Source organism: Solea senegalensis, linkage group LG8, assembly GCF_019176455.1.
Source record: "Solea senegalensis isolate Sse05_10M linkage group LG8, IFAPA_SoseM_1, whole genome shotgun sequence".
Taxonomy (NCBI): Eukaryota; Metazoa; Chordata; class Actinopteri; order Pleuronectiformes; family Soleidae; genus Solea; species Solea senegalensis.
The window spans coordinates 15570446-15707224 of NC_058028.1; the positions used below are offsets into that span (position 1 = coordinate 15570446).

Sequence of the window (136779 nt, forward strand, 5' to 3'; positions counted from 1 at the left end):
GGATGACATACTATAGTATAACGTTTTGGGTGATTTTAGACGACATACTACAGTATGACTTTCTGGTGTCATTTTGGACAACATACTATAGTATGACTTTTTTGGGTGATTTTTGATGACATACTATAGTATGACTTTTTTGAGTGATTTTGGTCGACATATTGAAGTTTGACCTTTTTGTCACATTTTGAACAATATACTAACCTATGACTCTTTTATCACATTTCGGATGACATACTATCCAATGACTTTTTTGTCACACTTTGGACGACATACTATAGTATGACTTTTTTGAGTGATTTTGGACGACATACTATAGTATGACTTTTTTGTCACATTTTGGACGACATACTATAGTATGACTTTTTTGAGTGATTTTGGACGACATACTATAGTATGACTTTTTATACTATGGTATGACTTTTTGAGTGATTTTGGACGACATACTATAGTATGACTTTTTTGAGTGATTTCACAACATACTATAGTATGACTTTTTGTGTCATTTTGGACGACATACTATAGTATGACTTTTTTGAGTGATTTTACTATAGTATGACTTTTTTGAGTGATTTTGGACGACATACTATAGTATGACTTTTTGGTGTCATTTTGGACGACATACTATAGTATGACTTTTTTTGTGATTTTGGACGACAATTTGAAGTTTGACCTTTTTGTCACATTTTGGACAACATACTAACCTATGACTCTTTTATCACATTTCAGATGACATACTATCCAATGACTTTTTTGTCACACTTTGGAGGACATAGTTACTTACAACTTATTAATTTTTTGTCATATTTTGGACGACTAACCTATGACTTTTTTTCCACATTTTGCGTGACATACTAACCTATGACTTTTTTTGTCACTCTTTGGACGACCTAACGAAGTAAGACTTTTTTGTTACATTTTGGAAGACATACTAACTTATGACTTTTTTGTCACATTTTGGACGACATACTAACCTATGACTTTTTTTGGCACATTTTGGATGAGCAAGAGCTGGTTAGCGTAACTGTTAGCAAAGATGGCGGACACCGTGTTTACATTCTGGGAATGAAGTCTCGTCCCCCTATGACCTTGAACGACATGCCCACGACCCCATTCCCTCCGATTATGCGAGGGCATGTCATGGGCATGTTGTGGCCACAATTGGTAAGGGAAAAACCGATTTTTTACCACTCAGTGGAAAACTTTTAAAAAAAATACTACTGCTATTCTAGCAATACAAAGCCACATGCAAATCAGTGAAGTATTCCTTTAAATTTTTGGACAACATACTAAACTATGTCATTTTGGTAAGATTTTTGGACAACATACTAAACTATGTCATTTTGGTACGATTTTTGACGACATACTAAACTATGTCATTGTGGTACGATTTTTGACAACATACTAAACTATGTCATTTTAGTACGATTTTTGTCTTGTTGATGGGGCGTGTCTCCACATATGCTTCTGTCATACACACACTCTATCAACCTTTCTTTAAGTCTGTTCATTATATATAGTGCAATCAGCCAGGGGTGGAGTTTAACTTGCGACCATGATGTCTTTTGCATACAGGGTACCGGTCTTAACCACTGAGCCACTCCACCCCCATTGGTGTTTACAATAATGGACCGCTGCTGTCCTCTCATATGTTTTCCTCTTTAATCCGTCCATTTTTCATATCAGTCTTTTCATCAGAGACACATGCTTGTCTCATCAGCTTGCCTGGAAACCTCGATTATTGCCATTTTCCATCCATACTATTATTTAACCCCTTTGTTTGCATGCCAGCTTAAAAATAAATGTTTGAGTCTAGTTTATTTAAAATGACAGCACTGGATTAAAGTTAATTTTGAATTCTACTGCATGAACAAATAATGGTCAAACATTTATCACTGACAAACTGAAACCTCAGACGACATCATCCCAAACAAGCAATAATCCACACATCCTGCCTCACTCTGATATTTTCCACAAGGGTCACTGAAGTGATGTGTGTGATCGGGGATTAGTGTTGATCCATGCAAATTAAAAGATCATAGAGGCAACCTCACAAGGCCGTGTGAGTGGGCTGCCCTTTGCGTGAATCTGCATGTTTATATGTGTGTATCTACAAAATAGTAGGAGCTCCCAACCACCTCAACACTATCACACACATGCACACATTTTTACTACTATAAATACATTAATACTGAGCATTAATATTCACAGGAAGATCAAAAATTATGTTTTTGTTTGGTGGAACATCAATATATTTTTTTCTGAGATATCTATGTGTTTGCTGATGTGTGTAATCCTTGTTAATCTCTGTGATCAGACCATAATATTTGCGGGACAGAAATCTTACCTAAAGGATTAGTAGAAAAAACACAATTAGACCCATTAGAACAAGTCTTGCAGCAAATCCACTGCACTCGAAAGCCTAGTTTTCTGTTACATTCTGAAATAATACACTGTAAAGATGTTTGCATTGTTCTTCCTGAAGCTGAAGCTTAAGTTGAATAATTGACAGTACTCTGCAAAAGTCTCAGGGCACCATCAGCACTGTTGTTTTTATGTCTGTCAGATTTTGTGATCATTGGCATTTGGAATGATGTGACTGAAAGTTGGTCTTTGTTGAAAATTGGTCAAGCTGAGTTTAACTCATACAACATGTGTTATGTAATGCACAAGCATGAATTGAACACACCTGGTGTAATAGACATTTTTCACAGCAGACATTTCCCAACATGATAGACACAAGTTTTACAACACAGGTTTTATCAATACAATTAATTAAGGTTCCACTCTAGAGCCAAGGCAGCCAAGTGTAAGGGCAAGTCAGACTAAACATTTGACACATTAGCCTGGAGAAGCAGTTTTTCTCCCTGAAAATGATTCTGTCATTTTAAAACTGCATACATGTTTCCTGTATTATCCTGTGCTGCAATAAAGTGAGCGAGACAGAATTATACTGTCTCATTATAGTATCGCTAAAACAACAAATCTTGAGTAGCTTGAGACTTTTGCACAATATTGTATCTATAAATGAAACATCTATTTTTTAAGTTTTAATCAATTAAAATGTCCAAAAGGTCACTTGACAGGCTTCAAACTTGGCAAGTCACTTACCTAAAGCATCAGTCTTTGCTGTGTTGACTTTGGCCATGTTTGGATATGAAATACAAGAGATTGTGGTAGAAATGGAACAGACACAGTATTTGTGGAAGCGCATGGACTTGGCGCTTCTCTGTGACTGACTGAAGAAAAAGAAAAAAAAAGATGGTGATTTATTGCTAACTTTCTGACTCATGTAGAACATGACAAGGTGTAAATATCATGTGTTTTATTCCATGGAAAACTAAACATAAACATTTTAGAAATCTTTCAAAAACTTGTTTAAAACAACACATACACTATGTTGTTTTATACACTATTTGACATCTTAATAAATAAATAATATATGAGCTTTACTATTTTTTAAGTTTTTTTGTCATTTCAAACTCATGGATAACAATGATAAATAATATTTTAGCATTACAAATATCCTTTTAGTTATCATTTTAGAGTAGCTTCCATGTATATACATATATATATATATATATATATATATATATATATATATATATATATATATATATATATATATATATATATATATATATATGTGTGTGTGTGTGTGTAATTATGATACCATAGGTCCACTATGTGAGAATTAGTGACATGTAATGAGGACTCTTCCTCTCATCCCTCCCATCCTTCCCAAGCATGTCAGGGAACTATTCGGTGGCCTTTGTATATATAGAAAGGAAGTCATTCTTTTTTGTTGCCGTAGAAACATTGCAGCACAATAAAGTAGCCTCTGTAAAGCAGGGGTCTTGTCTAAAGCAAATTTAAAGTAAGTCAGTACAGAGGGCTGAACACAAATAAATACACATCTGATGAAACAGACTGTATGTAACTGAGTGTGTGTCTCAAGGATACGCTCCCAGTAACCTCCTATTTCCTGGAACATCCTGTAACTTCATTACCACGCACTCATTAGACACTAATTTAAACCAATCAGATTGCTCTGTAATCAAATCATGTGGCATAAATTATGAGAGAAACCCATGATTACTGCAAACATACAGTTAATTAGTGTTGGGACACACCACATGCTGTCTGTTTGTACACCAGCATTCTCAGACAATTTCTTCACTGCACTAGTTTGGGTTATAATTTTGGGGTCTGTCAGAGAGAAAGCTATTACACTGTGTATCGCGGTGTAGTTTCGTATCTGTGTGTCCTCCTTTACCTCCTCATGATTAACCAGCTCCTGTAAAGAGAGAAAGAAAGAGTTATGGATTGAGAGATGACTGACAGCATGTGTGTGTACTCTCGTTTCACATCTCTTAAGCGAAAGCGAGTCATGTTACATTGTTTTATTGTGTAAAGAAAAATGAAGAACGCAGCAAAGGAATGGACAGAATCGAGGAGAGGAGAAGTAAAAAATTGACAGATGTAGAGAAAAATGAATGGGAGGAACAAAAAACACAAATCTAATTTATGCCTAATTTTAACAGAACTCTAAACTCAACAATCCGATCAATAACTCTACTTGAACTTGTAGTTATCTGTGAAACAAACCACTGGAATTATATCAAAAAACATGCTCACGAAGCTGAGAATAAACGATGTATGTGTTTGTATATGTTGGAGGCGACAACTTCTCAGTTTCAGACAAAACTCAGGAGTGATGTGTGATACACATCACACCTTTCTCCTCTTATAACGACAGCTTTGAACCCCAGTGACCTCTTATTTCCTACCATCTGTCTAAACTTATACGCCACATATATGGTGGAAAATTTAACTACGTGGCAAAATGACTCATCACTGTAGAATTTAAAAGCTCTTCCAAAAAGTGTGTTTTTTCCCTGAATATTATTTTTTTCTCACCAGATTGCAAACATAAATTCATAAATCACATGCAAATCCAAGTGGAAACATTAGTTAGGAATGTTCCTCCATATCTTTCACCCATGCTCTTCTCCTCCGCTTCTTTTTACATTCGAAAGATTGAAGGCATATACACATATGCATAAACACACAGTTTGAGTGTAAACACACACTGTACTGTATGTAGTGTGTCATGTAAAATCATAGACATCTATGCTTGGGCTCCCACAAGCATGCAGAGTTTAAACACAGTTTGAACAGTAAACATTCCACCGGCCTGTTTGACATGAGACCTTTGTGAACTTGATGTATTTGTCTTCCTCAGCTGCAACAACAGTCCAACCAGTCCTTGCAGTGACTGTGTTCAGTGTACGTGCATTTATACACATGCGGAAAAGGAAACTGTTCGGACTTTATTGATGCTTTAATACATTTTTTTAACCTTTTGTGGTTGCAAAAAAAAAACCTCCTTCAAGCTGTGTGGACCTCTGAGTAATTACCACAACACTACTGTCCTCATTTGACATAGATTTATCCCTCACCCCTACTCACACAGAGAGAGAGTGAGAGAAACTGGGCTTTACTTTAGTAAGTTATGTAACAAATATAAATATAATAAAATGTATACTTAAAAGTTACAAACTATAGCTTTAAATGCACTGTGACATCTTTTTTTAATTAAACATTTTCACAAATATGTACAGTTTGTAATTGTAGGTTTGAAATCAATTCCATAATGTTCTTATTTAAATTTTTTTTATTAAAGGTCATGATTTTTTGATACTGTGAAATAGTAAAGCTGTTGAGTTGAGCTGAAACATGTATCTTTATATGAATATACAGTATTAGAAAAGGATAAAGATGCAAAAACAGCATCACCAGTATCCAGGTGAGGTTCAGGTTGCCTGTGATTTACAGTGTTGATGAAGTGTCTCCGTGCCTCTCACTATAGCAGCATCTTGTGTCATCTGGTGACATTTGTGCGCTGCAGCCAGGAAGTCAAAACATATAGAGGCAACAACAATGTTGCACCACCAAATGTTTAATTGGTGAATTCTATTGCTGAAAGCCCTCATTATTTAGCAGTTCGATAGGATAAGCACTTCTCGAGTGTGGCTGTATTATTTGCTTCTTTTATGCATCATAAAATAACGCTTATAATGTGTGTGTGGATATGGCTCTGAAGGTCTCTGTTTGTGTGTGTGCAGATTTGTCTTGGGGAAACACAGCTGTTCAATTTACTGCACGGTAACTTCAAACTCAGTAAAGTAAAATATTCCTTAAAGTCCTTCAGGGACTTAAATCCCCAAACTTCATAATGTAAATTGCAAAAAAAAACAAAACAAAACACTGAGGCAGGAGCTATGGTAAATCAACACTAGTTATTTTATAAATCTCCTGTAAATACCAAGACAGCTTTATTGGCAGAGCGAAACCAGCTCTAAAAGTCAAATTTCAGATAGTCACTGGTGTATAACAAAGCCTCAAACTGAAGGTCATTACAAGTAGCATGTTGATCACAACAAGACCAGAGACTGAGACAATCTATACTTCTGCTATTAACAAAGAAATGTAGCTCAATAATGTCCTGATGTCTTCTTTATGTCCACATTTGTGTCTCACTGACCTCTGTTTTACAGATGTTTATAACCTCACACAAAGGCGACCGTAACTACCTGCATTTGTCAGAACAACTGAGTAAAGACAATCTGGACATCCAAAACTACAGTTAACGTCATACAATGAAGCTTGAAGTGCATTGGTCTCCTGGGGGTGGGGTCAAATTTAAATTGATATAATATAATATAAATTAAATTCAACTCAGTTCAAATTTATTTGTATAGTGCCAAATCAAAACAAACATTAACATACATAGTAAGGCAGAAACCTTAACAACATTATAGAGAGAAGAGAAACCCAACAACTCAAACCAAGAGCAAGCACTAGGCATCAGTGGAGAGAAAAAACTCCCTTTTGACAGAAAGAAACCTCCGACAGGACCAGACTCAAAGATGTGCCGCCATCTGTCTCAACCGGTTGGGGTGAAAGAAAAAATGGGGGACAGAGGAGAGGTGGGGGAGAGAAAGGACAAGAGGGAGGTGAGGTAGTGATAGATGACAGAGACCAGGAGAAGATATATATATAGCAGTTGTATCAAGATATCGTTGTCTCATGCTTCCCTCTGTATCTCTCAGTAACCCTCCCTTAGAACCCCCCTCCCACTCCCCAGCATCAGCCCCCTTGTGACTGATGCTAAAACTCTGCCTACAGCATTAGATTGCATCTGTGCAGATGGCTGAGAACACACACACACACACACACTGGTCTACAGCTGGCTGGATGTAGGTGCCCCAGTTACATATGGAAAATAGGGCAGTGATGGCGGTTGTGATTAAGTTGTGTGAATATGTGCTTGTGTGTCTTAAGGCAGCTTGCTTTGCACATGTAATAGATGGGTGAGTAAATGTCCTGTGTGTGTGTGTGTGTCCAGAGATGTGAACATTTATAAAAACCTCTCTACTGAATATTTACTTGCAGCAGGGTGGACCTGAATTATGGTTAGGTATTGGGATTAGGATTATGGTTAGTAAGCGTCGGGATTATTAGGTTTAGTTTTTCATTATGCACATTTCAAGCAATTGACAGATTGCCTGTTGCCGTCTGATGTTGTGCAGCAAATAAACCCCACTTTCAACTGAAAAGCTGTACAAAAACAGCAACGCAAGGCAAGGTAAATGTGTCACACACAAGGAGGAGAGAGCCTCACACAAGCTACAACTGTCACATGCACAACATGTAAGTGAAGGCACAGCATCCAACCAAAACAGGATCAAGCAAAAAAAAACAATTTTGATATAGCTGATATAATTATGATATAGGTGTAGTTTCTAAAAAAAATTGCTTGCCAACAAATTGGAAGCAGTCACATCAACCAAGAGTTATCCTTCAAAATTAACTTTAACTCCCCCACAGAGTTCAGCTCTGATCAGTTTGAAACCCCTGTTTTATATGAGGCTTAAAAACATTTATAGTACCATGAAACTGAATCTATTAAAAAAAAAAAAAAGCCAGTAAAAGTCTAAATGCCTCCCTCCTCCTCCAGAAAAAGAATTGGCTTTATCACCATCAGTAAGCTGAGGTGGTTCTCATCTCTCATCTCTATCCCACACATGAAAAACAAACAAACCTGAGGCATCTAAAAATGGCTTCTCTTCTGAGGAAACTGTGTGACACTAGTCTGACCCCACTGCCTCCTCCCTGTCCTCCTTCACTGCTGCACAGAAACCCAAGATTTAACATGATGCAGGCAAACTAATTCACTCCAGCTGGAGGCAGTGACTGCATGTCTATGTGTGTGTTTTCAGGCTCTTTCCTTTCAGTCACAGTACATGCACATGTCGACCTGCACACACTTGACTGACTGCACTTTCTCTGACATACTGGCCATACTTGGTTGCATGAGGTCCAGCATGTAAACCATTTGGACAACAGGCTGCGCTTTCATCAATACCCACAATCCCCCCTCAACTGTACTGAAATGCTAAGGTTACAAATGTCCAATCTGTGGTGTAGACAGAGAAGCATGAAACACAGAAAAAAACAGATTAAAAGACTTTACAGAGAGGATTACCTGACATGAAGGTGAGCAGACATGCACATCAGTTTGTCAGATAGTATTTTATGGTCAAATAATTTAAACTTGTTTGTGACCCTGTCACCGTTTTTAAAATAATTTGTGTAAAATTTTAAATAAAATAAAGCACACAATCCACCATGTAGTCAGGGTCATGTCAGCAATATATACAGTATACCAGTGACTTATTTCTCTGCTAAAGGTTTCAGTGTTTTGAATTCAAACGTAATGACTAATTCCCATTAGTTTTGGCAGTGGGACGACTCAACTAACCTTTTAGGTTATATAGACTTATAGAATGTGATAAAAAAATAATGTGATGCAGAGAGAAATGCGCAGACTGACACAAAGAGCTGTCGAGGGAGAGATTAAGAGGATGTCGATGTTCTTGGTCTAAAAATGATGGAGAGACAAGACACAAAAGGGAGGAGAAAAAAATGACAAATCGGCAGCGATATCTGAAGGAGGAAGATAAAAATAAATGCAAAATAAAATTGAGGTTAAAAACAGAAGCCATAGGAAAAGATATTTAGCTGGACATAATAGAAGGGAAACCCTCACCTTCACCTTAAAAACGTCTTATTTCCAGTGATATACATTATGAAGATTTGCTTTGTGGCCCCATAAGAGAACATAAGAGTCTGTAACAACCACCACATTAGAACATAGCACATATAGAAATCTATGAAATTAAAAATCTAATTATTACTGAGAAAGTTTATCTAATCTATTGGGCAAACTAATGCAAAATCACATTTGAAATATAAGCTGCAACTGTACTGAGTCCACTTTTATATTTATATATATATATATATATATATATATATATATATATATATATATATATGTATATATACATATATATATAAACTGTACTATGTACTATGCATGCATGTATTTAAAATGACATTGAATTCTAGTAACTAACTAGAAACTATGGTCCTGCTCTATGCATATGTGATGCAGGAAGATTAAAAACACAAAGGCATTCAGATATTAAAATATAAAAGAAAAAAACTCCAAGAACATCTGAGCTACCTATAAGCAAAGATAAGAGTTTAAAAAAGATATTTTGTGAGGAGCAGCATACTGTTCAAGAGTAACGGTCAATAATGAGCTCAATGTGGATTCTTACAGTAAATGATGTATTATTATTGTTTATTTGTGAAAGAAAGCTGCAGCCAACTGAAATTCTGAAGATAACACTGCATTAATCAACTTCAAATAGAAAATGTCAGAAGCTGTGTAGTTTCTGACGTCCTCTGAGACAAACCTAAGAGTCTTGGCTTCATAAATAAACTCGACTGGACTTGTTGTGTTGCAGCTTCAGTGTCAGTGAGAGACAGGTGGTTATTTGGACGTGCGCATCTCTCTCTGTCTCTGTGGAGCGTCAGCCTTCGTCTTAAAGCTGTCCCAGTAGGTGGAGTCTTCCTCTGTCAGGGGTGAGGCTGAGGCGATGAGGTCACTGAAAGACAGCAGTGTAAAAGTGGTGGGAGGAGGTAGAGATGAAGGATGACGCTGAGGAAAGACAAGGAAAAAGAATCTGTTTAATGATGTTAGTGTAAAACCTAATGTATGAGTAAATACTGAACATATAAAATGATTTGTCCTTACAGCAACACCTGGTTTGTCCGCAGGTCCGAGCGCGACGGCAACATGATGGTCAGCATCAAGCAAACTTTCCTGCAGAATCACACGCACGCGCGCACACACACACACACACACACAAACCACGATTGTGTGTTTCTTTTTCTTAACAACTCATGCAAAACTTTTTTAAAGTGTATGTGGGAGTAACGGGTGGTGTGTGTGTGCGCTTGTTACCCTCTGTTGGACCTTTTCTGGCATAAACACTGACCTTGTCAGGACAAGTAGTCCTTACAGGGACCAAAACATAGTTTGAATTATGCAGCTCATTTCTGAGGAAACTGGTTAAGCATTTTGAATTGAATTGTGGTCAGGGTTAGGCATTAAACGACTATGCTAAGGTTAGGGACAACACAATGTTTAGGCTGTCCAAATGATTGAAAGTCAATGCAGTGTTTCAAGAAGAATAGCTGTGCAAACCTGTGTGTGTAGTAGAGAGTTAGTTATTGTACTATTATTATTATTCGTTACATGTTGCTGATAAGAGGAGAACAGTCTGTTTTGAATGCCTGTGTCCAGTGTGTTTTGTACTTCAGTATAAGACCTGTGGGAGTGACACCAGAAGTCAGCAGAAAAAAACAAAACAAAACACGGTGCTGCTGCTCATCTTCTCTCTCTGGTAAACCTCAGAGCGTAAAGTGTCTCTGTGATAGAAATCGATGCACTTCAGGTTGATTTCACCTCTTGAGGTCACTGCACTCACTCACTGATCACAAATACTTATGTGCGTCGCTGTTCCCATTGTTGACCTGTTGTCAGGTCGGTCTGGTGCACGTGTCTGTGTTATGACACAATAAAGGGCGACTAAACCTCCTTTTTGGAAGCTAACTAATGTCCAATTTTGAAACATGCCAAGACGTGGGCTGTGAGCTGAGTGAGGGACAGAAGAATAGTGTGGGAGAGTTTAGCCAATGGCAAAATCTGACTGCAGTAGCCAGTGTCTGACCAGAAAGGGAAGTAGATGAGCCAATTTTTATCTCAAAATCTGTAATTCTAATTAAACTGTGAAGATTTGCACCTGGATCGACTAGATACCAATATACACTGGTTTACACCTGATAAAAGTGGTTTAGGGATTTACAAAAATATGTTTTAGCACTGTTTTTAAATCTCCAAACTGGACACATATTTAAACGAGAAATCAAAAGAAATCTTCAGGTCAGACTTTTTCAAGTATGTCTTCGGAAAAGGCCAGATTTAAGGCTCCAGTGCAGTTATTACCAAAACTTTACACACTATGACATTGTACTCTCTTCCCCTGCCCCTAGCCAATCTCTCTATCACACACACAAAACCCACCCAGAGAGAAGGAGAGAGTATCTCTTCATCCTTTGTACCATTTATGGAATCCTACATACTGTACAACATACAGTCACTTCTGTTTTGCCTTACAATTAACGGTTTAAAGAGGACACACATATTGCCACCAACATGTGATCAATACAAGTGAGCCGTCCATGAAAACATGGACACAAAAAGAGCATTGGACCTTTAAGAAGGCGAGAGAGCCTCTAAGTAGTTACTTGCTAGTCCCTCTGCCACTAGGCATGAAGGCAAGACATGGGAGGTGGAGTGGAGGAGGAAAGAGAAGAAACAAACAGGAGCAAGAAAGAAGAGGCAGGTACATTAAGGAAGGAAGAGGATGCAAAGGGAGAAGAAAGAGAAGGGGACATTGGAGAAAACATCAAAGGGAGAAGTGGAGAGGAAGGGGAATTCAGATGAAAGAAAACAAGACAAGTAGAAAAAAAGGGGATGAAATGGGATATAGAAGGAGAGAAAGTGACGACAACACACAATTCCTCTGCTCTGACAAAGAGGTGCACTTTTTTTATCTCTTCATAGATGTAAGGTGAGCTGAAGGGTTAATTGAGACCCTCCAAAACAGTCACTTGTGTGCTTTCTCTGTAGGTCCACGTGTTTCACTTTGCACTTTCTGTCCAAAAACCCGGCAGTGGGGAATAAAACAGTGAGGAATCCACAGTATCACTGTTTCACAGCCACTGGTTTCATAAAGGCTGCCTCCAGCTACTACTATTCATGCTATTATTCTAAAAACCTGTCAACAAATTATAAATGTACAACACTTTTGAAGCCATTTATAAAACAGTTTTTCTACAATGTTTAGTCAGTAGCTAATTAAAATGCTTGTATTTCATGTTTTTGCCCCCACATGTTTAAAGTAGTTTCCCACAGAGCTTCTTCTTGTCCATATACAATGAGGTTTTCACTTCATTTCTGTCCACAAGATTAAAGAATCTTGACAATGAACATGAAAATCAGAAAAAAATAAAGAACCCAACTGAACAATTGAATTGACGTTATTAAATGTCTAAAATGTGAATAATGCCTGCTGTGTCTTAAACAAGCTGTGCTACTATTAGAAAACACACAAAATTTTGGCAGAATGCCTTTTATATCTGGCAACTGATCAGTAAGAGAAAACAAAGCAGACATCTTCCAACAGACATGTTGCCTACACCTTTTTTTGGAAATGTATTCACTGAACCAGTGCATCCATATTTACTTTCTACTTGGCATCTATCAGAACATGTGCAACAAAAATAAGACATCGAGACATTTATGTATTTGGATGTTCTTCAAAAAGACTCACTTCAAATATCCAGTCCTCCTCTTCTTTCTCGTCGAGATGCATCTTGGTCAGACGCAGCACTTGGCTCTGTGTGACGGGTTCAGAGGACAGGTGAAACTCAACCCTCTGCAGGTTGAAGTCTAGACCTGTGCCAATGGCTTTGATGAAGCTCTCCTTCAGGGCCTTGGTGGAAAGGGAACAAAATGAGACAAGTTACAAGCAGGAAAATAATTTGCAAGCCCATAAAGGACAAAAAAAAAAGATGCTATAATGTCTGACAAATCTGAGAGGAACAGCTTGTGTGCTTCTGAGTGTGTGTGTGTTGCATAGAGGGCTTCATAAATCTGAGGCTCTCATGACTTTTAGACCCCATTCTATTTTGGCTCAATAAACAGAAACTTGAAACCACAACAGATGGGAATCTATGCATACATGAATAACAATGTGTCCATATAAAAAAACTCAGATTTCTCTGTGTGTGAGTCTGGGCAAAACCACCCTTATTCCACAGCCAGTGAGCCTCAATAAGAGTATTACAAGGCTAATCGCTATGGCAACCATCGAGCTCTGCCATTAGTCAACAGTGTGGTGATGATATCAGAGCTTGATGTCTCTGTGCCACCCTCTCAATCTCACATCTTTACTTAGTACCACCATTGCTTTTGTTGTCCGTCTGTCTGTCTGTGTGTGAGACATATCTTGGAGAGGACACAGTCCACACTAATCTCCACTAACATGAAATATCTAGTGTTTTAGGACTATTATTTGCTTGTTATAAAGAGAAGCAAAGGGACAAGACAATGTGAGGACAAGACAGACATGGAGAAAAATGTGACTTGAGCAGAGTTCACACATGTCAACAACACACAAGTGTGTGTGTGTACACTGGCAATATTATGTCCCTCTACGTTGTCTTCAAAAGAGAAATAAGAAATAACAAAAAAAAAACACCGCCCGCAGGGCCTAGCAGCAATGCAATGTGACGACTAAGTACTATGGTTGCCGTGGTTACCCAGTGGCGGTAGAACGCAGCAAGCCGCTGTTGCTCCAAGCCAGCTGATTGGATGATGCTCCACTCGTGTGCAGTAAACTGACGAGTCATGATGCGGAAAAACTCTGGCACAGAGCTGCTACCTGAAGGGAGAGAAAAGAGGAAGAAGGGAGAGAGGACGCACAAGATGGGAGAGAGAGAGAGAGAAAATGGAGACAAAATGAAGCTGGATGCATCAGATGCAAAACATAATATTTCGTTTCAAACCACACACACACACACACACACATACACGCACACACACACCACACAAATCCAAATAGTTGAACAAACAAAAATGGAAAGAGCATTCAACTCTCACAAACATTAGACAACAGTGATCCCTTGTGATCAATTTGGGAAATGCACACACGATACAAAACATGCCATAAAACCAAATTAAATTTAAACGTGACTGAGATGGTTTTAACTTATCTGCAGTCAGACTCTTCTTCCCACAGCTGAACTCACTCTCAAAGACTAGCTATTAACTATTGCCCTGTCTGCAGATACGGTATGATTTTTATTAGTGCTGTATCAGCTGTTGACCTCAGTATTTACCTGGCATTGTGTTCTTCATGATATCCACTCCCACCTGGAACCCCTGCTCGGCAGCGAGTACAGCGTAGTCACCCTGGTGGGAAAGGTTAAAGCTCCAGGCCTCACCTGAATCTGAACCAACCTGGGCAGAGACAGCAAGAAGGGAGTTCAGAGACTCCAGAGTTCAGGGAAGTAGTTCAATGTATTCTTACATCTTAGTCAACCCAACAATAGTCACATTGTACTTCATAACCACAAAATTAATAACTGTGTTTAACCTGGAATCAATTGTGATGATACTCTTATTTCCAACTAAAAGAATTAGAACCATAAACGTGCATGCTTATTAAAATAAACATATGATACAAAAGGAAGAATCTATCTGTCTGTCTGTCTGTCTGTCTGTCTCTGCTCTGGTGGAGATGGAAATTTGGTTCAGGTTACAGCTCACTCACGTGTGTGTGTTGATACTGCACAGCAAATACACTGCGTCTCTGATGACTCCATTTCAAAAATACTAAGACTGCCTCGGCTAATTTTACTATTCAAGTGCTGAAGGCATATTAACAAGTGAATTAGACAAAAATACCAGTCTTTCAACAACTACAAGTATTTTATATTAATAAAACTATGTTTTATTAGAACAATTTATTGCAGTAATATATATATATATAGCAGTCTCCACTTTCGGATGCTCGTATGATACTCTAGTACACACACACTGCATTGTTGTGACAATGGGGGAGTGCAGAGTTACTGATGTACTAAATAACTATGTGTCCCTTTCCTAACCTCTTCCTGTATTTGCAGTAACAAACCAACAGTTAAAGAGAAGTGCCAGCACCATACAGCGAGGAAGACTGCTACAATGTAACGACTGATATGTTTGATGATGAACCTTCAGTGGAGCTGCCAGGTAAGGCTTCCCTTTGGTAGATCTCTCCAGTCTGATCTCTGACCAGGGAATCCCTGCCCTTTCACAGACAAACTTCCTGAGCAGTAACCTGCCGGCCTGATGAGGAAACAAACAAACAAAGAACAGAGACAGAATATTAGCATAACATCTTATGATGAGTGGACAGAATGATGTGAAAAAGTCCTGTCACATTTATCCTGACCAAAGAATTGCAATTCACGATATTATTGTGAAACGGCTGTTACACATAATCTACCTTCATTTAGTTCATATACACAGGCCTTTCAGAAAAGTTACTTAATTTAACTTTTACTATTGCTGTTACAAAAAAGGAATAATGGTTCAGAATGTACATAGTGCAAACATACTTTAAGACATAATACTTCCATATTTTTCAGACATGTGCAGTGTTTCTGTGTTTAACATGTGTTAGTTATATTCTGTCCATCGAGAAGTTTAAAAAAGTGCAAAAAACATTCAGCATGACAATTTATGATGTCGACTAATGTCAAAATGTCCATCATGATCATTTGTTTGCATAATAAGTGTTACAGATGTTGTCACGTAACAAAAACATAAACAAATAATACGAGGGAATCTGGTGTTTAGTAAAGTTTAGTTTAAGGAGACAGAAAGTTGACAGACGTACTCACCATGGCTGACTTGGCATCCTTGGTAAATACAAACTGTCCTATCCTGTCTTTCTCCTCTCTCTGGATGCAGCGAGCCGCGAACAGCCACTCACACCTGCTCGGTGTCCACGACCCGCAGCGAAAAGCCCACCGGACAGAGCCCTGCATGTCCTCAGTCTGGTCCCTCCCTGTCATCTGGACTACCTTACTACTGCGCACAGGCTCTCATGGAGCTAACGTTAGCATCGCGCGTTAGCATTTAGAAGTTTGAACGAGCACCAAAAGCCAGGGAAAGTTGTAGCTCACATGTTCAGTGTTACACAGGGTCTGTAAACAGTTACACTGAAGTCAGGCTTTTTCATAAAGCAACAGTTAACGCAAACACGCGGTTGGGATTTTGAATGAGCGTTGAACAAGCACAGAGGAGCCCGGCGAGAGTGAATGTCGTCAGAAGTGGGCGCGGTGGAAAAATGACCAATAAGAGCCGTCGCCTGACGATGCCTTCAAATGTTCTCAGGAATTTAGTCAACCACTACAACTCAAGTTGAAGTTAAAAGGGATTCTGTAACTACATTTGTCACTGTGACAGTCTACACTTCGCTCAAATAGACAGGAGAATACAAGGTATTATTGATAAACGTTTGAATTGCGGTATCTCTTTCAGGTTAGCGCAAAAGCACCACTTAGCATACATACACTACAGCATTTTGTCGATGTTATGTTCCAAAAAAATTAAAATAAATAGAAACACTTCTACACCTTATACTACTACTACAATACTACCTTACTTTCCCCCCAAACAGCGTAATTATTTTTTCTGCAAAACCTGATCACGGAAAGCATCGATTTTCCGAGGCTCCCTGAACTCATCATAACAATTGCTTTTCTCCGATTTTGTTTTGATTGCGGTACATTTGTGAGCTCAAGGTGAGTTGATACACAATATATGACATATCACGCATCAGTGGAGGTGCAGGGAACACATGGGGCAATGTTACATATATAATCGCTGGATTTAAAATGTGTTGTGCTCGTCTGGTGAAAAAAATATGAACATCACATCATGTTTTAATTATACATATAGAGGAAACACACGGGGGGAAAAAAGAATCCAGAAGCACATATTACACACGATTTTGTCTACATGTGTGCTTATAAAAGGAATGCAGGGTTTAATGCAAAATGTACTTGAAATCAATGTATTCACGTGGAATGAATCTTTACACTTTATGTCATAAAATGTATGTATTAGACATTGTCAGGTGTTAGTTGCTAAATCAGAGATATAACTGCTGGTTAGAGAATGGCTATTTAAATGTACAACCTTGTAATGAACAAATATTTAGCTAATTCATTAATTAGTTTACTAATCTACTAACCTTTCCCAAATAACTAGTATCTGTGTGGCACTGGCACCAATGATCTGATCTAGTGTAAACTGAGTTTTCAGCTGTCACTGAAACATGTCAACATTTTCTATAATGTAATTGTATGTGTTTTATTAACACAGAGCTGTCTTTCTGCTGCTGTGTTGTAACTACTAGTAAAATTGTAGAGCCCTGTTGGCTGCATATCTACCTGTGTGCGCTCACCTGGCAGTGTTCCAGTACAGTTATGAGTATAACATTTCATAATAGATTACTCTAGGCACATGAATCAAGGCTTTAACAGCCTTGATTCACAACTAGATAATTTACTGTTCCAGAAAACATGGGCTGTTGAAGCCACAGAGGAATTACTAACTCATGAAAATAGTTGTGCTTTGGAAAGAAAAACTACAGGAAGCTGCATTATTTACAACAGTAATCCTCAATTCTCTCCACCTGTGATGTACCATTGATTTACTCTCACCTGTCTTTGTGGCCTTGTTTTCCCTCCCCCATTTTCTTAATACATTCTTACTTTCATACCTCTCTCTCTCTCTTACCTCCGTTTTCCCTCAGTTATCTCTCCTCGTCTGTCTGTTTTGCTCTTTGTATTTCTGGGGTTTCTGGCCCCTCGTTGCTGCCAAGCTGGATTTCCTGCAGGTGAAGCATCTGAAGAGGAAGAGGAAGAGCAACTACAGTGTGAGAGAAACACAGACTCTCATCAGGGAGATCCACAAGAGGAGGGATGTTTTGTTCTCCAGACAGCAGGTGTGGATTTTTCGCTCATCATTTTTGTGGCCTCACTGACCAGTTAGCCAACTATGTCACTCTATTCAATTAGAAATACATTTTTAAAGCCATATTTTGCAATTAGGAAATTAACACACTATGATAAGTCAGGTTAAAACTGTGTATTGGTCAGTATGAGCAGATACTTGCCAAGATATGCTTAAAAAAATAAGAGTGTTATCTCTCATTGTGTCAGTTGTCCATCAGCACTGACACCATTTCTGGGAAAGTTACCTTTTGGTTGTGGGAACGTTCCCCCCTAGGTTTCTCCTGTGGTTGATTGGTTACACATTTGGTTCCCAGAACTTTCCTCTAAGATTACTTTGTCGCAACCTTCATACAACCTTTAGAGAACATTCTCTTATGTTATAATCTCCAGTCGTCCTGTATATGACATGCTGTATTTTGGCCACAGCACCACAACTTCAATCCACATGAATTTTACACACTACACTACACTACACTACACTACACCTGTTACAATTGTAATGGTAAAACAATCAAATCATTGGATTCTCTTCTTCTCGTCTCTGTATCTGAACAGAACACAGCCATCAATGAGCTAAAGAGGCAGGCGTGGGAGGAAGTGGCACGAGGTGTCAACTCACTGGGGGAGGGCGAGCTACGCACTGCTGCTGAGGTCTGTATGATTTTCATTCAAATCACAGTTTTATCATTATTTAAAAAAAAAAGTTTTGTGAATGTTATACAAAATTAATGAAACCATAACATTTAAACTACATGGTCTTTTATGTTCCTGGTAACAACATCTGATACAATTTGGGGGTAACATGACATGGAAGTCAGTGGGTCAATTTACACAAAATTGTCATTGATTCAAGATTAAAGATTCATGTTTTTTATTGAATGCTCTTTGTTCTCCTTCTAATCTTGCAATTGCTGTTTTTTTTAACTTTTCCGTTTTCTCCACAGGTGAAGCGACGTTACCTGGATTGCCGTGCACTCATGAAAAGAAAGCATCTTCAGGCTGAGTTCTCTCTCTCCTCCTCCTCGTCCTCTTCCTTGGCCCTCAAGACTGAGTATGATCACTCCTCCCCTGAGCATGAAGCAGCATCTCTGGGGTCTGGGTACGACCAGCTGCTGGACCTCTCAGGCTTCCCAAAGGACTGTCACTGTGACTGGCCGGAGCTGGTGGCTCTCAGCGGTCAAGCTATGATGGCACCGCCGGACATGAAGATGGAAGACAATGTCAGTGAATACAGAGTAAGACACACTGAGTATTTCCTGTGAGTAAAATGACAACATAAGACAGGAGTTTTGTCCTTACACCACATATTCTCCCCCGTAGGTTAGTTGTGCTGATTCAACCTTTGAGTTTATTACATCAATTTATATGCAAATGAAGGCACAATTGTTTTCTTAAACACCGTCATGCTTTTTGAGACAGAGCTCTTGTTTATGCTACTCCTGTTATTAAATTACAAGTAGCCTGTATTAACATTTTAACATTTGCTAATGTGTTAAATTGCTTAATGGATGTGCTCGTCAGCAGAGGTAGTTATATTGAATATATCACAGTCATTATGGACATGTTATATAGCTCAAGTGGCTCTTGTGAATGCAGTCTTTTGATTGGACTCACAAACTGTAGACTCACTAGGTTCAGCTCCACATCTATATAGTTGATGAGGATTAAGTTTAAACTTAATATTTAATGTTCTCCTTCTTCTTTTTCTTTGATGGTTGTACGGCTGTTGCCCTCTGCAATGTTGCACCACCAACTCCTTGTTCCCAATTCACGGTGATGTGCCATTTCCATTTAAATGTTAATTTCACTGTGAATGCATTGAGATCTGAAAATGTCTTAACTTTAGTATTTCCTCTATATTCACTAGACCATGAATGCCACCACTAACATTTCATATGATCATTAATATCAGCATGATACTAATGATTAACACACACACTGTGTGAAGACGACAAGACTCAACGTTTTCTTGAAATTGTTCCGCTCCCCCTCCGCGCTCTACGTAAAGGTAACATCAGAGTAGAAAGTTTAATTTCTTTTCCCTTAGCTGTTGGAAAAGTGTAGGGAGTTAGCCCTGATATTTCAAATTTCATATATTCAGTCTGATTTAAGAGTACTTTTTTTGCTCAGGTGTGTTTATATAGTTGGTGAAAATACATGTTTTGATTGTCTAGGTTGTGCTGAAAAAGACATTATATTGCACACTCTTATGGCGTCCGTGTATACTGTACATTTGAACATGGTAAGAGCCTAAATGCTCTGTGTTAATAATGCCACTCTCCCATTCTAGTTGGATGGTGATGTGGGAGATGGAGAAGGGGAAGTAGACGAAGATGATCTGCCCTCCCTCCTCAGTGACATCGAGTCTCATGGTGAGGGGCATGTGAGTGATGTTTATTCAAACAACGACGTTGGCGCGCTCAGCTCGTCCAAGACTCCGACCTCCACCACCAATAGAGACCTGCCGCCGGCTGCTGGCCTGATGGGAATGCCCTCTCATGCTCTGGGAGGATTCACCAACAGTGAAATCATGGGCACAGAGTTTCTGGCTGCTGTTGAGAAGCAGCGACTGGAGCTGGAGAAGCAGCGGCTGGCTGTGGAAACTGAACGCCTGGGTATGGAGAAAGAGCGGCTGGCGGTGGAAAAGGAGCGACTTCGTCAGACAGAGGTCGAGAGGGAACGACTGCAGCTGGAGAGAGAGAGGTTACAGGTAGAACGGGAGAGGCTGAGGCTCTTGCTCCGCAGTCAGTCAGAGTTTGTCGACTCCTCTTTTAACCTGCTGTCACAGCAAGGCCCGCCCTCATCCACCATGCCCTCCTCCTCCTGCACTCATGACGGACAGTGTGAGAGAGAGAAGAAAGGTGAGAGGTGGATGAGCGTCGTGAATCTGGAGACAGAGAGAATGAAACTGGAGAAGGAGAGACTGCAGCTGGAGAAAGAGAGACTGCAGTTCTTCAAATTTGAATCAGGCCGACTGAAGATAGAGAGAGAGCGCCTCCAGGTGGAGAAAGAGAGAATGCAGTTGCACAAAGATCACTAGAGCCACCGAGGCTGATGAGAGAGAGAATAAATAGATTTTCATTTGCTTCTGGGGTGTTTTTTTAATGCAACAGCAACTGCTCTTTGATCAACTCTATTTCTTACACACACATTTCCGCAAGCGGGTGTGCGTAACGTCAACGATTATTACTGAAGAACATTTGGCCAAGGAGAAGACAGAGTTAGAGGGCTGGTATATTTATGACCATCATGTGCCTTATGCTGTCTTCATTAAAAAGGGTGACGGGGCATAAAAGATGCTATGACAATAAATATCTTGGATTTGCGTGTTACACACAGCTGGTTAATGGCTGAACATATAGTTGAAGCAGATTTTCACTAAACACACTAATGCACAAAATGTGCTGTGTAGATACATCAATACAACACATTATAGAAAATGTTATATATGAAAGAAAGAAGGGATCATAGATCCGTAGATTCAGTGTTTTGGTGTTTATCTAAATACTAGGTTCTTGTGTTGAAATTTGATTTAAGTGGAAATGCTTTTGACTAATACTGTATATCATAGCTATTTTCCACAGTAGCCAGTTAAAGAATTAGTGTTTCTTGTGGTGTCCCTTTGTTAAAGAGTCTCAGCAGGTCATGGCACTTTGACAATGAAGACCCTAAAACTGAAGCAGCTAATTATTTCATTAGTGACACTGGTGCTGTTCCTGTTGTGATGTGAGGAAAATCCCCTCTGTGGGAAAAAAAGGCCCATTTAAGTTTTGACATTTAGATTTGTGGATTTAGAGGAGAGTGAAGATCTGTGGTGAGCTCCTGCTGCTGCTGGACGTTGCATGATGAAAAGCTGGAGCAGACTATTACTGAATGATGGTATTTTCCTCTAATTCAACTGTTATGCACGATATTCCCTGTAGCACATTATTACATTTCATTTATTCTGGATTATATTTTATCTCTGACTTACATGAATATGTATTCATACATTTTGTCTTGCAGACTAGAGGTGGTTTCCAAATAATTTTCTGGAGGAAAATAAAGGTGACTTCCAGAGAAATTCTGTTTTGATCAGATCTAAAGAGTTCTGCTTTTGTTAGGTCTGTTAAACCTTCATGTTTTTGCATTGCATTTAGACACTAATGAAAAAGAATACTGATAAGAATGTGATTCCATTTGTCTTTTCTGTATGAGTGCAAGCTTTTGTTTTTTTTGCCTGAAGGCTAAAGCAATATCTGAAAAGCCCTCATTTGGTTAATGTGACTGACTGCTGTGCAAACTACTCCATATGTGTTTTATACATGGCAAAGTTCGGATATTTGAGACAGTCCAGTTAGGGAAACAATCCAGTATAATCTTCTATATTATTACAACTTAGAATTGAACAGCGATAACATAAGAAAACCATAAATTATGCTGAGAGACTCAACATACAGTAAATAAATAAATAATAAATAAATAAATGAAAGATGGTGATGACTAAATGCAAAAGCTTTAACGTCGGTGCCCAAGAATCTGTGCTGACCGATACTATAAAAGCGTTTGTTACGTTCAGAATTTGTTTGGAATGGATTATTCCATCGTGAAGTTTATCATTTTTTATTGTTTAAATTTTAGTTTTCTAGGGATATGCCCATAAATAATTAATTAAAGTTATTAAAAAAACCACACAGTTTAATGTTTTATATAGTACAATGTTTTCAAATGCACAAATGTTTTAAATGTTAATGCTGGGGGGCTAAGGGGGGGCATGTCTGCTGTTTATTCAGTTAACTATTAAAGAGTTTTTGAATAACTTTGTAATGTATGTCATGTAAATGTCAAATAAGTATACATTTTATTAAACAAAATCATCATGTAATACATTTTAAGCGCGCGCATTGAAATATTTATTTCCGCACATGCAGCCTGGGGGCGAGTGCCGACTCTGAACGTCTGTAATAAATATTTTCAGATACTTTTCTCATCGGAGGAAGAAATGACTTATTACTTGTTATTTTTGACTGTGACTGACAAGATCGACGATCCACCATCCAGACACCAATCCTGATTTTAATATACCTCTAATAAGTTCCATTTCATTCACTTCACTTGTTGGATTTGCTGTGACAATCACTGGTTTTTAGTTTTCATTCATGAGTGTAGATGTTGGAGTCTCTTTGTATTGTCTCCCCTTCCTATTATATGGTTGTCTGTTGTTTGTCTGACCCACTTTCCTGCTCTTGTCTACCACAGTTGCTGTTCATCATGTTGATCACCACCTGTCATAAATGCTAGTCTTTGCTATATTTCCTTTTTGATACTCCAGTGGTGTATCCCCCCACATCTTTGTCATTTCACCTGCTCTGTCATTCCCCCTGAGCTCAGGCATTGTAGAATGGATTCAGATATATTTTATTTATTATTTGTAATACATCATTGAGTTTGACTCAGCCTCCTGCATTTGCACAGTGGGTCCAGTTGCTTACATTTAACAGTAGCGGAACATTTATTTCTATTGGAATGACTGTACCAGCAGCATTGGCATGAGCACTGCCCCAAAGTAAAACAAAAAAAGGAGCAGGAGAGGTGGTCATAACAGAAGATGGACTGTGCGGATGACTAAACAGGGTCTAAGATTCACTCCCATGTGAGGGAAATGCAAAAAATGGAGAGATGAATTATGATGGGAGAAGGAAAGAAAAGAAGAATAGGAAAAAGAGTGTTTGGAAATGAAGAGGGGTTGAACAAAAGGGTGAAAAAGCCTTTTGTGTTAAAAGGGAAGCAAAACTGTCTCGAAAGTGTTACTTTGCTTCATCTTTGGGTAAATGGAAAATGCTTGTCAGAAAGAACCCAGCAGTATGTAAGTGTTATGTGTGAGTGTGTGTGTGTATGTGTGAGTGTGTTGGGAAATAATGGGAAATGCTTGTCATTGAAGGCTCTGCATTAGTAGTGTTAGGTCTCCATGGACCAAAGAAAAGAGCTCAGATGACTCTGATCACAGCAGGGAGGTTTTTTTGTTTTTGTTTAGCCCCATAGCTGTAGGTCTACAGCAGCAGAGACTGCTCATAAACAAAGAGCTCCCAATAATAAAAAATACTCTGTCCTTGAGCTTTTTAAATTTCTGGCTGCCGTTTGAATTTTATTTCCAGTTAAATTCTGTACTTTTAGAGACCCAGATGTGGCTCTGATTTTAGGGTGGCTGGGGGGTATTTATGGAACATGAATAAAATAGTTATTCATAGAGAAGCATAATTAAATCTTATTGGTTATTTATACAAAAGACAAACCATAGACCGTATATTAAAAAAAAGGATGTAGTCTTCTAGTTTCTATCCTGAAACCAATCCGGAAGTAACAATATTTTGAATGGCCACTAGGGGTCAACTTGGTTGCAAAAAGTCTATAAAATAATGTCTATTTCCCACATGATTTGTAACACCAGTAAACATTTTCCAGTGGAGTTAATGGTCACAGTCGCTATAGTTCAATCTTCTTCAATATTACATGATGATGCTTTTGTAAATTATGTTCCCTTTAAGAGGAAAATAGACGATTCGATGTCAGCCGAATCGCAAATCTGAGGCTTTAGAATTGAAGCTCAGAATTGCCTGATTGCCACTCGGCCGCAACACATTTTATAAGACTTGTCTTCAACCCATACTTTCATTTTTTTTTAACTTACCTTGTGTGTCTGGTCCACTTCACACAAAACCCTCTTTACAAACACTATTTTAGGACTAAATGAAAGACAGAAATGACAAACTATTAACGACGTGGTTACAAACAGCACAAACATGACCTGGTTAGAAAAAACACAGACAGACAAAGCAGCTTCAGCATTGATGTTTTACTAGAAAAACAAACAAAATGGAAAGAGAGAAATAAAGGAAGAGAAGAACAGTGTTAAAGCCAGCAGTCAGCCTTTTTTTTGCTGTCTGTGCATGAAATATCATGTGCTGGAGGTTGGCAAAGAAATAAACAACAGTGTCATATACCGATTAACGGCCTGTGTGTCTGGTCTGGTGAACAGTGTTGACTGTCTTTTGCAAATGCATCCATTATAGAAACCCACTATTAGTTACATGCTGGATTGCTGCAGCAGGCCGAGGAAGTGACTGGAAACTGTCTTAGTTTCAGATTCTGTTTTAAATACTTGTTTTATGATCTTATTTTCTATTTAAACTTTAGTCTGTTGAATTTGACCTACATATATTTGATTCAGGATGAACGATGCGTGTGAATTTGACAGGGTGCTTTTTTTTGTGATATGGTGCACATTGCAAAAGCTATGCGATGATCTGACTGGAATTCTTCTTTCATCTTTTCCCATGGTGCTGTAGTTTATCTGGGCGGGAAATGTATCCATTTGCATTTGCACTTTTGTCTTGCAGTAGGACTGGAGGGGAAATGAAAGCAGAGAGCAAGTGAGAGCAGATAACACAAGAGAGGTGGGAGGTTGGACAGAAATGTAGAAAACAAGGACAAAGAAGAAGAGCAGAGGTGAGCAGAACAGAAAACACAATATTTCCCTCCCACAGACACGATTACACTGTATTTTTATGACCCTATCCCTGCAAGTCTGATGCATTTTCTTTCTTATTTCCAAGGCCAAACAGTAAACCGATGTTCCAAAAGGCTGTCCACAGAATACAGCGAATCCATAGAATTTAGAATAAACGACGACTGAACAAAGCACCAACCCCAATTTGAACTCTCAGTTTTCAAACTGACTCACATTTGATGAGGGGTAACAAACGGCAATGAAAGCGCAGAGTTGATGTGAAAAGCAACACAAATGCTACACTTTTGAAATGTCAGACTGCATTGTTTCCCCCGACAGTACAGTAATGGACAGGAGCCCGTCCTCTCGAGGCCGGCACAAATGTGTCCCCCTTGCATCAGTATCAGTGTTGAACACTGTCAGCTGACGACAGAGAGGTTTTTTTGGGCCGAAGGGCGGAAATAAAGCACTGTTAGACAATGAAAAGCAGTGAACAGACAAACGAAATACGCAAAATAACAAAATTCTCTCCCCTCCTGGTGCTCGAGTGACTGCTCTGCGCTGACCCTGTGAATGCAGCAGTGTGTGTGTGTGCGCGTGCATTTCCTGCATGTGTGAGAGTACCAGATGGACATTCAGTGTTGAGCAGGACACACAAAGACGGTGGCATATTATATTCTCAAGTTATCAAAAAACAGCCATATAACAGAATGTATGCCACAGCCTCTGACAATCAGTGATCAATGGTTTCTATAGCTCTCTATAGATATAGATATATATATATATTTATTTATTTGTATTATATATAATATGTAGATTTATAAAAAAAAAGATTTTTATCTTAATTACAAGTAGTGGCATTTTTCTTTTATATTCATTATTGCAATGAATTGTTATCTAAGATGATTTAAAAAAGAGAGGTGAGCTCTGTTCTGCTACGCAGTTATTTACAACAGTTTTAAAAAGCAAGCGATCTGATCTGATACGGTGCCTCTCCCCGATAACAGGGAAGGACCGAGGATCTCAAATGACAACAACTGCCCAGCGGAATACGTTTAGAGAAACTGCAATTTGTACCTGTCTATACTGTATGATTCACTTCAAATGAGGCGCACACAGAATAGATCAATTACTCTCAGTTCTATTACAGACGTTTAAAAGAATGGTTTACTCATCGGGACGCCCAATGTGGGAAATGTGCAAAGAAAAATGGACCAATTTACTCTTTTTCTATGCCTGGATCAATTATTCATAGAGAGACAGAGGCTGAATCTTTTTTGCACAACCGAAAGGTTTTCATCCCACATGGTTTAAACGTCGTATTTCTTCCCATTTCCACCATCGTTCCGTAAAAGGCCAAGACGTCCTGTTCACAAGCAGTTTGTTAGGTAGCCATTTTCAGATCTTCCAACATTTAGTTTTCTTTTCCACCACTGAATGTACAGCTTGAACCTTGCCTTTGCCACAAGGCAGAAAAAACCCTCAATATTTTTCACATTTCTACCATCTTGTTTATGCTTTTGATGACTGCCTGCTTTAATTGCTACAGGTTATTTAGCTTCTTTTTTTTTGTCTTTTACAAACCCCTCTGAATTTAATGGCCGAGATGAGCCAAACAAACGTGTTTCGAGGTTACTTCTGTTTCTATATTGGCTGATTATCTCGCTGGTTTGGGACGAGAAATCCTTCTATTGTGTGTAGTAAGAAAGCGTTTTCATTCAGTCGAAACAGTCCATGGTGTGGGATGTGGGTTTAGCACAGTCCAAACTTTCAAGCTTACAGTTTTCTGGTCTTCTATGGGTGAAAAATACCTGGCACTCAATCTTTGCAGGCAAGACAAAATGACTCAAAGACCATGATGATGACGATGATGATGAAAACAAGGTTTGTAGTCTTGGTAAGGCGTTGTCAAGGGATGTGGCTTATTGGCCAACATTTTCCAATGTAGAAAGAGCAAAGTTGTTTTTTTTGTTAGTTTTTTTTAACCGTCAGCTGTGATCATCACCTTGATCACAATCATCATCATGATCTGTTCTGTTCTCATGTTCACAGCTCATATTTCACGTCATGTATGTCTGTGCTGGCTTTCCTGTTGTGGTATGGTATCCTCTCAAAAAAAGAAAGAAAGAAAGAAAGAAAGAAAGAAAGAAAAAAGAAATGCTGCAGGCAATTGTGACAGCCATTGTTGTTGTTGTTCATGTTTTTTCCTCCGCTGGTCAATACATAGTTGTATTTTACGTGTCTCTTGTAAAATAATTCCATGGCAACAGGAAAGTGAGATGATGATATGATGTTTGTGTATTCAAGTGTGTAAAAATGTGTGTTTGAGTATTTGTATTTGAGCTTAACTTTATGCATGTGTGTGTTATGATGTGACGTGTGTGATAGTACTGTATGTATGCACATATGGAGATGTGTGTAAGTGTGTGTGTGTGTGTGTGTCCTTGTCAAAGTCTGTGTGTGTGTGTATGTGTCAGTAAGGCACGGCAGGTGTTTTTGGTTTTCAGGGCAGTCCAGAGGAGACCACTGCAAGGCCGGGGTGTCTGAGGGAGGCGTGGCCAGCATGCACAGCTTTGGGGCAGTCTGGCGTCAGGACGCGGCCATTCTCCCCCACACTTCCTGTGATGGACAGACGGGCCTTGTTCCGCATGGCTTCAGAAAACGACAGCTATATGAGGCAAAGATGGAGGAGAGGGCAGAGTGGAGAGTTTGTTTAAAGGAAGACATCTTGTGCAGACATTTGACAACAGCTGCAGCTACTGTACATGCAAAGACACAGACATTTTCTCTGCAAATGCATGCGACTGAAACATTTACACATGCACGTGCCAGTATCCACGCTGTACACATGAAGATGTCTGGAGGTGCAATTACACATACTGTATCAGTAATCAAGTAATATATAATCAAAATATAACTGCAAAATATCGTTTGGAATTAACAATCACATGATGTGTTTATTGGAAATCAATAACATTTGAAATTTTAAAGATGCCACATAGAGTTTTCTTGTAAACCAAAGAAATATTCTTTCAGTTTTTCCCCAAAAAAGAAAATACAGCATCACGTAAATTAAGAAGTGCTGTTTACATTATTGATATATATAAATACTGTATATGTAGACACTGCATTGACTGCAGGAGAATATGTCCCTGTGTTTCCTCTCTGGCGACAAAGACGCTGATTCTCTGGCTTCCTGAAGCAGCACGAGTAAAATGACTATAATAACTCCTCAGGTTTTAGAAACCGTTGGAATTTTACCGATAGCACAAACCGCTGTGTAACTACGGTAATGCAGTGTGTCGTCAGTGTTGAAGGGTTAAATCTGTAACTATTTGTACTATCTATGCCGCTATCTTGACCAGGACTCCCTGGAAGAAGAGATCTTGTATCGCAATGGGACCTTCCTGGCTAAATAAAGGATAAATAAATAAAAGAAACCAACAAAAAAAACATTTTAACAACAGCACATTTTGTCGCAAAAAAACAGTTTCCATGTCTACTTGATGTGGTGTCTCTGTATTCATGTCTATGGTTTACATCTATGTTTACTGGCATCAAGTCATCTTTCCTGCCTTTGTTGTTGTTTTACTGTGTCTGTTCTCGTTGTGCTGCCCCCACCTGTTAATTAGAGGAACAGTAATCACAGCAGGATGTGAATCCCACTGTTTGCTCATGTGTATGCTCTCGTGTGAGCGGTGTGAATGCACCCCAAACGTGAGCAAATTCTAACCATCCTGCGATTGTCACACTGTTCCGACGCTAGCACGGTAAATTAAATGCAGAAGCAGGCAACATCCAACAAACATGGACAACAGAGACACACGTGGGTTTAGATCGTAGACATCTGCATTTCATAGGTGACCATGCATTTTGTGGGTTGTGGGTTTCAATAATCTGACAGATTCGGGTAAGGATTTGGAAGGTGAGGATTTTTGGAAAGACAGAAGGTAAACATGGAGGAGCTTTCTTTCGAGGTTTCAGATTTATAGAGAGGGAGTGACTGACTATACTGCTCAGAGTAGGGCGACACTTCACACAGAAAGGCTACTCAATGATTTCTTTGTTCACGCTCAGTCGCTGCTGTAGAATGAAAACCTCATTCCTCTCACAGCCAGAAAGCTTTATTTTCAGAGTGACGGGGTCACTTAAAAAGTCTGTAATATCACTCACGTAACCACTGTAAATGATGCCAGAGAAGAAAATATGCTTCACTTTCTGACACATGGCATGTTGTTTTGCTTATTAACTATAGTTAATGAATAAGTTCTATTAAGATATATTTCTTTGTCTATATAATATAATATAAAACAACTGTGAATGGTAATACACTGCCAGAAACTGAGGCGTGAGTTCTGTCATTTTTATGTTCAGCTCAATTTAAAACTAAAGAGAAAAAAAACAAGTGACTGCAAAAAAAAAAAAACAGAGTCTCTATACAGTCTATATTGTCTTGGATGTTTAGATGATACTTTTACAACTTTAAACTCCTTTAGATGATTAAAGTTGGGGGGGAATATGGCGCAGGTCCAGACAGTTGCACTGCAGAGCAGGAGGAAATGCAGTTAAGAGCTGTGTTATTGCTTTTGAGTAGAGTCCAAAAACGTCCCACACTTAAAGTGGTTTATTTGTTCTAAACTTTATATTTCATTTTAAGTCGGTGCTGTTTAAGTTGAACAGATAATGGCTGATATTTAGTGCATCACATTTTGCTAACTTTACTTTTTGCATCCTCAGCATACAATAAGGTGATCGTCGAACGTCGGATGCTTTGTGAAGCGTCTAAAAGGTCTCCTCAGCAGAAGAAAATGAAGTTTGGCGTTTCCTTTTCTATTAATTAATTGAAATTTAACATTAATACACATTTTACAACAGCCTCACTAGGTAGCCATTCTATATGAAGTGTTTTGTTGATTATTCGTCTGCGTTAACACTCAGTAACTGGGCTGTTATACAGTCGTGACGGCTGGTACAAGTCGAAATGCCTGTTCGGAGCATCTCCAAGCGGGGGTGCACAACTCCATCATATGACGACACACACAGATGACAGGAAACAGAGGCAACAACAGGTCACTCAAACTCCTGTGAGCAGAGGAAGGTTTCTGTTCCTTCACTGTTATTGTTGATAAAGGAAATTTAAATGTACCTGAGGTTGATAATATCTGACCAAAAAGTTAATGTAATTAAAAACTGCTGGCATTTTTTTCTTGTACTAATAAAAACACCTCTAATTAAATATAGTACCTGAATGGACGGGAACAAATCATTATGTTCACTGTGTGTTTTCTGCTTTTGTAGCTCATCAAATAAACAACTTCTGACACTGTGAGGAATCACTGACAGTTCTAGTCATGTCATTATTTCTCTCCTTCTGAGATATCTGGGTTGAGCCAGAGTGGACGCCACACGACAGCTAATTAATTTGTAGCTAGAAGCAGTTTGATTTGAACAAGGATCACAGCACTAACAAACTTCTGTGATCTAAGGAATGTTCCGTTCCACAAAAGATCATATTTGTATCATACTGTATGGGTTTAAGATAAACTTTTATATGGTAAGTTAATATCAGGAAGCCATTTCTATTTTGTTGTCATCAATACAAACTAGTCTGAGTGTTTTTACATGATCATATTTTACAGATTTGCAAAAATGCTCAACATACCTTCAAGTATTTGCATCTTTTATTAGTCTTTTGCAAATACTGATGGAATATTTTGAGGTTTTCACAGCTGGTCAGAAAATAAAGTGATGTGAAGGGCTTTTGGAGGATTAAATAGTACTGTAGTAACAAGATAATGTCTGATAATATTTAGTTTTCTTTGACCACCTCTATTTCTTTGTCTTGTTATTTTTTGGTGGATCAATTAAACTGGCAAATAATTTTGTTGTTAGAAGCCCTACACAGTATATAAAATCACATTTGATCCCATGGTAGACCCTGAGGATGGAGTTGTACATCCCTGCTTCCTCAATATTTTGTTATTACCTAAGATTACAATGCAGGTGCCTAGCCAAGTCATCGGCAAAGACCATCATCATCATCATCATCATCATCATCAACATCATCATCATCTGCAGCCAAAGACGATGGAACCAAAGCTGTAGTCACACACACTGTATCTAACCCCAAGTGTAACAAAACTAGCAAAAGATTATTAAATATTAGTCCGATATATATAAATGAAATAGGCAAAATTAATCTTTAACAAAGCAAATGGGGCCAATATATATATATATATATTTAAATAAAACAGGCAAAAGAAAACAAACATAAGGAGCTTCGTTGGTTCCACAATGCTTGACCACATCCTCATATGTTACATGAAGACCAGCACAGGTGCGTGTGGCTGCGTCTACATCGACAGTACAAATGTCTACAGCACCATCACCATGATCAACACCACCAGTACCCCACCTATATGGGAGCCTCTAAATCCTACCCCTATATCTTGACCCCCTCGGAGCCGTACACGTTGTACCCCTCCCTATAAGTGGCTAGATTCTGGGTGCTGGGGGAGGGGCTGGGGCAGTGGGGGGGGCTAAGGTCCACCTTCATGCGCTTAGCTTCGGCCCGTGACTTGTAGCAGAACTCAACCAGGGCCACCAGCATGGCCAGGCCCAGGCCGCCCACAAGGATGTAGAAGACCCCAGCCACGTTGGACAGGCTCAGGGCCTGTGATGACTTGTCCTGGAGAGAGAGAGAGAGAGCGGGAGGGAGAGAGAGAGAGAGAGAGAAAGGGAGGAGGTGGAGAGGGAGAAGAGAGAGAGAGAGAGAGAGAGAGAGAGAGAGAGAGAGAGAGAGAGAGAGAAAGGGAGGAGGTGGAGAGGGAGAAATCGATGCCACGTATGGAATTAATGGATGTTTTTTTTTGGGGAGACGTGAGTTAGTTTAGGTACGTGCATGGGAAATATTAGGGAAAGGTGAGAGGTGTAGAAGTAAAGATTGGAGACATGTTTGATAGTGAGGGAGGTGAAGGACAAGATGACAAGAAAAGAGTGTGAAGAAGGGAAGAGGGGAAGGGTTGAAGGAGCAGATAAGAGGCAGGAAAAAGCAGACAAAGAGATAGAGGTTGTCAAAGAAAACAAAATATTAGCAGCCAAAATCCAGTGCTAACTTGCTACTACAGTGCTATTGAATTCTACTTCACCTTATGGTATTACAATCTACGGCTACGACTATACAACCATCACCACAACACTTATATACACACTTTACTACACATCTGTAACATTTTGTACTACAGAACTACATTATCTAGTACAAGACAATAATATCACCACAGCTTAAATCAACAATAACCTAACAGTTAAACATAGAGTGATATATTACAGCGCAGACTTGTGACATTTCACTGTAGTTTTAATGGCTCCAGTAGACTGTTGGCAACATCTGGAGTTTCATAATAAAAAAGTGTTTCTACTCTGAACAACAGCAACTGCTGACTGTGTTTAAAGTGCTGGCAGATGCAGTATGAATTAGCTATAACACTTAAACAGCATCACTATCATAAAATATGGTAGCGCTTTATTTCACTGGTTTGTCATTTCCAAATACATTTCAGATGAGCAATGTAATCTGGTTTTAATTACAGGTAATTATTGAAGCTACAATTAGGCTAATTGTGTTGGAGCTTACATACAAATGTTGATTTCCACAGGACGTAAAAGCTTAATTACTGCCCACGCGATGAATAATACATTTTCTATGTATAATTGAATGAATAATGTTATTTATTTATAATTTATTTGATAGTTTATTTTTTTTAAATGAAAGTTGAATGGTCAGTTGACCTGTTCTGCCGTGACTGTCAAATGTTAATGTTAAAGTTAAAATATTTAAATGTAAATGTGCAAATTGAATACTGGTACACAATGTTAGATGTTCCACAAAAGGATCAGTGAAACATGAACCAGTAAAATAAAGCCTTACCAAGCCTGAGTCTAAACAGCCTGTCGTGTGACAAAATGTTCAACATGAAGGAAAAAGCCAATCTTTTCAAATCAATTTTTGCTGCAGCTTAAGACACATCTCATCTTTGTGCATGGGTTTCAGGCTACCAAAAATGGGCTAGTGTATGAGATCAAAACAAAAGCATGTGAGTGAAAGTTGGCAGATGACAATCAAAGTTTACAGTAGAGTCCTACTGCTGACTGTAATGAAGATGGTTTGCCACAGATTGCTACAGAGACTGAGGAACAATCTAGAATCAAGAGTTTAATCTGATGCCAATTAATCTAAATGTGATCCACCACTGAAATACAAATAGGGAAAATAAGTGAAACCACTAAATAGATTGTCTAGTCTAGTTTGGCACATTCAAGTGATGTTACAGGCTACAGTGTTTAAAATGCAGTTGCAGTAATCTGGAGCGTATTCAGGATGAGGGATTATAGCTAGCGGTCTGTGGGCCGCAGCAGCAGCATGAGACTGACCTTACTTCCAGAGTCCTTGGGTCCACACTCTCCCTTGTCATACCACCATTTGTTTTTCAGTTTGTCTAAGACGCCTGCTTCGCTCAGTTTCAAAACTGCAAGGTTTACCGGGGTTCTTCGCGTGTAAAAATAACATAAATAACATTATAGGTTATGTTATTTTATGTTATTCAGGTATTTAACATTTGCATTGCACAGCTCAGTCACACAGAAATGTATCACAAATAACAACAACATCACGTGACCTAGCATGGATCCCACTGAGTACATGTGTGTATGCTCGTTCACGAGGGGCTGGGGGGAGGCGAGGAGCTAAAGCGAGCTACAGACATATGAGTGGGACCCACCTTTGTCACGACAGGTAACACACCCATACTGCCCCAGCTCATCCTACACTCAGCAGAGGCAAGTACTGTTAAGCCAGGACTATGCGCATAAGGCTGGCACTGTGTTATAACCGGAAGAGTGAGCTGAATGAAGTGAGACAGAACTGGAAAAACGTGGCCGAGGATTTTCCACAACATCGACAGAGGAAGTACAGATTTTAGGTCAGATTAGACAGTAGTTTCAGATTAGACAGTGTTTGTGGGCCAGCCAACAAACACTGTCTAATCTGAAACTAATGTAACAATAGATGCTACTATTATAAAGTATAATAATAAAATAAAAGAAACTTGCTATCAGCGTCATGCAGCTGTAAGCACAGTCAAATTGTTTCGTTTGCTGTATATAATGACAAATGGCATTGTGATTTGCTTTGTTCCAAACAAGATGGGTCTATTGTTGAACACAATAAACGAAATAAGGGGTTTTAACAACGCTGTCTAAATCATACAGGCTGCAATATATAATCCATGAGCATAACAAAATCTTGGACTTTATTTTCCCAAGAAAAGTCTTATCACATATTTTGTCTGTCCTATCCTTGAGAGATACAGCTGAAGACGAAGATCAGTTTAACTCCAGACTGCCATCTCATCACTCCTCTTCCCAGAGCTACCACTAGGGGGCGAATATTCCTGTCTTGACAGTAACTGCCTTTCTTGAACTGAACTAACGTCCCATTACCTTGCACTCTGACCTTTTTGGAGGGGCTTGTCAGATTGTGTCATACACAAAGAAGAAATTTGACTCCATTAAAAACAAGAAAATATAAATTCCTATGTAATTCCTATATAAATTCCTAGTAATGTAATATAATAATCTAAAAACAGTGATTTTATTTCTTTGCCGTCTGTAACAAACTCAGCCAAATTGTTATTATTTTTTCAAACCATTGCTCCACCACAAAATAAAGTTCACTCTTTCTGTATTTTAACAAGCAGTGTTTTACCTTTGTCACTGAGTCTGAACCTTTTATATATAAAAAGGGCACACACCACTGACATCAGTGCAACACTGAGTTTATTTTTGAAGCTGTGATGTGTCACTTTTGCTCTCCCTGTTTGCTGCTCGACTCTTTGCCAGGGCAGATGCATGTGTTACTCTCTCAGGACGGGGACCGTTGCAGGCTGCCCAGCCGGTGAACGGCCCCTGTCCCCTAGTGGTGGGGTGGGCAGACAGAGAGGGCTAACCTTGGAGTCCCCTCCCCCGCTGCCACATTCTCCTTTGTCATACCACCACTTGTTTTTCAATTTGTCCAACAGGCCCTGCTCGTTGAGCTTTAGCACGGCCAGGTTGACCGCATTTCTTTAAGTAAAAAGGAGGGACAGATAAGATAGTTTGGTCAGAGCAGAGGATGGAGGGACAAACGGACACAATGGATGTGGGAACGACAGCCAGGAGGAAGAGGGAGGGAAAAAAAGAGGAGAGGGAGAAGTCAGAGGGGGTTGAGCAGACAAAGGTGAGTTAGTGGGGATGGATGCACCCCAGACAACATTTTCTTCTTCTCTTTCTCTTTGAATTTCTTTCTACTTCAGAGACGTTTTTCCACAGAATTTCTGTTCTGATCTCCGTCCATTAGTTCATGTTACTGTCTCTGTGCATCACTCTGGTGTCACTCTCCTGTACAGGGTTAGACTAACAGAGGAAGCTCCACTGTTAAGTGTCAGACTGTGGGTATCAATTATGTTAACCATGGTGTTCTGCCCTCCCCACTGTCTGCATGTGTGTGTGTGAGGCCTCCTGCTCACACCCCTGAAGGCACTGACTTCCAAACACAATTCTACTTGTGTACAATGCACTTATCTTCATTATTTCTTGTAAGTTCCCTATAGATATTAACATATTTTTTTAGCATATTGTTAAAATGAAATAGCCAATATTTGAAACCCACTTGCAAGGGGGGTAAATCTGTCGTCTTCATTGATTGCAATCTAGTTAAAAGCATGGATTTTTAAAAAGGTTTTAACAGCTTCTGCATTGATGGAACACTCAAGTCCACTTCAAAACAAAAAAGAAACCATCCTCAGAAACATACTTATGACTGTGACATTTGGAAACAAACACTCAGCAGTCAGAAAGTCAGCGAGAGGACTTCAATGAATCCATACCCTCAATTTATCACGCGACAATAGCTTCAACAAAAAAGTAGGAATGTAGAAAAAGGATCAGATATGGAGTTATTTTCAAATCTCACTAAATTGATTTTGGTACTGCAACTGTGGATTCATCTTCATTCTTCTGCAGCAGCACTCTTGCTTCTTCGGTTCATCCCCAAAACATGCAATATGGGGATTAGGTAAATTGGACACTCTCGATTGACCATAGATGTGAGAGTGAATGGTTGTTTGTCTCTATGTGGCCCTGCCATGGATTGGCGAACTATCCAGGGTCTGACCTCGCCTATCGCCCTATGTCAGCTGAGATTGGCACAACACCCCCCCGCGACCCTTATGTGGAGGATAAAGCAGTAGAAAATGGATGGCTGGATATTCTGCACCTACTAACCTTCTGCTGTCAACTCTGTCTGCACGTCCAATAAACTCAGAAATTGTGACTGAAAGCTTTTCAGGTCAGGATCGATACTCAAAACAAATGATGCATGCACTTTTCAACATATACAATTTATATTCACATTTTGCTCCCTCTGATTTTTGCCAAGGCCGGACTGAAAGACGTCAAAGATCGTCTTTACCCTCTGAAGTAAAGACGATCAAGAGATTCAGAGAGAGAGACCGTGTTCTCTGGGGTGATCAGAGCTACAGGCCATGACTCATCGTATGGATGAAAACAGGTCAAACATATCTGTGTCATGAGAACTACAGTCACACATCAATAATCATATCAAAAAGTAGCTAGACTTCAGAAAGTATACATCCCTAGCATTCATTTTAACTATCAGGGTAGCCATCCTCTTCATCAACATCATCAATTCAAATTAACACTGTGATTAGTGCAGTGAAAGGAGAGGCAGGCTCACCTGACGTGCACACTCCCAGCCACATGCGTGCACCTGGTAGACAGGGTTTTCCGCTGATTGAGAGAAGTCAGAGACAACTGTGGATAGTCCCGCTAAATGTTTTTTTTTTGTTGTTGTTTTTTGGTGGGGGGAGAGGAAAGAAACCTACCCACCCGCTGTCTGTCACTTTTCCCCCATAAACGGAAAAACCAATTTTGTCAGTAACAAGAGATAAACGACAGTGACTGTGGTTTTAAGGGGCTCGTTTGCACCACACACAGGGGGAAGTTATAGGGATAGGATGTGAGGCTGATGTAACATTCTGGTTTGGCTGACAGAGAGAGGTGAAGCGAGGGAGAGAGAGAGAGAGAGAGAGAGAGAGAGCGAGAGAGAGAGAGAGAGAGAGAGAGAGAGAGAGAGCGAGGGGAGAGGAGAGAGAGAGAGAGAGAGAGAGGAGAGAGGAGAGAGAGAGGGAGAGGGAGAAGTGAAGGAGAGAGAGAGAGAGAGAGTGAGAGAGAGAGAGAGAGAGGAGAGGAGAGAGAGAGATAGAGAGAGAGAGAGAGAGAGAGAGAGAGAGAGAGAGAGAGAGAGAGAGAGGGAGAGAGAGAGAGAGAGAGAGAGAGAGAGAGAGAGAGAGAGAGAGGGAGAGAGAGAGAGTGAGGGAGAGAGAGAGAGAGGGAGGGAGAGAGAGAGAGAGAGAGAGAGAGAGAGAGGGGAGAGAGAGAGAGAGAGAGAGGAGAGAGAGAAAGAGAGAGAGGAGGAGAGAGAGAGAGAGGGAGAGGGGAGGTGAAGGGGAGAGAGAGAGAGAGAGAGAGAGAGAGAGAGAGAGAGAGAGAGAGAGAGGGAGAGAGAGAGAGAGAGAGAGAGAGAGGAGAGAGAGAGAGAGAGGAGAGAGTGGTCAGAGAGAGAGAGAGAGAGAGAGAGTGGTCCAGCTTTACTGAATTTATTCAATTATTTTCCCTCAAGAGACACTTGTCACATTGTGAAGACTTTGTCTCTGCATGTCACAGTCACTTGTAGAAAAATAATTACTTTCATTGCCAGTATACCTCAGGGAAACCTTCTGGGACTGTTTCTTTAGGCTCATGTTAACAAGCCAGATAAACAAGTGGCTTCTGAGGGAAAACCAAAACAAAAGGACCAACTTTGGTGCCAATATCCAGTTTCATGTTTGCTTCCTCCACCGTACACTGTCTGACAAATACACACACTGTCAGCATTTCTTTGAATAGACGACCGAGTACTGCTCGATTTGGGTTTGATTTCATTTGACATTGTTCAATTGAAGTAATTTGTGTCTCAGTATTTTTTGGTGTAGGATCCTGTATTGTGATGAATTTCTATTCCCCCCATTGGCCAAGCCCCTCAACTTTCCATTTCTCACTTTTGGTTTGCTGTTCATCTATAAATTCCCCCTTGTGGCCCTGTATGTAGTGGCAGCAGTCAGAGGTTCTGCCCCTCCTTGCAGTCACATCCAGTTAATAAAATGCACCTACAATCATCATCATCATCATCATCATAATCATCATCATGACTACCATTTCTCAGCATGAAAGAAACAAAGGGACGGGACAACAGACAAATGGAAAGAGTTACCTGTAAGGTGGCCCTGTGGAGAAACAGAGCGACTGAAAGAGCAGGGACAATGAGGATGGGCACAAGCAGGAGAGGACGGACAAACGACATGACACAGGACACAGAAGTGGAGCTAACTGGCCCTAAATTAACAGGTGGATATCACAAGAAAGGAAAGAGCCCGAAACAGAGGGATAAAGAAATCAGAAAGGGGAAGGAAACATGATGAAATTTGCATTCTCAATGCGCTCGTCCATCGCTGCTGATGGGTGAAAACCTGTTATATTCCAAACACTGCAATGATGCCTTAGTTTGAGTGAGTTATCCTCATAACTCCTGAACGTCAGATCTAAACAAGTTCTGACCAAGTCCAATTGGATATGAGATGTTTTCACCTGACAGCAGGGACAGGCTCAATTACATGTAATATAAAAGGCACAGCAGGGTAGGTGGAATATCGCAGCAATAGTACAGTATCAGCTTTGTTACTGTCTCCTATTGTTACACTATTCCACCCACCTTAACTGTGAGCCTTTTGGTGTGGCAATGCCGTATCCTTTGGAGTCCAGGTTCCCCCCGACTTTCATGGTGTCACAAGGCTTGCGCTGCTCCGTGTACTCATTCATTGTGGACTCCAGGAGGAAGGCATACTTCCCTTTGGACTTGCGGACCCTCGCCACGCCTTCCGCCGTGGTTTTAGTGAAGACCGTCGGCTCAGCAGATTTCATATATGACCACATCTTCTCATACACAGCTATTTTGGACCTCTGGGGTGAAGAGGAGAGAGCAGAGGTTAATTAAAAATTGTTTACATACAATGCTAGATTGTCCTAGAGATAAGTATAGATTTTGTGCCAAGTGAGTAAAACAGAAAGCAGAAAACAGAGCCATATTTTAGAAATGCTTTGAAAATCCAAAAATTAACAGAGGGAAGCTGTTTTCAACCTTTACTCATACACATTTGTTTCATGTTCTCAGCCACTATCTTCTAACATATATATATATATATATGCTGTATAATGTGTGAAGAGGAGAGCGTCTGTGTCACCTTTAAAGGCACTTTAAGACGACCATGGTTTCATTAAAGTATTCATGCTGTTTGTCTCTGGATGACAATCACATCTCAATGAAGCTCAAATCAGCCTCTCTAAATGTTCTCATTTTCACTTATACACATCATCATCATTATCATGCCATCCTCACTGAGACAAATAAGAAAGATCTGGGATGTAAATATGAGGAGATGTGAGGAGATGAAACCAAAAGGATCTATTACCATGAAACACTGTTTATTGATTAGACACTTTTTTTTCCTGTGTATAGAAAAAAATAGTAACAGTAAGAGTTTAAATTTCATTTTGTATGATCAAGAGTCGTCTGGCTATTATAGTTGTTGAATAAAATTGCACAGCTGATGGAGGGTTTGAATCTTCCATCATCCATTCTTAACCTCTGGCATATAATGACATTTATAACCACATATAAATGTAACACTACATCTCTCCTAAAAGTCAAGCATCAATCTTACTCTAAATGAGCTTATGACTGGAATAGTGAAATACTGATTTGTTTGTGCAGTTATGAATTCAGTCTGATGGAGGAGAACAATTTGTCTGATATCATACAAAATATTTTATTATATTCTATATATATTTATATCTGTGTGTGTGTGTGTGTGTGTGTTTGGGGACCTATGCTCTGTCTATATTTGGGGGGAAAAGCTGCAGGAAATCAATGCAAGTCTATGCAATGTGCGCAAAAGTGTCCTGCAACAGTGAATGTGTGTACTCAAGAGTGAAAATAACAAGTGGAGGAGTTAAACTGTCAACCCCCACCAGAGTTCTGTTCCCCCTTCTCTCCTGGTGATAAAGTCTTACTCTGCCACTCTGCAAGCGACAAGCCATGGCTTCAGCTACTCAAAACCAGCACCCAGGGGTGACACCAGTGCGTGACGCATACCCGTACCATTGTAATGTAACTCACATCTAAGAGGACCAACAGGCTCCCCCCTCACTTTCCATCCTACCATTTATCTCTCGCCTTGCTTTTTCTTTTTCGATTTCTCTGTCTGAGAAAGTCCAACATGATCTGTCTTTAAACTCCCTGGCTAAGTATAATTTTCCTTCTTCATGTTTAATCCCTCCATCCATTCATATTCTTCTATCAGATCCTTTCTTTATCCGACCCAAACAAATTGTCTGTTTGTGCTTGTGTCGTGCACGTTGCTTTGGTGCAGTGTGTTCATCATGTATCCACCTTTGTGTGCGCGTGCATGTGTGCTTGTATTTGTTGCCTATCGAGGACATTTTCTGGCATAAACACTGACCTTGTCAGAACTAGTAGTCCTCATGGAGACCAAAACCTAATGAAGCAGAACCTCATTTCCAAGGTGCTGGTAAAGATTAGGGCATTAACTAGTTTAGTTTAGGCTAAACCAGCCTAACGCTTAGTTTAGGCTTTAATGCTTAGTTTAGGCTGTCCAAATGAGTGGAAGTCAATGCAGAGCCCTTAAAAGGAGAGTTGCGCAAACCTATGAGTGTGTGTGTGTGTGAGAGAGAGAGAGAGTATGTGTGTTGGAAGGAGAGAGTGAGAGAGACAGTAATGATGACGACTGTGCACATAAAAAGCAGCATCTGGCCTTAGAGGGCTTGATATGTGATGATACTGCGTGACCCTTTCCACATTTTCTAACACTGAGTGAGGCTGTGAAGGAGGAAATGGACACTGTAAGTCACCTTCAGGTCTGCCCATACAATAGACAACACGTTTAAATATACATCAGCACACAATTATGCTCACGTGAGATGAACACCGTCACATATGTTGATGAATATGCATACACACATGTGCATATTCACACAGATAATTAATGGTGGTGAATCCCCTCAGCTGAGGGAGAGTAAATTGCTTTTTCACCCTCCACAGACTTCAGGCCGCTCGTTACGTTGACGATGCCAGAGCCGCTCACAAAAGCACAAACTGTCTGCTAAAACGTCCACCTACGTGCTAAAAACATAATGGCAAATTGGTACACACACACAATGCTTGAGCACCCAATTGATTGTGAATATTCCTACAAAGCCAACGATGTGACGGAGCATCTTTGTCTGTAAACTAGTACTGACACTGGTGTTTTTTTCCCGCAGCGTCAGCAGAAAAATTCTGTCTCCATCAGCACTGTGTGTATATGTGTGTTTTTGCATTTGTTTATGAGAACTTATATAATTGCAGTCAACGTGGGTGAATAAGTCACTGAGTGAAGCCACTACAGGTCTCCTCTGGGCCACTTCACTCCACTCTGCTGTAATTTATGTGTCACTGCTTAATACAACAGCTCCCTGTAGTCGTTATATTCTGTTACAGCTCTGTCCACCTCCTCTGCTAATGCAGTCCACCTCTGCTTCACTGCTCTATACTATGTTTTATCGTCAACAATATTGCTTCATCTGACATCTGATCCACTCCAGTAAAGCTGCTTGGAGAATTGTAATCAAAAGAATAAATATCCTAAGCTGCTTGCCATTACTATTCAGTAAACGCCTCCAAAACCTGTGTCAACCCAGGTGACTCTATCAATTTTTATAGAAATTGACTGGGGATGAAAGTCAGACATTTCAGGTAAGCAACAGTTTTGTCTGTTTCAAAAGCCTCTCTCATTTCAGAACGAGGAGAGTCAGACATTCATTCCTCACCTCCCACCCAGACTATTTCAAATCATTGTATGCTGTCAAATATCTTCCGTCCTCTTCTTACCTTCAGTCTGAGTCTGCTGCTTAGCTTTTATTCTTTGCTTCAGTAAAGAACATTCACTTTCTCTTTATATTTGCTTTCGATATTATTTCGATGTAAACAAAAATTCCTAGCCTTTGCATGGACATTGCTGTGTGTTTTTTTAATACAGTATTGATACCATTTATATATATATGTATATATATATGTATATGTATAAGAGAAATGCCATCAAACATGCATAGACTGGATTGTTCCACCTTACGGATCTTCTGGTTTAAAAAGTGATACAGACGTAGCAGTTAACTCCGCTGGTGGCAAAAAAGATTTGAATGCAAGTCTCTGAGAAAATAAACTCTTACTTGATTTATAAGGTCAGTAAAAAAAAATCCCAAGGAGTTAATGGCCTCATTTGCTAGTTTCAGGTCTTCTTTTATAGAACATGATGTCAATTCTGTAAATCATGTTCCCATTTAGAGAAAAATAGAAGATAAAGCAAAGCACATATAAATGGATACCAGGGTGACTGACAGCTGGTATCATCCAAAAAGGAGCCTGGTTGCAAAAAAGGATATGGTGATTCTCTAGGCTTCAAAGCGGGGGTTCATGTTGCAACCCTAAGATTATGTCCATACACTGTCTATGTGCTCCCCTCTTCTAACAGTAGTCTGACGATCCATCCTAGCAGCAGGTCATCTTTAAACGTCTTTTGGTTTCCCATGGCAATGCCATCATTTATAACATTTCTTTTCAAATGATCACAACCTGAAACCTGAAGATTAGTGTAGAATTTCAAATAAAGTGCATGAAAAAGAAAACCTAATTTCGCAGTACTGATTCAGTTTTTATCTTTCAGAGAGACCAGCAAGGGGGAAATTGTCTTCTTGATCCTCTAATGCTGCGGTCACACCAGACACAGTGACATCTTTCGTGTGCTACATTTACAAACAAAGTCACTGCACGTCTGTGACAAATCAGTGTTGAGGTTCTCCGACTGATGACATGACATCACGTTCATATTCTGTGGCCGGCCAGACTCAGTTGGTTCACGATGGAGGAGAAGCTTTTATCCCTATGACACTAAAAGTTGTTCATCGTTGCTATCGTTAAAAAAATGGAAAAAGCTTGGACTAAACTTTGCAAGAAAGTCGGTCAAAATATACCCACCTCTGGTGTCCGCGCCACTCTCGCAAGCAAAAAAAACCATTCATTGTGAACGCAGCATGTGCCTTTCTGCCTCTTCTGAAGCCTAAGTTCAGCGGCACATTCATTTAACATAGTTTAAACCTGGAACTTCTATAGGAGTCAAGTGAGCGAGCAGAATGTGTTGAGTCCTTACCCTGAAGAACTCTTTAGTGGAGCCGGAGTCCAATGTCCCATAGGCTATTTCTGTTTGTTTGGCCAAATCCTCTGCACTCTCGATGGGTGAGACCATCCTCTCCACAGTGAGGAAGGCAGCCAGGTTGGCTGTGTAAGAGGAGATGATGATGAGGGTGAAGAACCACCACACGCCTCCAACAATGCGTCCTGACAGAGAGCTGGAGACAGGAAAGATGGAGCCAACGGGGGACGGGGGAAGTTGATTTAAGAGGGTGATGGAGACAAAACAATTCAGAGGGTTAAGAAACAAGATGTGAAGAAGAGAGATTTGAGAGAGAGAGAGAAAAAGCAGACGATATGACAAGATTTAAAAGATAAAGGAGAGGATTTGAAGATAATACATTTGCAGTGTGACAAGTAGAAAATGAGGGGTGAAAATTACAGGGATTACAAAAATTCATGAAAGACAGCAGAAAAACACAGAGGAATAAAGCATAATTGGGGTTAGTTCTTGAGTGAGAGATATGCGACACAATACATTGTAATTTTACAAAGCATTTTCAACACTACTGTGGATGACTGCAAAAGTGACACTCCTGCCAACGTAATTGTCTTTCAATCCTTGAACTAATTCAGCACCGACAATAACAACAAAAGCAACGTGAAACAGATTGTAATCTGGGCACTCCTCCTCCATCTCTACCTCCATTGTCTCTTTCACTTTTCTCCATATTTACTCTCTTTAGCTTCCCGTTGTGAGTGGAAGCACCAGAGTAAGTGGCAATTCATTTTGTTTACATGAACTTGTTCTCGCTCAGTAAAAAGGAGGAGCGCAAACACAAGTGAGCACATTAGAGGAAACGAGAGAAAGCTGGGAGAAGGTGGGAAAATGCTTGAAGTTTTCTTTGTGCTGCGGTCAATAAAAGACCATGAAATTTTAATGGGCACGAAAACACCCACGCCAAAGGAAGAAGGAGGATGACAAGTGAACAGTGAAGAGCATATCTGGCAAAACATATGCTCAGACTATAGAAGGTATAAAAATGTAAAAGAGCAACTGCATTCACAGTGAGTAAACACATGTTTTGTTGCCTTTAACTTTCTATGCAAAAAAGTCCAGGAAGACATTCATAGTATAAGTACGTCCATATTTTTGTTCTGGTTTGAAATAAAATCATTTGCTTTTCTTTTTGTAGCCCTTTAATAGGCTATTTATATGTATTTTAGACAAGTCTTGCTTTTCAAAAGCTGCCATGCTGAGCTGCCGTGCTTCCACAGCAGCCCAAACAAATCTGTGCTTCATGTTTAGAAGCAGAAGCTTACTACACAAGCCAAAAAAAGTGACTTGAACCACATAAACCCCACAAATAAACCAACGGAGAAGGTAACGTTGTTGCGAGAGAGTGTTTACATCCTTTCATTCCTTGCTGATTTCATAGAAATCCATAGTTACATTAAAGGGACAAACAACTTCATTCGTGTTGGTCACCTTGCTTTGCAGACCTACTGCGGGGTTTTAGATATGATTTGCCCTTGCAAATCGCCACAAATAATACAATTGAAATGCTCTAAATGCTCTCTGTACTCAGACAGTTAACAGACACTTTCACCCTGAAACAGGTACAGGTTGTGTTGTGTTGGTGACACTGTGTTGCGACAGGCATACAGATGCTGATGGCGTCTCAGTGGAGCTAAGATTCCCCAGCTGTAGTGAAGCATGTAATCATTCTCTTCATTACTGACACAGAGAGAGAGAGAGAGTCGGTTGGTCAGTGTCACACTTTTAAAAATGGTGATCAGTGTGTGTGGGGTATGCAACTTAAAAAAGCTGGAAACACAAATCGACTTTGGGAAAAAGGCTAAGAGGATCAGTCACTTGATAAGGATGTGAGCTGAAGTTCGAGACCCCATGCGGCTCACAAACATCATCATCTTAGTCTACAATTATTGTCTTGACTGATAGAGAAAGAGAGAGAGAGCAGAAATAACTGCACAGACTGTGATTTAAGTGGTTATTTTCACATCTAATGATTCAAGGTTCTGGCAGGCCATGGCGAATGCTTTCTTTGTCTCCACTAGATCCGGAGGGAAACACCTGGCTCTTAAGCTACAAAGTGCAACACTATGTTCACCCGACTGATGCTTAGTTTGTTGTTTGCTGCTGCACAGACATCAGACCTATGAGATTGAAGGAAGTTGTGGTCAGTGAAAAAAATTCGATTTTCGCTAAATGATGTTCAAACAGCAGCAGTAAACTGCAAACTTGTATAACTCCTATTTAATGGCCGACTCATTTCACAGCTGTTGGGTGACACCTCCTCTCTCTTGCTAAACAGAGACATGCGATCATTTTTGTTTTAAGGCGTGTGTGCTGGTGAGAGAAAGGTGTGAGATGCACTGTCATCTGACTCAGCAAAAATTGTGGAGCAACTCCACATTCTGCTTCTCTTCAAAAGCCAGCACAACTCTTAATCCTTACACACACAAGACACACACACACACGGAAATATGAATTGATAGTGTTTGTCCTTGGTTTTATGGTATTGATCTGTTTACCTGAATTAACGAAAGTGGCATATACTATGATGGATAGAGCTGCTGTGTGCTTTAAACTTACAGTATTAGGAGAAACACTTTTTTCAGAAGAGGAAAGCAAAGCTTAGACTACCCTTTGTTTTGATTATAATAGCAAATATATATATATACTATCTATACAAATGACATGAGGAAAAAGAAGATGAAGAGAAGCAGGGACGGTTGAAAGGGTTGGTATCATTAGAAACCAATTTTCATGGGTTCTAAGGGGTGAGCAGGGGTGTGTGGTATGAAGTGATTGGTGAGCCGATAAACAAGCCTTGGCAGCATTTGACTGTTATGTGACCTGATGAAGTGACTATGTGATTTGATTGGATGCTAAAAGAGAATTAGAATGAGAAAGGAGGTTACAACAACAACAATGCAGACATAAAAAAAAGACTTTCAGCAGCAGTGGATTTTCCCACTTCATTGTGTGTGTGTTCCTAACTGTTGTATTGCTTTCAAAATGTGACAGAACACACTTCTGCTGCCTGATGAACCTGCTGAGCGTGAAAGCAGGGTTCATGTAGTTATTTGGGAACATTACATTACGGGAGTGTAACTTTTACCTGGCTGTAAAAATGTCTCAGAGGTCAGTGCATTAAAACTGTAACCCCTTATTTTTGAGCATTTACAAACAGCAGCATATGCAGAAACCATTTATTTGTGCGGTTATGTGTTTAATACAGGGGCTGTTGTTTTTATTTGAACACTTTGTCACATGGGTTTAGAAAAGTGCTCAATAAATAAAGATTATTACTAGTACTTGTAAACTACTACTCCTCTGGTTGACTGTGATAAGTGGTGGTGTGCTGTATAGACAGCCTGATTGGTAATAAACAGCATTAAATTAAATATCTTCACATGGAATGGTAAAAAGGAGGAAAAGTTCCTACATACGCACTAAATGTTTAATGCTTGTGTTATAATGTGGAAGGGAACCAAGGCCCTAAAAGGATATTGCACAAATACAAGAATGCACTCGCTTCTTTTTGTTTAAGGCTACAGGACTGAAACTTTGAAAGAAAACACACATGCAAACACACAGAATTCTACAGCTGTTCAGCTGTGAAAATGAGTCTGGATTTTGGCTACGGTACCACAAAGCTTTAAACTGTTTTTATGTATAAATACTCACTGCAATAAACCTGATCAAGTTTTAAGAATGAACTTGATATCAAATACAAACACAGTACATCCTGCACGCATCAACACCAGACACTAGACTCATCCAAACATGATTTTTTATGTTATATCTGGCTTTTGTATGTGGATTGGCACTTTTAATCTCACACAGAGCACGAATGACAGATACCCTACAGAGGACAGGAAAATGAATTAGCTGGCGACAACATGATGAACAACATGGTGTCTACTTGTTTATGTGAAGTCCTTGATTTGTGTGTGTGTGTGTGGTATTAAGCGGCGTTTGGCTTTAGAAGCATAGTTGGAGAAAATGGTGACTTACTAGAGACCATCTGTGAGACGTCTGTGAGAGCATGGACAAGTTTGGGTGCATGTTAAACAAATAGCATTTTTTGCTACGGTTTAGCACACATGCACTGCGGTGTATGTGGATGAGCTTAAAAGTGATGTCCTTGGTTTTTCTTTTATGCCTGTGTGAGTGTGTCTGTGGTAGGGAGTGTAAATGTGTGTTGTTGTTGTTGTTCTGTGTGTGTTGGTATGCAACAGGCGAGTTGTTCTATAGCAGGTCATGTATCATCTATGATAGCAGACAGATTGCCTTTGCAATCCTCTGTGTGAAAGATTAATGGCATTCTGGTTCTTTCTTTCTCTCTCTCTCTCCCACTCACGCACTCACACACTGGTTTCCATGACTTCAGAGGACATTACATTGACTTACATTCATTTCCTGGAGACATACTCGAACCTTAACCATAATTACTACTGGCCTAATCCTAACACTGACCATAAACTAATTCTAACCTCAGCCTAACTTTAAAACATGTCTTCACCTTAAAATGTAGTAATTAACATTAGGGGGACTTGATCTTTGTCCTCATAAGGAAGACAAGTCCTTATAATGTGACTGTGTAAACAGATTTACGTCCCAATAACATAAGGAATACCAGGTATACACACACACACACACACACACACTACCTCTCCATTACTCTCGCTCTCTCTCTCTCTCTGCGGAGTCTAATCTTTTACTTTTTTTCATCATGAGATATTATTGATCCAAAATAAAAAACATCTGTTGATGCAATTGCAAAATGCACACACGCATGAATGTACATACACACACACTTGTGTGCTAAAATGGTCAAAGACCACTGTGCGTACATGACAGAGTCTCAAGGATCCACTAACAAAAATAATCCCACAAGCTTTAGGATCATTGCGAGCAGCAGATGTAAAGAAAGAAAACCTTTGCCTGTCTTGTATCCAGGAGAAATCACATTTCCAAACCTCTCCGAACAAAGCATGAAGGATGTCATGTGTTCCATTTGATTATGTAAATCATGTGCTTGTTAGAATCTCATTTCCTAGTTTGTTAAAACATGCCAAGAGCAAAATGCAACTGTTTTTGCTATTCTTTTTCCCACTGGGGAAAGTGTTAGTGACAGACATGTTACCAAATGCTGAGGGTGACAGTTGCTTATGTGTCTGATGTTTTGTGAAACTGAAGCGTGGCAGTGCGATTACACACAAACAAGGACAGAAGGACACTGAAAAGTCTTTGTCTTGCTCTACTTGTCCTTTATCTTCCCCTCATTCTCTTACTTGGACACCAAGTGTGAAATGAAGTGAATTAAATTTTGATTGAAACAACTTGGGAGACTCCACGGTTACTTGAGGCAGAACAAAGGCAGGAAAATGAAGGCAAACAGACACATGTGAAAGAAGATTTGATTAATAGATACGAGATTAGGTGCAGCAGGCAGATAATGGAAGGTATGATAAGGAAACATAATCTGAATAGCAAAACAGAAGAAGAAAAGACACATTAGAGTGTGGATTAGAGAGATTATTCATGGCATTCATAAAAACTATTGCTGCGGAAGTATCAAAACACAGTATTGACTAAGTTTTAATTGGTGACCTTGAGTAATCATGAATTAGTCAGTACGCTTCAGTGTTCGTTAGCCATGCCATTAGCTGGATCTGATGCTGCCATTAACTATTCAACACACCCACAGATCTTTACTCAATACACACACACAGGAAGAGAGCTGTAATTTCAGATGTTTATTGACAGAGACAGATCCAATCCCTGTGGGATGTTCACAACTGATCAGCTTACCTCTCTTTCAATCTTTCCTACTTACTCTCGGCTTTTCCTCAATGCACACCCTGTCACTTCACTGCCACTTATTCGTCACTGTTTTTTTTTTTTGTTTTTTTTTAATTCCCCTCCCATCACCCAATTGTCTGTCACTTTCTTGCTGCCAGCCTTTGTACTGTGACCAGGCCAAATCACAAACAAAAGAAATCCTAAAGCCCAGGCGGAAAGATGAACGGTGGGTGGTGTAACTGCCACGTCAAGGTCACTCTGACACAGTGTTAGACTGTGAATCATGTCATGTCCGCTGTCTGCAATTGCCTTCATTTAATGCTTGATTGGAAAGGGGAAGGAAACACACGGCCGCGTGTTGGCGTGAATGTATGCACGGTGTGTATCTATAGCATGTTGGTATGCTAAAAATCAAAAGAAAGAAGGAGCGATGGATCAATAGATAGATAGAGAGAGCGTGAGAGAGAATTGAGGGGAAGTACAGGAGTATGTTACACTCTGTTTCTCAGACTGCAGTGATGACTGCAGCAGAGAGAGAGAGAGAGAGAGAGAGAGAGAGACCCACGCTGAATACCAATGGGCCGACTATGGCAGCTCAATACACAATACACAACAGACACAGTCTCACAAACACACACACAGTATCGACACCAGCTGGACCATCAGCTGCAATGAACACATTCAGAAATAAACATAAATAGTAAACAGACAGCTTATGTAGAAAAGACAATTTCTTTTGCCATTTCCACAGCAAAGGCCCAGCTCATTAGTGAAGCAGTGCTTTAAGGTACTTGTAGATGAGAAGGTGCTGATAGTAATTAATGGTCCCATTGAGGCCCAGCATTAACATCTGTCCCGAGAGATCTGATGACAACTGATCACAAGCTCCGTTCATGTGTTCACACCTGGCATTAAATGTGTCCTGAGTGTGTCTCCAGTGACCACTTGTACCTCGTTCTCCGCTCGGTATGCAAATGCACGACAGATGTTATTTCTGTTCACAAACGCCAAGTGGTGCCGTCTTCAACCAGTCTGACTGCACAAATGGGCGCATTATCACTGTGTTAGAGTGTGTCAGTTTGTATGTAAGTCAGTCAGTGTATTCAGCGTTACCAGGATTTAACCATTTGGACAAAAGCGGCGCTGGCCACAAATAAACCAAGGTGTGGGTGCTGAGAAGCGTATACATATTTTCATTGTGTGCGTTTGAATTTTCAGATCAGTGGACAATGTCACAGAAAGACATGATAAAACACAACTTTGATGCTCAGCGACCACTGCTTTCAAACTCTCTACAAACTTCTCTACGAACACAGCTTTGCTTGCCTCTCCACAGGATCAACCTTTTATGTGTTTCTAAGTAATGTATTTCGGTATAAATGCATCGGGAAATTACAATTCACAAAGCCCAATTTCCATGAAAAAAGCATGCGCCTTATTGGCCTGAATCAACACATCACATAGAAGCGAGTTATGTGCTCTGTAATTGGGACCCTGTGGACTAGAGAAACTCAAAGTAAGTAGAGGCACTCGCAAGACTCGGTTATGTATTCTTCTTTATGATTAATGAGTTCACTGTGTTGTTTGTTGACATTGGCTGAGCAGCTATAGGATTAGGAGAAAACCTGAAGAAGTTGTCTTGTGATTTAATTATGTATTTTCCTTTGTTACAGCCTTTGCACATTTGTACTGATAGTTTAGGCTTATGGCTTTGTCAGCCCACAGAGGTAAACCAAAGAACTGGAGATCAAAGAAGTAGTGAACGGGGAGAATAATGATAGGACATGATGATACCCAAGACACGCATTCCCTTTTTTAAGGCCATGAGCAATTTCTGCAGAGCACATTCACAGTATGGGCTCATCCATCACCTGATTTTTATGACAGAAAGCTATGTCTGCAGGCTTATTTAATTTCTTCATCAATGACCCTTAATGAACAAATTAACTCTCTGATCACTAGCTCTTTTAATTTTTTTCCCTTTCTTGTGTAATCATAAATTGTGTCATTACTCATGTATATTCAGTTTATGAGGAAATGGCTCGATGAAGTACAATGTTTGATCTCTAAGCAAGTCAGACTTCTCTCCCTGCAGCATAAATTTAAAGCTGCAGTGCAGAATGCTTGTTGACTTGGATGCTGCGTCCATCATCTGAAAAGGGGCTCTGTCAAGCAATACTATCAAACCTGAATGAGGAAGCATTCGAGTGTCTATGGGGACAGTACAGAGGCAGCTGCTAGAAGCGTTAATCCTGTCAAACACTGAACGGCCAATGATTTGAATCTAATGGTCATTTGTTTAAAAGTTGGTTTTAGAGAGAAAATTTGATGCTGTCATTGGATTTACTCTGTCCAACAAAAACACTTTCAACACGGACGTTTTTGTCTGAGAGCTCCTTTTGGATGGTGTACTGTTTGACCTTAAACACATAAACATGGTTTATGTGCAGGAATATTTGCATCAACTGATTCTCAACTTCTGCCCCAAGCAATGCGAGTAAAGTGGAGCAACAGACCTACAATGGTTGATGCAGCCCCGTCAAAATTAAAGGGCAGCTTTTTTTAGTTGATGTCTCCACTGTGTGAAGAAGAGTCGCGCACCTGTCCCTTCCTCCAGACTGCAATCAGTGGTTACAGGTGGATGCTAGAGGAGTGTAGTGATTAAATGCAATAACTCCAGCAGCATGATTGTGGGGACAATGATGATGATGATGACAATACAGCGACGCTCACAGTAAGGGGTGTAGCAGTGGAAGCTTAGGCGGAACAAAAACAGTGAGCAGAGCATGACTGATTAAAAACTGTGCTGGGAACGTGGTGCAAAGAGCAGAGAGTGTAAAATCATGAGGCTTTACTCAATTTATGTGTTGTTTCTGCACTGACACTGTTGTTCAGGCGGGGAGCTTTCCATCAATGATGACAACGCCTTCAACTCGGACAAATCCTGATTACCACGTAAGTTCACATAAACCCTCTTGATCTAACTTACTGTATCCTGCAGAGTCTCAGCGCTTCAGGATTTTAAGTGCATATTAAATCACTGAACAATGTCTTACACTCTCTCTCTCAATGCTAGAACTGGAAAACTGTGTCTGACAACTTTTACTCTTCTTCACTTGTGGGGAAAAACCCACTCAAAAAGGAGAAAGAACGGGAAGAGTAAAAAGTTACATATTTCACTTCATCGGAAGATAATTCAGTGTGTATAACTGCAGTAATCTGGGTCTAAGTGACAGGGTGAGGTGCATTATATAATTACCACTGACTACATATCACATAATCACTATGGCAACTGTAGTTTATGTACATAGATCTATAAGGGGTGCGTTTGTGTGTATAACTTGTGTGTCTGTGTGTGTGCAGCTGGTCTTTCACTGTTTTGGGACTAGAAGACCTGTCACTCACAGTAACATGGGGAGGAGTGTGAGATGTCAGGTGTTGGAGGAGAGAGGACAAGAGAACGAGTGAAAGCAATACATGAGAACAAAACATCTGGAGGAAAAAGTAAGGGCAGCTGGTATATTTGTAAAGTTTTGGGTTTTTTTTCCTCTCAAACACAACTTTATGAACAAAAAGAGGTTGCAGAAATGTTTTGAAAAGGAGCATAGAATCCTTTTTCATAATTTCATTTTGACATGTGCCTACATTGGCAGCACATGACGACTTCCCACTAAGGATGTCAACAAACTGATAAAACAAGAATGTAAAACCCACAGTTTGTACCATTTCTTCTCTGTTGTTTAACACAAAACTTCTGTACACCTCTATGATAAAGTGGGAGGTGTCTGCTCACATACTTGCAAAAACTTTCACATACACACATTTTAGTTAAATGCTAAAACTTTTTTTCTTCTCACAGCTCATCATCTATCAGCTCTTTTTGATCCTGTGTTTTGGTTTTGAAGCTCTCCCTGCTCTGTCTCTCCTTAGATTTGCTCCCTAAAGGTCTTGAGGATGACGGCCATAAATATTTCACAAAACTGCAACAATAAAATGCCATACTCCTTTAAATACTCTAAAAATACAGCTGGACTCAGCCTCTTCAGTTGTGCATTAAAAATTCATAAACACCTAGAAAACCGCTAAATCTCCCACCATTGTACACCCATACAGACGTGACTGCGGGAGTGTGTGCAGGTGGTTTCTTCTCACTTGTGTTTTTCCTGTCTGCATACTTTGTGTTTGCCTTTTAAGGACATCTTCTGTAACATGCTGTGTCTAGTGTTAGCAGTCCTGTTCCGTCCTGCTTCAACTATTTAAGAGCTAAGAGAGGTAAATATCATTGTCAACAGTCTGAATCACAATATAGCACTCTAAAACTGCAGACAGTAGACATTCACACACAATATTCCCAGCCCACACACACTCTGAACTCATCCAACAAAGTGACTCACACACTTTTTGTTCTACGTCTGTCTGGCACACGCATCAACAAATATTCTCTGTTCGCCTCATACACTCTATTTCCTTTGCCTTACCGTGGTGAGATGTCACAGCCCTGTTGCATGAAAGCTCCCAGTGAGAACCACAGAGAGTTGAAGATGCCAAACTCATTGGGAGGCTGGTCGGTCGGGCCCTGCTCTGTGGCGCCCTCCTCTGGCTCCTCTGCGTGCCACTCATACGGACTGAAGCGGCTCACCTGAGGCAGCAAAGGAAAGTAAGAACAAGATTTTGGACCCTGTATACTGTAGGTCCACAATGGAAACGTGTTTGCAAGAAATCGTTTGTACTGAGTGCAATTAAATGGTGAACTTGACAAGCTACTATACTAAATTTTAACTATTGTCTTTATGTTTGCAAATGATGTTGTGTTTTATATGGTGTCAAAGACACATTTTCAACGCTTGGACCACAAGGTTTAAAATAATGTAATGCAACATGAATTAGCCTCACCTAATGACGATATATGTAAAAATAAATAAATAATATAACCTCTGTAAAAAGTCACTCCAGCTTGGAGGATAAAGGCAATGTAACAATGTTTATTAAGTACATTCATTTATGGAAGGGTTTCAGGAATCTATAAAAGCATCCAGACGCTGTATTCTCATCAAAATGATGGTGGGCACTCTGAATTATTATATCTTTGGAAAAGTACACACAGCCATGAAAAGAGGTTGCCGGTAAATAAGAATGATGATTACATTAAAAAAGAAAGAAAAAAGAGTGCTATTCTTGTTCTAAAACACAGGACTACAATATCATCTCCAAATGACACAGACAGCCCTGTAACTGAAGTCAATCGCTGACTTCTATCTTTGTGGCAATCACTCACCAAAAACAGCACAACACTGACTCCAATATAAGCGAACACTATGCACATCCAGATCTCGTAGGCCAGCGGGTCCAGGAAAGAGAAAACACCTGGTTTAGACTTCTGCGGCTTCTTGATCATGATGGATATACCCAGAGACATGAAGGGCTTTGAGAAGTCAATCACCTCCTCTCTCACCAGGGTGATGGTCAGAGGGGCCACGGCTATTTCCGCTTTCTGCAAAATAAGAGGTGTAAGTGTCTTTTTTATTTATTTATTTTTTTTATTTGTAACATTTGTAGCTTACAAATAGGTGAGCAGGATTGGTCTGTGATCTGTGTCGTCTGCAAAATGAGAGAGTATGAGCAGAAAGATAAGGGAGGCGTGAAGAGAACTCGAGAAAAAACAAAATGACAGGTAGAGGTGATCTGTATAGGATTTTGTGGCGTTTGAAGCAGGAGCAGCAGAGGGAAGGAAATGAAAGAACAAAAGGAAGCAACGGAAAGGATTTTGTGCTGTCGGAGAAAGAAGTAGGAGATGATTGAAGAGTTGAAAAGGAAAACAGAGCTACAGGGACAACCAGAGGGGTGACAGAGAAGTAATTCATTTGTATGACGCTGCCAGAATATAAGTTGGGTCTCTTACACATTTGCATGTGTGCACAGACACACTTGGCAAAATCTGCAAGAGAAACATTATTCATTCAGCACACAGTGAGTATCTGTCTGAGTAGCTAAGTGTGTCTAAACAACATCTGCAGTCTTATCGGTAAAAGAGGCTACATAAACAGCATATCAAATAACATCCTTTGCTACAAGGATTGAAGATGCTACAGTGCAAGGAGAATAAACACCACATGAGAGAAAAGGAAATCAAAAGTGATATGGAGAGAAAACGGTGAAGGAGAGGGCACAGGAGTGTTAGAAAATCCACAATGCACCACAGAGAGAGAGAGAGAGTGATGATGAAATGAATTAGACCCACAGAGTGTCACAACATGACAACATGAAAGAAAAGGGGAAAAAAAACACTTAGTTAGGCATACATATATAAAAGCAACTGTGAAAGGACATAGAGGACAAAGGGCTGAAATCTTGTCTGTGTAGCAGGAGAGCCATTGGAAAGGACTGCGGGTGTTTGGGAACAAATCAAACCTGATTAGTCAATGCAGTGGTTCTGCTGTGTCACCCTCCACTGAAGGCTACACACTCTGGAGGCTAATTAATTCTGTCATTTCCCTCTGTTCTGCAGCAAAGACTCCACTTTCAACAGTGTCTTCTGTGTATTGATAAGAGTTTGCACAGAGTCTGGCTTGTGAATTTTTCAGACTCTGTATGGCCGTCTATAGGCAGCGTGATTGCGCAGCTTACTGAATTCTGAAGGAAATGCGTGCAGCCTCCTCGACGCAGCGTTTCTATGGGAAACTGACATGGACACAGAGCTTCAGACAAGTTTCTGTAGTCTGTGAGTTATTTTGAGCAGCTCTGTGTGAAGGCCCATGGTGAAAGCCACAGTAGCAGAATCACATGAGCTGCAGTGAAACGGCTCTGCAGCATATTCAGTTTGACCCCTATGATGATTATAATATTAAGGCAACATACTACATTGTTTGTGCTCAAAATATGTGGCGGTTCTGAAGTAAATTACTGTTTATTGATATTGTTATGTTATTCGCAAAATGTCATAAAAGCTGCAAAACCTCTGGTATTGTTTCCATTGTCTCCATGGACAGAAACAATGTGTCCTTCATCTAAAGCTCTGTCAAGCAACACTATCAGACCTGACTGAGGGAGTGTTTGAGTGAATGTGTGTTGATTTGTGAGTGCCAGAATTCAATTTTGAATCTTTGCGTTTTCAGTCATAATAAGGTACAACAGACGTCACTAGTACAATGTTGCTGTGACAAATTATAAATAATATTTAAATGGTATGCGATACGGCTTTAAACATGGAGTGTGACATAATTGATTATTGTATTCTCCAAGTGAGCTCTAAAATAAGATCATTCAAAATAATCTATGATCACAAAATTTTAAAGAAACAGTACAACATTTCTGATGCTGGACAAATTACGGGATCAACGTTTTAGACAAATCTGAACGCAGTTCATGGGCAGACACACATTCAAGTTGCTTCACGGAAAGCATTAGTAGTAGTAGTTGCATGAGGATAATTGCAAAGGCAACTTAAGACGATACAGTAAGATCTGACATTAGATCCACCAAATAGTAGCACAATTGTTACAGAAAAGTCCACAAACTTACCCCATACACAAGCTCTCCAACCATGCCATTCCATATCTTAGTCTCTGGATCTCTGGCTCCATATTTCCCATCCGGTACGATTGAGATCTTATACTTGATCCCAATGTGTTTGGCGATCTCCGACGCCAGGTCCACACAGTATCCCTCGAACTGGTCATTGCCTTCGTAGAGTTCCCAGTTCTTCTTCAGCATCACATAGGGACCCTCCTACGAAACCAGCATAAGGGAAGAAAAACACATCTGTTTGGAGGAACATGACAGCAAGAAAATGCATGAATGAAAGACGGAACATGATAATTCATCAAGAGGAGGAAGTAGTTTTGTTGGAAACCTTGCACCATATGCAGTTTAAAAAGAAATGCGTATTACTTTTTTCTTTATCATACCTAATGGGGCAAAGCTCTGCAGTATAACAATGCAATGTTGCAGACAATTCAAAACAGAGTATATGTTTGACAATATATGATAATGGAGGCTATGTACACAAGGATATGTTCATAAAGTTAGAGCTGGATTTTAAGGTAGATGTTTTATAGCCTGTAATTCTGACTTGCAGTGTCTTGTTTTATGCCTTTGTCTGACTCTACATGATACCACAGGGACCTTCATCTAACTCAGAACAACTGCTGAGAAGTGAGAAATGTACAAGAAACAGAGAGAGGCAGAGAAAGGAGAAGGGAGGAAGAGGAGAAAAGAAGAAAGACAAGACGTGTCAATGGATGTAGGATGAAATCACTGCGTGCAGTCTACAAAGATGAAAGGCTTTAGTGAAATGGTGATTGTATTAGGAAAGACAAACACACACACACACACACACACACGGACTGAAGCATGTGCACGATAACAGAAAAACATGCCCACAGACACAACAGCAGCTACAGCATATGCACAAAGAAAAGAAGCATAAATTTGTTTTCCACTGACAGCATATGCATCCGCAGTAGTGAGTTATTGTATAATGCCCGAGGCTGCTCACCCTGTAATCCAAATGAATTCAAGCCTATTAAAATGCTTCCAAACTATTTTAATCTAATCTAATTACTTAAGCAGTTTGCTCAAAAAAAATGATAACATACTGACTGTATTTTTTGCTTTATAGATTCTTCATTCATGAATTGGACCAACGTTGGTTTTGCACTGACATGCTTTAAAAGGTGTCGTCGAGTGACAAAAGTAATATTTCAGGAAACTGAGTTACACTGAAAACAAGTCAGGCTGAGGCATTCAAATCAATACAAACAAGACCTAGAGCGAGAAGATGGATTTGAAGATTGATTTTCTTTTTCTTCAGTAAGAAAAAAAAAGGGGGGGAATGAAATAACAATTTCTTTGCTTACTCGTGTACACCAAATATGTAAATGAATTCAATTTCTGTTTGACTATTCAATTAGTTTACATGTTCAGACAAAAGCAGCACTTTTTGTTTTAATATTTGTTAAGAATGACTATTTATGACACAGTTGTAAATCTAATTTGTACCACATGCACAGTAAACAACATACAGCTGATAAACAATCAATATATTATATTGTCATTTTGATTTTGTTCTGTTTTGTTTGAAATATTAATAAGATGTATGAAATTAACATGTTTACACATAAATACATTTACAACCAAGCTTCATGTTGACATTATTTCTAAAAACAGAACAATACATTATTGAGTCATCAGTATAAAATGTTTGCAAACAAAAATATTGCTTTCAAAAACAACCACACACGAGAATAATATACAAGAGTTCAGTTCTTAATTCATTCTTTTAACACTTTACATCACCATTATGATCATCACTGTCATCATCGAATACACAAATGTGGCCATATTGTGAGTCAGAACACACAATCACAGTTCTTCAAACAGTTCCCAGGGCAAATCGTGAATCATAGTGTCAACACAGCTACCAAAACAATGAAGAGGTACACTTCAGAAATTCAGAATTAAGTGCAACACTGTTTTCGTTGTAATATAAAAAACAGAATCAGTCTTGTATTGTAAACTTCAAATTTTGAGCACAGATTGTTTTTAAGCCAGTCAAAAAGTGAGTGAACTGTAACCATGTGAACATGATTATATTCAATGGGAATTATTAACATGCTGCAACACAGAGAGACTTTTAGATGCAACGAAAAAACCCTCAGGATTCATGAATCTGGAGCCATTTGAGCCAGGACTTAAAACAAAATGTGTACAGATATTATTTAATCTATCCATATACCCAGATAACATGAACTCAGTCACTGCTTATTCAATAATTCTCTTTTATGGCACTGAAACCTAAAGAAAAAATGTTGGGCAATTCATAAAAAAAAACAGTTCAAAGACATATTTTGACATTTTGGTAAATATGGTAATGAACTTCCGTGCTGAATACTCAGCACGTGTTGATCAGACCACACTTGGTTTTAACATCCACCCTCAATGATACGATTAATCAGTTTTGTATTTACTGAAATGATCACAGATGCAAAATAGGACACTTGACCCTTCAGTGGGAGATTGTCATATCAGAGACATCTTTTTTAATTTTGTGTGTGAAATTACCCTCCATCGGTTTATCATGGCTAAAAGCGGAGCAGGCTACTTCGTTTAGTCGATTTAGAATTATGGAAATGACTATATATGAAGAAACACACATACACACACACACACATACATACATCTATATCTACTGTACATGTATATATTCACTAATGGAAGCTCTGCCAACAGTTTATCTTGAAAGCCTCCTTAAGGTTTGTTATCAGTTTGCCTCAGACACTCTTGTCTTAATGTGAAGAGGATTAATGCCATCATTGTGTGCTTGTACTGGATGTTATAACTTGTAGTTATACCAATCTCTGCATCAGAGGAAGAGGGAGAGGGGAGAAAAAGACGAGCAAAGTTCAGGCACTGGAAAGAAAACCAGGTGGAAAATCGAGCGTAGAGAGGTGTGTGAATGGAAACTATAAAAGAAAGATGAAGGAGCAGATCAAAAATACAGAGAAACAAAAAGTAAAAAGGAGAGATTAGGAGAAAAAAGAGAATGTGACAAAAATGAAAAATGGCAAGGAAAGTAGAGAGAAGAACAGACTAAGTGGATGAGCTAAAAGGAGGGGGAAGGAGCGGGTGAAAGAGGGAGAGCAGCTTTGTAGAAGCAAATGTTTGGGGCTGATAAGACATGAAACACGCCACACTGGAGCCAAAAAGGCAGAGAGGACTTGCTATGTAAGCCAGTGAGTGAGCCAGTAAAAAAAAGACAGGCATCCAACTGGACACTCACCTAACTGTCCAGTTATTCATCAAGCCTGCCAACTGGACACTCAATCAGTTCAGCGTTTTAAAAGCCAGACTGGCACATAAAGAGTTAGCCAACCACCAAGACATTTAATCAGCCTGCAATGATTCATTCACATGGTCAGTGAGCCGAGCCAGGCAGTGAGTTAGTCACAACCTGTGTCAGTCACTCAGTTGGTTAATCAGTTCATTTATTCATTAATTACTACAATTACAGTGCATAATCATATCTAGTCAGAGGTTTGGCCGGTGAATGAAGATGATTATTTACCAGCCATTAAAGAAGAAAAGGCAGTTCTGCAGCCAGATGGCCAGTCAGTCGTTTACACCAGTCAACCAGTGACCAGCTGTCAGTCAATCACTTAGTCGGCCAGTCACTCCACTAGCCTTTGTCTGATTGTCACCGTGTCTATCACTGAGTCAACCTGCCAGTAAAACAGCTTTACACCCAGTTAGTCAGACAAACATGCAAACATCGTTTGTCAGAAAAGTTTCCACATTTGTTGTGGGCATGTAAGAGTGTTTATTCCAGGCTGTTTTTTTGTGCTTCTAATTCCTGGATCAGTGCTGTTGAAAGGCATTACAGTCGTAAGTGTCCATCCAGACAGTCTGTCAACTATATTTAATATAACATCAATTGTACATTTTGCTTGCTTCAAGCAAACCAAGGTCAATGCAAAACCATAAACATGTTAGGAGTTAACAAGCACAGCAAGTGCCAATGCACTTTGATAGTAACTTAACTTTGGTAAATGCACACATCCATCCATCCATTTTCCGCTTTATCCTCACCTCAGAGGAGGGTCGCGGGGCACACATAGGGCAATAGGCGGCGTACACCCTGGACAGTTCGCCAGTCCATCACAGGGCCACACATAGAGACAAACAACCATTCACTCTCACACCTCTGGTCAATTTAGAGCGTCCAATTTACATAATCTGCATATTGCATGTTTTTGGACTGTGGGAGGGAGCCAGAGAAACTGGAGAAAACCCACACACACACAGGGAGAACATGGAAACTCCATGCAGAAACCGGGGCTCTAACACGGGTCTTGTTGCTGCAAAGGCAAGGGTGCTAACCACTACAACAACCGTGTGGCTCTAGATGCACACGTGTATATGAATTATTGAGTAAAGGTTTAAAGTCGGCTACATTTGGGTGGCAAAAATTCGAGCAACCGCGTCACATCAATGTAGCTTTTAAACACAATATACTGTCATATATATTTAGTGTTACAAACAACTGCAATACCAATATGAAATTAACCTCAAAAGTTAATACAAAAACAAATCTCTCACACAATCTCTCTGTTTTTTGCTTCTGAAAATAAGTGGGGTTAAAAACCCAAAGTTAAAAGAACCTCTTCAATATAAGCTTCCATCCACACGTGGAGCCTTCAGACACTGAAACAAAGCAAAGGAAACTTGGCTGAGTACATTTACAGGGTGAAGAAGTGGTAAGGTGGAGGAGTGACATGAAGGGCTCTCGTGTCTCTCTTTTCCCAGAAAGAAAGAAAGAAAGAAAAAATGAAAAGACATGGTAATAAATTGTGATAAAGGGAATTTGTGATCTGTTAAGAAACAGATAATAGTGTGGTGTCCATAAAAAGAATGAGACAATCTAAACGATCAGGGCTGTCCATAGGTCCATTGATTTTTGTGACACTGTGACAAACAGCGACAGAATCCCTCCCAGAGCTCTTGTCCAACTGTGCACGTATGAGCACATGAGCCTGTGAGGCTCGGTGCCTTCGTTGCCATGTTAATGAATGTCGACACAGAAAAAAAAGATTTTTTCAACCAAAATGCAAGAAAAAAAGAAAAGGCATCATGACAGAAACAGAGTACAGTGCATCCTTGTGCCGATCTTTATAGACTTTAGTCTATAAAGATCTGTCCTTAGTCTTTCTTTCCCGAGGGTTTACGACTCAGGTGAGTCTGCGTGTCACCCTGTCTGCAGACCCGGCATCAGTGTCGCAGAAGAGGCTTCCTCATCATCAGAGGCTGCAAAGAGGAGGAGGCGGCTGAGCTAACATTAGCCAAGGCCTGCTGAGGTCACCATCCACAGAGAAATATGCAGGTGGGAAAAGCATGGCGGAGAAAACAGGGAAGGGCGGGGAATTGACAAGATGGAAAGACAGCAAGACACGGTGAGAGGAGAGACAGGATAGCAGTATCGGGAGAAAAATAGACATGGGAGGGAAGGGACGAACTTCGGAAAGATGTACACGCCACACAAGCCACACAAAGTACAGTGTTTGATATACACATTAATATGTAATCAAAATATGATTTTTTACGGGGTTGCTGTTTCATTTATTTGACTGTGCTGATGTGTTTGTATTTGTGCCCTCGGCACCACACTGCACACTGCACAATGCAGCATGGTTTAATACACTGCCTGTTGAAGTGCGCATTTCTGGAGGTGGAGTTGTCACTGGGGACATTTAGTGCAGATGAATTCATCTTTTCTGAACTCTGTCCAGCAGCATGTGTGCTTGTTTTCTCTCTGATGCAGACTTGAATGCGTCTAACCAGTGGGGGCACTCAAGTATTTTTACAATCACGGCAGAAATCATTGGACAATCTTTTAGATCTTTGTTCACACTACAGAAACTGCAACTACTACAGACATTTTGTTGATGCTTGAGTATGAGTTTGCTGGATAAATCAATGTGCCTTGAAACTAAATCCAAAAACCACTGAAGCGCGAGCATCTGTGGTGTGTTTTATCTCTGGGCTGGAATTAGTCTTTTGAGTTGCTTTCACTTGCATCATTTTGCATGCCCAATTGAATTAGCCTGATTACATTTACAGGAAGGGGATGGCCACTATAAAAAGGCTGCAGATGGGTGAAGTGAAATCAAATGTAAGTAGAGGATGTGCACAAATTCACCAATTAGCCCTTCTTTATCCTTGTTTGTGGGAGACAGGAATGATTAAACTGGGCTACAGACTGTTGTCTATGTGGAAGCCATTAGAAGAGACTAGGTTTAGGTCACTTCTAAATGGTAATTTGAGGTCAGTTTTAGTTTTAGCTTTCTAATGAGACATTAGTGCAATCTTCCAGCTGGATAAGTGCCACTGGCTCCTGGGTGCTCAGAAAGCTTTTTTCAGCTTGAAGAACCCCCAAATTATACTTTTATCACAGATTTTTTTTTTTAATCACTGAATATAATTTGGAGGCAATCAAGGCAAATTAATCCCAGATTTATGATTAATTGACTAACTATTATTCATTATGTATTGGAATTAATGGGAAAGGCTAAGAAATGAAGGTACATTACCATGATGGTAGTCACAACAACAGTTCGGTTCTCCATCGCCGAGCTGTCATTGGACAGAGCATTTTCATTCTGGACCAACACGAGTTTGTCGATGTCGTTCCAGTAGCCAATCTGTAAGAAACAATAGAAAAAAGCACAGGAAGTGCATTAATGAGAGTGATGAATATACTGTAATCTATAATTAAAATAAAGTAAGATAAACTCAAGATAGAGGGGGTAAAAAGTAATATAAAACAGAAAGAGTATAAGTGAGATGAGAGAAAGCAAAAAAAAAGAGTCAACCGTTGGAATGAGCTCACTTCAGCAAATTTCCCATCGGTACTGTAGAATATATTGAGAGATATTGAGTGCGAGGTAGGAACTTTCAATAAGCAACATTACTGTCCAAGGAACACTTCAGGACCTGGAACATGGTCTTTTCTCCTTGTTATTGCTGCTACATGTGCTTTTATTCCAATTACCACAAATTATGACCACTGAAATTTACCATCTTATGTTTTACGCTAGTTAAGATGGATTATCTTTAAACTTTCCTTTTGTCAATGCAAAGTTTTATGTATCTCCAGTTTGTGTGAGCATGAGTGTCTCCAAAACACTTAAAAGCTACAATGGTGTGATTTCACTTATTAAGATATTTACAAATGCAATGAGAGTTTATTCATTTGAAATTGAAAAAAAGTGCAATAATTATGCAGTAAACAGGATAAAACAAGATAAAGGCAACACACATTGAAAATTACATAAATCGTCCATTTGTTACAGCAAGATTACGGCATATCCTTTCAGTGAAGTTTAAGAAAGTATATAAAGAGTGAAAAGAATGAGTCATACGTCTTTTTTATTGCTCAAATATTTGAGAGCTCACCTTCCGTGGTCCGTTACTCTTCAGTTCAAACACGTCCATGGTATAGTTGACCCTTCGACCATAGTGATCAAACTGAATGTTCCCAGTCAGGCCCTGAATGCGTACCTGTGTTTGTTGGAACAATGACAGAAAGGAGTGGGAAAAAATTGAAATACAACCCTCTGCTATATGATGCAGTAACTACTAAGTGTCTACACATTGACTGGCTATGGCAGTAACAATAGGGACCATAACAGTATAAGAAAAATGGAGTGATTACAACTTAAGCTTAAAGCTTTTTTTTTATTTTTGTTTTTGTTGATGTTACTCTGTCCTTCAACTGAAAACAGGCTCTGTCAAGCAATACTATCAGACCTGCACTACAATTTTAAGATCCAAGGAATTGAATGTCCCCAGAATTATAGTGTGTAGACTCTTGACTCGTGGCTGCTCCATCAAATTCCCAACAGAACTAAAAAATACAAAAACGTAAAAATGCTTGTGCTGAGCACTTACAGTATGTCTAGATGTTTGTGTTTTGTCATACACTTGTGAATATTATATCTTTGCCAGTCTAAAAAGTACAGGGCACGTGTCTCCACCTGTTTGAGTGCACGCTCCATATCTATTCCTTGGTTCCAGGGAGCAGCCGGATTGGCCAGGCAGTCACCAGCGTTTCCACGGCGACTGATATCAATCTTCTGACGGCGCAGGGTGCGGAAGGCCTCGGCCATCACAAGGACGCCATCATATGTTAGAGACGAGGTATACTGAAGAAAAAGACAAGGCAGAGTTAGGGAAGAGAATGAAAAGAGGACATATACGATCATTTTGAAAGGGAATAAATATTTCTTTGTAACTGAAAAGCACAGTATGGCAGAAAGTGATAAAATGAATGTCAGGGCCAGAGTGGGTCTGAAGGTCAGGGGGGTTGAATCCCCAGTTCCTCTAGTTTACATGTCTACATGCAAATGTGTCCCTGGGCAAGACACTTAAATCCAAACTGTGTCTGGCTGCTCTGCTGGCAGTGTGTGAATGGTTGTTATTGATGTGTGTTAGAAAAAAGCACGGCAAATAAATGCACTGTGTGTGTGTATAAACAGGTGTGCATGGGGGCAAGGCTGTGGTGTAATCTATGGTCATCGAGACTGAAAAGAGTTAAATAGTGTAAATACAGACCATGACAGGTTTGATGCAGAGCTGTAGTGAAGAACTATGTGAGAGCCAGGAAAATCCCAGCTTTATTGCTGCATTGGACCGCTGACCATCTTAAGTCCATACCAACCTCACCAGCAGACATGCTGACGTGTGTCTCTTTCTATCTCACCACTCTTAGATTTATTTGACTTCCAGTGAGCATCCGTCAACACCACTGTAAATGTAACGAGACAAGCTGAAGTCTGAAAGCCATTCAAAGAAAGTTAAAATGTTTTAATATTATTGTCACCTCATTTATTAACTGCACTTAACTGGAGTACTAATGGTGAGATTTGGGTTTACATAACAAGATCTATGACCATTTCTTCATTACTGTTTGAATGTGACCGCTATTACATGTTGGTGAGAAATACAATCAAACGACAACAAAAATACCCAGAGTGAATAAAAACAGATGCGAAACAACCCCAACAACAAAAGGTACAGTAGTGTTTTTGACTCTCTGGCTGAGTCTCTTATGTAGCAGTGCTGGCCCTCAACATGTCTGTGCCCAGAGACTCATTATCTCATAACTGGTTCATGGATGTGGCACACCAGAGGTCATTTGGAGCCAATTAAATATATTCAGTGCTAGAAGGGACCTTTAAAGGATGAATAAAAGAGAAGACAATGTAATCATCAGTATCTGCTCTTTAACAGGACTCTTAAAATGGTGGTAATCTTGGCAGATTGTTTGACAAATTCATTACAGGTAAAGCAAGGCACAGCAGGGAGCCATGCCACGCACTCAGCAATAACACCGCCACCCACACCACGCACAGCACCACTCAGACAGAGGCAGTCAAACACACAGCAGGCTGCCTTCACATCACGGCAGAAACAAGTGGCAAGATGAAAATGGGAGGAAAGAAGGAAGTCATCTGAAAAACTCTGCCGCCGCTCTCCATTCCTCTGCAGCTATAGTTTTCTCTCCATACTGACATCCCTTGATTTATATCCCACAAGGCATGTTTTGGAAGGCTGCACAAGCATGTCATCCTCCTTTCATCCCCCCCTTTCGAAACTAAAGAAGCCTTTAGGGTGGGTAACTGACAGATGATGACTATAGAATTTAAATCAAGGAGAAAACAACAGCAATACTGAGCCAACTACAGACCTGCTTGCTGTCAGGGTCACGCAAGAACCACTTGGGAACAACAGAAAACAGTCTGTTTCTAAACTTTGTTTTACTCCAGTATGACAATTCTTTTAGAAAAGATAAATCCAGTCCCAACAGATTTCCTCTATAAATTATAGAACTGACTTCAGGGAGTGAGCAGACCTAAGTGAGATAAAGGCATGTTGCATTCATAAGGAACACTATTTATTCCTACATTTACTCATGCTAAATCATTTATTTATGTATTCATTCATTCATTCAAAGAACTGTTTTTGAAGGTCACAAAAGTTGTGCTAATCAAGGACTATGCTAGTGTCAAATTACGGAGTGTATGTCTGTTGCCATTTGTGAGGACAGGGGATCGAGGATGTGAGGGAGATGGGACTGGATGCTACATTATCATTGTTGTCGACAGCTTCAGGACACATAATCATGAGGTACCAATGCCACAGAAAGCACAGACGTCACATTAGTAACAGGCCACGTATAATCATTCAACGTACAGTATGTCCACACGTGTTCCTGTCTTAAAGGTGTGTATGCTGACATTTCACCTGTCTTTTTATAAAGAAACAGGTTAAACTCCTGTGAATACTGAGACTTGATGATATCGATCAGTACAGATTTAAACCCAAATGGTTGACTCTACATAGAGTATTGTGGGCCTACACGATTCAACATGGTTTGAAACCAGACAGTTGGTGTAGAGACTACATATGGTTGTGTGGTTGTTTGTCTCTATATGTGGCCCTGTAATGGATCAGTGACATGTCCAGGGTGTACCCTGTCTTTCGCCCTATGTAAACTGAGAACGCCGCAAGTGCCCCCTCATGCCCTAATGTGGAGGATAAAGCAATAGAAGATGAGTGAGTGAGTGAGTGAGATTTGCACCAGTCTAGCAAGCAATACATGTTTTACTCATGGCCAAATATCGATAAAGGTTGTCATGTTAGTTAATAAATGCAGTTAACAAATGTTGTAAATACATTCCTCTGGCAACACAAATACGCACTAGGGTTTTGATCCGGAAAAAGTCAGAGAGAAGATACAGTATGTGTGATCACAAGCACTGTGTATTTTGATGAAGTTGAAATATTACTTTGCCAGCTCACTGATCATTTTCATTACATTTCAGCAAAATCTCTTGCACACAAGAGCTCATTTCAGGGAACACAAGTCTAGAATCACTGGGTCGAGCCGTTTTGATTGATGACTAAAAGCAGCTCGCTCAAACTCCAGTCTTCGGTGCAAGAAGGGACAAGTCCCATTAGTGCTTTTCACACTGGACGTTATTAGTTCTACTTAGCCTGAGGGTGTGAATTGGCCCAAGGCTAACTGAGCACAGTTTTTACATAGCACCAATTAGCCTAGAAGAATTTAAAGACATCTGTTGACACTAGAGATATCTGGTTTTCTGTCGTTCTGTTAGATCACATGGTTGGGGAAGGCCAAAATCCTTTGTACAATTCTTTGTGGGGGAACAGTGGAAAGTGCTATACCAAAGGTATTTACGTGACAGAAAATACTCACACATAGCTTGTCGTGCCTTGTACAGTGTTCACGGGGTCTTGTTTATATCAAAAACATGCCTCATAAGACTACACCTCAGTATACACAGCAAATGTTAAGTCAACATTAAGGGACAATTAATGCAGCCGGCATGTGCGTGAGATTTCATCAGGCCAGTCTAAGAATGTTAATTAGTTCATTACCACAAGTCCCTGGGTGAAAAATGACATGCTAATGACGAAGGACTATGACCACAACATACCACGCCACCGTTCATATTTTTCTACACTACGTGTATGTGTGCAACTGACTGCATGTGAGCATGAGCCAGGGAGCAAGGGAAAAAGGCTGCATAGCGATGTATTTTTAATAGGTAGGTGGACATATTTCCAGTTAATATATTCTCAAATCAGCTGCAGTGTGGATAAGGGAAAGAGGGAAACGGACAGACAGAAAGGAACGAAGGGCAGAGAGATTAAATAGGGACAAACTTGTGTGACAGTGGGAGGGACATGGCAGGGCCAGTGATAGTCTCATCTGTAAATATACAGTTAGTATTTAAGGACATGTTTTACTACCTTCGGTGGGGTGTCAGATCCAGGGTACTCCCTCTGATCCAGTTTGTTCCAGCGCTGCATCAGTTTAATGACTATGGGCTTGCTGAAGTCCACCAGCTGGAAACCAGTCACGTTTGCGCCTCCATGCATGAACCTCTCCAAAGATATGTCCTTAAATCCCTGTGAAAGAAAGACAGAATTAAGGGAACAGAAATGTGTGACCTAATCCTCTGGAGGATTCCGCGAAAGTTCATATACTGATCATACTCATTTGCACCCGTACTTAATGTGGAGTGAGTTCCACATGTAGTGTCACTTCACAGTAAAGTAGTTGTGAAGAGGGATCAATTTGTTAGAGGACCAGAGCCAGAGTGTAAAGACATGTGAAGGTTGTACTGGGTAACTGCTAAAAGCTCTGTGTCGCTTGACCTGAGCTTTTTTTTTCCTTTTTTTTGAACCATACCAGAGATCATTTACTGCCATGGGTTCTGACAGCGAGTTCTACAGCTGTGACTGTTGTGGGACTGGCAAACACAATTTGTTGTTTCCACAAATGACTCCGGAGCCTTTTATTTACCTTTAAGTTTTTCTTTCATTTTATTTTTAAGGTTAAAAGTTTTAAGTTTTTTAAGGTAAAATCAAATATATTTCTGCATGTTAAAGCACAGTAACAAACGTAGATCAAAGTAATAGCTAAAAGCAATGACATTAAGAGTTCTTACCAGGTTTGCTACGATGTAATGGAAACCTTTAACATGTTTCCCCACACTGACAGCCTGGAAATAAAGTAAACAGGGAGAGAAAGAGATGATTAAAAACTTAAAAACTTAACTGTTAAGATCAGACATGGTAAAGACAATCCTAGCAAACTGCCTTGACCTATAATTTGCCAGCATGGAGAAATCAAACTTCTTATTCTGCTCAAACACTGAAGTCAGTAATCTTTTTTTGGTCATCATTTAATCTGTACAATGGGATGGGGTAAATTTGAAACATGCAGTTGTATTAACGTGGCGCATAAACCTACTTAATACATTTCATTTTAAAGTTTGCTACCTCCTGTCTCTACACTGGTGTACACACACACACACACACACACACACATAGATTGCAGCTGGTGGGGCACACAAACAAAGCAGTATCTGTCTCAAAGCAGGGAGACTAGCCAATAGAGACACTACACAGCCCACCATGATGGGAGACTGTGTGTGTCCGTTTGTCTGTTCACACACGCCAGAGAAGCCAATTGAGAAACAGTATGTCAGTCTGTCTCTGGGATGCTGTTAATAGTGTGAGTTTGTGTAGTTCTGTGTGTACCAGTGTTATAATTTTTTTTTTGTTTTGCATGATTTGTATAAATATGTGTGTGTCAGCCCAAACCAGCCTTTTGGGAACACATTTTTGACTATAGACCAGATTTTTTGATGTCAATCTGTGTGTAACTGCTGGTCATTGAGTTTGACAGGAACCTGAGTCACAGGCCACACAGGCACACACACGCGTGCACGCTGCAGCATCTGACAGAGCTCAAGACTTAATCATCAAGCAATAGAAATTCTCTAATGAACTTGGACAAGCATAAGGTGTCAGGATAAGCTTTTGTGTGTGTGTGTGTGTGTGTAGGCTTAAAATCTGTATCTTAGTGGACAGTGTGGTGGTGTGGTGGTGTGGTGGTGCAGCCCTACACTGTGTGTCCCACTCTGATGTGTCTGTTTGTGAAGTCACATTTTTCATTCAATGTCTCCAGGGGAAATCTCAAACTGTGTTTGCTTCACAGATGTCAGAAAGCATAAGGAGTGCTGTTGTACTGAGCTGACTGGGGCAGACAGCAGGCAGACAGACAGTAAAAACAACAACAAAAAAACAGGTGCATTCTATAATAATATGTGATGTAATCCTGACTCTAATTGTTTTAAATCCTCTCACAGACTCTCGTTTTCATTACTTACCACAGCCTGTTCTGAACGATGTGGTTTAATGTCTCAGTGTGGTGTGGTTGAACCTCTTCGTGAGATGTTAATTGCTATTAAACTCAGGTTAGTGATGTAATCGCTGCCCTCTCTCTAGTAATGTAACGGAGCTGCATCAAAGTGCAACAGCTCCAGCTGGATGCACATCTTTTTTACGGCCGATTTCAGTTCAACTTATTTGTTTAGTAAGAAGTAAGAACATTAGCTCTCGCTGACCCAGTTCCTGCTGCAGGTTGTCACGTCTGGTTTTACACTGTTCTTCACTCCTCTTTAGCTCCGTGTCTTTGTGAGTGAACAGCACAGTCTGTAAAAACACTTCATGCAAGCCTACTTCCCATCTTTTATCTCCCATCATTTATAAAGCTGTGGTGTTTATTTTGTCTTTTATTGGTAGCAAGATATTCGTAATCTAATCTAAATCTAATTTAATATGATAGACATATTAGGCCCCATGTAAACATGCATGTTTATGTCAAATAGATTCACCTTCCAAGATGTTTTCTTTTTAAGTTTCATTCAGATTCTCACCTAAATAAAAGTATAAATACAGCAATATAAAATATGTAAGTAAAATTACTGGTCATTCTTTGACTTATTACTCCCATGTCATCATTGTGTCTTTAAAATCGGTGGTCTATGTGGACGTAAGGTGAGTTTACCGTCTGATACCTGTCGATTTGTTTACCACTGTGCTCTAATACTGTCAGTTGTAGCTGCACGGTTCATGTTGTGTGCCAAGGTAATCTAATCAACAACGTTACCTGTTCTAGGATGTTCTGTAGTCGCTCAGGCTCCAGATCGATGACATATTTCCTCTCTTGACGTCGGTCCAGGTCCTCGAGCAGCCGACGATACGCTGCCTCATTGAAACTCTCCACACAGATTGCACTCACCTATGATAACGTATATGTACACATTTCTGTACATTGACACGAGCGGGAAATGTGCATCTGCTATGAAACACCATGTAAAAGTAAGGTAAGACATGAGGCAAATAAACCACAAGCAAGTTAACTAACGTTTGCTCCTGCAAAGAAACCAAAGTGTGTGTGTGTGTGTGTGTAATTACAAAGTACATATGTATGCCTGAAGTAATCATGAGTGTTCCATGCTTGTTGTTTGGCCTGGTACCAAAAAAAGTGTGTATGATAGGGAGTGTCCTGACCTGCCATCCATTCTGTCCCGCTCTCTCCATAATTGCCTGCAGTATTGCATAACCTACAACACAGAGGAAATAGAGGGACAAAGACAAAAAGAGAGAGAGAGAGAGAGAGAGATTTTAGTGGAGCAGGTACTTGAGACACTGACTGATTATAATTTAAACTTTTGCAGACGCTCCTCTGACTGTCACCTACGGAGCTCTTACGGACAAAAGGAATGAGCAGACAAAACTGGCTGTGAGTTTAATTGAAAGAGAAATCATTTCAAGTGACATTTTAATTTAAATTGATCTTCGCATTGTGTCTTTTTTAGTAGTGAACTTTGACTCTAGTGCAACTCATCTGAGAACAAAGACAGCTTTATAGGCTGGAACAATACAGAGAAAGGAACTTTCTACAGAATAACGAGTAGAGCTTCAAGCTCTTAGTGTTATATCTGATGATTTGAATGGATTCTTTTGTGATTAGAATGTGCACAATTGACCAGCTTTCAACATGGGTCAAACCAAGTGTAGAAATGACGAGAATGAAAATTAACTAAATCCTACCCAGATAATGTGTTTATAATATGGACACACCTCTTATGTAGTCTGTATCACATACAAATTGTGAGTAAAAATAAATCGTCAGAGTTAGCTTGAAGTCAGAGCCACGCACAAGGAAAATTACAAACCTCACAGAGCAAATGTCTGCAATAAAGACAGTGATGTAAACCGAGTCACGTATTGTGTATACAATACCTCAAACCGTATTAACCTTTGCCCTCTATTTTCTGTGTTTGTGTAGGGGCTATTTATTGGTTCAATTGAAGCGAAATGTACATCTGAAGCCTCAGTTATCACCATGTGTATGAACGTGAATGTCTGTTGTATTGTGTTTGACAAAGACATCTGTCCTCATGTGCAGTATGTTGTGACATTGTGCATTTACTCTTGAACCGGTTGTAAACGATGCCTAAATCATTGTATTCGTGTCAAGGGTTGAACATCTCAGTAAGGTGTTGTGTTTTGTTTGCACCATGTGTACATGCATTTGTTTAAGAAATGCACATACATGCTGTGTGTGTGTGTGTGTGTGTGTGTGTGTGTGTGTGTGTGTGTGTGTGTGCATGCGTGTATCTGGAGCGTAAAAAAAGATCACAATGTTACTGCCCATTTTCTAGCACATTACCGGCAGCAGGGCCTGATGGGAGCCTATAATGAAGGGTCTTGCCTTGGCCAAGTCATGGGTGAACACAGCCCAAACTCTATGCATCCATCCTTTGCTCCATTTCCTCATACTTTCCCCATTCTCTCAAACATCACCCCTCCTCACCCTGCTATATGTACACCCAGAGGCTTATGATCCTGTCAGTTCTCTTGCTTCCCCCCCTTTGTGCCTTTTCTGTAATCTTCCCCTGTCTCCCTCCACTGCCTCCTATCTACATCCCCAATCTCCTCTTTCAGCCTCTTCCTCTGCCACCTTGCGTGTCTCCTCCTCTCTTCATTTTGTACTTGTCTCTTCTGCTTTTTTCTCTTTTTGGCAGTTCCACCAGCTCGACTCACCTTACCTGTCTCTCCTGCTAACTCTCTCTTTCCCCTCTTCTTCCCCTGGGTTCTAACCCAGACAACCTGGACCAGAGGAAGGCAGAGAAAGCACAGACACACACAATGACACACTCACACCCAAACACACATACAGTATATGGCGCAACACACTGATTCTCTAATACGCCACTTTTCAGGGGTCTGGGGATGCCGCGTCATGTTTGACCTCTGTTTCTCTCCCTGTGGCAGAGAATTTGTCTCTGTTTGTGTGTCTGCATTTCTGTGAGAGAGCAAAACGGAGAAAGATAGAGTGGAAGAGATACATGACAAATAGTGGCTGTGGGGTTGATGCATCAGCTGTGTCTGCTTCACATGGTTCATGGAGCGATTAAAAAGCCAGGCAAACATAACAAGAGGCAAAACAAAGTAACATGTTATACAGCCTCGTTTCTGCTGCTGTATCTTTACATCGACACAGTGCAGCTTCACAGGTGTCGTTTTTGTACAGAACTTTATCCACACGAAAACTGGGCTAAATTTGTGAAACAGCCTTTTAACAAGATGATAACAAATCGATGGTATTGTAACGCTGTTCTCCATGTGCCTTTCCAAAATGAATCCAAATTAAAGGCGAATTCTTCATTCAAAAAGTGTTGTGAACCAAACTAATTTGGAAATCTATTTCCATCTTCCATAACTGATTTGACTTTGGGCTCTCAGCTTGGGGTCTGAAAGTCTTTTCAGTTATCTCTCGTTCCCAGTGGAGTTCATGAATACTTCAGGAACAGTTCTGTTACACTGAGTAGAATAGAATAAACCACTGACTTACAGCCTCTTTTACATTATTTTCACAAACCCCACTTTGTCCTTTTCTTAAAAAAAAACAACAAGGGAGGTTTTGGTTACAACAAAGCCGCTATCATTTAAAATTCACATAAACTTCAACTCTCCTCAATCTCAGACCCCTGTTGAAAAACAACGGTTTGTTCCACTTAAGAGCCAATTAGTTTTGAAGTCCAAATTTAATACTTACTGGGTTGTTGATTTCCTTGGATGTTTACACTACTCAGTGAAGACATGTCTTCCAGAACTCCTTACAAAAAATGGAATACATGAAAAGCAACCAAATTGCAAACGCAAGTCTTTTTAAAGCATAGATTTACCTCGGTCTGTGTCATAGAGGAAGACAAATCGACTCCAGTCATAATGGTCCAACAGTGACAGCAAAGCCCCTCTGATGGACGGTCGCAGCTGCAGGGTGAACTGGCCCTCGCCTTCAGTGGGAAAGCTGGGGGTCACAAGGCTGATGTGCAGGGCCCCACAGAACGACGTCAGCGTGTTCACCGAGCGCTTGTCGTAAAGGCCGAAGATGGCAAAGACTCCCCTTGAATACTGAGAACAGACTGTTGCAAGGACATGCGAGGGAAAGGAGAGATGGAGTTGCAGATAGAGGGATCAGAGTGGAAGGAGGAGAGAAGGAGATTGAACGAAAGTTAATAGGGAACACACAAACTTTGCTTTCAAAGCCTTTTCTGCAAAAACAAATGGTACAAACGGAGCAAGTAAGTTGGTAGAACAATGAGAAAAATGTATTTACTCTGTCGAATTTTGTCAACCATTTTATTAAGCTACAGCCTCAGCATGAGTCAGCTAACTCCCAATTAAAACTCCACAAGCACCACTCTCTATGTGGTGTGTGTGAACCTTCATAAGGATGATTCATTTACCAAAAACTTCTACAGGAAAAAGAACAATCTATGCCATATATTGGTTAATTTCTTTCCCTGAAAAATAAACAAAAAAAAGCCCCACATCCTTCTCTACATACATATACATATGGCTATGAAGCATGAGACCACATCATTTCCATGCACATGTCGAGATCAGCCAAGCTGCTGGTAATCAAAAATCCACCAGATCAGAATTAAGCATATTTAAGAACCTTGTACACACACACACATCACACATCATCAAGCGCTTTCATCAAATGTGAAATCTTTTCCACTACATCGACGCAACTCAGTCTTCAAATACCCCAAAGCTTTCATGTGTGACAAAGAGGCACTGACATCCTCCGCTATCTTGCTCCTGCAAAACCTGGTTTGGTTTGTCAGTCATCCAAAACTGTGTTTGAACATAAAAAAAAAAAGATATATATTTGTTCTCGTACTGTACATGAACGCAAAAACACACAATTTTTCCAAGAATTAAACAAGTAAAGTGACTAAAAGTGTCACCGTCCAGCCCCACCTCACCCTCTTCTCATATAGTTACATCCATTCTTTCAGACAGACAGTGTTTCAAACCTGCAGCTCTATATCCGGAGTCATATTGCCCCGTTCAGCCTGCATGTAATATCTCACAGTGGAGTAAACATTTAGACAGGCAAACTGCAGGCTTCGCTTTTGGCAACAGCCGGTCTTCACCATGTAACCTTTTCTTTTCTGACCTCCTTGTGATTTGTGTCATCTCGTGCCTTTTCCTCTCTCTTCTCATTTTCGGGACAGACAGCTGCATTCATCCTTTCCTTTTCCCTTTTTGCATCCTTCTTCTCTCCTGCTAGGACTGCAGCATCTTTCTCTTACTCCCTCTCCCATGGGAGTCAGAGTAATTCCATTGTCAGCCGTAAGCCTCAGAGGGGCTAAACACTGAGGGAGATGCAGCTTAGATGGTTTGGCTTGTGGCAATTAAACAGAGTTGAGGCCTTTGCACCCAGGAGGCAATAAGGCAGGGATTTAGTCTTTGATTATGACAGGAGCTAAATGTCTTCAATTCAGAGTACTAGCATACTATGCACTTAGCATGCGTCATTCAGAAGAAGAAGCTGAGTCACGGTGTCCTCAAAGTCAATGTACTCAGTGTCCTCCGAGATGATTTTCTTTTTACTGCATTTTGCAGGTTTTATTTGATACTTGAAAGCACACAAACAGAGAAGAGACAGAAAGATGGCTATAGAGATGAGCCTGTGTGTGTGTGACAAACTACATAATGACAGGTGCTATATTTAACTCAGTCTAATATACATGATGTTTATGCCCAGTCGTTGAAGCTGACATTGTAATTAAGTGCTCAGAAGTTAGGGAAAGAATCACCCACAACCAAAGTAACAAGGGGATGACAAGATGTGTAGCAAATAGAAAGCAGGGGCAGATATTAAAATTGAAACATGCAGGGAAAATCATACTTGGCATTTATGATGGCAGCTTTCCGGAGAAAAATGGCTCTGGGAAATTGTGTCATTAAACTGTCTAAGGACAAATGAAAATCAAAATACAATTGCATTTCTTTGACAACAGTGTCACTGCAAATACAGTTCCCTCGATTTGAATTAATTAGTTGTTATCACCCGGCAAAAAATAAAAAAAAACAGCAGAAGACAAAAAAAAAGAGACAAACATTCAGTGCTAACTTGCTTTTATTTGACCTTTTAAAACACTTTTAAAGCCTAGATGCAGTTTGCGACATCACCTTTTTGCAATTTGTATTTTTCACCAAAACTAATGGAAATATTCCATGTAATAATATTCAATAATCAAATAATCAAATAATCTCATGTATGTCATTCTAATTCTGACTTTGCCTCTCAGACTTTTTGTTCCATGTATCACTTTCTAATGAATGACCCAATGGGCATGTTTGGCTGCAGCCCACTTCACCAACACCACCTCGCCGCAAGGTTGGAATGTGCCAGGCAGTGGCGTCATTGTAATAAAACATATGCTAAGCTTGCTTCATAAAATTTTAATGAGAGGAGAGGACCAACGGCATGGTGCATCATCACCACAGTAAAAGCATCGGACACAATAGGTCTCCTGGGACGTTCTTTACCTCTCGCTTTCATTACTCCCCTCACTTGTTTTTCCCAGCATCTCAATATGTTTGACTTTTCATGCACAATTTTTTTTCGGGTTCTTAATTGCTTGCCCGTTTATAAAACCCATCTTTCCTCATACAGATTACTCTGCAGTGTTGCACATAGTTTATCCAGTCTACATCTTCCTCGGCAGCTCTCTGCCTCGATCTGATTTATTCCCTTTGCACGTGTGCATTTAGAAAGGCATCTTAATCATGTCCATATCACTTTGTCTCTCAGTGCGCAATATCTTCTCACAATGTGCTTCCCTGTGGTCGCATAATATGAACATATAGGGGAACAATAACAAGAACATACATAAAAAGTAACATGACACGTCTGCCACAGCATTAATACTGGTAACAGGTTCTAATGTGGCAGAGGGAAATGCACATCTGATACTGAGACTTATAATGTAGAAACAACCATGTATTCAGACCAGGTACAGTAGCCTATGTTAGAGCATATTATACAACCCCTATCACCCTATGTCGGCTGAGATTGGCACAGCAACCCCCCGTGACCCTCATGTGGAGGATAAAGCAGTAAAAGATGCATGGATGGATGATAACGCTGTTTTATTTTTCAAGACATTATAAATGAAAACTAACCCCGTAAAACATGACAAAGGAACGAGTGCTTTTATTTTATGTAGTTTGCGTTTTCAATCCGGCTTATTAGTATAACCTATTGCTTACTGCATGCACAGCTGTTTGAATCACTTGATTTATGAACGAGATGAAGGAGAGGACGAGGTGATTTTAATAACACGGGCTGACACACAGCAAGCTGAAACACACTAGGTGTACTGTAGATAGGATGTGTCAATCTATATACACTTACTAGTCCAGCAGTAACAGAACCAGGTCGCCCTTGCTCAAGTATCTCTCCGCTAGCAGAGTGAACAAAAGTGAAAAAACAGATTTACAAAAAGTCTGAATTATATTTTCAAAAAGTTAAAAAGTCAGACAGATACTTTACAGTGGAATTCCTAAAAACATGCTAAAATACTATTACTATTATTTTAATGTTTCATTGTAATTGGGCTGCTGGACTAAAAGCTTTGCAGCATTTGGCTTACAAACATATTGTATTCCCTTTGCAAGAACAAATGTATGCAGGGCCAGAGTACTGCAATGTGGGCACATTTTGCTCTTAATTACAATAACCTTTCCTTAGGCTTATGGGAAAATGATTTCAATTATTGTTTCATTTATCATTACTGTTGTAGCAACAAGATTAAATGGCGATGGTACACAAATGACACTCGTTTTCGACTATTTCTGAGGAGACACAGTTTTGCACTTATTTAAAAAACACCAGCATGAACACTGAACTCTATGAACAACCGATTCAAAGACAGACTTCCAGGAGGATGGTCAGCTTCTTAAAACCATAATTGGCCTGATTTGATTTTGCTGATTCTGAAAATGAGTAAATTAACTTGTCAGACTGATTTGTCCAAATGCACCATGAAACAAATACCGTCCAGGATGCTAAAATAAAAGCCAAGTAGTTTGATAATACACTCAAACTGGTATCAGTGGGATCACTGATCATCATTAAATGGTACAGAAACTAATAATAGGGAGAATTGTGTGTCTGTCATTGCCACAGTGGTTTTCAAACATAATGTTTCCCAATAACTCTGGTGTACTGAGTTAGCCGCTTGCTGTAAGAAAAATCGAGCTTAGTATTCTCAGTGAGAACATCAGGACAGCAAAGAAACCGAAAAGATCATTATCAAAGGAACCGAGGATGAGAAAGTGGCCAAGTCAGATAGCAGAAATGAGTGAATATTGGACCATATTTGAGTCACTGCACGGAGCTACAAGAGGCAAAGGATGCAGGGACAGATGCTGAGTTTTTCACCAATTAATCTATCTGTCATGAATGACAAATTATCTGTGACATATCTGGCACATTTGGTCCAAATGGCAAAAATTAATCAGTTCTCCCTGAGGCCGCCAAAAACATTTATGTCAGTCTTTGTACGTCTAACAACAAATGTAAACCACATTCATTAAAGCTGAAGTTGTAACAGGTTGCACACACATTTTACTGACCCTGTCTTAATTAATTTGACCTCTTGGGATAAAATAAATAAATACAAAAATTGGCATTAAACCATAAAGCAAGCTTAAATATCCAGTCACAAACATGCTCCTCTGCTCACCCTTCCCTTTCCCATGCACGTCAGAGAACTATGGTGGCCTGCATGTACCAGAAATGATTCATTATTTATTCATTATTAGTATGGCTGGTTTGTCAGTCTGGGCTGCTGTAGAAACATTTGAGCAAGATCCCTGCCTAAAGAACACAAAAGGCTTCTTTCAAGGCTTTGAAAATCAAAAGATTTGACTGATTTTAACCCAGTTCTATGTATAAAATTGGGTGTTTCAAATTGTTCACAATCACAGTTGACAGAGGCGTGAAAGAGGAGAGTTAGATAAATAAAATTGCTGACACTGCATGATCTTCCCATAAAGTTTGGTGGGGGGGGTGGGCGCTTCATATTCAGCCACTCTTGGGTTTCTGAGAAGCTGTAGTTTGTTGAACATTCACTGGAGATAAATGGAGAGCTCTCTCGCTCTGCTTCAGTAATTTCAGCTCTTACTAGGGTGGATGGTACTTGCTCACCGGCTGCCTATTTTTCTTGAGAGTTTGATAGCTACTCTCTGCTTTTCAAACCAGTGGATTTGTAAAGACAGATGAAAGATCAAGGATGGAGTTTAGCAGTAGAGCAGGGACAGCACAGTAAATGGGGCTTTTAAACGATGTAAAATTGTAGCTAAGGACTTAAAGCACTACAGTAAAACTCACAACAAAGGCTTTCTGAATATGAATTCAATTTTGTCCACCACAAAACTGCGGTAAATGCTGTTTCCGGCTCTTGCTTCATACTTTAGAACGTTGGTTACGATGAGTGTGCTCCATGGAAACACACCCGCATGAAGGATTTCTTTTGAGAGGAACTGAAACAAAAGTGTCATATGACAATGGCACCTGCACACCATCTAAAGAGAAGCATTATGTACACAAACTCTGGGGATCAATATCTGGCAGAGACCTAAGACTCTGTATGGATTTCATATTTGTTCCTATTTTATAACATGGATTACGGCACAATGGAACAAAAGATAAAAAAAAATATATATGGGTAAGAGAAGGTAAGAAGGGAATTTTACCAAATATCATATTGATAATACAGAGGCAGTGGCCAAGCAAACACAAATGATGAAATGACTGAAATTATTTGTTTTTCCAATAACATATTTCATATTAGATCTGAAACAATCTATGCAACCACATCAATTTCACCCATTCCTTGGTAAATAGGGACAATTATTTTTAGCCTTGATAACAACTGACCGGCCATCCTAAGCAGATCAATATGTCAAGTTAGGATGCTATTTCATAAACACACAGGCAAAAAAAAGGCAGGAACAGAGCAGAGCTTTGATAGCAAAAGACAAGTGTTTTGAGTCAAGGACACCGAAAACAGCACAATCACAGATATATGTAATTTGCAACACTTAACCCATAGAAATCAGTATTTTTAGTCAAACTAACAGACATTTAGTGCCATTTAGGTCACCTCATAATGATATCATCTGCTTGAGCTTCTCTGCTAGAATGTCCAGTGAAAACTCTCATGAAACATCACAGTGAGGAATGAAATATTTGGTACTGCTAGTTAGCCATTGTGCTGTCTTTTAATTTTATTCTTTTAGTTATGCGACTTTATTTTTCATTAAAGCATCACGACTACTCAGCTCAAAGCTCTTCATGTGAAGTGTGAGCACTTTGGCAGGCAGAACAATAATTCCATGATCCTACGCTGATTCCCAATGTCACCAAAAGCCGTTATGTTGCTGTTTTTTGTTACTGTTTTGATTGAGAGACACCTAGTGGCAGAAATGACATATTGTGTAGTTTCTGTGTAAGATACTCATACTCATGGGTGCTCGTTTAATATGATATATTTATCATGTCCGACATGACAGCATGCGGTTGTAACTGATGAAGGGTTAGCACTGGCATCAGGCCTCAAGTGTGCTCATAAAAGATTAACCTGATAGATGGATAGATGGATACCGTTCCATAATTTAACCCCCAATATTAAAACATTTTTAACTGTAGTTTCCCTCCTGGTCAATCAACAGCCTGGCAACGGAGTTCAGCCACCTTATGGATTTCATATCTGATCCTGTTCAGAGAGCTGAAATAGTGTCATTGATAGGGCACTGATTGTTGAGAGGGAGTATCGTGTGCTGTGTTGTTTCTGTGTGTGTGTCAGGTTTGCTGTGCTTGTGAATGAGTCCATTCATCCCCATGTCTGCCTCCTCTCTGCTTTCTGTCGATCTTCCTTTTTTCCCCCCACCAGACTGCATCACACAGAGGGAGGGGAGCCTCCGAAAAGGAAGAGCAGGAGAGAAAGAAAGAGCATGAAAGGAAGAGAGTAGTTCCAAAACACACAAGGGACTCTGACATTGATGGCAGTGATTTTGCCAAGCAGACACCACAGAGAGAAAGCAGGGGCGACTGAAAACTGACAGCAAATATACACAAAAAAGCAGGAAGCAATTGTTGCCCAGCAGGAAAAGGCCACATATTAGTCCTTAGCTGCTTTTTTCTCTCTATCTTTCTGTGTGTGAGTAGGATCATCAAATAAAAAGAAAGCATACACACATATTATTCTGCCTCAAAGGTCATCACATAGGCCAATCTGAGGAGATAATAGATACTAGCTTTGATCCTCAATATGTACATAGATATAGGACTGGGGTCACGTGTCGAGTGTTGCACTCCCACACTACATAACTGATAACATCGAGCCAGCACTTCACTCAAACAAACCATGTAACAACACTATTATCCGTGACACAATGTGTTAAATAAAATATAAACACACGTTAGATGAACTGACAACTCCAAACTGAGCTTTAAAACAGTAGTGTTTGACTTTAAAATAGAAATAAATGTCTGTTACATTTAATCCTTTGTCAAATGAGTTCACACAGTGCTGATTAAGCCCATCAGCTCCACATGACTCTCTCTCTGAATTGCTCATTATAGGGCTGCTTAGGTCTCCTGTCACTTGGCGGCTTTTCCACATTGCAAACAGGTGATTCACTTCATTTCAACAGGTAAAGGGGACGATAGAAAACAAGGAGGAGCTGCAAAGAATTTCAGAAGTGAATTCTACTGGTCACAAACCCAGCTATGCAGGAGTTTGATACAAAGATAAAAGAAGCTGTACCTGTCCTGCTCATGTATACACACCTACACTCCCTCAGTCACGTCTGACTTTCCTGACACAGACAACCAATAATGTTACATCCTTTCTGTTCACCAAGACCAAACAGAAACAGAATAATATCAGCAACAACAACAACCATCAAAGTTATGCACTGTAGCTTTAAATTTTGCACATTGTTTTTTCACAAGACAACGTATATGATAGATAGTGAGACAATCCAGGCCGATTATATTAAATATCTAGTTTTTGAAGTGCCTTTGAGTTTTGATTTAATTTTTATAGGTCTGTACATTCTTCAAAACTCACACCTCAATATCAACGTTGTGGCATTTCTGCATTAGTCAACAGTGAAAATGGAGCGTGACAAGGAAATGTGGAGGAAGGGAATTACACGCAAAAACCACTGAACACTGATGTTGGCTGTGACTAGTGCTATCTCAGTCCAATGAGCCATGAATATGAACAATCAGCACTACGGTTTCCTTTTCTGTAAAGTCATGGGGAAATGAACACATTTTGGTGACATCTCATTAGTGTCTCTACTTCATATATCTTAGCTCAGCACATTACTTGGCACATCAGACTTGTCTCGCACAGACAATCACACACAGGGACAAGAGTTGGGCTCAGTTGCCCTTTCAAGACGACAAAAAAGTAATGCACACAAAACTGCTGAAGATGCAGACTTTTCCAGAGGTTTACTGGAATCGCAGTGGGCGCCATCATGAGTTGTACTGCATTTTACATCTGCACATGCACCTGTAACATCATTATCAGATGAAGCAAAATATTCCAGTGACAATACCACATAAAACAGGCCACAGTATTTCTTAATTGGCATAAAAATTGTACGCACCATTGGAAAACTACAGCCCACTAACAGCAGGATGAGATGATCTTTTGCCTTGTAAACTGGATAATAAAAATTGGTACTTATTTGAGACTTTCAAATGATGAGTCAGCCGGCAGGCTGACAGTGGCTGCTTTACACATTTCACTGACATTGTTATGTAAATACGTAGGTTTGTGACATTCAGAAAATGGATGCGTCATCATGGAAAACAGTCAATTTTGACTGCAGTTACACTAAGCGTGCCAAATTTCCAAATCTCTTGCCCTTTAAGAAATAAAACAAATTCTTATCATGCAAACAGTATTAAAAAAAAAATGTCCCTAGGACCCGTGTTCAGTGAAGCGTGTTATAAACCTTGTAATACGGAACCTGGCAAAAAGAAGCTTGTGGCAAAAATGTGTCTTTAAAGCATATCTGCTTACAGCATGAACATGCCTGCACACTCACATGTATGCGCACACACACACACACGTTTGAAGCTGACTATACAATATTGACAATGTGCTGCAGAAGCTTTGTCCCGCCAATAAGGTCTGCAGCCACAGAGATAAAAGATAGATGGAGGGAGGATGGGAGAGGGAGAGAGAGAGAGAGAGAGAGAGAGAGAGAGAGAGAGAGAGAGAGAGAGAGAGAGAGAGAGAGAGAGAGAGAGAGAAACTACATGTCACCTGTCACTGTGCTGTGCTGCATACCCTTAGGACACAGCCCTTTAAGCAGGGCTAATCTTTCTCTCGCTCTCCCTCTGTGTGTGTGTGTGTGTGTATGAGAGAGAGAGGGGAGGGAGAGAGAGAGAGAGAGAGAGAGAGAGTGAGAGAGATGTGACAGAGAGCCTTTTTACTCCAGTCATCTTTAAGTACTACTAACAGTAGCTAAAGCCCTGTGGCCTGTCCAGTATGACCACAGTCATTCATCACACACACACACACACACACACACACACACACACACACACACACACACACACACACACACACACACACACACACACACACACACACACACACACACACACACACACACACACACACACACACACACACACACACACATGCACATGCATGCAGAGCAAGGAGAGAAAGGCACACATGGCCAATATCAAAACCATTCATCACAGCAGACAAGGGAGAGGAAAAGGAGGAAAAGAGAAGAAAGTGAGGAAGGGAGGAGAAACTTACTCACTCACTATGCTTGGCTCATAGTGTATGTAAGTACTGAGCTTTCATCTCCTCTCATACGGAGGAACCTGCTTTCCAGTGGCCGGCCATGCCACACTTGCACTCCTCTCTTTTGATATGCTTTTTTATTTTCCTTGCAGTTTTGTATAACCGTGCATAACCCTTCAAATATTTCCTACTTGTCAATTCCACACTTGGGACCACAGCCCCCAGGTGCATAAAGCCATTTTGCTCGACATGGTTTGCATACAGGCCTGTTTGAAGGCCGGTATGTTTTAGAATGTAAAAGGTTTATGCAGTAATTCAACAGGGAATCTAACCACAGGGCATCTATTTGATAATGTTATTGGAGAAGTGTGAGTAGTGCAGGGCTGGTTCATACGCATGGTCTCTATTCTTCATCTTAAAGCATCATAAAGCAGCCCTTCAGTCTCAGCCATGTTGAAAAATTCCCTTCACTGTAAATCGATTGGCACTTCATCCTTTGCTCACACTAGACACGATTCATTATGTGTGTTTATCTCTTCACCTAAACTACATTTTTCCAGGTTTTTTTTTTTAAAGATTTGCTTAAAAAAAAAGAAGAAGAAGAACTCTCTTGTTTCTTTCAGGGAGCAATGCCTTGAAACATTTGCAGCAGCAATGATTTGGATTTGTGTCTAGTTGCATCCGGTGTGCTGTGCTGTGCAAAACAATAGTGTAGTCGTTCACTCTTAAGAAGCCGCAAGTCAGAAGGATAACTCAGATAAGAAGGTTACTTGTCTGATTTCCAGTATTGTTTGGGGAATTCGCAGGATAATATTTCTCCACCTAGAATCAGGTTGTTTTTTTTGGTTTTTTTCAGAACTGAACAAGAAGTTGTGTTTAGGAAGAGAAAGAGGGACGGAGAGTGTGAAGGGAGAGGGGAAGTGGTTTCCCAGTGTACGCCAACAATGAGACAGAAACATCTGACCTGCAAACCTGCATTTGTGGACAATTCTGCAGAGCCATCCTTACAACCACAATCAATGAACGATATTACTTAATACAATGTCCTAAAAAGTAATAAAAAAATGGTCCTCATCACTGGGTATAATGTGTAGCTGCAGATAGATAAACAGAGCAGTAATTTAACAGAGGAATTGACATCCCACCAACCATTTCTCCTGCTGTCTCACTGCTCACCTTGCTGTTCCTCTATCCACTCCACTCTCCTGCTCGTCTCCTCTGTCTTTTTCTGCTTCCCTACTTCTCCCCGCTCCTCTCAGTACTTTACATTTTGAAGTAGAAATTTTGCAGTCTCCTTTGAGATGAAAATAAATCTCAGCCAGTTAAATTTGTTTGTACACAGATACGATCCAAACATTTCGGTCAAGACACTGTTCCCAAAGTTCTGATGGCCATTTCATGGCATTACACAATTGGATTCACCTTCCATTACTACTGGTGGGTGAATGTGAGGCAAACTGAAAACTGCTTTGCCTGCTGTGATAGAAAAGTGCAGTTCATCTGTGATTTGTTGGGTCCACTGCTGCTTTTAAACTACTCAGGTCAAAAGTCAATGTTGGATAAAACATCATTATTCATTGTCTATTAATGCCAAATTTAATTTGTACAAAAAGCAAGTGATGCACAAGGTGAAGTAGTCTAAGAACTATGTCCTATGTTTGAAATGAGTGCAGCTCTTGTGCTAAAGGTCTTCTTTGCAGCCTCCTTGTTTGCAGAAAAAGAAAATGATGTTTGCTTCTCAACGTACTAAGAGCTGAGCACATTTTTTTGTCAATGTGACAGTGTGATTACAGGAAAAAACTAATTTTACCCAAAGAGCTTTGTATTTCCAGTACTCTCATATTGTCGCATAGCAACAGTAGGAACCATGACTAGCACTTTCCCCAAGCATCTGCTGAGTGTTGCTATGAGAAAATAAAAAACAAAAAGGTGCTTGGTGGACAGAGGCCCTAAGTGTCTCATATTTCTCTTGGAATGAACAACAGCAACTATTTAATTAGGAGAACCAAATCTGATTTGTTTTCATTTATTCCAATCAGAGTGAAGCCTGCTGCTCCCACAGACACTGTATCTGAAGAGTGCCTCTGATCAACAGATGGATGAGAAGATGGCATTTCAATTACATATCACTGTATTTTTATTAATGTGGATCCATTTATACGTGATCATGCTTTCTCATTCAAATCACGTGAAATCTATGAAGGCCTTTCCAAATGTTGTCAGTGTAACATCACAACATATACCAGTATGTGCAACATGTCACTCTTACTTTAAAGGTGCATTGTCAGGATTGTAATTTGTGTCTATATAAGTGGGTGTACAGCAAGTATACACTGTGCTTGTTACAGACACTGACTGATCAAAATGTCTCCTTTTTTTTTCATATAGAGGTAATTCAAAGATAGGCACGTGTACCTGACTTGCATCCACAAAGAGATAACCTGTTCATGTAAGTCAGAACAAATGCATGAACCAGCATGCAGCCGGAAACTGACAAAGCTAAATGGAACTAAAAACCTGAAATTGGGTCACATGGTGAACAACAAAACTTTTTTAAAAATACTTTCCCCCCCACTATTAAAATACAGACGTGCGAGCATTGTTAAAATAAAACCTTGAGTTCCAACAGGTCAAAAGACAACCAGGACTACTGGGAAGTTAATTATTGTCACTCCGTCAGAATGTCGTGTAACTGTAGGAGGCAAAATCATTTGATGACTGATTTTCTAAATTCTAAATCAGGCAACTACAGCAGATGGAACATAAATAACATTCACATTTTGATTTTTACAGTTAATGTTGTGCCAAATGCTGTGAGGAAGCATGAGAGAAAACAACATTTTGTCTCATGCCTTCCTGTTTACCAAACATTGTGATTACCTTGCATTCTAATTGGTTTGCACTTTCAACACAAAACACACGGAGTGATTTGCATGATGTAATCAGTAATACCTCCAAGTTCAAATTATCAGTCTGCAAGGGTGCCTGACATGTCTCTCATCTCCTGTACTTTTATAACACATTTGGCTCAAGGGCTTAGTAAAGCACCTGAATTGAAAATGAGAGCGGGGGGCACTAAAAAGACACGATTGTGTGTGTGTAGAACACAACCTTTCCTGCTCTTGTTCCTGTGAGTGTGACTGCAATTGCATCCCCCTGGGAACCTCCACACAAACACAGACTTGCAGGGGAGCAGGGACAGTGAACTGTCCTTGTCTCCAAGTACAAAGTCAGCCTCTGCAAATGAAGGCTAAACACACATTATTAATAATAATAATAATGATAATTTATTTTAATACTTATTCATTTATGATGTACCATCAAAGTGCAATCATTAATCCCTATTCCAGTGCGGCAGATGACGACACGGACAGTGCACACGCACACGCACACGCACACGCACACGCACATGCACACACATTTATGTATTTTAAAATTCAGTTGGGACTTTGATGGAGAGGCCATAGAAGTCTAGACAATATGCTTCCGGGGACGTTTCATTGATGTTTAATTCCTTGGAACTTAGAGCTGTAGTTGAAGCGCTTCAGTCATATTTCAAACAGGTTGAAGTGTGACTGAAAACACAAAGAAGCATCCATGGAAAGTTTCAACTCTTCCTGTCCCCGTCCGCCCCAGCGCTGCCAGTGTAGAACACACAAATGCTCCCTCATGCCTGCCCCACACCAGAGGATTTTCAAATCAGATGTGGTTTTAAAAAACGTGGGCGACCACAGACGCAGATTTTCAACATTTTAATCCTGAGAAACTGTAGATGATCCAATCAAGACGCAGGAACACACACTTGGGGTTTAATCAAACAATTTCAGGGAGGAGATTCCAGGGATTTGGGATCTCAGAGAAACTTGTGTGATTTAACGTGACTTCAGAAATGTAAAAAACTGTGGAGGAAGTCATGGCTGAGAAGAATTCAATGAACTTGGCTTGTATAAGTTATGATTCTAAACAAAAGTATCCGTTTCCTGGTCAACTCGCTGTCTTTGGTTATTGCTGCGTTCTACAGGATAATTTGGCCATAAAGGTCTGTTCAAACCGCGTACTCATGAATGTAGGAGGGGCAAGATCAGAACCGATCTAAGATCAGGCCAATTATCCTCTCGTGTGGGGCGTCAGTCAGATTTGACAAAGGGTGAATATAAAGGGCAAGCCTGACACTATTGAATATCAAAAAAGAACACATTTTCACTGCCAGCATGTCATTAAAATTACCTCTAAAACACAACACAACAGGGAACCAAATCCACTTCGTAGGGTTTCCTTGGTTTGTGAGTGCAAGTTCATGTTGCTCTTTCTCAGTGAAGCAATAACAAATTGGCTCAAATAAGTGTTTCATTTCAATAGCAGCATGCCTTTTAATCCTCCTACTTCGTGGGTCTCTGCAAAGTGGTCAAACATTTCTGCTAATAGATGCCAAAGTAAAAAAAAAAAAAAGGTTTGGTTTGGTGAGGGGATAACAATCATTGTTGAGGTTGAATAAGGAATTCAACCTTCACAGCTCCAGTGAAACTGTTCTTAGGCCAATGATGAAATGATTACAAATAAGGTCAAATATTCACAGCCTAAAGGTCAGTCCACTTCGTGATGATGAATGAGTTTCAAGTTCTGTGTGGGACGGTACAATATGATCACTTTTATAACACCACTGAACATAATGTTTAAATCTTGAATAATATAATTTACCCTGAATGTACACAGTGTTGTAGTGTAACAAAGTACAAATACTGTGTTACTGTACTTAAGTTTGTTACTTATATTTATAGCAACTTGTTCTTTTACTCCACTACATTTCCTAGGACTATCTTTGTTACTCGTTACTACCAAATAAAATCAGAAGAAGAAGAAGAGTTGGTAATGGTCTGTATTTATACAGCGCTTTTCAAGTCTTGATGAGCTGCTTTACACTACATGCCATTCAGCCATTCACACACTTCAATATGGGGTTAAGAGTCTTGCTCAAGGACACATATAGACACAAATAGCAGAGCCAGGAATTTAACCCACAACCCTCCACTTGAAAGACAACTTGTCCTAAATCCTCAATTTTTTAAAACTTAAGTACATTTTATATCAGAAAATGACTTTTGATACTTAAGTACAGTAAATGTCATATATTTTAAGACCTTTACTTAAGTAATATTATAGTTAAGTCATTTTCTGCTAAGAAACTTGTACTTTTACTCAAGTTTCCCTTTAAGGAACTTTATACAAGACTGAGTGTACGTAGCTAAAACTTTTATTATGGAGTTAAAATAACATACTCCCAACAACATAACATTGTGATTTAAAACCCTAATTGAGAACACTCCACAAAAACCAACAATGGGTGCAACAAAAGCTATGATAATTCAGTAAAAAAAACAAAAAACAAATAAATGAGATCCTATCAGTAAAAATCTTTCCGTGTGAACATATGTCGTGTCCATCTGGTATATGTTCGGACAATGAGCTGGCAGTTACTGTGACAATTAAAGAATCAATGTATGAGCTGCTAACATAATAGATATGAAAAGTAATTTAAAACCATTAGTGAACTGTTGTAATGAATAACACTCTCAGAGCAGTTCAGTGTTCGTGAAATTTAATTGAGATGAGAGAACAAAAGCAATTGTCTTAAATGCTGCACCTCACCAGTTTTATGAGAGCTAAGCAATAAAGTCAGTCCCCAGTTTTTAAATAACCATTAATATGCAGATATCGATGTGCAGAATGCCCATGTTCATCCAGAGGCTACAACATGTATACTAGGGGTCATAAAACGGCGGACCCAGGAGCTGTGCTATCCAGACCTGGATCCTTTTCCATAAATCACAGATAACTGTCATGTGTTGATAGAGCATATGTAACTGGCACAGCTTCTCCAGCCATTTGGGCACTTCACCGTTTCAGAATCCATGAATCCATTCATCTTTTGTTTAAACAAGGCTTTTATTATGAAATGTTTGCATGACTGACAGACGAGCAGCTTCAAACGGGGGAGTCCTGGTAATTCATTAGAGCAGAATTAAAGCATATACTATCTGCTTTATTCCTGGAGGCACAATGGGAGAAATGATTCCAGGTGGAACTTGTGGAGCAGAAGCGGCAGTAAGCTACAGTCGTTCTCTCCAGTTGCAAAAAGCAGCGGTGGGGGCTGTGTCTGCGGAACTGTGGGTTTGTGCTGTTCCTGCAATATCTAAGCTTCCCACAGTTTGTACATCACCTGATATTGAAACACAAAACCAGCCTTGATGATGTAGGACAATATGTCTGCCTTTAAATAAAGAAGATTGTGTCCCATTTCACCTTTACATTTATTATTATTTACAAGTCTATATCTAGAATAAAGGTAACAGTAATTCAATGCTTTATAATTAACGCCTAGTTCACACTAAAGGACTTAAATGTAACACACACTTTGTCCTAATCAGAATTGGTATTAAATTGACACTTTTAGTGTCACTGTAACACTGCAGAGCTGACTGTGTAGAATAGGACACATCTATGATCACAGCATCCCTGTTCGAGGTGTGACAGGTGATGTTCCCACATGTTAAATTTCACAGTCGCTCTCTGTGATTAAAGTCCAGTCAGCGTGGGAAACACCAGTTCTGCTTCAGAGACAGGACGCACCACAAGTCGCCCCCATAAATCACGCAAGGTATTATGGGGGAAAAGGAAAGAGGTGGATATTATGGCTTTATCAAGGTCAAATCCTGAGTAAAACACAGCAGCGGCTGCATGTGTGAACGTCAGTGAGTGAAACGCACACCCCAGCAAAACAGGAGGGAAAGACTGAGGAATGTACACACTATGAAGTCTGTGAAGGTTCTCGGTCATCGTGGTCATAATCATCTTCAGTAGTTAGCTGTAGGAAACTGTGCGAAGACTAGTTCATAGTGAAAGTACTGAAGATGTTTTTATTTGTGCTTTATTTATCCGTTTTATTTTATCACCTGACATTAGAAAATCAAATTTTACAAAAACTACATTTGACTAAATTAGAGATGCACGGCACCAGTATGTCCCGGTAAGAAAAGTGTCTGAAACACTCCTTGTCCTAGTCCTTGAGAAATTATTAAGAAAAATATGCAAAGCAGTTTGTTTTCTTATTTTTAGGTTTGACGTCAATAGCGACAAATGCCATTGCAGTTTTTAAATAGTTGTAGAGCCACAAAGCCCGTGTACCAAATAATTGTAAAAATAACACATAGATGTGGTAAACAATAATTTAATAATTTTTTTTTCTCATTATCTTTTGCATCTTAATTACAAGGACTCAATTAATAGTTTTTTAATTTGTATTAGATAAATGTTTTCATTGCTCCTGGTCTCTCTCTTCTGTCTACCTCACATCTCTCTTTCCCTTCCTCTCGCTCCTTCCTGTCCCTCAGCTCTCCTCTGTCACCAGCGGTGTCACGATTCTCACAATTTTGATTTTCAATTCAATTTGATTCTTCCTTTTAGCGCAGATGGAGCTGACATTTTCAGACTTTTCTAGTTTAGGATCATTGGTTTTATGTCAAGGTAAGTCTTCTAATTTTGTAATTCCCATTTTGCATTGTCTACACGGTGTCATGAGTGATGTAATGCCCATCATTTGTAACAATAACCAGTCAGTTGGAAACTAACTGTAAAAAGAAGAGAAATCATAGAGAGTCATGTAGCTCTGTGTTGCTCTGACCTCCGATAACATTATGATACATGGAAGGCAACGTCTTTGTAGTAAGATGTGACCTGCTTGGCATTTCATAGTGTGGTTCCAGTACGTTAATTAAATGTTTAAATCCAGAGTTTTCCACCACTGAATAAGGCCGCATCTCTGATGCTACAAACACGACTATAGCACTATTTATCGCTTAAGTGAGAGGTGAATTTTGAGGAAGTTTCGCTCCATATGAGGACGGAAGAGTTGTCTGTGTTAACGGAGTTGATTTTGTAGTTAGTTCTTAGTAGTTCTTAACATATTTATATTGACGCACAAAGAGCTATACTCAATTTCGTTGTATTTTATACAGTGAAAATAAAGGCTATGATGCATGCAGAGCTGTCCAGTGCTGTGCTACACACTTATAACATAATTACCCGGCTTCGGGTTAGCGGGAGGAGGTGATGTGTAGTCGTGCTACAATGGCTACAACTACAACACTGTGTGTTTTTCCCCCACTGGCACGTCTGCAGGACGTCACACTGGGGGCGTGGTTAAAAACCTAGATTCCACCTTTGCTTTCAAATGTTCACTGTTCACTGTTCCATTCACAATTGAGATCGTGACACCCATTTTTCCTTTCACCCCAACCGGTTCGAGGAAGATGGCTGCACATCCTTGAGTCTGGTTCTGTCTGGTCTCTGCCGTACTATGTACAGTGCCTTGAGATAGCTTTTGTTGTGATCATGTATTATATAGTGACATCATTTGCCTATGGTAAAAAAAACAGTACTTACATACATCACTGAACTTGTACCCCATCTTCATGCATGTGCAGATACACGTTCCGAGCCTTAACCGCACATCAAGCTTTCAGGGGCCGTGTTTAGTAATGACTCAATCTCTTGCTTTCTTGAGGCTAAGCTGTTTGTGTGCAGATAACCATAAACAAACAGGGCAGACAATTACACACACAACATGAAATATGAAGATGAATGTGCAAAGACATGTGCAGCACATGGAGCAACCGCGAGATGGATGGTTGGATGAGCACAAATGCAGGAACGCACAGACGCAGATTTAATGAAGACCGTGTTCTGCCGCCTATAATGTGCCTGAGAGAAAATATGCTTTTTTGTAACAGTTAATAATACAAGACACGTTTCAGCGCTTAATGCGTTGTTAGTGTCATGTGTGTCTATTCTGTTTCCTCTTCTCTTAGTTGTTTAAAGCATCTACGGTGGGCAAACACTCAGAAAGTCTAGGGAGCTCAAAATGCAGAAGTCGTCTCATGAAAAATAAATTTGCTCTATAAAAAGAAACTACAGTCCATATTCCCCAGTCTTTCAATGTGTTCCTACAAAAGTGGAAGTGATTTGGATAAGTGTGCATAATGGCACTTAATGCCTATAATATATATACGACCTAAAATGAAGCAGAGGTTTCTTTTTTGTAGCCGTCATTTGTCAAAAACAGCCTGTATTTTTTTGTTTGACTTGAAAAAAGAAATATATATATATCATATACATTATATGATGGGGAATGAAAAAAATATCTAGGTTTTGATTAAACATGATTTGTTTTCATTAAACAAAGAAACATATAAAATGGACAAGAACATACATTGTAGATAAAGTAAAACTAAACACGGCGACTAAACTGTTTTGCATATCCATGCCAGAGTTTGCAAACACCACCATATCTTCTGATACACAACATAATAAGATAATACAAATTGGAACCCAATTACTTCAGGTCCTGGTCACAAAAACCACTCATTTGAATATTTTTGACTCTGCACCTACGCAAGTTCTCGCTCGCCAAGTTTAGAGTTGAGTGGGCGAGTGGCTGTAGAACCAAAAAAAAAAGAACGGAGAAACAAAAAAGAAAACAGAATGGAGATTTCCTGTTTTTCATTGAATGTAGAAATAGGTATCCCTAACAAAATAACAACCTTTTCAGGTTATTCGGGGTCATGTGAAGTTGGACAAAATATGAAATCAGATTTACTGTAACCCTTTGCAAAAGTAAAAAAAAAAAAGGAAATAAGTGTGTAGAGACAAAACAGAATAGCCTTACATATCTGGTTAAAAGGTAGCTAATCCTTATGTATTCACTCCCTCATAGGACGTGTAGTTACTTGAATTAAGTGGATTTCCTGTACGCCTGGCTGGAGCAGTGGAGAAGCTGTGTGTCACAAGCACTGGTGCTGACTCTATAACCCAGCTTGCAGAGGTACCTGCTCAGGAATGCACCAGCGTTCTCCCAGGTATTCTTGCCTGTAGGTACCTGTGACAACCACAACCAACCACTACACTAACCAAGGTCATCAGTCTTATCCTGTTTACGCTCTCCCTGTTGCCACAGCATCTAGTTAAATACAAGTCTACAGGGTAATAAAAAGAACATTGCCTTCCTGTGTCTAGGTCATGATTAAACCGTAGCTCACGGAACATGCTTTTAGCTGTTTATTTGGACGCGGTGTGCGTCCAATTTATCAAGCTTTTCGCCCTATTTCCAGCTGTGCATGTGCTTTTGTGTACTCTGAGTACTCCCAGTTCCCTTAGTCTTGAGGTATTCTATTCTTCGTGCCTGAAACCTGAGATCACAGCCTTAAGTATCCATCAATATCAGTCCAATAAAAGTCTCTTTACCCATTTTCAACAACGTGGGGCTAATAACACATTTGAGCTGATGCAATTACCACTTAGCCACAAACAGCCAATACAAAAAACCATAATGCTGCAACAGTGTGAAGGACACATGAAGCCCTCACTCACATTCTGGTCACATGAGAAGCATTTTTGTGACGTTTACATGTTTTACGTGTTTAAGGCTTGTTCCGTTTATCTTTTTCAATATCAGATCCACTGATTTAGACCAGGATCTGATACGCTCATCCTTAATGATGATTATAGATCTCAAAACAAGGTTAATTCCAATGTTATCGATGCCAAATAATGTTGTGATGTACAAACATCACAAGATAATGGTTACTGATTACTAAAAGCATATAGACCTATACATGGCATGTCATGAGTGTGACACTAAAATAGCTGTACTTTTACTATGATCTACTTACTACAAAATGAACAGCAATTATTCAACATGACTAAATGTAAGTCCTGCATGATCCTTTGGCCACTACAGACTACTACTAGTACTACAGAGGCTAAACCTGTCTCTCTCCCTCTGCAGATCTAATCTCTCTCTCTCCTTCTCCCCATGCGACTGCTCTGAAGAAATTACCTTCCCATATGGAGAATATTACTCCAGTATGCCATCTGTACTATCATCCCCTTAAGGGTATGACCGTGTGTGTGTGTGATAGAGAGAGAGAATGTGTGTGGACTTGAGCCTGTGGGAGAATGAGAAAGAGAGCATATCTGTACTCATGTGAATGAATGAGATGGGGAGAGAGTTTAAGTGCGTGTGCATTGGTGCCAATAATTCACAGATAGAGTAACTGACATGATAATCCCGATTTAGAGCTGATCGTTGATGCTCTTGGTCTGTGTGACAGTGGTCATGACTCTGTAACTATATGTTTTCGGGCATATAGTACCGGCAACAAAATAATCCTTTCTTTGAAAATGTAGACGGTGACACACTGTCTGCATTTCACCAAGGCGACACATGTGATTATAATGGCAACATAGATCAGCACGTAAATAAATACAGTGTTAAACTGTTCTGATTGCGAGCAGACACCAAACACATTCCTGACCCAATTCTTTCCTTTCTAGTCTTACCTACTGCCTTAGAAACACCAAAAGCTGTCTGAGGTAATATTTCTCTCCTCTCCTTTCACAAGAAACGAAGAAAAGAAAAGAAAAGAAACAAAGGAAGAAAGACTGTCTTGACACACCAAACACATAACTTGACATTCACCTGTGGGACTGCTGCATTTGTAATTACGAACTGAATTTTGAAAGCTGTTGCATCACTGGCTTCAGAGTGAAGTGTTTCGCTCCCGCTGCTCAGTCAACAGACACTAATAGCTGCTAATGAACAATATTTAGTTCCTTTAATTTAAATGCATCATGGATGGATGGACAGAGGGGGAAAAGGAGACCAAATTCAAGAAAAACAAATGAATTTTCTGATGATAATTTAGAATATAACAGAAACAGTTTAGACGCTCTACCTTGACAAAAAATCAGAGGGGAAAACAACAGCAGTAGAAACCTCCAGGCAGTTGGTGATCCCATTTAGTGAGCACCCTCTGGTGACTCCTCTAACCAAAAGGACCCCAGATGGAAAGGTTTTGACCTTGTTATGAACTCTTTCTGCACTGCCAAGAGGTTCTGTGGATGCTCAACTAGTTCGCATTTCCCTATACTCTCTAAATGGAGTCGTCACAGACACAACTGTGTGTCATTGTGATTATCACCCAGACTAACCATCCTTGACATAATAAAATGTAACATTATCCCCTGGTCTTAATCAAGTGGGAGAATATTGCACTTGAATTTGAACAGGTATTATAATGAATAAATGATAATACTGTCCCTGCCTCAGCATGAGGAGAAACAGAGGAAATTCCATAATCATTAACCACAGCTTAAACCATTTGGATTGAATTTATACAGTAAACTATTTTAGGTGTTTTAGTTGTAAAGAGATAATAGAGAAAGAACAATTACTTAAATCATGGTGTGTAGACAGTCAGTATAAAAAAATTGATGTTGCCAATTAACAATATATTGAATGGCCACCAGGGGGCGACTCGATTGCAAAAAGAACTTGAATTGAAGTCTGTGGGAAAATGTGTTGAATTCTCAGTTGATTTATAACTTCAATTATCATTTTCTTCCTTCCTTTTCTTCCATTATGGTGCGGCCAGTGGATGTGGGCTGCCAGCTCCACCACAAGACTACTGAAGGAAGTGGGAATCAGAGGACAGGCCCAACAGAGAGCCATCAAGGAGCTTGCCAGTGTCACCGAAAGAAGTAGTCACTGGCTGTGGCTGAAGAGGAAGGAGACAGTGTGGGCTGTCAAGTGACCGTATGGGGCCTCCAGTGCGGCACACACCCAGGTCTGATCAGCCTGTGGTGGTTCAGCCTCAGATGAGTGTGTACTGTGATAAAAGGTGGAAACACCCAATGAAAATGAGGTGCACAACTGATGATGTGTCATACTGGCAGCGCGATGTGGTCATCTCCCACCCCACCCAAGATGACATCTCCAATCCTGTCAAGTGATGTGCTGATACGCCAGGGATTTTAACAACCAGTCCTACTACGGATTTAAGTGGAAACCAGTGTGACTGACAGCTGGTATCCTCCAAAAGGACATCAAAAGCTGGTGAATTTCTGGGTGTAAAACCTCAACATGGCACTGGTCAAATCGTGACTCTTCAAAACAGGAGTGTAACCACAGCGTAAAATCACTGCTAAAACCCGTAACGGAAGCCTGACCCAGGGCTTTACCATTCCAGACCGTGATGGAAACACATCACGTTCTCTATTCATGTTTCAGTCAACCTCCAGGAAAAGATACATGCAAAAGCCTCGCAGATGCTCACAAGCTGAAGTGAGGGTCCGACGAGCCGCACTCTGCAACATGAACACTGCATATCCAAGCACCAAGAGCAACATACTTCTGAGGCGCTGTCTCACATTCCATCACTGCTCACTGTGTTACGCGCGTCTGCATGATCAGACAAGAAGAATACAGAGGAACCTCCTAGCAAGTGATGCCATGTGGTGGTGCGCCTCACTGCTGCCTCAGAAGTAGGAGAGTCAGGAGGCTGAACAAGAAAGATGAGGCTCAGGCATGAAAAACCACAGGGTGTGAAAAAAGGCACACTCGTCATCGGAATGGGGACTGTTGCAAATATCCTCCTTACGCAGACACAGAGACCAGTTTGTGGTTTGTATCGTGATTTTCTTCATGTTTCTGTTCGGTGAGATGAGAAAGCAGACACACACAGAGAGCTCAGAGGTAAAAATAGAACCCAGGCAGCGTCCATCCATCACTGTCTGTCTGAAGAGCCAAATCGATAGCGTGTGTGTGCGTGTGTGTGTGTTATGTGATGCACTCCACTACCTCAGGAAGACAGAATGTGAGTGGGCAAACTGTGATGTGACTTTTGGAACACACACACACACACATACATGCATGCACGCACACACACACACACACACACACCCAGACACACACAGTGGTAAATGTAAGGAGATAAATACCAATGCTGTCAGGAGGAAACCATTTGTCTGTGTGTTTGTGCTTGTGTTTGTGCTCGTGAGCGTCTGCCCTCCCCACCTCTTCATGTGTATTTCCCCCATGATAATTGCCAGGGAGCGCTTAACTAATTAATGAATTATTTTCTTCTACCTTCATGAGAGTATTTCATTCCTTCTCTCTCCTCGTACGAGGCCCACTGCCCCTCTGATCAGTGTGAAGCTGTTTCACTACCTGCTCTGTCTCTTATTTGTGGGTGTGATGAATTATGTGCTCGTTACCTTGGACTCTTTTACAGCGACAGAATATCAATGAGACAGAATCCAAAAATGAAATCGTTCCAAGGCTGACGTTGGCTTTAAGGTTTGGGGTTTGTTAAATCACTGTTAAAATACAACGCATGTGCTACAAACATAAATCCACAACAATTAATGGCCTTAACCTTTGTTGGTTTTTATGGAGTTTTTTGTTTAATATGTGGTAAAAGTGTGTGTGTGTGTGTGTAAAGGTCATTCCTCTCATCTCTAAGTGAGCCTCAGTGAGAAAGACCTGAGTGGCAGCACTCATCAATATTAACTAATGCCCTTCCTTTCATCCGCACCATAAATCCATGGAAACATGCGGACAAGGTGTGTGTGTGTAAACAAATATATATATATGTATGTATATATATATATATATATATATATAAATATGTATATATACATATATACATATGTACATATATACACATAAAAATACATAAATAGAATGCGACAGTATGGTGATCAGTAGAATTAAGAGATAAATGTCAAGCAAAATCCAGAAAAAAAGTGTCATTTACAACCTGGGTTCCCAACCTGGGGTCCAAGCCCCACTTAGGAGGGCGCCAGAGATCACATGGGGGAAACGTCAAATTACTGAAGACTCACCAGGATCAAAAAAAAGAAATCAAGGCAATGCCTTGATTTTGATTTAATGGAAGCATAGGACAGTTTTTATCTATACACACTGTGAGAATAGGAAGAAAAACCTACAACTGCTGTTTATTTTTGCATATGAACTTTTTACTTTATTGTTTTTTGTGTGCGTGCCTCGGACAACAGTTTGGGTCGGGGGGGCCTGGTTTGTCCTGGACACAGCAAGTGGGGCTTCAAGGAAAAAAGGTTGGGATTTACACTATATTCAGAGTCAGAAAAAACACACAGCGGAAATGCACAACATTTGTCATTATGTGCATGTGCATGTGTGTGCTAACATAAGTATAAATAAAAAACAAGCAAAGGGAGAGGAAAAAAAACCCCTTTGATCAGATGGTGAAAACAACAGCAGCTAAGCCGAGACTGAAGAAGAACAAAAAGACGTCACAGACACAATTACAGGGAGCAGTGCGCCATTCACTATAATCACCCCTGTGTTTTGGTACGACAGTGCGTAACACTTAAAATCCACTGTCATCCCTTCTCATGCTTTTCATCTTCCAAACTACAGAGTATGAAAAACAAACACAAAAGCGGAAACAGACATTTTTTCTGTTTACAGCAGAGCTATCGTGCCCAGAGGGAAAATAGAGGGTCTTAATGAAACTCATTAGACAAGAAGAGGCTTTAATGTGTGTGGGGGTGTTTGTGTGTATGCAAGTGTGCAGGTATGGGCCAGCATGTGTTAAAGAGACACAATCTATCTATGTGAAGTTAGATTACCTTGAGGGAACATGGGTTCACAGTGAGCCATAGTGTAATAATATCATTACCCACTGTTTATTATGACAAAAGCTTTCATATAAAACAACACTGACCTGGACTTTATATCTAGACTGGAAATAAAACAGAATTTTGATTGACCACAGCACATAAATGCACCAAACTACCACAACATTAAACAGGCATCCTACGGGTCCTTGAAATACTTGAACGTTTGTGAAATAAATAGACATGGGTCATTGAAAGTGGTTGAAAAGTTGATATTTGTCTAAATGTCTCCGTCGTTTGTTACAACCCCACCTGCATTGACGTGAGATTCCATGCAGAACAAGGGGCGAGAAACGTTAAGCAAGAGAGCGCAAATGACGTAATGCCTGCGAAATGCAAATTCCAAGATCTCTGGCTCACCCAAAGAAGATTACAAAGACTCACTTTGACCAAGATCCCAGATGCCGAGCGGGCTGCAAATCAATAAAAGTGCACGTCATGAACAAAGTGGCTCTCACAAGTCGCCCTCCCATCTTAAGCTGTGTCAGCACATTCAGCACTTGAATTTGAAACCCTGATTAAAAGGTTTTTGTTTTACCTCACCGGTAGTTAATATTGCTTGGCAACACGAGACAAAGCAAAACAGTATGTCGTTGGAGGATTTAACTCCAGCTTCAGGGTGTGTCATCTGTGAAACTTGTAAAGAGACCGTCTCCTTTCATCTTGCCTCAAAGCACTGCAGATCCACAGAAAGGAATTAACTAATGAGTTTCAGTTTTGCAACTATGATAACAAAAAATGTTTTATGCACCTTTTAGGCCTGTTTTTCATGTTTGGCTCTGAACCCTTAGTGCAAATTGAAGTGGGAATAATATACAACACATATTCCGGCTTTAAAAAGTGTTTTTTTTCCGTCTTCTTATGTGTTGCTGAGTGAAAGTTCTGATTCATTTAATATTGCATTTTAAGTAGTGATAAAAGTAGCAATAATTGTGCAGAAGTAGACCGTTTTCCTTTTCTTTTTGTTCATAAAAACGAGCCAAGTGAACTTTGAACTGTGACGTAATTCCAAATTTCAATCTGATTTTACACATTTTGAGTACTTTTTGCTCAGGTGTGTTTATATAGTGAAAAATAATGTTTCATCAAATTGCCTCGGTGGTGATGGAAAAAAAGGATAACAATTGTAATTGCACAATTGTAAGACCGAATAACAATTCTCTATATATTATTAAATATTATAATTCGGGATGCAACAATCCGATATTTGTATCTGGTATCGGCCCCTGATATTGAAGAAAATTCTAGATCGGGTATCGGTGACAATGGGCCGATCCATAGTTTCTATTCTATTCAGTCTAATTCTATGCTGCACACTGTGAGTGACATCATACGCAAGCAACACGCAGTGCAGAAGCCCACATTGTTTTCAAAATGAATTGAGCGAAAGGATCAATTATCTGGAACCTTTTCACACTGGGGCAACCGCTGTCGGTTGTCGGGGACGAGGGATTCCCGCGGCTAAGTAGCCACCTGAAGCTACGGTACGACATCGCAAGCCGAGAATATTTGTCCGAGACGGCTCTACCTGAATTGCAGTGTGCAGGGTAAAGTGTACAATCACATATTAGAGAAGATAAAATGTCACTTTTAAGTTTAACAGCTCGCTGGCTGGATGAGCTGGATGAGAGTTACATGCCACACAGCACAAGGTTAAACGTAACAAACTTCCGTGGGTCACAAACCAGTGATGTGATTGCAGTTATACTAATGGAAATGTTTGACAAGTGGCAAATTCCATGTGATTCTGACAACGGCGGCAACATGTGAAAGGCGACAAAGAACATGAGAGTGCGTTGTCTAGGCTGCATATACAATGCATATTGTTGTGAATGAGGGACTTCTATCTAGAAGCCACTGGCTTAATCAGCTGCTTTTGTGTTGGATGTTAAAATCATTTTTGTACTAAACTAAACCATTAACAAAGAACTGACTGTTTATTTTGATTGTCTATCAAGCATATGAAGCTATTGGTTTATTTAAGATTGCTGTACTGGTGCACATTTATTAAATAAATAAGTAATCCAGTACATTTCTATCTGTTTATATGTTTTTAAAAACAGGAAAGAAATGTTTAAGTCAAGTCTGATGTTGCCTTGTACAAAAGAATGATGCCAGTCTTTTCCAAACAATGAGACATTTCGTTTGTTACCAAAATTCCACCCTGTTTTTCTGTCCGGTATCGGATCCGGATCGGCTGATTCAAAAACCTACCAATATCGGTATCGGAGGTGAAAAAAGCGGATTGTGCATCCCTAATAATAGTCTGCCTGTGCATCACCACTATCTGTGAAAGCAAGAATATTTACTGTCCTTAAAAAACCCTCTCACTAATGCAAGTGCAGTGAGCTGTCAGTTTTACACCCCGGCAGTGGAGTTTTTAATGAAAGAAGTGAGACACACTGTTTTATTGTACCACTAAATGAAATCAGATTACCTGGAGCAAATGTGCAGATTCATTTTGCCACATGCTGCTTGAGCTAACAATATTGCTTGCTGTTTGGTCATTAATGCTGAGGCTTGAATAAAGTGATGCAACTAAGTGATTCCTCCGGGAGCACTTGCAAGAGCCAAGATAAAGATATGCACACACTCAATGCTGTTCAGCAATTCAGTCGTCACTCGTGATTAAAGGACGTTTTCTTTTTAAAAGTGTGATTTAATGAGGCAATCTATCACAAATACATGTGTGCAGACAGACAAACCTGTGTCAAGTGATGAGAAATCACATCTAGTCCTGATTGACCAGCAATAATGACAACCAAAATGCTAATAACCAACACCATGTCTCTACACTGGACTGCAAGAATGGTTTCTGAAATGACATACACTTAGACCTTGATTTTTTTCTTTTTTACATCGCTGACATGTGAGACTTGTTTTTGTGAACATCGACTCTTGACCTTGTTACAAGAGAAGGGTTTCAAGTTTATGCTGCTGAAACAAAAAAAAATCATTAGCGAGTAACTCGAGACGAGAAGAACAAGATACTTCTCTGCAGAATCACATTTCTCTTCATTTCAAACACAACTGACGAACATTTTTACAGCTTCACTTTGACACAGAACTCCACAAACTGGATTTCATTCATTATTTTTTTATTAGTGTTGATTATGAGAAAACATGCTAAAATGAATGACTGCCCCTTACTAGGGATGGGGGTATCAAGCAAAAATTATCCTTAAATTGTAAACAGGACTATTCATCAAATATTTGAATATCCTAAACTCCAGCGCATAAGAGTCAGTGTAAGTAATGCAGGGTCCACAGAATGTTGGGCTAAGAGGAGTGGCTAACATGATGCATTCAAAGACATCACTTCTGCAAACACACATGCATTTCACTAACTAAATGCTTGCTGCTGTTACCATCTTATGATAATAGATGCACCATAAATGAGGAAGTTTTTATTTTTAATTATTATTCAATGCAATTAAACAAAGGCTGATTGAAAAAAACGAGCAGTAGTGTGGCTGTGTTATTGTCATAAGACAACCAAGGCATTCATGTCTCATTACACTCTGTTACAACTCTTACAATGTAAGAAAGAGAAAATACTGTCTTTAGAAAGAGTCCACATTTTTTTCTGCAGTCGAGTGTTTAACTTGACTTTGACGAAATAAGAACCATTTGATTCTAAGAGGCAGCTTTGAACCCTTTTGATGAGTGGCACTGCCATCTCCACAGCTAGCAGGCACAGAATTCATGATATGGAGTACACTGTGTATACAGTACTGCAATGCACCATAGTGTTGCTGTTTAGCTGTGTTTTGTTAACACTATAATAAGGCACTGAAATGACTAACTGGTGACTTGGCAAACAATGCTGCGGTGAAGTCACCCGCAAATGAGAAAAGTTTTAAATTGATCTATTATTACTATGCAGTTAAACTGAACCATATATCCAAATACAGTATATCTTGATGCCAGGAAATGCATTTAGGGCCTGGTCAGAGTCATCCTGCGCTTCAGTATGCTGCTAAAACGTATGAATCTCTATTACTTGCCACGGTTGTGGATATCATTTCCTTCTATCTCCCTCAGTGTGTCCATTACGGGGACATATACCTAGGCCAAATGTCAACAATAAAGACGATAGTACAGTGCTTTTATTGAGCATCTCAAACCTTCTATACAAGACGATTGTACAAGGCCATTCAACTGATGTTTAAGTAGTGAGGTAGGAATTATGTGAGGCTATATGTGAGGAAGGATGTATTAGTTAGTGCGAGCATGTGCTGCTGTGTCGCTGATTTGATCAAAAAAGGAATGTCCATGCTTGAACTCGGATGAACTCTTTACGTGCGTGTGTGTCCAAGTAAGATGTTTGTTAAAAGGGACAATGTATAAGAATTGGTCAAATATCAAATTCATAAACACATAAGGGCACCGTCTGTGTTACATGAAAGTTGGTGTATCCGCCTCATTGTAAAAAAAAAACAGAACAAGGAAAAGCTCGCTTTGCTTAATCAAAAGTCCAGTGTGTAAAATTAAAGTGTGTAAAAGGGGTTTATTGGAAATTGCATATACTACCCATAAGAAAGTTTGTATTAAGTGTAATGCCTTTAAAATAAAAATGTTAATGCACTTCAGGCTAGGGCCTTGCATTACAAAGGCCGTCATCTTGTGCTGCCATGTTTCTACAGCAGCCAGAATCGACAAATCAGCCAGAGGGTGTGTTTCACATTTGAAGGGGAAGCTTACTACACGGATAAAAAAAAAAGAATGATACTCTTTCCAGTATGTGAAGGCCACTGTAGCTCCCTAATGCACTTGAGAAAGTGAGATGTGAGCAAGAGAGTCGTCGGTTTGCAGTCTCACCTTTAGTAATTCTTACACACTGGTTCTGTTTGTCCAAAATGTGCAGCCCTAAACGTCCTAAACTTGACTGAGAACCTTGTTTTCCACCACATCTCGGAGTTAATTTTGTCCTTAACCCCAAATGACAAGGGACAGAACTCTTCTGAATCTAAGTGCCTGACAACTCAGTCAGGCTGCAAAGATAATCAGGTGCAGCCTTCATCTAAATGCAATCTGTGGCAGTCAATAATACATAAACTCTATTGATTTGTGAATGATTCATTGTAGGGGCAATCTATGTTAACTCTAGATGACAAACGAGGTCATGCATCGTTGCAATAATCAAACCATCTAAACCACAACACTACACACTATCAAGATTATAATCACTGCTGTGCAGTATAGTATAGAATAGAATAGAATAGAATAGAACATCATTTAATCTGATTAGACTGACAAAATTATAAAATGTTTTGAAAAAGGGGGTTACATCCCACATATCAAGAATTGCATTTACTGCCATGGCAGCACACAATCATCATTTTCATCAGCTCACCATTCTCACACCACAAATCAGACATAAACACTTCTTTGTAATAAATAAAAAAAATCCTTTCTACCCCTCTATCCTTCATTTACATTATCTCTCTCAGTCTGTCTTCATCACACTGTTTCAGCAGACTTTGTTTGTGACAGCGCACAGTCACGTTCCTTATCTACACCTCAGTGACACCACAATTGTGTGCGCATGCATTTCATATGGACTTAAATGTCACTGCACACACACCAAGTTCACTAAATAGCTTTTGGTTGTGCTGATTCATGTGCAATATTTTCTGTAAGCCAGTAAACAGAGCCCGTGGAATACTGTGCTTCTCTGGCAGAGGTACATCAAAAAGACACGTATACACAAAAGCAAGAAAGCACAGTAAGACACATATACACATCTACGTACCACAAAACAGAAAAAAAGGGTGTGCGCGTGCACAAAAGAAGCGACAAAGAAAGATAGACAGCAGCAGAGGATATTATGTGAATATGTGACCCAGCGAGAAAAAACGCTTGTATTCCGCGGTGAATACGGAAAACAATGGGGACCAGGGATTTTCATGATCCGTTCACTCTCCCTGAATACTAGCAGTGAGAGGAGAGGAAATAGCCAAGGTCACAAGCAGAATTCCCTATTCTAATTCAGTGCATTGCTAAGCATTCGGAACAAGTGTCAGGAAGTAATTTAGAGATCTATTCACCACGCCTGTGAGGGGAAGATGGACGGGAAAACATGATTGTGGATAAAGGAGTGGAGGAAGGAGACTGAGCAGAGTCTGAGGAGATGACAGCACAAGGGAGAGTGTATCAAACAGAGAAGAGAGAGACATGTAGAAAGAAAGTATGTGTAGCCTGTGTAGAGAGAGCAGACGGTTCATGTATTGTGAAGAAGCTCTGTGACACCCAAGGTCCAGTATTGGTGTATGTTTGTGTGACTGTCTTTTAATGACAATAACAAATGATGGCCTTATCCTTTAACATATACTTTACCAGCGTTATTTCTTTTATTCTTCAGGATCTGACAGTGCCACATATAAACTCTGTAGATGATGTTCCATGCTCTTCTTAGGAACTGTGATGTTCGCGCCGCCTCATATCTTATGACTCGACTCCATCTTTTTATGGCTGCCCCATTCTGCCAGAGGGAAACATTCGCGATATCTCGCACACATCACAGCATGATTTTGTTATAACTAAAGCACTGACAGGTCACTGGGGTTAAACTGGATATACTGCAGCTGAAATAGGAATAAGAGTACAAAGTGAGCGCAAGGTTTCTGACAACCACTGTAACAAATCTGCTGTCAGTGCTTGCATTGAGAATATAGAAAACATCTGCTGGCTTGTTTTTTTGCCCTGAGAAATGAGTGTGTCTAACCTTTTCTCCTCGGCACACCCATTTTGCTATTTCTGGGGAAAAAAAATCCTACTCTTGCTCTAACATAATAAAGCCACCAGATGTGTTTTTCAGTATGTGTCACTCACTTTGTCAGTAGACGTAGAATGTGATTTTGGGCTGGGAGGAGGTGACTGGATTACTAACTTTGTAATCATTGATTCTGGATTCATGTAGGTTAATGTGGATTGACAATAAAGTAGGAGGAAGACAACAAATGTCTGTTATTGAATTTCAGAACTATTTTTATTCATTGATTTTTGCTCTAGGGTCACATGGTTGCTGTTGTGGTTAGCACTCTTGCCTTGGCAGCAAGAAGACCCGGGTTCAGGACCCCGTCTGAACAAGGGCCTTTCTGCATGGAGTTTGCATGTTCTCTCCGTGTGTGTGTGTGTGTGTGTGTGTGTGTGTGTGTTTCTCCGGGTTCTCCAGTTTCCTCCCACAGTCCAAAAACATGCAATATGGGGATTAGGTCAGTTGGACACTCTAAAGTGAGCGTAGGAGTGAGAGTGTGAGTGAATGGTTGTTTGTCTCTATATGTGGACCTGTGATGGATTGGTGAACTGTCCGGGGTGTACCCCGCCTATCGCTCTACGTCAGCTGAGATTGGCCCAGCAGCCCCTGCGATTCTCATGTGGAGGATAAAGCGGTAGAAAATGGAGGGATGGATATTTGCTCTTTTCATTACTTTGCTGAACAGAAGAGCTTTTTTTTGTTCAACATATTGATCAAATCCCATAAGGAGAAGTATTGCTTTGTATTGTACTGTATTGAGTTTGGTCATGCTAGAAGTTACAATTGTTAATTGGTAAAATATTACACTATAGCTTGAAAATGTCACTAAAATAAGACAGCACAAAACGTCATGAGGCAACATGACATGATAGTCTTGAGGGAGATTCGACAATCACGCAGGACAATACAAGCACGCCGCACTGAATACACCACACTCGTATGATGATGAAAGCTGAGAGCACCTTGATATTTTTGGAGAAATATTAGAAGATCATTGGAGTATGCTAATTCTCATATTCACATTCTGCTTTTTGTTAATCAACATGACCATCACATACTCACAACTCTAATACTTCACTTTTTGATTTCAGAAAGTGACTAACATTAAAAAAAGAGGATGATCATCATTCATTGCATCTCATGCAGTGACATTATTGCACACACTCCTCTCACCGGGAAGTAGATGAGCTAGAGAATTGCAGGGTATCCTGTAGAGACTGTTGCCATCTCGAACATAAACACACTGGGGAAAACACTCACAAGCACACACACACAGATGCATCTAATCACATTAAAGCATTTAGAGTACTGCAACTTTTGCCAGTGTCACAGAGAGGATGTCAGAAAGCAAATCTTGTTCTGTCAAGTGAAGACACAGACAGTTGCAGCTCAGCAACCCGGGAGCATGATGCAAGAGACAGGACATTCAGTGGTCCTGGGAGTTAAGAGAATAATAATAATACGATCAGTTAACTCATTTTCAGTAAGGTTGGGGTTAGTGCAGACAAAGCGCTCAAAAGAAATCCTCTTCCAACAGCCAATAGTATCATCATAGGGAAAATAAAGCTTGGTCATTGTAAAGAAATGCACAGCACAGTGCAAAAAGAGAGCATAAGTGTAAGTGTATATCCAAAATCAGAAGGCAGGACGAGAGGATGCTCTTAAAATGAGAACTACATCTGATCTTGCTTGCAAAAAATGCCCCAGCATGATATGGTTGGATATTTTTATTCTTTCAATGTTCATGATTTAACGCAAATCAGATCGATAACTATTGTAAACTATGTCAGAGACACGTATGCACTGTTGTAGTAATTTTGAAAATGGATTTCAGACGCTGGGAGCACTGTTGTGGTAATGCTTATTGGAGCCAGGCAATTGGTAGGAGGCCTGAAATCAGAAAGTGGGTAGGTCTAACCTGCTGCTTCTCTGACTCTGGCCTCTTTGAGAAAAAAATGCCCTACAGTACCTAATTAAACCCATCATTCTCTGATACTAACAGGAGGAGACCCAACGAGTTATGGAGCTGAGAGAGTCTAAGAAACAGCTGATAAGGAGCGAAGAGGTAGATGTCTGAACAGGTCACAAGTGAAGAACACAGGCCTTCAGCAGGCTGCAATACAAAGAAATTGTGGGAAGCGTGCAAGAAAGCCGAGGAGGCTGAACAGTGAAATTCTACAAAGCAACTCCCTTATGGCCCAAACCCAAGGGAGCAGAGGAAGATAATAGTTCTGGAGGAGGTCACATGGATAGAACAGGAGATCTACCTGATCAAGACTCTTCCATGCCCCGGAATGTTTCTTTCAGTGGTTTGGGAGGAAGGAGAGCAGCAGCAGCAGCAGCAACAGTGGCTTGCAGCACATCCTGTCAGGATGGAAAAGCTGCACTGACACAGAAGTTGGCAGAGCTGTTCAGAGAAGCGCAGAGTTGGGGCTAACAATTCTTCAAACCAACCGCAGCTACACACTGCCTTGGTGAAGCCAGGACCAACAGAAGATAGCAGCGGGATAGACCACATCTCTGTCCTGCTCTCACCTGGCAAATTACGGGAAATGCATGTTGATCTGGGGAGGGAGCTTGTCCTCCTTCCTGAGATCACACAAACAACCCTCAGAACAGATGTCGTGATGTGGTCCACATCTGCCAAGAGTGTCCCCAGCATCGATCTCACAGTTCCTTGGGACGGAGGACCTCCAGCACATGAGGCCAAGAGCCTCAAGTACTCTGAGCTGGCAGAAGAGTGCAAATTGGCTGGCTGCTATGAAACTATCCACCCTGTGGAAGTCAGTTTTAAGGGTTTTGTGGCCAAGACAGCAATCTTACTGCTCTGTGCAGCAGATATTACAGGGGCGAACTCACAGAGGGCCATCAAAGAAAAGGTGGAGAATTAGATTTGGGTTGTGGCTACACAGGAGGGACAATTGGGTTAGCTACAGGGGTGACATGTAGACGTCCCCATCTAGCCACTGCATCCCTGGCACCCCTGGCTGACAACCTTGCAGCTGACCCAACGTACAGCGGAATAAATGTGACAGGCAAAGATGCCAGCAAGAATAACACCACCTGTACAATCATAATAACAATAATGGTCACTGTGATAAATCCGTCTCATTCTGTGATGCTTTGTCAATTTGAACACACAGGCGCCTACTGCATGTTGAGCACTTCTGCTAGCTGCCCACAGCAGCCCACTGACTTGCCAGTGCAAACATTACAAAGACCACCTCAAAGGCTTCCGGGTTGAGAGGGTATATGAAGGATTGATCTCACTTCTCAGTGGACAAACAGGGATGGTGAAAGATTACCTGTCATCCTTCAAAAAAAACAAACAAACAGAGAGGACACACAAGTACCAACAGTTCCCCTGTGCTAGGAACACAAAGGACTCATTTCCACCACTGTCTGGAACAGTTCTGAGACTCATTTTATGGCTGTAATAGGCTGCTGAGTTTTGTGATGGGTAACATTATCTTTCTTGTAAATGGGATAAATAGTGCTAAGGGGAAAAGGGTATGGAACAAAAGTATGAAAAAAGTGATGTGTGCCATAATTAGTCAATGACACCGACTTTAAATAACAGCATCAAACTCCGTATTCCAAAACAACATTTTGTTGACGACAACTGCTGTAACGTGATGAAAGTGCAAGAAGACGTTCAGCTGCATAAAAAACATTTCTTATTCAATAGCATTGGGGAGGAGAGCAGAGATAGAGACTGAGAAACTAACATCAGCGCAAGATAGAGGGATAGATAGATTTGAGCATCACTTTCACTCACACACACATATTTAAACTTACATGCGTTGGTGACAGCAAAGCTGTTGGCTGTCTCTATGTTGTCGACATGCGGGACCAGGTTAAAAGGAGCTTCTGTGGCATTAGGGCTGGTGTTGTGAAGGAAGATAGCTAGTCGAAATGCTGTATACTCCTGATCTGTATTCCTAATGAACAACCCGCCTGGAGAGGGGGACAAAGAGAGAGAGGGCAAGAAGGAGAGGAACATGATGGAGAGTAAAGGAAGTGAGTTATTGTAGGGCAGAGGGGGTAGTATGGGAGTCAGGAAGAAGAAAGATAAGAAGGGAGGGTGGAGGAAAACAGAGGGAGGAAGAGAAGAATGCAAAGATCTTCATTAGCTTTGTCACAAGAGATAATTTGTCTTTCAGCACATCCTCCTTCTCTTAAACTCATAAACATGACTACAAACACACACAGATACCCACACTGTTCATTTCAATGATGAAACTGAAGAAAGACAAAGAGAGAGAATAAAAGAGAAACAACTGAGCTGACAGGAAGGCAGTCAAAGAGATAATGAGCAGGAGAGGTGATAAAAGAAATCAGAGGAGGGAAGCCAGATCAAAAATGTTGGCTAAATAAAGGAGGAGCACGGGTCATGGAAAAGAAAGTGAGTGGGAGGTGAGTGCTAAGTGTCAGTTGGCCTTTAAAATGAGAATACCCCTCAATATTGTCCTCCTGACAGAATACGAATGAAAGGAAAGAGAAATGATGATAAGAAGCAGTGAATGTGACATTAAAGAGTTCAAAGAGTTAGAGGAGGAGGTAAGGAGAGAAACAACATGGAAAAAAGAAGACTGGCAAATCATGCTGGAACTAATAATATACAAATAACACAGGTATTGAATGTGTGACATAGTCCAGGAGAGGTGGCCTGCCAGAGAAATCAGTGCAGTGATTTGACACAGAATAATACACAAAAGTTCAGGCGCTGTTTGGTCAAAAATGACAGAAGCAACATTTGATCCTTAATGAGACCTGGAGCATGACAAGCCCACCTGTATCCCTGAATAAAGGTCAACATCGGCTTCAACACTAGCTGTTGGGTTAAATTGTTGTGTTTGTGTAAATGAACGTGTGTTTGCTTTGCCTATACGGTAAACTGATGTCTGGTGCGATGTGAGTTTAACTTAGTCAGACTAAGATTACCATGCAGGTTGTCAAGTCTAGGCATGTCACTTATCTGTATGTGTATGTGTACTGCAAGTGTTTTTATTCATGCTGCCTTTGCTTTCTCTGTGTAGATCACAGCACGATAAGAAACGAATCACGTATACACACAGAGAGCTCGCATATTGAGCATGTATTGTGAATGTTCAAAAGCTCAATTTGCATTAAACAGTAGCCTCACTGTCTCCTGTTAAGGCTTGCAGATCTAATCCAGTCATCCTGTTTTAGGTTAGAATTCCACCTCAGTGCACACACACACACATTCACACACATGGTCATGTCCCATACTGCACCAGGCGCTCAAAGAAATTCCACTAACATTTTTTAATCTGTGTTGCTCGCCGTCTCTCTGTCCTACACGCACACACACAGAGACCAAAAAGACATCGCCTCTGCCTCCACTGTTATTAGACTCATGTGCAATGCAGATATGCAAATAACTCCTCAAGTGAACTGCCTGAGAGCCGAGAGAACGATGGAGTAGACGTGTGTGAGTGTTTAACAGACACAGACAAGCGAGCATGGCACATAAAGTATGAATGTGTGTGTTCTTCTGCATGAGCGCGTATGCTTTGTACAGTACATTATGTATGTGCACGCATATACATGTTCACTGTGTGCACACATGACATGTGCATGCCCGTGTATCAGTGAGCACCCGCATGCAGTACATGCATGTGAATGTATGTTTATGTTTTATGCTCGCTTCAAACCCAGGGTGTGTGTGTGTGTGTGTGTGAGGGAGAGAGAGAAGGGGAGAGAATGAGGAAAACATTTAGCATTAAGTTTATTGGCAGCTGTAGGGAAACAGAGTCAAGGAGCTGAATTTCATTATAGGACCTCCCAGCTGCCCCCCACACGGAGTGATGCAGTGCATTCATTAACACACACATGCTTGTAGGTTTGTGTATCTGTGTGTGTGCATGACGGGGATTTTTATGTACATGGTCCATAGGCATTGAGCAAACCAATGGTGATCAAGGTCTTGGTTACTGCAAACTTTATATATGAGATGGACAAAAAAACAGGTTTCCCCAGCACTGAGAGAGAGAAAGAGAGAGGGAGAGGGAGAGGGAGAGAGAGTACTGCAGTACCTAAACAGTGAAAAAAAGAAGACTAGAAGGCAACAAGGGTCTAAAACACCCATGAGTCCAGAATCCACTCATACAGCATAGATGAAGTAAAAGAGTTACTGTGCATTTTCAAGGTGTGAGATATCTGGGATACAAAATAATTGAAATAAATAAAGGATGAGGGTGAAGAGAAGAGAAAATTAACAAGGGGAGATGTTTTATAATTATGTGCTCTGATCTATAATCTTTGCATCCATTTATTGAGTTTGGCATCTGTGTTGTGGTGCCTCACTGGTCCCGGTGCACTCCCCCTCTTCTCTGTGACTGATATTTGCTATAAACCCGCTGATATTCGTTGCAGTGTGTTACATCTGAGCATCCGTGCGTAAAATCAGTAATCATCCAACTTACCTATCTGCACTGAGCTGGGGAAAGCCCCCGTCGCCACCTCCCAAAGGGCAGAAAGCACCCAGAGAAAGTGCCAAGACAAAATAATAATCCTCATTTTTTTTTTTTTTTTTGCCTTTTCCTTCAATCCCTTCAGAAACTGTTGAGAGACATTGAGAGAGGCAAAAAGGGGGGATGCGAGAAAAAAAGAGAAAAAGGGGGTGTCAGGGAAAAGAAGGGGGGAATAAAGAATAAAGAATAAAGATGAGAGAGGCTGTCTTTCCCCGTTTTGTCCAGCAGTTATTCCTATTCCATGGTGGGTTCGTTCGTTTCTTCCCCTGCAGTACCCGCTCAGAAGAGAAGTAAGCGCCCGGTGCACTTGCACATAGGGAGAGAGAGAGAAAGAGAGAGAGAGATAGAGAGAGAGAGAAAGAGAGAAAGAGAGAGAGAGAGAGATCGAGAGAGAGTGATTGGCGAACTGAAAAAACAGTCTGCATGGAGGAACTGGACATGCGCATCCCCGTCTCTCTCCTTCTCTTTTTTCTCACCCCCTCTCTCGCTCTCCCACTCACACATGTATCTCTCTCTCTCTCTCTTTCTCTCTTTCTCATTGAGATGATGTGTGTCGCTTTCCTCCCTCCTCATCACTGGTTTCCCAGTCTGTCGTCTCTAACTTGCTGTAACACTGAATTCTTACTGATAATGCTTGGTCAACTCGGACTAGGAGGAAAAGCCCTTCAAAAATGGATTGTGCGTGCGTCTTTGCGCGCAAATGATGATCCGCGGTAGTGGTCTTCGTCTGCACTTGACAGAATATTGAACCTCTCAGTATTCCATCAGTCTCCACTCCCCCACACCATGGTGTGTTGAACAGAAATCTCCGTTTCTGCGCAAAAAAAGAAGGCAATGAACACATGAGTATTTCACTATGAGTGTTTGAAGTGACGAACACTGATTTGATACGTTTTCATGGTGATTAAAGTGAGAGTGACAGAGACGCTCTGCCTGCGCGTAAACGTCCTGGCGCATTGGTTCACTCCACTCGTGTCTGTCCCGCCACAGCAGCAGCAGCAGCAGCAGCATGCAGGACAGCTGACAGACAGAGGGGACATCGGGCCACCTACAGCCGCAGGACACTGATGATGGCGCTCTTGGGATCCGCTAGAAATCATCGTTATTTCAACATCACGACCTTATGAGCGCAAACATCTGGTCATGGAGGGGAAGGGGTGGTGGGGGGTGGAAGAGATGGTCAAGAAATAAAGTGCGATCACTCAACGACACGGATAAAAGAAAAAGAAAAGAAGAAGCAAAGAACAGTGAGCTGTTTTGTGCTGCTTTAAACGAGAACATAAAACTGCGAAGAAGGGGGGGAAAGAATCACAGCTTGAACTCTATTCTGTTAGAGTTCATTATGTTGTAGTCGTAATTCCTCCCGGAATCATTTTATCTATGCTGCCGATAGCAGGTCGGTAAAATTGACAGACGGTCTGGGGATCGCGCGTAGTTACACGGTGGAGAGCACACTTTCATTTTTACAGATGGCAAAACGAAAGGGATGCTTCACGGTTGTCCCAGTGAAAGATGCGGTCTGTCCATCTCTTAGGGGGTTTCCCCGGTCCACTGCAGAACATAAATCACACAGGCTGGGGAACGGGCGAGTTGAACGTTTCTTACAGTTAGTATTTTTTTGTTTTCACATTTCTAGACAGGGGTGCTGAATAATCATAAAACGAGATTCATAATACAGTGATGGCTTTTAAGTTGATTTTATGAACCAAATAGCAGATAATGCAGTGAGTGAACTAAAGACTTAGAGCTTTAGAGACATGCCTTTAGGAACAGGGTCACATTGATCATTGTGTTGACTATTGGTGGAAGACACAATAACCTACTATAGACACGTGTTGATGTCTTGATGAGGACTTTGATGCTTTTAAACAACAGAGCGCTTCTTTTTTCACTTCAGTGCTTTTTAAATGTCCCTTTTCCTCAGCAGACTGAGAGACTCTGTCCATGGTGCTGAAATCAAACTGTGATACATGCTGGCAGCAGGGTGAGGGGGTGAGAGGGGGGAAACAGGCTCCACACTGTTCTCACACTGAGTTCTGCATACACAGAGAGCACAGAGTGTGCAGGTATTTCTGAAAAAAACACCACACCAGGAGGCCACACTCATTAGCTGCTTCTCTCTTAATTGACGGTTTGCTAATTAGTTAAATCACCTTTGCAGACTGACAGGACTGGCATTCATGGGATATTCATGCATGTGCCTCAAATATACAATATCATAACAGTTGGGGTAATTGTAGTAATTCAGATGTTCAGGTGACCGATTATTAATTAATTGTGTGTGTGTGTTTTACTACACTTTGTATGTTGTTGTTTATTTACTGTAAAGCACTTACACATATACACATATATGGTTGGTATTTATATAGCGCTTTTCTAGTCTTGATGACCACTCAAAGCTGCTGTACACTGCCATTCACCCATTCACACCCATTCGCTGCACTGTATGTAAGTGTGAGTCACTTACATACAGTGCACCTATGTGCAGCGCATTTTCTGTCACTCATCTTTCATACCCACTCACCACTGCCGGCACAGCCATCAGGAGCAACATGGAGTTAAGTGTCTTGCCCAAGGACACATCGGCATGTAGACGGAGCTGGGAATCAAACCCACAACCTTCGAGTTAAAAGACATCTCGAATTGAAAGACATTTTTTCACCCAAAGGTGCATTTACAAACTTCATTTTTTTGAATACCGGTTTCAGGTTTTTCCTTTTATACATTTATGTATTTGTTATTAAAGTCTTATATTTCATCAGATGGAGGGTAAAAAAGAAAATCCGCCAGATATTTACACCAGAAAACAGGCTGTAGCAGGAAATTAGGAAAGCTTTTGACTACCAAGGAAATATAATATCATTGTCCTGCAGATACAGAGCCAGGCCTTATTCACAATTTAATTCACAGTATGCAAGCACCGTGTCATACCTGTTGTCACCCCTGATAAATCCACCCAGAAGATTCTGATGGTTATGCTGCATTAACACTCTGCGATTTAGATCCTAATGCATTATCATTTTTAAAATCAGTTCAGTAGCTCTTTAGAATATGATACACTTAATATTGTACATTTTAACATGGATGTTTTTCCAACTGCCTTGAAAACTGCCACACATAAGCTCCTGAAAAATCAGTTAAAGGTAGTTGTGGTAGATCATTTTCTGGAGCATTTTTTTTACCGTATTGCTTAAAATCCTCTTCACATCCCCAATCGTAACCAATGAGTGAATGCATTGAAAAAAAAATGAAAAATGTCAGTCAGCTGTGGAACAGAGAAGCCTGTAAAAACACAGTCCAATCATACTGAACAGTCCGAACAAATGAATTGGATCGTGATGCATCAATCAAACTGTCATCTGCCCACAGGTTGCAGCAACGTTATGGCAGAAAAGGTGACAACAACAGGTGTTGGTCGCAAACGAAAGGCGGTTTTTGGGAAAAGCCACTGTTAAGAAAAAGGCTGATGCAAAGCAATCCAAGACCAGAGTGAACATCGGTGATGACATGGTGGCCCTGTTTCTACTTGACCAGTGTCTTTGTGTGTATTTGTTGTTTTTTCATCGTCGTCAACTGAACAAGTATCCAAAAAACTTCACCAAAAAGTACAGAGAGTTACAGATGCTGCTCAGTGCTTGTGAATCTGTGTTCGTTGCGCTTTCCTGTGCTCTGGAGGCGTAGCTTCAGAGGGAAGTCTGAATGAAGGGGCTTGGACTTTTGAATTCACAATGCAGCCTGCTCTAACTGTTGTTCACTTTAAATGATGGTTTCCAGGTTAATTGAAGCACTGAGTTAACATTTGTCAAGTTAGTAACAGGTAACTGGTTTCCATCCTGTCTTACTGAGAGAAATTTGATTGTAAACATAAGTGAGTCATTTTCTCAGAGCTATAGATTGAACTGCAGTGTAGCACATACAGTATAGGGATCCATTTTAGGCCCGACTCTTTATAATCTTTATATCATCAGGAGACATGGCAACAATTTCCATAGCTACGCAGATGACACATCTTTACATGGCTGTGTCTCCTGATGACCCAGGGCCAACTGTCAAGGATGGCTATCTTCAAGGACAAAACTGAAGTTTAACTCATCGGTACCAAAGCCCACAGAGACCAAGTGAATGCAAAAAGCCCTGGCTTTGAATCCAACTAAAAAAATATTTTTGAATTCTTTTCTATCCACACATTAGAAATATTACTAAGATTATTTTTTTTTATCACCTTAAGAATATTGTCAGAGTATGTCCTTTTGTTTCATAAGCCACTTTTTTTCTTTATAAAGCTCTTAATGTTCTCTGCCCTTCTGATTTGCTTTTAAACCTATCCCATTTTATGTAATTTGTTTGTATGTATCTTTTCATTTTTCATCTTTTGATATGTATATTTTTAGATCACCCTTTTTGGGATTAGATATTTATCTATCTATAAATCCACCTCTGGTGTTTCCTCAGATCCTTTGTCATGCATGATTCATTCGAGTCTTTATGTCTTAGTTGGATATACTGAGGTATGTGAATGTTTCTGGGTGGATAAATGTGTGAGTGGGTGGGCTGGGTGGCGGCGTTTTATGTAAAGCACTCTGAGTTGCATTTAACATGGACGAAGAGTGCAGCATCAACAAAACATTTATGAGTGTGACTGATTTGATAATGACAAAGCACTATAGTGTGTCTTTATCTCTCAACTGCTGCAAATGGAAATAAATAAATAAATAAATAAATAAACAAAATGAACAAACTGGAGTCCATTCACTCCGTTCTCTTACTTATTTTTGAATGCACACCGAGTATGATAATATCTTGTACGGCTGCGTCTTAACTGTGAGGTAATTCATGCTTGTCCAACTTGGGAACTGAGGCTTTTTTACAGTGAGTGGGCCAAATAATTGTGCTGAGGGCTGTAAGAGAATCACATAAGCTTGAATAATGAGCTACAACAAACAAAGCGCAGGTGTACACACGGATCAAACACAACATCATAACCAGTAACTCGAGGCAGAGCAGTCAATTTTGACTTAGTCAAGTCATCAAGCGATGGTAATTAAAATTACAAAGTAAGTTTCTATAGTGTTATTGTTGTTTCAGAAAGGATTTAATTAAAACCAGTGTACACAGCAGTTACTTTGTTAAACCTTTACTTGCATGATATTGCTCATGCAGTGTTTTCCATCCGAGCTGGTGTTATCAGATAGATATCAGGTGAATGTTTTGCATACAAAATAATTCATTTCCTTTGTGTCTTCGGCTGGGTTGTCTCTTTGCCACAGGGATAATATAATGTAGTGAAATCAAAGATATGGGGGGGATACAAAGGCAGATGTTTTAACATTAAATATTGTACGTTTAAGAGAAAAAAAATGTTATATTTCAGTTTTAAAGGGCAACAGGGTGACTCATCAAGCATATTCATGCACTCCATACAACTAATCATTAAAAAACCCTTCTGAATAACATTTTTGCATGCATGAGAAACATGCATAGCATCCATATCAGGCGACAGAATACAGGAAGTGTTTGCAGTGTACGCTGCTTCACGATTTCAGCCATTCTGCACACATTTATTATACATGTCGTCTTGGAAATACACGTTTATTTCCGCGAGGAAAAGGCAGAGAATTCGAACATTGTATTTCAAAGGTAGAAGGTCACGTGAGAGAGGAGTCCAACAACACGTCGTAAAGCTCGGGTAAAAGGCAGCTTCTAAAAGCCTCATGGGCTCGAGTGTAAGCTATAGGATGATTAGTCAATTCAGTGACGGCATGAATTCAAAAATACTCCACAGCAATACTTTTATACCAAGCCATTGGTGGTACACATACCAGAGTTTGACCTAGTGATTACAACACTGAATGAACACAAACACACGCAGTGAAAAAACTATATTGCTGTTTTACCAATACCTCACAGAACCTTGAATCAATAGATCTGTATTAATTTTACCTCTATCCATTCTTCTATACACCCATTTCCCCCACAGGCATTCTCTGTTTGAATTAGCCAAAGTCACTTACTTAGATCATAGTCACACCTTGGTAATAAAGGCCTATCAAAGCAGAGGCCTATAGGCATGTGGACACTGGCAGTCTGATGCGAGCTCTGTGTTCTGCACAAACCACACTCAGTGAAGACTGGCATCATGAAAGTGATTTAATGAGGGAATTTCTACCTTTCAACTGAATATTTCTTGGTCAATCACATTAAACCATTCATTTCTGTACTCTCTTGCCCAATTTCATGGTGCAAAATGGGTTTAATTAGACTAAGATTACAGTCCATATGGCACTACAACAGTGCGTGTTTGGAGAACAAATTAACAAGACCAATGCCAAATCTCTTCTGGCTGGAATTCAAACATGACCGTATTCATGGCTCATCGGGGCCAATGCCAGCATCTCAACTGCCTTTAAGACTTTGCCAAACCTGGTTGGATCATGAAACAGTGGCAAAAACCTTTCACCGCTGAGGCGGGAAATTCCTTGGTTGTTAAGCCCCTAAACCAGCAAAGACTTCCTCTGAAACCAGACCAAAATCAGAAGCTTTGGTTGGCCATTGTGTCAGTCCAAAATATCTAACAAGAAAAAAAATCACTTATTGAAAATTGAAATGTGACAATGTGCAATCGCGTGTGTACACTGATTCAAAACATACATGTCACCGTTTATCCGCACAGAGGGCTCTGTGAGTCTGTAACCCTAATGAGCGGGCTCATTCAGTCAATCATGAGCGTGATCTGCAAACACTTTCAAAGCCCCTCAAGGATTTAGGAAACATGAGGACGTGTGGGATAGTGTTGCAGCCTTGCCGAGCATGTGACAATGATTTCTTTCTTTATTTGTGCTCAGATTTTAAATGGTCTTTCAGAAACACAGAGGCCATTAGTGTCTAATAGAAACGCTGAAAAAAAAGAACGCTGTATTTTGACCTAATTAATGTAAGTTGCAGCTATATAATTAAAATGTTCCCAACAATGAGGGACAAGGATTTGCATAACAATGAAAAAAACAACCTCCATGACTTGGTGGCGTGCCCTCTGCCTTCTGTTCATTACTGTTAAAATATTCCATCCGTCGTCCCAATGACAAAATCAACCCAAAGTCACGGGGGCTGAACTGTTGCTGTGGCATGTTATAAATGTGCTCGTCGCCATTGACTTGCATTGATCCTCACCTTACTCAGAGTAATGTGATGAGTCCCCAGCTGCAACCTCACAATGTAACACCATCAATTGATTTGTATCTGCTAATGTTTCTTTTGTCTGTTTCCAATAAGATACAAGATAGCTGATGGGGTTATGCAGAGGGAGAGACGTCAAGCGAACGTAAGCATTGACTCTTGAGGGTATGGTAAAAAAAGATATGCTTTAGCAGAAATAAGGAGAAAGGAAATATGGATTGGTGCAGTGGGTTGAGTTGGGAAGAAAGGCAAAATTAGATGAAAAGATAAAGGTGAAGGAATGATAATTAAAGGGTTAGTGGATCATGATAATGATGTGCTGAGGGAAATGCAGTCAAAAATCAGAAGACAAGGAGCGTATGGAAGAGGTGGAGGATGGAGCTGAAGAGTATGATGAGGTGAGGCTGGGGATGGACGAGGTCATGGGGAGAAGGAAGACATTTAGATTGATGAGTCATCACACACAGGGAATCAGGAAAGAGAAGAATGGACGGATGAATAACCAGAGATGAAAGTGGTGAGGGTGATGGCTATTCTTGTAACGTTTCAATCAGGAGTGATGACAAGATGCCAGGATGAACGCTGACATGGACACAACATCACATCCTTCGTAATCTGTAGTGACTTGTTAAGAATGGAGATGGATGGATGGATAGACACATGGACAATACTTTGACCTGATTTTAGCTTGTTTATGTTTTACACACAAAATGCTGCCAGTTGCTAAGGGTATTCCTTCTTTCATGTTCTTCTTTTCCCATGTGTCTGGGTTTTTTTTTTAAACATGGCTGACTCTTTATCTCGTCTCTGTGGTTTCAGGCTGATGTCTCAAGGCCAACTGTGAGGGTTAGATGTACAGCGGATGACAGATGGAGATAGGCAGTGTTAGTAATGTTGTGTTTTGACATACACATCATGAGCCATAGCACAAATGAACAGAATTAATTCAAAATAACCTTGGATAGACTCTATTTAAAGAGGCACAGAATGTGTTAAGTTTGATTCTCTGATATCTCATCTTTACATTTTCAAATGTCTCTTGTTTGGGAATTTTGAGAAGAAAAAGAAATATGTCAAAGACCTGTCAAAGCGGAAATCCTCCTCCTATACGAACAAATATATTGGTGTAAAAGTAAATAAAAAATATAAATCTACAACAGTCATCCTACAGTATAACTCTAACTAAAATAGAGAGAGAGAGAGAGAGAGAGAGAGAGAGAGTGAGAGTGAGGTTAATTTTGCATGGAAAACAACCTGATGATGTTTTCACCGTAGTTGTCACATTATTTTAAGGGAAATGTGAATGTTTGCACAAAAGTATTTGGCAATCCACCCAAAAATGTTTGCTGTTTGTTTATGTTTTAAACAAATGTACAAAAAGGCACATATTCTGGCTTTCTGAACTTTATGGAATAATAATAAGCTTGAATTATGTCTTTTTTTTATTTGTGGGTGGGCACTGGTCTTCCCAGTGCACACAAAATGAGAATAAAAGGTTTTTCAATCAACAAAATGATCAATAAAATGGAAACCTCAAAGAAAAACAGCTAAACCAGACAAGGAGCTAACAATGTTGTTGTTTTTTTATAGTACTTGTCATCTATAGTTGAAAGGGTCTCTACTGTAGCATCTGCCTGTATGGACTGGGGATTACTGCTTGTACATGAAATGACATACTATATGTTATGTAAAGCAATGGCACATACACTAAAAGCAACTATACATATGCATGTATAAGCCTCTCTAGGATCTCTACAACATTATGCTTGCACAAAGAGCTCTGTCCCTGAAAATGGCAAATATTAAAGTACTGGAGCTCATGGAGAGAACTCAGCGAGCTGCACTCAAGTATAAATGTGGGTGTCAGGTGTTTATTGCCAAACACTCGACTGAGACCTTTGTCTGTCTCTGTAAACACATTGTATAATACTAAGATTCTACCCATTAAAGTGTAAACTGCATTCTCTATTTCTTCATTTTTCATTTATCCCAGCAGTATATTTTTAACACTCATTTTTATTTCTCAGGTTTTGTCACCTAAATTTCACTTTCACCATAAATCCCAAAATGATCCTCTTTACTTGGCTAATTTGTGAAACGCAAATTTTAACACCTAAGCCTCAGAATGTCCGTCTGGACTTTTCTTTGCTTATTTAAGATGTACACAGACACCAGATTTTGCGTGTTAACTTTGAAATGTGAACAGTATAAAACACATTTAAAATGACATTCGTTTGAGTCTTTGTCGCAATGTCCAAAAACAAAATGGAAACTACGTACAGGTGTTTTTTCCAACTCTCTCCTCTCTCTGGTGACAAAGACGCTGATGCACCGGCTTCCTACAACAGTGTGAGTGAAATTACCGTAAAAACTTTTCCACTAGCTCAAACCGTCGCACAAGTACGGTAAAGCAAAGTGCGCTTATATCGAAAACGTGTCACCAAAAGTTTAACCGGTTTCATATATGTAAAAAAAAACACCTTCTGCACCACACCTTACATGATCTTCACCCCACGTGTCTCATGTTGTTGTTTGTTTTTGATCAATCCTTGCAGAGATGGTATGAAGCTGACAGACGCCTTTGCCGGGCTAGTTGCCAAAACGATTAAATACCATCCCCGTGTGCCTGTCAGATAATGATTACACCCTTGTGCGTTGGTCCTGCATCTTCACCTTGTCTAAATGATCTGCTCAGGTTCTCGCAAGGGAGGCTAAATACAGACTGCTTGACAGAGCAGAGACAGCTCAGTCTCCACAGGCTGGCAGATGGCTATTAACCGCCATGATAATATGAGTGTATGAACACGTATTCACACTGATACACAAATGTGCAATAAAGCCAAAGAATGCTTACCTATGTGTATAAATACACAACTGAATGTATTTGTGCTACGGCTAGGCAATTTGGCTCAAAAATTGCATCTCCAATTTTCTCGTACCAAACTCGTTTTTTTTTTTACTTAAATTTTGATTTTCCTATTTGAGATTTACGCAGCCTGACAATAAGCATATAAACAAGATGGCAGGCCCTGCCATTGTAAACAACATGAACAATATAACTTTTCAGCAAGCGCCCAACTACCATGCTTTCTGAAAACAGATTTCCATTTAAAAACAAATGCAAGAGCCGAGCCCTAATTTGTGCTTACATAGAAGCATACATGCATGCGCAGACGTTGGCTCATGCTTTTTAATATACTGTACTTAAATATGCTGTTACTGATTGGATGCACACGGAATCTCTTCTGCATTTCCCGGCCAGTTCTGTCAGTTAGATCTGTGCCAGCTCCATTCTCCTCTTCTCTGATCCTGCCATGAGCCAACACAAAACATCTGGGAGTTCACACCACGTCTATCTGTGTGTGTGCGTGCACGTACAGACTGGGGCGATGAGTGTGTGTGTATGTATGCGTGTTAGTGTGTTGGATTCTCAGCACGCCTGCCAGGCTAAAAGTCCAACATCTGTGAGTTCAGATGTTTTCTAATGATATGCTAATGGTGCTGGAGAGAGACAAGCACAGAGGCTAATGTAGCGGTCAAAAACCTCTGCCTTCATCCCTTTTCCCTCCCTGCTAGTGTGATGATCTACACTGCTTTTGCTTTTCTTTCCATCTCCCTGATGTTTCTCTTTTCACCTTCGGCATGAATTTATTCAAAGCTTATTTTTTTCCTGTACTAAGATTAGGAACATAATTTAATGTCCTTTGCATGACTCAGCTCTGTTATGAGTTCAAAGTGGCACATTCACTGTGCTGTCGTTTTTTTCTGGCTGAGTATGCAAGTACATTCCACTCAAGTAACTTAAATGCTTAAACTTACCATTATGAATACTGTCATTTAGTCCAGTCTCCATATGTTAATAACCACTATAATAATTATAGAGGACAAACATTTAATGACTCAAGCTGCATTTTAATATCCAAAAGACACGCCTCTCATACACTCCACTCCCTCTTAATTTGGGGGGGGGGGCATTTAAGCTGCATAATTTCCCATCTCTCCCTCTGTCTTCCACTGCTACTGCTATCCTATGCTGGTGTTACTGCTCGTGCTTGTAGCGCCACCTGCACACCAGCATGTCTAACATTCAAACGTGAGTTGTCTGACAGTAAGTGTAATTTGTACAATATCATTTACCTGATGTCTTTTCGGTTTTCACTAACAATGTTGATGCAATTACAGATTTGTTTTTCTCTCACATGTAGGTTATACAGAATGCCTTCATGAAACTCAATTAACTCTAAATCAGACCCCTGTAATCTATACTATTAGCTGATTGTATCAAACAATATAAAGACTGCAGCATGCTACCATGCAAACATACAGAGTAGCTACTGTATGCTGTTGTGTTGAAATGCTAGCAACTTGAAATAACATTACCTAATGTTTCATTCCAGGACAAGGATTAAAGGTTATTGATATATATGTATATGATATTCAAATTGTCAATCATTTGTGACAGGGAATGAAACATCATATTTGCTGTATCTCTTATTTGTCCACATGTGTCTGATTGTTAAAATAAAAGTATGTAAGAATCTTACTTGTAGGATCTAAAATATCTGAAGATTGTTGTGATTACAATGATTAAATTAAAGTCTTTCCATCTCTTCAAAATCCCCCTTCAACCCCTTCACAGTTTTAACTCCTGTATAATTTAGCCTGACCTTCTAAGCATCTGCTCAAATCTTTAGTCTTTTAGTTAAAAACTGCATTTCAAATAAAAAAAAAATCATCCATCTCCTTGCTAACAAAAGATATGTCCCCTATGCCCCCTATCATACCCACACCACCCTCATACATGTGTGTCCCTTAATAATAACCTTAACCACAGTCATTGTATACAGCTCTCTCTCTCTCTCTCACTCTCTTTTAGTGTGTGTGTGTGTGTGTGTGTGTGTGTGTGTGTGTGTGTGTGTGTAGAGAGAGAATTTGCCAAAGACATATTGGATTCGAAGGAGGGAGGTTGGTGTCAATAGCAAGGCTTATGTGTCAGCTGGATGACCTGTGCTGTGCGTGTGTGTGCATAGATCACATGTTATGTCCTCACGACATGAGTGTTGGTTTCATGTTACTTCTAGTATCAGTACATGCCATTGAACGCACATTTGAATTTATCATGAAATGCCGGAATCCCGAACCTTTAACGTGACAAAATCTCATCATGATTGTACACAAAGGTCATAACTAACACAGGCCTTTCAAAAACAATTACACAGATAAATAGGTGTAGCGTCCCTTTTGAGTAATAATAATAATTGAATAACTTAGGATTTTTAAAAACTTGCCTTGTCAGCAAATCACAGCTTAAAATGGGCAACATGGCAGTTAAACGTCTGATAACTGAAACCAGCACAGCTGCCGCACACAGATAACATACATTTGTGAAGTAATGACTGTTGGAGCAAAACATCCCACAACTTAGTGAATATGTCAGGAAGTCTGAACATCTGAAGTAACATTGCATTAAAAAATAGCACGGAGGGTGATGTTTACTGATCAGACTGTTGGAAATGTTCCTAAAATATTAGTAAGCAATGGATAAAACATACTTTTTTCTGCTATAAAGCAGAACAATACGGTGTTACTAATTTTCTTATGATATTATAGTTAACATCTAATATAAACCCAAACATGTACAACATATAACATCCGAAATAGCAGCTTTACTCTCACACAGACAACACCACAATGCTCTTATAGACAAGAACAGCTCGACTATCACGACTCTTGGTATTCAATAAATAAATGTCTAATGAGCCTCCTTAATGCCTCCTTAAATGTTTATCTGTTCCAGATTATGCATATTACACATCACATTATACTGCCTATAATGCACAGGGGTAACTGTTTCAATCAAAATAATAAAGTCATATATTATTTTAATATCAACATCATCCAAAAAAAAGTGGACAGAACCAGAAAGAAACAAAAATATGGTTGCGAGATTTTGAAATCACTTTATCTTAAAAGACAGAAAACTACTCACTCACTCCTCACACAGATGCACACAAACACACACACACACACATTAAAGTATGAAGCCACATTCCTGTGCTAATGCTGTGTTGCTGATCTCCTGAGTGTTTGGTAGAAAGCAGGTGCTCATGAATATTCAAGAGAGGGGAAGTGGTCCAAATGTCTGCTTTTCAACCCAACAGACATTCCCCCGTGTGCATACATGTGTGTGGGTGGAGGTGCATTTAGTGTATATAGGGCAGTGATACATGCTATACATGTGCTATGTATAGCTGTCTATAGTCTAAAGTCTACATATAAAACTCTGAAAAGAAAAACTGCACATTCACTTCTTAGGATTATCAATCAACATGCAGCAAGGAGACTCTCACACACGCTCTACACTTGCAATAAATATTTTATTACTGCAAATTAACATTTGGTTTTATTTATTTATTTATTTTGATTATTTGATTTCATGTAGATTTATTCCTACAATATATCACATCCTGGAGACGTTACCTAAATACAAATGCTTCCCCTCTCTCACTTTAATAACATTTCATGTAATCTATGATCATCCAGTTTATACCACTGAACCAGCGGTCTGACTTAAGTCACAAATTCGATGACTTGAGACTTGCTTGATTAACGCTGGTAAAAGATTTGATTTGACTTAATTCAGACTCAACTTCACATTACAATTTGTTTTTGAAACACGGAAAACATTGGGTGTCTGATTGCGGGCTTGCGTACAAACCTGGCAAGCGAGCAACACCAACAACACCATGTGAAATTTCATATGAAACACTTCAAATCCCAGATAGGAAGTTAAGATAGTAAGTGAGTTATTTGCCATTTTTAATGCTAGTTAACGTCTCAGTGGGTCAAAAGTTGGTTATAATAAGTGTGTGAAACTTGCCAAATATTAGAAATTAATTTCCATGGTTTAATGTAGACCTAATGTCAATATTCTTTACCTTTTAGGCTCCATAGTTTTATTTACTTTCATTTTATTGATGTTGAATAATAAAGGTTGAGGGAAATCATCTTCATCTTCTGAATTCATACGACTTCACTTGTGAGTTGCTTGATTTAAAGCAAGGACTCGACCTGACTTGCATGACCATACTTGCTTGAGACTTGCACATGTGTGACTTACTCCATATATAATACATAAAAACGTGTATATTTTCCAAACATCTTGCTGTTGGAAATAACTACAGTTGCTCAGAAGTGGGTTTTGGAGATTTCTAAAAATGGAATATATTGATTTAAATATAATCCATCATATGTCTTAGAAATAGAAAATAAAACATGTATATTTCACACAGAATCTTGAGATACAACTAAATCATCAGCAATGTGTGTCAACAGTTGGTTTTGGACGTCACATAACTGCTCATGTATTTACTGTAGTTAAACTACACTACATGCAGCTTTTAGTGAGACAGTTTGAAAATCTCACAAAATGAAGACAAATGAACAATCCAATGCAACAATGCAGGATGTCATTTATGAATAGTAAGCATTTATCCATAATTGGTCGCATTTGTCGTCTTTTTTACTCTACAGTATGTGTGTGTGTGTCTATGAATGTGCTGATGGAATGGAGACAAATGCAGTCCTCACTCTCTTCCTGTCCTCCTCTTTGGCTTGTTAGTGGAACACAGAAACAGAGCCGTTTGCCTAATCAACATGAATAATGAAACACTTGTTTGTTTTCTCTGCAAACAGCAGAAATGCATGTCTGCATTAAACACAGACCTCAACACGTGTGTGTGTGTATGTGTGTCTCCTGACTACAAATTAGCAGTGAAATTAAACAAATAACAAGAGAAAAAATGAAAAGACTTATATACATATTTATCCATTCATTTTCTACCGCTTTATCCTCCACAGGAGGATCGCGGCGGGTGCTGTGCCAATCTCAGCTGAAATAGAGCGATAAGGCGGGGTCAGTTTGCCAGTTCATCTCAGGGCCAAATATAGAGACAAACAACCATTCACTCTCACTCTCACTCTCACACCTATGGTTAATTTATTGTGTCCAATTTACCTATTTCCCATATTGCATGGCTTTGGAATGTGGGTGGAAGCCGGAGAACCCGGAGAAAAACAATACTGAAGTCATCAACAATAAGAAGGGCATGCACACCTTATAATATTTTGATATAGAGCCCTAGCTGCGATATCTTGCTTCTTGTAGTTGTATGTGTGATGCAACTTCTCTGACCCTCCTCCTGGTATGTGAGGGCGTCGTCAGGAGCTACTTCAAACAAAGCAGTGACAGGGTTAAAAGTGAAGGTTTTCTCTCTAGCTCTGTGTGTGTGCTTGTATTTGTTGCCTCTTCAGGACCTTTTCTGACATAAACACTAACCTTATCAGGACCAGTGGTCTTCATTGCGAGAGAAAATTCGAAAATTCAGTAACTTTAATTCCTCACATATTCTTATAACCAGACCTGGTGTTCAATATAAAACAGCCATAACTTAGGATAAGACACAAACTAGGCCCCTTTCAAGGTTCCCTCCCTAGATACCAAGGCGCCAGGCTTCTGGACCAGACACTACCGCAAGTCTTACTAACTATATGTATCAGACATGGCACGCTGCTCGCCAGAATCTGCGATGATGCCTCACTGTTCAGATGTCAGGCATTGTCTAAGTTCTCCTCAGATCTGAGCTGTCTTCCAACTTAACTCATCACTGACTCCAGAGGTTCCAGCATTGGTCGTCTCACCTGATAATCAAAAATCTCTGTAACACTCATGGAGACCACAACTTGGTCCTAATGAGAGAGATAGTGTAGTACTCCAGATCGGTCTTGGTCTTGTGAAAACGGTCTCTAGACCACTTTTTGAAGGTCTTGGTCGCATCCGTAGTCTACTGCATTTTTACTCGGTCTTGTCTCGGTCTCGGACAAAGCGGACTCTGGATTTTATTTCAAGACCGGTCAAGATCACAACTGTGGGGATATCAATAAATTGCCTGTGCATTTTTGGATTAACTTGTTAATATTATTACTGTGATTTTGCATAAATCGTATTGCTTCGGGTCCAACCAATAACTAGACTCATTTTTCATTTGAAATTTTGTCACCATTAACGGCTGTCACCCCTCCTGCCCCCTTTCACACGCCCCGCACAGAAGTGCATGTGAGTGACTGGAGAAGAGGCCGTGAGAAGATGTCAGCCAACTCATCTATAATAAAACGTGTAAATTCTGCAAAGCGACGCTAACAGAGACGGCTGGGACCACGTCCAACTTTTACTGCCACGGTCTTGGTCTTGTCTCGGTCTCGACCCCTCAAAGTCTTGGTCTTGTCTCGGTCTCGATACACTGTGGTCTTGGTCTCGATTTAGGTGGTCTCGACTAGTTCTTCAGAAAGGAGAGAGAACCTCCTTTCTGAAGAACTAGTTAAGTTTAGGGCTAAGATTTGTATTATGTAAGGTTAAGGTTAAGGTTAAGGTTAAGGTTAGGCATTAGCTGGTAATGGTTAAGCTTCAGGCTCTGGGTGGGGTCTAGTAAGTCTAGTAAAATTATAGCTGGCTCTTTTTCTCTGCAGTGTCTGACATTTTCTCCATCTCAAAAGCACTTTGTCACTTTGCCATTTGCCTCAAGAGCCCTATTTCATCTCTTCATTTCTCAATTGACTCTATGTCTCTATTCTTGTTTCCACACTCTGACTCTGCCTCTGAATTCAGAGCAGAAACTGTGAGTCTGTCCCGTAGGAAGCGACATCATGAGATGCATTTATCGTCCTAAAATCCTTTTGGAAAAATGCAAAATGACATGAGCTAACGTTTGCTCAAGGTGTACCTGCATCTGCACTGCGGTTCAAAATGCAAAGTATCAATACAGACAGGAGCCCTCTGATATCGGTCCATTAGCTTGTCTACTTGGCTCCACATCTGAGTGACTGCACATTTGCATATCTGAGTATTCACGAAAAGATTGCGTGGTCTCTAAGGAGCTGCTCTTAGGTGCAACATTAAGCATCATCCACTAAAGACACTCCCGATTCATTTCTTCCCTTTGCTGCATCTCTTGTTTGGCTCACTGGCAAACCTCCATAAAATTAAACAGGATAAAAAAAAAAAAGCTAAGAGGAGCCATACCAAGTAGGTTAGAGGAGGCAATATATTTAAGAGGAAAGCTTGTGGTTTAACTCTACGAACGTGACAAACATAATGTTCAACATAAATACTGTCAACATTAAACTGTCCTGTATTATCTAGCCAAGGGGCCATTCCTGTCTGTGGAGCTGTTCTGAATATTGAGTGTCATACAAATGCTCTGTTCTCACAGCCACAGTGTGAGCTAATCTGTTTTTTAAGTAAACAGTGGGTCTTTCTAAGAGGCAATCTGATGCTTTCATTGGTATTTTCATATTACGTGTGATGACTAAAATATGGGTGTTAAATCAAATAAGTTTGGGTAAGGTGAGCGGAGTCACATAAACTCCCATACTGTGTTAAAATACAGAGAGTGAGCATCTCAACTAATGTAACTATAATATTCTGGACGTGGTTCTTTATTTGTGCATGAAATATTATAAAAGGATAGAATAGAACAAGCAAATTTAGAGGGAAGTGCTGAGTGCTTGTGTTGGAGACGCCACAGACTCACTGACCAAGTTACTGCTGTGACAAACCGGAAGTTCCTCTCCACTGCTGCCACTGATATGTGATAGTGTGGGACCCTTTTCTCTTCTTTAGCCACAAACTAAATACAATCACTAACTACCAAAACTGCAAGACAAATAATAAATGCAAAGGTGAAGGGAAACATTGGCTTGTAAATGAATCTGTAAAAGGACCTTACGCTAATCTCATAACATACTTTTGGTTGAAACATAAAGTATTAAAAAAAAAAAGCCAGATATAATTAACAAATATGCCAATGAAAAGGAATATACAATAGGCAAATGAGACGTACAAAAGAAAAGTACCCATACTGTATGTGAAATCAAAAAGGGTCAAATATAATAAAGAAGAAACTTGATTCCATTGGGAACATGTGTTAAGGTTGTTTTTGGAAAGCCCAAGTTCAAACATGATCAGTATTTGTATTTCAAATTTCTCACTTTTACTTATTTGATCAGCACACCTTGCTTCACTGAGATACTTTTAGATGAGCAAAAGATTGTTCATTGAAAAGAGAGGGGCGAAAAATATTAGAATACCCTTCCAAAACAATCTCGGCACTTGCATGGAGGTTATACACCATCGGCTGGCAATAAAAGTGTTGGAATACTTCCATAAAAGCAATCCCACAGCTCTCAGGCTCAGTGGCATTAGAGAAACTATGTGCAGTGCATGCAAAGAAGCAAAGGGCACATGAAAATTTATTTCAGTGGCGACAGTCTGACAATATAAAAGGTGGAATGAATGGGAGAAGTCATCAAAACTAAATCTGATGTGTAAGGCGCGAGCAACAAAAGTTTAACCCTCTCCTGTGAGTCAATTTTGAAATTGCAAAACTGTCTGCTCTTGGATGTCTATGTTTTTTTTTGTTTTTTTTTTATCACATCGCACTTTTTCAAGACATCAGTCAATGACCTCAGTGTTCAATAAAAGTGTGAACCGACAGCATTAGTCACAGACCTAAGCAGAAAACAGCCCTGTTTTTTTCTATAAAGCACCTTAAAAGAGCTGAATCGATCACCTTCACACATGCTCCTTGCTATGACAAAAAAACAACCATTTTAAGGAAACGGCTTTTAGCAAATAACTGAAATAAGCTCAACAGAATTACAAGCATCAGGACATTTGTGATTGAAATGAATGCACCTATTCTCCCTCACAGTTCCTCGCAGTGTCCTCCCGCACCAACACGTCAGCTTCCACACACGCACAGCAGACCATGCTTAATTAGTTATTTCCGGAGGTAGTGGGAAGCTAAATGCCAACCATCCGTCAGTGGTCTTCTGTGTGAAATCAGCACTCTCTCTTAAACTCCTCCCATTTTTTTTTCTCTTTTGGTTTACTAAATCTCTCCCTCCATTTCTCAAGTCCCTTTTTAGAGTTCCATTTATCCCCCCCTTTAACCTCCCCTTCTTTCATTCATTCCTTCCTTCCAACTTCTCTTCTTTCCAATGCCCGCCATCTCCTTCGTTATGTGACAGTAACTCCACCTCTATCTCTCCCTCCATCTTCCTTTTTCACTCCCCCGCTCTCTCTCTCTCTCTCTCAGACTGGGCACCAACTGTGAGCAGTGGGAGAAGTCACTAGCCTTTCATGACCTTTATCTACAGTGCAATGAGCTTTATCTCTCTCCCCTGTGCAGGTATTCATCCTTATCAATAAATAATAGCAGCTATTATGAGGGTTGAATAGTCAACAACCTTTCCATTTTAGTACATTTTCAGGGACAAGTTCCAAGTCCAAACACAACAATTAAGTTAAGAAGTTAAGAAAAAATAACAAAATGATTAAAGACATTAAGGGAAGATTGTATGCACAACTTCATTGTGAGCCATTTTTGCCTCTTTATCATATTGTTGTTATGCACAGTAGATTGTATAGTGTAGAGTCTCCAACCATCTCTGCATTTTCAGACTTGTTTGCAACAAGTGGCAACTCATGACTGGCTAATGGCGCATTTCCACCGGCTCTACTCGCCTCGCCACGGCACGGTTTAAGTAGCATTTCCACTAGCATAGTACCTGGTACCAGGTATTATTTTTAGTACCTGCTCCGGCGAGGTTCCAAGCGTGCTTAGTAGTAGGTACTATGCGATGATTGGTCAGACTGTCACAGGAAGAGACGTCCCACACACAAATCAAGCCGAACAGAGCTGAACTGTCGATCACTTAAGAGAACTTAACACAGACCGCATCACAGACTGCTGTAGGATGTGGAGTAAGAGGCTGTACTCCGGAGAAATGTGGACACAAATCAAGCCGAACAATGCCGAATTGTAGATAAGTTAAAACGACCTAACAAACCTAAACTATAGAAGTCTGGTGTAAAGTCACTAGTCTAGTCACTGTGTGTGTGTGTGTGTATGTGTGTGTGTTGCGTACAAAACGAAGTCACCGCAGTTTCACTCAGCCGTGCAGTGATGACTCCGCCCACATGAAGTAGGTACTTTTTTTGTAGTGGAGATGTAACCTAATCGTGCCGTGTCGTGCCGAGTAGAGCCGGTGGAAATGTGCCATAATTGACCGGTGCCATGTTGATGTTCTGCAACCGGAATTTCACAGATGTCACCTGCAAACAGGCACCTGTTTGATGTTACAGCAGTCAATCACTTGAATGTGTCCCCACTCAAATGTGCCATTCTTCATCCATTTTCCTCCAAACAGGAACATAGTTTTCAAAATTGGCATCACGTCCTATTGAAGAGGAGCTGAAAATTGAGATTGATTCTCAGTAAAATGTTTACTCGCGACAGAAATCAAGTGAGAAATAGACAATTTTTCCCGTAGATTTCCTTTCATTTATCCGGTTTGTCAAATCACACCACCCTATCTGTGCGTGAAGGTCAGGTGGGTCCAGTTATTGAGGAGAGCATGGTCAAATATTGTCATGACAAAAGTGATTCAGATAATAATGCTGTTGTTCTGACCAACTCCCTTAGTTATCATGAAAAAAAAGCACTTGGCCAGATGACATTCAGGATCAGATACAATGATTGTCTGCTAGATTTAGGGTTATATTGTTGCTCTTTTCAAAGAGGTATCCTCTTTCCATTTAGATCCATCACCTATTATTTTGCTTTTACTCCGCTATTAGGTGCTGGTTTGACTCATTATTCTGGTCGGGTCGGTTGTATATTGCTTCATTTGGATTTCAAAGGTCTCCAGAGTACCAATCTGTTGAACATGAAGTCATGTTTTAAAGACTTGCAACCAAAAGTTAAGAGGCATCACCTGTAACCAGGCAGCCATCAGTCACAATGGTGTCTACTCAGATGTGCTGTATTTGTCCATTGTCCTCAAAATGGGAACATAATTTACAAAGTTAACATTGTGTGCTATTAAAGAAGACCCAAAATTAGAGACTGAAGCCATTAACTCCTTGTGAAAAATGTTTACTGACGTTATAAATCAAGTGAGAAGTAGGCTCATTTGCCCTTAGACTTTCATTCAAATGGACTTCATTTTGCAAGTGGAGTCACCCCCTAGGTATTTAATATATTCTCACCTTCTGATCGACTAAACTAAAAGAGTCAATTTTAAATAAATGGTCGATGGTTGGAGCAAACAAAAATCAAGATTCAGAGCAAAAAGTGACCTATTTTGTTATGGTAGCCTACTTATGTTACTTGTCATTTGATCAACTTATGTGAAAGACAATAAATCATGCAACAGGTCTTTGTTGTATGCGTGACTATGCCCCCTCTCATACAACACCAGAGCTAGTTTCTCAGCAAACTAAATCCTGTCGTTTTGACCACATTTGTAGATAAAAGGAAACCCTGAAACTACAATAGTGATGACTTTGGTTCACAAACATTCAACCCCATTTGACAAAACCCAACATTTTTTTTTTTCTGGTGAATCACTTAAGTTTCTGAAGGTTTAACTGTGATAAAGAAAACTTTTACACATGACGGCTGATGGCATGCATTATTTACTCCTATTTTATCCAACCTTTTTTTATTTTACAGGTGAATCACAGTGACACTGACAATTACAAGGGAGACCGAGCCAGGGACAGTTAAGAGGGCAGCTGTGGGTCAGTGGTAGAGCAGCTTGTCTTTAAAACGGGGGGGTCAGTATTCAATGCCAATGTGTCCCTTGGTAAGACACTGCTCTGAGAATGAGTATGATCGATGTGTGATGAAAAAAGCATGTGTGTGTGTGTGTGTGTGTGTGTGTGAGTGAATGGGTGAAGAGGCAGAGCTTTGAGTAGTCATCAAGACAGGAAAAGTGCATGAATATAGTTTCCAGTTGATTACTGCTGAATATGGCACAATGAGGAGCATCACTTAGGGGGTCTGTATATGTGTGTGTGTGTGTGTGAGGGAGAGAGAGCCCTGTGTAGCCAAATTGGCAGGTGCAAAATAATTTATAATGTTATGTAATTTAGCATGGTTTTGTGTGACCTGGAAAGAAACAATACTCATGTTACACCTCTACAACGAAAATGAGCCACAGTGCGCCGCAGTGAGTGTGTGATGTTCTCTGCCACAGAGTAACTCAGAGAGGGAGAAATGAGGAGCAGGGGAATGCAGTGAATGAGATAAATGTTTTTCCTTCAAAGAAGCCCAGCCTGTGGCGCCATGCTCCTTCTTTTTTTTTCTACTCGTTTAATTAAGAAAGCAATCCCTCCTTCGCTGAGCTCCCTCCTTCTTATACTCACTTGTTCTGGTGCAAGTCACATTTAATAAATGATTATGATGATAATGGGGGTTGACAGGAAGTGGTCGGTGTGTGAGCATGGAACAGGGAGTCAGGGTGCATGTACATGTGACTGTCAACACCACTCAAACACAATCAGGAGCCGTGCTGCAGAATCAATACTGTACTTGTGGTAGCAGTGAATTAACAGTGCAAACACAAGGAGAGACTCGGAGGAGAAGCGCAACTTCTCAACGGCAGGGAAAGCTGTTGCTACATCATTTTTACAGCAAAAACATTATTTTTCCATTTATTTTTGCTGTCATTCTGCAAATGCTACCAAAGCAGTATTTTTGCGAGACATTCATCATTCTGTGAAAGAAAAATAAGCAAATGGAGTATGCCGAAGGGTTGTGCATGGAATACACCAGCTTCCAACATGAACCTGCGTCACAAAAAAAATGCATTTAAATATTTTTGCCATAACAATCGATCATAGCCGTCAAGACCTTTTCTCACCAGTTTGATTCTCTGAATGTAGATCAAGGAAGCAATATTTTAGTTGTACAGCATAGTTCAGGGATCAGTGGCGGATGCTGGTCTTTGAAACAGAGGACAATCATTTCAGGTCCAGTTGTTTCCTACATAAATTCATAATTTCTGCAAACAAACA

At 40.0% G+C, this 136779-nt stretch overlaps 3 protein-coding genes across 9 annotated transcripts; 1 reads left to right on the forward strand and 2 right to left on the reverse strand.

Moving 5' to 3' along the window:
* Positions 1-9695: 9695 nt before the first annotated feature.
* Positions 9696-16361, reverse strand: aasdhppt (aminoadipate-semialdehyde dehydrogenase-phosphopantetheinyl transferase). 2 transcript variants are annotated; one of them, XM_044031354.1, is made up of 7 exons: positions 15931-16361; positions 15260-15373; positions 14383-14503; positions 13804-13925; positions 12813-12974; positions 10169-10237; positions 9696-10072 (listed from the first exon to the last, which is right to left on the reverse strand). In XM_044031354.1, exons 1-7 carry the CDS (start codon positions 16102-16104, stop codon positions 9905-9907), a joined length of 930 nt encoding a protein of 309 aa, XP_043887289.1. In that variant the 5' UTR covers positions 16105-16361; the 3' UTR covers positions 9696-9904. The 2 variants fall into 2 exon arrangements, with proteins under 2 accessions (XP_043887289.1, XP_043887290.1); XM_044031355.1 differs by having other exon boundaries at positions 9953-10019.
* Positions 16362-17738: 1377 nt separating this feature from the next.
* Positions 17739-22928, forward strand: msantd4 (Myb/SANT-like DNA-binding domain containing 4 with coiled-coils; the record flags this gene model as incomplete). The annotated part of the gene is made up of 4 exons (XM_044031686.1): positions 17739-18044; positions 18610-18705; positions 18999-19289; positions 20345-22928. Coding segments are annotated over 4 exons (1443 nt in total), but the record flags the coding sequence as incomplete, so codon positions are not given.
* Positions 22929-27964: 5036 nt separating this feature from the next.
* Positions 27965-114018, reverse strand: gria4a (glutamate receptor, ionotropic, AMPA 4a). Of its 6 annotated transcripts, none has more exons than XM_044031689.1 (18): positions 113637-114018; positions 110986-111144; positions 74901-75140; positions 72217-72269; positions 71813-71944; positions 69804-69857; positions 69103-69261; positions 65301-65468; positions 64720-64824; positions 63855-63965; positions 57292-57498; positions 55049-55264; positions 54252-54412; positions 43957-44155; positions 39408-39655; positions 33974-34088; positions 32091-32228; positions 27965-28208 (listed from the first exon to the last, which is right to left on the reverse strand). In XM_044031689.1, the coding sequence occupies exons 1-18, from the start codon at positions 113728-113730 to the stop codon at positions 28044-28046; spliced, it is 2724 nt and encodes a 907-aa protein (XP_043887624.1). In that variant the 5' UTR covers positions 113731-114018; the 3' UTR covers positions 27965-28043. The 6 variants fall into 6 exon arrangements, with proteins under 6 accessions (XP_043887624.1, XP_043887623.1, XP_043887626.1 ...); XM_044031688.1 differs by lacking the exon at positions 33974-34088 and adding an exon at positions 35548-35662; XM_044031691.1 differs by having other exon boundaries at positions 28145-28208; positions 31981-32228.
* Positions 114019-136779: the final 22761 nt, after the last annotated feature.

Coding starts and splice junctions, on each gene's coding strand:
- aasdhppt (XM_044031354.1), bottom strand. CDS start 16,104: ATGACAGGGAGGGACCAGACTGAGGACATGCAGGGCTCTGTCCGGTGG. Junction 13,926..14,382: donor CATGAAGAACACAATGCCAG/GTAAATACTGAG, acceptor CTCTCCCTTCAG/GTAGCAGCTCTGTGCCAGAG. Junction 10,073..10,168: donor CGGACAAACCAGGTGTTGCT/GTAAGGACAAAT, acceptor GTCTTTCCTCAG/CGTCATCCTTCATCTCTACC.
- gria4a (XM_044031689.1), bottom strand. CDS start 113,730: ATGAGGATTATTATTTTGTCTTGGCACTTTCTCTGGGTGCTTTCTGCC. Junction 71,945..72,216: donor CGGGACAGAATGGATGGCAG/GTCAGGACACTC, acceptor ACGTTATCATAG/GTGAGTGCAATCTGTGTGGA. Junction 69,262..69,803: donor ATTACATCGTAGCAAACCTG/GTAAGAACTCTT, acceptor TTTCTTTCACAG/GGATTTAAGGACATATCTTT.